General features: G+C 51.4%; 5 protein-coding genes and 1 non-coding gene across 6 annotated transcripts; 3 read left to right on the forward strand and 3 right to left on the reverse strand.

The window, feature by feature from the left end:
• The first annotated feature begins 1,097 nt into the window (after nt 1-1,097).
• ACOT11 (acyl-CoA thioesterase 11) lies at nt 1,098-23,620 on the forward strand. The gene is made up of 16 exons (XM_070405200.1): nt 1,098-1,598; nt 3,118-3,319; nt 4,282-4,351; nt 6,049-6,109; nt 7,057-7,155; nt 7,627-7,762; nt 9,773-9,929; nt 10,455-10,574; nt 11,888-12,032; nt 13,560-13,619; nt 14,402-14,464; nt 14,808-14,891; nt 15,744-15,877; nt 17,950-18,081; nt 18,646-18,772; nt 19,549-23,620. Exons 1-16 carry the CDS (start codon nt 1,557-1,559, stop codon nt 19,702-19,704), a joined length of 1,788 nt encoding a protein of 595 aa, XP_070261301.1. The 5' UTR covers nt 1,098-1,556; the 3' UTR covers nt 19,705-23,620.
• FAM151A (family with sequence similarity 151 member A) lies at nt 19,652-32,323 on the reverse strand. Its single transcript, XM_070405201.1, has 8 exons — nt 32,209-32,323; nt 31,028-31,174; nt 24,829-24,981; nt 24,154-24,313; nt 22,275-22,499; nt 21,486-21,625; nt 20,721-20,864; nt 19,652-20,521 (listed from the first exon to the last, which is right to left on the reverse strand). Exons 1-8 carry the CDS (start codon nt 32,321-32,323, stop codon nt 19,848-19,850), a joined length of 1,758 nt encoding a protein of 585 aa, XP_070261302.1. The 3' UTR covers nt 19,652-19,847.
• A 10,229-nt stretch (nt 32,324-42,552) lies between these two features.
• On the reverse strand, nt 42,553-42,656 carry LOC139004564 (U6 spliceosomal RNA). The gene has a single exon (XR_011470438.1). It is a non-coding gene; the product is annotated as a U6 spliceosomal RNA (small nuclear RNA).
• Nucleotides 42,657-49,584: 6,928 nt separating this feature from the next.
• On the forward strand, nt 49,585-88,992 carry MROH7 (maestro heat like repeat family member 7). Its single transcript, XM_070403345.1, has 22 exons — nt 49,585-50,809; nt 57,544-57,617; nt 60,449-60,532; nt 61,440-61,519; nt 61,791-61,920; nt 63,892-63,987; nt 64,695-64,799; nt 65,009-65,144; nt 67,686-67,798; nt 68,108-68,290; nt 68,633-68,787; nt 71,159-71,297; nt 74,961-75,160; nt 78,693-78,830; nt 80,639-80,753; nt 81,122-81,262; nt 81,907-82,086; nt 82,894-83,049; nt 83,306-83,428; nt 85,796-85,898; nt 88,148-88,210; nt 88,748-88,992. The coding sequence occupies exons 1-22, from the start codon at nt 49,585-49,587 to the stop codon at nt 88,990-88,992; spliced, it is 3,984 nt and encodes a 1,327-aa protein (XP_070259446.1).
• Nucleotides 88,993-94,431: 5,439 nt separating this feature from the next.
• Nucleotides 94,432-112,825, forward strand: TTC4 (tetratricopeptide repeat domain 4). Its single transcript, XM_070405202.1, has 10 exons — nt 94,432-94,603; nt 95,165-95,282; nt 96,014-96,175; nt 98,208-98,285; nt 99,935-100,059; nt 103,386-103,472; nt 104,504-104,718; nt 105,348-105,429; nt 107,439-107,521; nt 111,704-112,825. Exons 1-10 carry the CDS (start codon nt 94,493-94,495, stop codon nt 111,804-111,806), a joined length of 1,164 nt encoding a protein of 387 aa, XP_070261303.1. The 5' UTR covers nt 94,432-94,492; the 3' UTR covers nt 111,807-112,825.
• Nucleotides 112,826-116,758: 3,933 nt separating this feature from the next.
• Nucleotides 116,759-121,863, reverse strand: PARS2 (prolyl-tRNA synthetase 2, mitochondrial). The gene is made up of 2 exons (XM_070403346.1): nt 121,778-121,863; nt 116,759-119,615 (listed from the first exon to the last, which is right to left on the reverse strand). The coding sequence occupies exon 2, from the start codon at nt 119,584-119,586 to the stop codon at nt 118,159-118,161; it is 1,428 nt and encodes a 475-aa protein (XP_070259447.1). The 5' UTR covers nt 119,587-119,615; nt 121,778-121,863; the 3' UTR covers nt 116,759-118,158.
• Nucleotides 121,864-131,942: the final 10,079 nt, after the last annotated feature.

The raw sequence follows: 131,942 nt of genomic DNA on the forward strand, positions 1-131,942 counted from the left end.
CTGTCCCCTTTGCTGGTGCCACGGACCAGGGTTCTGCACGCCTCTCTCTGAGGGGAGTGGGGAGATAGCCATAGTGAGGCCTGTCCCACAGCCTGCAGGGGTGGGGAGGTGGGAGCTCAGCCCTGCTGGGAGGAGCTCAGTATTTCCTGTCTGACAGGTCACAGGGCTCCTTAGCTTCCTCACTGGAAATCTCAGCTCAGCACGCCAGAGCCCTGCAGGGTTAAACCCCAGAATCCTGGAACCAGGGCTGGGGATACCTTGGGGTTGGCAATCTCCCACTGCCCCTGCCCACCTTGTGAGAGATGAGGTTCAGGAGGAGGGGGGCTTGCTCAGGATCACATAGCACCTGAGGGACAGGGCTAGGATTTAAACTCAAGTCCATCCCTAGCTGGTTTGGCTCAGTGGATAAAGCCTTGGCCTGCGGACTGAGGAGCCCCAAGTTCGATTCCGGTCAAGGGCACATGCCTGGGTTGTGGGCTCAATCCCCAGTAGGGGATGTGCAAGAGACAGCCGATCAATGATTCTCTCATTGATGTTTCTATCTTTGTCTCCCTCTCCTTTCCTCTCTGATATATATATATATTTAAACTCCAGTCTGTCTCTGCTTGTCCCTCCACAAACCTTTGATGAGGTCCTACTGGGCGCCAGGCCCTTCTAGACACAAACACTAGAGCAGAGCTTCTCAAAGGGATTGGCCCGACTTACCTTTGCATTCTCAGTGTTTGGCCCAGGGCCTAGTGCAGAGAAAGGAGATGCTTAGTGAATGAATGAATGAATGAATGAATGGGGAAAAGATCCTGCCTTCAGGCCTGGAGAGTCCATTGGGAAGGTAGGGACTCCTTTACATAGAACAGGAAATAGGAGGCTGGTGGGGGCGGGGATTGACCAGGTGAGAAGCAGAGAGAAGATTAGAACTCAGGCGTCCTGGTCTAGGTCTTTTCCCGTCCTCACTTTCCTCAGCTGTAAAGATGGGGTCTGCCTTCCTTGTGAGGATCCAGGGAGGCGGTGGGTGTGAGAATAGGCTTGTGAAGCGGGGACATTGTGTGTGCATGCCCGGAACCGCTCAGAAACCCACGCGTCTGCCCCCTTTCTTCCCGCTTACCCTGTGCATCTTGCCCCCCTCCCCCCCTCATTTCCCTAGCTTTCTCCAGGCTTCTTGCTGGAATGTTCTGGCCAGGACCCCTGGCTGAGGGAGAGGGTTGGGAAGAGTAGGTGAACAGTCTGCCTGCTTCCTCCCTCTCCCGTCTCCCACACCCGGAAAGGCAGCCACCCGCATCCACATCCATGCAGGCCCCCAGTGCACACTAGGCTGGAAATGCCTTGGCAGTGGTTACCATGGTGATAGCCCTGCTTAGACCACAAGGCCTGTGAGATGCCTGCAAGATTCTGCAAGCCTGGCAGCCTGGCACCTCGAAGGCTTCTTCCCACACTGAGAGCTCCTGGATCGGCTGCCCTCCTCTCTCTCCCCTCGGTGCCCAGCACTGTATGTGGTACCCAGGGCCGCTCTGGGGACCTACAAGCTGTTCTGGTTTAGACGGATCCTGTTCAAATCCCAGATGTTCCATTTACGAGTCAGCGACCTTGAATCAGTCACATCGGTGTGTTTTGAATGTAGTGAATTAGCTACAGAGCCTCATGGGGGGAACTCTCCAAGGAGTACCCCTCCCCCCGCACGAGGGCCATCACTGCCCTGAGATGTCGCTGCCCCCATCTGAGCAGTGGCAGGGTCAGCCTCGGGTCCTGTCACTCTTTGCTGCTGAATCCAGGCTCAGAGCTCTGGCTTCCTTCTCATCTGAGCCCAGGAGCCCCTGCAGGCAGTGCAGTGTGATGGCTGGGGCCTCAGATTGCAGCCAGACCTCTGGGGTCACAGCTAAGCTTTGCCACTTACTTGGGCCTCAGTTTCCCCAACTGTGAAGTGAGGATAATCTTGAACCTACCTCAGAGGTTTGTTGTGTGGGTACAATTTAATTAGCACACGGGACGTGCTTAGAAACGTGCTTGATGTCTAATAAGTGCTATGTAAATGTAACTGTTATCCCGCAGTTGGCGTTGGCCATGAGAACTGGAACTCCTCCTGCCCCTCCTGTCAGTTTTCTCACGCATGCAGGTGTCCCCGGCTCTTGTTCACAGTCCGATTAGGGAGAGAAGGGATGGCAGGTCGACTCCACCTCCTCCGTCCCACCCCATCCAAGGGACTGCACTTGCCACCTTTTCTGCCCGGGGACTAAGAAAAGCTGGGCCCTGGGCAGAAACTCCACCTCTAATTCATGAGTTTGAGGATTTCTCAGCTGGTCCTCCAGCTGGCAGCTGCCTGGATCACACAGCTGCTCAGGCACTGCCCAGAACCCTCCCGGCCAGGAGAGCTAAGTGCTAAAGACAAATGAGCACCCAGCAGAGGTGTCAACTGCAGAGCAAGAAGCCCTGGGAAGGGGCCTTTGGGGGATGAAATAGGACCTGCTTCTTTTTTTTTTTTTTTAAATATATTTTATTGATTTTTTACAGAGAAGAAGGGAGAGGGATAGAGAGTTAGAAACATCGATGAGAGAGATCAACCAGCTGCCTCCTGCACGCCCCCCAGTGGGGATGTGCCCGCAACCAAGGTACATGCCCTTGACCGGAATCGAACCTGGGACCCTTGAGTCCGTAGGCCGACGCTCTATCCACTGAGCCAAACCCGTTCGGCAGGACCTGCTTCTTGAAACACTTCATTGGGAACAAATCCCCAGGCTTGCCTGAGAGGGGCTCTCGGGGCCTCTGCACAGAGAGGGAACATCTTTCGGGCATGAAGGTCAATCAGAAGCAAAACTTCAAAAGCGGACCCACAAGCTGAAGCTCGGAGGACTGAGTTCTCTGCACGATTCCTCTCTCCCCTCCCCGTCCCCTGCGGGTCCCAGGCCATGTTAACATGGAGATATTGGCTAAAAGGAACCTGAGCCTCAGTGACATCCTGGTTCTGAGCTCTGGGCTGGAGGGCGGTGACCACTCTTGGAGTTGGGGTCTGGAAGGAGGTGGCCCTGGGGCGCTCTCTCCTCTCCCTCCAGCCCTCAGGTCTCAGGGATGGGCAGACTCAGGGGACCCTGCAGTGAGCTGACCTCCCTGGTCCCACCTGTTCCCCAGGGCTTCGCCTCCGTGTTCTCAGGCCGTCAGTCCCGGAAGTCAACCTCCCGCACAGAGAAAACCATGGCAGATGGCGAGGAGTACCGGAACCCCACAGAGGTGCAGATGAGCCAGCTGGTGCTGCCCTGCCACACCAATCAGCGTGGCGAGCTGAGCGTCGGGCAGCTGCTCAAGTGGATTGACACCACGGCCTGCCTGTCTGGTGAGACTGCCATCCTCCCACCCCCTTGGCCCACCCCCGGGGGAGAGGCCTCAGTTATGCTGTCTCCCCGAGTGCCACACTCGTCCCTCATCCCAGCCGGCCTGCCTGCAATGCCCTCCAGTTTCCTGATGCTCAGCTCTGACCCACCCTCTCCCCAGAGGTCCCAGTTCTGAGTGCCCTCAGGTCCCTGCTCCAACACAGCGCTGCCTTCCACGCGCTGCTCCAGGGCTGGCTCAGGAGTGCTGTGAGCAAGCACCGTGCTGTCTGCCTTAAAGGGCTCCCTACGTTAAGTTGAGGAGTTGAGTTGACTTCACGTCATTCCTTTGATTTCCCAGTATTCTCCAACCCACGGGGAGCTCACAGCCTGATGCGGGAGGTGTGTGTGTGTGTGTGGGGGGGGGGGGGGGGGGGGGGTGGGCAGACAGGTGACCCAACTGCCCCAGCACTGTTTTGTGGGGACTGGGAAAGGGAGGGAGAACAGACCAGAGGCCGTGACCCAGCCCCGGGGACAGAGAAGGGACTCTAGAGGGACTAAGGCAGTGAGCAGGATCCTGGAGGAGAGAATGACTCAGCAAACAAACAAAGATGCATGAAGCAGACTGGGCAGACCTGAGGGCACTTTACAAGGCCGGGAGCTCGCACAGCATGGCGTGACCATTCATTTATTCAGCAGCTGCTTGTTGAGTGTCTACTATGTGCCAGACCCTCTTCTGGGACTGGGATACGCCTATGAGCTAGGCAGGCAAAAATCCTTGCCCCCAGGTAACTTGCAGTTGAACAGAAGGGAGAGATACTAGACAGACAAAACTCCGATATATGAAGCAGGGCGCAGCAACCTTGAGGAAAAGTAAAGAAGGCTGTGGGTGAGGAGGCACAGCCTTAGCTCGGAGGCCTGACATTCGATCAGAGGCCTGCGTAACGTGGGAGGCGGCTAACGCACGGCTTTCTTCTCCCGGTGCCAGCGGAGAGGCATGCTGGCTGTCCCTGCGTCACGGCCTCCATGGATGACATCTATTTTGAGCACACCATTCGGTGAGTGGCCCCGCCTGCCTCTAGGTCCTTCTGGGCTCCCACCAAGGCCTGGGGACCCCTCCCCTGCCTCTCCTGCCTGGAACCTGCCAGCCTTGGCAGGTGGAGTGGGGGAAGCCCCCGGGAAGCAGTGACCCGTCTGCAGGGTCTCTGGACAGTGCTGGGCTGGGAGCTGGCTTGCTGCTTGCTGCTGTGGGGTGGGTGCCCTCAGCCAGTGTGGAGCCAAGGAAGTTGCTTCAAGTTTGGAGTTGGATGTTGCCCAGGCAACACCATGGGGTGCGATGTGACTTTGGGGAAGTCAGACATTTTCTCTGGGCCTCAGTTTCCTTATCTGCAGATGGAATGCCTTTTGGAACTTGAACATTCTCTGTGGGTCGTGGGTTGCTGGATGGTGGGGGGTCCCTAGCTAAGGTACCTTGGCAAAGCCTGGGCCAGAATCTTGGGTCATTCAGTCTCTGCTCACATACCTCCAGAGACGAGGCACTCACTACCTCACAGTGAGCTGTACTGGTTAGAAAGTCTTCATTACACTGTGTTGGGCTTTGTCTCTGCAGAGCTTTGCTGGGACCCAAGGGTCATACCAGGCCCCCAGCTCAGGCCAGGCTTTAGGGACTGCGCACAGTGCTTTTGCCTGTGGGCCTGCTCCTGAACTCTCCACCATCACCTAGGACAGTGGTCGGCAAACTGCGGCTCCCGAGCCACATGTGGCTCTTTGGCCCCTTGAGTGTGGCTCTTCCTAAGCCTTAGGAGTACCCTAATTAACTTAATAACAATGTACCTACCTATATAGTTTAAGTTTAAAAAATTTGGCTCTCAAAAGAAATTTCAATTGTTGTACTGTTGATATTTGGCTCTGTTGACTAATGAGTTTGCCGACCACTAGGACATCGAGTGCCAAGGGCTTTCTCAGGGCTTCCTTGGCACCCAGAGTGCTGTGGTTAAGGAAGAAGTTCGGCCAGTTGCTGTATTCATTGTTCAGTCATTCATCACTACTGGCACCTTTTCTGGGCCGGGGCCCATGCTGGGTTTGTGGTACAAAAGGTCCCGGTGCCCCAGTAGCTCCCAGACTGCAGGGAGGCCGATTGTAGATTAGTTTTTGATGTACACTATGGCTGTAGATAGTACAGAGAGTCCCCATGTACCCCACATCCAGTTCCTCCATTAACATTTTACATTCATGTGGGGGTACCTTTGTCACAATTGATGAACCGATACTGATGCAATAAATGCGGAACATATTCATTTCGGAGGCCACTAATTGTGGGGGAGCTGCCCGGTGCCCTGTGCCAAGCCTTGCCCCAGTGGAGCTTATGGGTTGTGGGGGAGACAGAGGTCGACCTGCTGGAAGAAGTGTTAGGACGGTGGACCTTACAGAGCAACAGGGTGCAGGGAGGGCTCCCTGGGGAGGGGACTGGTCAACAGGAGCAAAAAGAAGCCCGAGCCTTCACTGGACAAGGGGGAGAGGGGGAGGGGGCAGATAAATGCAATCATCCCACTTCTCTCAGCCTCCTGGAAAAGGGGTGCTAGCACTACCTTGCTGGCTTGCTTTGAGGACTCGGGCGGCATCCATATGTGAATACGCACTGTAAAGTGACATTCTCCTAACAGCTCCCCTCAGTAGAGGCTCCCCAAGTGTCTGGGGCCCCTGCTCCCTCCCTCTGTCCCCCCTGAAAGGCTCACCTCCGGCTTTTCTCTCCCAGAGTCGGACAAGTGGTGAATATCAAGGCCAAGGTGAACCGGGCCTTCAACACCAGCATGGAGGTGTGTGGGGCAGGTGCTGCCTGGGGATGCGTGGGTGCTGGGTGGGTTTTCTGCCTCCTCTCCATCTCCGCCCCCAGCCAGGCATACTCACACTCGCAAAGCCCTGCTTGAGGCGGCAGAGATCTGGACCAGCTGGCAGGGCTGGGCAGAGTCTAAGGATCTTCCGGTCCAACACCCCATAACACAGAAGGGAAAACTGAGGCCCAGGGAGGGGGAGGGATTTGCCCCAGGTCACCAAGCCACATAAATCCCAATGTGGGACTTAACTTCTGGCCTCCTGGGTCTTCACGCCGAGACTCAGACCCTGTCTTCAGCAGCCTGGTGGCTGTGCAAATTTGAGGATGACAGCCACCTGGAGGCAGTGGGGCTGGAGCCAGGATAGTCCTGTAGCTTACCTACCATAGACTCTGTCTTCCCATCTGTAAAGTGGGAGCATGATTTCTGTGCCTCAGGGTTGTTGAAGGACTCATGGTGATGCACAGGGCTCCGTGAGCTCTGGGGGAGGGACTCTATTTGCCACCAATGGACTTCGGATGGAGACAACTTCTACCCAGTGGTTGCTGAGGGACTACTGAGGCTGAGATAGCGGCACCCCATAAATGCACAGGGTCCCTGGGCACCCTCACATTGTCTACCCTTTCAATTTAGCCAGCACTTTACTTACACAGTCTCATGTTAATCCTCTCAATAGCCCTTTGAGGATGGGTTTGGTCATCCCCACTTTACAGATGAGGAAACTGAGGCCCAGAGAAGGGAAATGACTTGCCTAAAGTTTCACAGGGAACCAGGGGCAGAATCAGAACCTACCCCAGGTCTCTAGCCTCCTAGACGTGGTGGGTGATACTGGAGTAGCAGAGGGGGACTTCCTATGTCACTAGGCTGTGGGCCTCGGGTTTGTGAGCTCTATTTCTTCCTTCCTCACTCCTCCTCCCACTCTTCCCCTCCAGGTGGGCATCCAGGTGGCCTCCGAGGACACTTGCTCTGAGAAGCAGTGGAGCGTGTGCAAGGCCTTGGCCACCTTTGTGGCCCACCGTGAGCTCTCCAAGGTATGTGGCCACATCTGGCTGCTCAGTGCTGCTGGGCCACCTGGCCGCCAGTCACGATGGGCCTGGACCAGGGTGGTGAGGCTGGGGTTTGGCCGGGGAGTGGAGGTGGGGTGTGGCAGGGAATCATAGCCCCTAGAGGAAGGCCCATCCCCCACTGCCACCGGGCCCCAGGCGCCCTCCCTCTCTCCTTTCCCCACCTCTCCCTGTGCATCTCACGTGGGGAGTCTTCAGGTCTCACCATCCTCTTTCACACCCTGCAGTGACCGCTACCCCCCACCCGCTGTGCCTTTGCCCCAGAAGGGAGCCTAGGGTTATTGGAGGATGAAGATGATGGATCAGTCGACATGGAGATAGGAAAATGTGGGCAAAGAGGGACAAAGACTTATAACCATCCAGCAGCCCCGGGCGTGCGACGGCAGCTGGGGGGACAGGCCCTGGCACTATTTCAGGGAACCCCACCCCTGCCCACAGGTGAAGCTGAAGCAGATCACGCCACGGACGGAGGAGGAGAAGACTGAGCACAGTGTGGCCGCCGAGCGCCGACGCATGCGGCTGGTCTACGCGGACACCATCAAGGACCTCCTGGCCAATTGCGCCATTCAGTATGGTGAGTGGCTGGGGACAGGGCGGGCAGCCGGTGCCCCGCTTGTGCCCTGGGCCCCACTGGGCAGAGGGAGGAGAGGCATTTCCTTGGGATGTCTACCCACTGGTGGCCTCAGGCCTGGCTCGCCCTCTTGCCTCAAGGCCTCCTTCAGGGAAAAGGGAGTGCCTCTTGCCCAGCTCCCAGCAGCCAGAGGGAAACGCTTTGTTAGCCACAAACTGTGTTTGGGTCTCTAGGACTTAAGGTATTTGGGAAGGTAGTATTGAGCTTGGCCTTGAAGACTCAAGGATTTCATTTTAAAATATATTTTTATTGATTTCAGAGAGGAAGGGAGAGGGAAAGAGAGAGAGAAATATCAATGATGAGAAGGAATCATTGATCAGCTGCCTAATGCATGCCCCCTACTGGGGTCAGAGCCTGCAACCCGGGCATCTGCCCTTGTCAGGAATTGAACCCAGGACCCTTCAGTCCGCAGGCCAAACTGAGCCAAACTGGCTAGGGCATGACTCTAGGATTTTTAAAAAGCATATAGGTAGGTAGGTTGGTAGGTAGATGTAGATGTAGGCATCGGTGTAGGCATAGATCTAGAGCTAGAGATAAAAACAAGACCCACCTACCCCAGCACCCAGGTCCCCTCTAGAGGCACCTCCTGTGCCTCATTTTTGGGCATCTTTCCAGAAGCATTCCCTGCACATTCCCCCCTGTGTCTAATTTTGCCCCCTTTTTTACCTAAACGGGAAGACACAGTACATACTGTTCTGTATCTCGCTTCTTCCCCCTTAAAGTGCATCTTGCAGCTTGTTCTGTACCAGGGCCTCACATCTCCTGTGGACTGGCAGGGCTTATCAGGGGGAGATAAGGAAAGGGACTCCTGGTGGAGGGCATAGTCTGGGCAAAGGGTCAGAGGGGTGACCTTGGATTTGCTCACTGATCTCCAGAACATTAGTATGTGGAGCCTTCCTTGAAACTTCAAGGAGGCAATCTTAGGACAAGTCGAAAATAGTTCAGTTGCCAGAGTGGGGAGGGGTGCAGGCAGAATTAGCGCCCCCCCCCCCCCCCCCCCCCCGTGAAAGCAGCTGGCTGTGCTTCAAATTCCATTCACCCTATTTACTTTGGGCCTGGGGGCTGTGGCTGGGCAGGTCCAGCTCTCTCTCCTGTAGCCAAGGCCCCCTGGAGCCATCCATCCCACTGCAGCCCTCCGAAATCCCTCCTGCCCAAGGGTCAGTTCAGATGCCCTAGCCGGCATCCAGGCCCTTGGCTGACCGCTCAGCCTCGTCTGGCGCTGTCCCTTACGTGCCCTCTGCTCCAGCTGAGCCAAGGCCTGATTCTCCCGTGGCTGTGACTGTCTGCCTCCAGACCGTGGCTCAGGCCTGTAACCTCCCCTACCCGTGTCTGTGACATCTGAGCAGCCTGCAAGCCATGCAAAATGTTGCCTATTTGATGGGTCCTCCCCAGTGAGGTCTTTCTCCCTGGGAGATGGCACTTCCTTGGGTTGGGTGGGCATGTCAGCATCTGATTCCCTGACCTCTCTGGCCTCCCCTACTGAGGCTATCCTTATGCCATTGCCCCTGAGGGACAGCGCATGTCAGGCAGCGGGAGAGAAGAACTCTCCTTCTTGAGAGTGTGCCTCCTGAGTTTGGCGCCAGGCACTCTAGAACGGAGATGGCATTTCATCTTCACTGTCCTTTCCGGTTGAGTTTGACATCTGCCCTTTACACATGGGAAATTGAGGTTCAGAAAGGGCATTGACTTGCCCAAGGAAATACAGCCTGTATGGGGTGGAGCTGAGTTGCAGACCCAGGTGTGTGTTGTCTCAAAGCTAGTGTTCTGCCCTTTGCTCGGTGCCAGCCTCATCTCTCTCATCCAGTTTCCCCCCATTCCTCGTGTAGGTCCAGCACACTAGGTGCTGAGTAAATAAAAGAAGGTGGGTGGGGCAGAGAGGCAGTGGAAGGGTCCTGGGCTGCCCTTGGAAGCCTCTCACCTCCTCCCTCCCTCCCTCTGCCTCTCCTTGGTCAGATCTGGAGAGCAGAGACTGTAACCATGTAGTGCCGGCTGAGAAGACGCGGGTGGAGAGTGTGGAGCTGATCCTGCCTCCCCACGCCAATCACCAGGGCAATACCTTCGGGGGCCAGATCATGGCCTGGATGGAGAATGTGGCCACCATTGCAGCCAGGTGAGGGGAGAGTGTCCTGCGTGTGCCTCCCTTCCTTTCTCCCCTCCGTCCCTTAGCCACAATATATCAGCAGTGCCCTATGAGTGCAATAAGATCTCAGAGAAAAGTCAGAGTCTGGATAGTCCGGGAAGGCTTCCTGGAGGAAGAGCACTTCAGCTGGGCCTTGAATGACAAGTAGCTTTGGGTAAGGGGAGAACTTCGAGGTAGTAGGGACAGCAGGTGCTAAGATACAAAGGTTGTAAGGGCTTGGTTGGATTGCCCCAAGCCCTGCCCTAGGCTTTCTTCTGTCACCTCAGACTCAGCTGCTCTCCAGCCATGCACATAGACCTCAGTATTCCAAGCTCTGAAATGGGACTCAGTTCTGTTCCTCTGGGCAGAACTGTCACTGAGGAGTGGGTGGGCCTGAAGGTGGTGCATGTGGTTTTGGCTAGGTCTGGGGATGGGGGTAGGGGTAGAGGCTGGTTTAAGCCAGTGGCTAAAGCACTAGGGGCATTTCTCCTGTCCCCAACCCCTGGCCTCCTCCAGCCGGCTGTGTCGTGCCCACCCTACGCTGAAGGCCATTGAGATGTTTCACTTTCGGGGACCCTCCCAGGTTGGGGACCGCCTGGTGCTCAAGGCCATTGTGAACAACGCCTTCAAACATAGGTGAGGGGCTGGGATGGGCAGGATCGGGGTCCCTGGGGGCTGAGGGCGCTTCCTGACCTGAGAATGGACTCTATTGCAAACCTGCTCAGTCCCTTCATCTTCACCAAGATTCAGCTCTGATGTTCCCTGCTCTGGGTGCCCCCAGCCCTGTGTCTCCTGCTGGCTCAGATAGTACCACGTGATCATTCTGTGTCTCTCTCCCTGGCTCCTGCCTCTGGGCCTGCACACTGTGGATCACAGGGCCACCTTTTGCCAGTACTCTGTTGTCATTATACCTTTTCTAACCCTTTGCCTTAAACGAAACTTAGTCCCCAGAGCCCTTACCTTTGAAATGAATCCTGACATTTACGCCCATGAAAGCTTATTTTAAATATCTTTTTTGGTGATTCCAAAGATCATATAGTGTAGTTGATAAAAGCAAAGGATCTGGAGCCAGGCTGCCTAGGTTCAAGTTTGGCTCAGCTCTTACTAGCTGTGTGACTTTGGGCAAGTTACTTAACCTCTCTGAGCCTCAGTTCATGTAAAATGGGGCTCACCACAACTATCTTATAGTTTTAAGGATTCAGTGACCTGTTACTAGTAGAACGCCACAGAATATGTTCAGTGAAGGTCAATCATTGCTGCTGCTGCTGCTGCTATTATTATTATTACTATTCACAGCCTGACCAGCACACATTCTGCTGCCATGCAGGGGGAAAGCCATGAGGCCTGGTCTAGCCCATATTCTCTCCTGGCTGTTGTGTGACTTTGGGCAACTTACTGCCCTGTCTAGGTCTTAGTGTCCCATCTGTATGATGTCTACATTATGGGGTCAAGACCTTCTTAACTGAGGGGGAGGGCGGTGGCTGCTATTTTATAATTATTAAAGACAGTCAGATATAGAGAAACAGCAGCCACTGAGCTGTTATAAAGTGCTGACGGTTGGGTGTATAATGAACGCTTTTTCTAATTGGGCTCAGTACCTCCCTCTCCTTGCCTGTATTCTTCCATAACATAGTTTCATAACATACTATCATCATATGTATATATTTGTGGCTGCAACCCCCAGCTATTAGTCCATGAGAACATGGACCGGACAGGTTTATTCATTTCTGAGTCCCCAGTGACTGGCATAGGGCCAGGCACGCAGTAGGTGCTCTGCAGACACTGACCAAAGGGAGCAGCTCTGGGTTTCCTGCCAGAGGGGCTCTGACCCAGGAGGAACTGCAGGAGTGCATGTGTGTGCCTGCACATGCGCGTGTGCATGTGTGTTGGGAGGGGCGAGGCCTTGGGAAGGTCTGTCCAGCATGAGAGCAGCCCTCCCTCGCCCTCAGCATGGAGGTGGGCGTGTGCGTGGAGGCCTACCGCCAGGAGGCCGAGGCCCATCGGCGGCACATCAACAGCGCCTTCATGACCTTTGTGGTCCTGGACCCAAATGACCAGCCCCAGATGCTGCCCTGGATTCGGCCCCAGCCTGGGGTGAGTGGGTGCAGCACCCTGTCCTCCCCCCAGCTCCCTTCCCCCCCTCTCTGCCCAGGGTGGGGGTGCCTGCCTGCTCCTGATAGGCCCGAGAGCAACAAGCCCAGCTTTGCCCGTCTGCTGGGTGCCCTTGTGTGGCCCCTGAAAATGCCCCTTGTGCCAGGTGGAAACCCTGTTCTGCCTGAAAGAATTCAGGCCGCGCATGTGGGCCTGGCTCATCGTGGGTGTTAACAGCGTTGGAAGAGCACTGGCTTTGGGGCGATGTGTGTTGGAACCAGCTCTGCTACATTCTAGTGGGTGCCTCTGTGAGCTCTGGGTCCCCACCCGTAAAGCGCCTGCAGCCCAGTCCTCACGGGGCTGTGGGGTCTATGGGATATTGACCCCGTGCCTGGGTAAGGCCTGCAGACACTCAGGAAGTGCTGACAGTGGTGACGATGGTGACAGGAGAGCAAGGAGGCAGGAAGGAGAATCAGGGCTGGAGTTCAAAGGCTGTCCCTTCAAGTCATGCTCCCTTGTGCCTCCACTGGGCTAGGCCTGGCTTGCTCTGGAGGATCAGGGAGTGAGCTCTCACTGGGAAGGTCCCTGCCCTGCCTGCCTCACAAGGCTGAGTCTGGCTGTGACATTCCCTGCTCGCAGCTGGGTATTGGCCAGTCAAGAGTGGGCGATCCGTGGAGGAGTGGGAGCCTAGGAGATGGGCGGTGCCGTGCACAGGCCCCCAGATGCTTTCAGGCCTTTGCCATTTAATACTCCCGAGTGAGGACACCTTAGAAGTAGAAGTTAAGAGTCAGGCTCTGAGTCAGCCATCAGTGCTTGTTCCTGTGTCCTTGGGCAAGTCCCCTAATCTTTCTGTGCCTCAGTTTCCCCCTCTGTAAAGTGGGATTATACTAGTCCCAACCTCAGAGGGTTGCTGTAAAGGTTAAATGAAATTTTGCATGGAAAGCACTTTATTTTATTTTTTCAAATATATTTTATTGGTTTTTTACAGAGAGGAAGGGAGAGGAATAGAGAGTTAGAAACATCGATGAGAGAGAAACATCGATCAGCTGCCTCCTGCACACCCCCTACTGGGGATGTGCCCGCAACCCAGGCACATGCCCTTGACTGGAATCGAACCTGGGACTCTTGAGTCCGCAGGCTGACGCTCTATCCACCGAGCCAAACAGGTTAGGGCGGAAAGCACTTTAGATGAATGCCTGGCACATAGTAAGTGCTCAATAAATATGGGGTCTTATTACCATTGTAAGTGCCCTTAGGGATCCCATTCTACCGGGGAGGAAACTGAGGTCTGGTGAGGGCAGTGGTTCCCAGGGTCACTCAGAGAGCTTGAGGGGAATCTGGGACTCAGTGGCCTGGCGTGTTCCTGTTCAGGTTGCTTTGACTCTGGCTGCCCCAGTGGGGCCAGAACACCTCAGGGCTGCAGGACCTCCTTGGGCCCTTGGGAGGGGGGCAGTGGTCAGACAGTAACAGGGATGGGGGGCAAGTTGTTGTCCCATCTGTACCATAGTCTGTCCCTGCTTCTCTCCCCAGGACGGTGAGCGGCGGTACCGAGAGGCCAGTGCCAGAAGGAAGATCCGCCTGGACAGGCAAGTTGGGGCTGGGTGGTGGGAGGGGACACAGGGTGCAGGGCTGTCCACCTGCTCCCCAGCCTCAGGGACTTGCATTTCTCCGATGCGGCCCCTGTGCTGGGCACTGGCTGGGCCCTTTACATCTGTGTCACCTCATTCCACATCCCATGTCTGACTGGCCCATTGTACAGGCGAGGACACTGAGAACAGAGGAATTGTGGCCACGGGCACACAGGAGTGATTGGCAGAGTGAGACTTTGAACCTGGCCGGGTCTGGCCGATTTAAAATCTTTTGTTCCTTCCATGGACTCTGATGTCCATTTGGCAGATGAAGAAAGAAAGGCCCAGAGAGGAGAAGCGATGGCTCAAGGAAGCACTGTATCATCATTTGTTGTTAGTAAGAAAAGTGTGTGTTTATGGAGCATTTATATGCCAAGGCTGTTCTCGTGATGAGCCTCTGAGGCAGGGGTGACTGCAGATCCCATTTCACAGATGAGGACACCGAGGCATAGTGGCGAAGTCGCTTTAGCTCAGCCAGGGTGTGGGGCACTGAGCCTTCACTAGGCACCGGCACCGGCACTAGCACCAGCACCCCTCCCCTGGTCCTGTCCTACCTCTGACTGAGTTTGTATGTTCTCGCTGCTGTGTTCTGTGTGCCCATCCCGTCTCCCTGGCCAGACAGGGGTCTCTCCTGCCCTCTGGGCTGAGCACAGGGCCTGGCACACAGTTGGCATGCGGTGAAGCCTGTTCAAAGAGATGGCTCCCGAGGGATCAAGGTTGTCACCTTTCCTCTCTCCCAGGAAGTACATTGTGTCCTGCAAGCAGGAGGAGATGCCTCTCTCTGTGCCCTGGGACCCTAGCAACCAGGTAAGGCCCCAGCCCTGAGGGGAGAGTCCTCAGGCCCACCCGTCCCCGTCTCCGTTGTCAGAGTGGGGTTGGAGGTAGGCCTGAAGGGGACAGAATGCTAATGCCTCAAGATGCATACAGTTAGCAAAGGGCTCTCCTGTTTGGCAGGAGGGAGCTGAGGCCCTGGGAGGAGAAGTGGCTTGCCCAGGGTTGCTGGTCGAGTCTGGCCAGCCCTGAGCCTCCTTCCCCAAAGCCCATCGCCCACCCTCCTTCACCACCCCAGCTCCTCCCCCACCCCAGCATGGCCTCGGCACCGAGCCTGCGGGAGGGGAGAAGGCGAGGTTTCTCTGTGTGCCCTGTCCAGGTGTATCTGAGCTACAACAACATCTCCTCCCTGAAGATGCTTGCGGCCAAGGACAACTGGGCGCTGTCCTCGGAGATCAACCAGGTAGCTGACCGCACCCCCCCACCCTTCTCTTCTGAGCAACCAGAGGTGGCAGACTGCAAGCAACAGAAAGTCTCTCAACTCACTCATGTCAGAAGGGCATTTCTTTTTTTGCTTTTTGTTTTTGTTAATCCTCACCCGAGGATATTTTTTTCATTGAGAGAGAGTGGAAGGAATGAGGGAGAGAGAGAAACATCGATGTAAGAGAGACACACTAATTGGTTGCCTCCTGGACGCGCTAGGACTGGGGCCAGGGAGGGAACCCACAACTGAGATATGTGCCCTTGACCGGGAATTGAACCCAAGGCCCTTCGGTTCCCAGGGTGACACTCTGACCACTGAGAAACACTGGCCAGGGCAGAAGGGGATTTAAAAAAAATGTATATATATATATATATATATATATATATAATATTTATTGATTTTAGAGAGGAAGGGAGAGGGAGAGAGAGATAGAAACATCAATGATGAGAGAGAATCATTGATTGGCTGCCTCCTGCACATCCCCCACTGGGGGTCAAGCCTACAACCTGGGCATGTGGCCTGACCGGGAATCGAACCGTGACCTCCTGGTTCATAGGTTGAAGCTCAGCCACTGAGCCATGCTGGCCGGGCAAATCACTGCTTCTTAAAACACCTTTCTGTCCTCTTGTGCTGAATTATCTCAACAGCCACTTTCATAGGGATGTGACTGAGGCTCACAGAGCTTGAGACACTTAATTGCAGTCACACAGCAAGTCAGAGGCAGTTCTGAGCTTCTAGCCCTGGCCTCCAGCATCCCAGTCAGCCCATCTGACTCCCAGAATAGTCTGGGGAGGGGGATACACGAATGAGGCCACCCTCTGTCCCACACAGGTCGGCCTGTACACCCTGGAGGATGACAAGTACCTCTCCTTCCACATGGAGATGTTGGTGAATGTGGACGCGGCCCACGCCTTCCTGCTGCTCTCAGACCTGTGTCGGAGGCCTGAGTGGGACAAGCATTACCGGTGAGGGCCAGGGCGCAGGTGGGGCCAGTTCCCGTCTCAGGCCTGGTGGGGAGGGCGGGTCCTCAGGTGTCCTTCGGCTGAGCTATTCCTTATTATGCTCAGCCCGGCTGGCCTTTAGCGGGGTTGGGGTTGGGGTTTGGGGGGTGCGGGGGGCGGGGGGGGTGGAGGGGGTAGGGGACTGTAGTCATGTGTTAGGTGGGAGTCAGGGTCAGGGTCATTCTGAGCCTTCAGAGAAGGACTGAGCCTGGAATTGAAGTTGAGGGCCTGGTCCTGTTTCTGGTCCCGCTAGCTGTGTGACCTTGGGCAAGTCATTTCCATTTCATTCCTGGGCTTAGTTTTCTTAAAATGTGTGAGTCTTAGCTTTACCCTCAGGGATAGATCAGTGATTTTCAATCTGTGTTCTGTGGAGTTTTCTGTTCCCAAGAGAGTTCCAGATACTGCTTGGGGTGGGGGATGGAAGGCTGAAAGTCTGGCTGGGACCCCCTCCCCGATTCAGGCCAACTAGTAGAATGGCCAATTTGCTGAATTAACCATGTGTTAGCTCTATGTCTGGGTATGGATATAAATAGCCAGGATTTCAGTGTTTAGTATGAATGTTAAGTTGAAAGTGGTTTTTGTCAAGTGCCTGTGAAATCATTGTCTGTTATGCCAACACCCTGCTTTGGGGGGCGCCTCTTTGATCATTTCTCCACTGGCTTGTTACGAGGAGCCTCTATTTCCGAGTCTGTCCACAAGGAGGACCTGTGCTCTTAGAAATCCAGTGAGCAGGCCATCTGATTTTTGATAAATTGGCCTTCTCCCTCCTACCTCCACGTGTCCTCACTTGAGCAGGTCCACTTGCAGCTGTTTACACACGGGCTTTCTGCTTAATATTTCTTTGCAAAAAGGGCGGTGCTGCTTTAAAAAGCCCTGGTCTAGGTGACCCGAGGCCTGCTGGCAGTGCCATTCGAGAAGCCTGAGAGGTCATTTGCTGGTGGGCACTGGGAAATCTGGCTGTATGGTAGGAAGTGGGCTGGGGTGGACCTTGAAGGCCAGGTCAGATCTCGATGTTTGATGGGATTTGGGGGAAGTAGCTTGAGGGGAAAGAGAGCCCCAAGCTGCTTCTCCCCACTCTGCTCCTGAGACAGCCTCTGTGGAGGGCAGAGGAGCAGGGGAGGTGACAGGTTTGGACATGGTCATGTGTACCTCTGTGGATGTCCTCGTGTGTGTGTGTGTGTGTGCATATGTGTGAGTATGTGTGCATGTGTTGGTATAAGCCAGGGGTGGGGAACATCGGGCCTGTGGGCTGTATAAGGTCCACGAAATCATTTGGTCTGGCCCTGCCAAGGCATTAGGGGTGAGTTAATGAAATGTCTGACCAAATAGAGCAGGCTAATTTTTAAGTTGATAGTTTTGTGTGGCTTGTGAATGATGTCATAAATATCCGCATCGTCCTTGGCAGAAGAAAGGTTCCCCACTCCTGGTAGCCTACATGTATGTACAGGCACATGGGTACAGTGTACCCAGGCTGAGGGGCACAGGCCTGGCACCCGACGGCCTGGGCACATTCCAGCTCTGCTTCTCTATTAGCTCGGTGGCTGTGGACAGGTTGTTTCCCCTATGAAGAGGGGCTGCTAAGAGTACCTGCCACCTGGGCTGAAATTCATGGTACACCTGAAGCCCTTCTGGTGCCTGGCACACAGTGGAGACTCACTAAATGTTCAGTACAACCAGGAAATCAGCACACCTCTGAGTCAGCACGTGCACCTGCCCTGCACAGACTGTCCAGACACGCATGGGTCTGTGTGTGCACGGTAGGTGTCTATCCATGTGTCTGAGCATGCAGCTATGCCCACAGGGGTGTGTCTGTGCAGGTGTATTTGTGTGCGTGTGTGTGCACGCACCCACGTATGTGTGCATACATGTGTGTGCCTGCATGCATCTTGGCCGGACCTTTCTGCCCACCTGTGGGCCCTGCTGAGTGTGTAGGGGCTGAAGTGTCCCCCAAGCATTGGCTCAGGGAGGCCAGACCTGCTTTCCGACAAGGAGCTGGTGTGACCCTCTTGGGCCCTGTGGTCTGGGCCTCCTCACAGGAACGTGGAACTAGTGCAGCAGGTGGATGAGGACGATGCCATCTACCATGTCATCAGCCCCACTCTCGGCACTGACCCCAAGCCCCAGGACTTCGTGATCCTGGCCTCTCGGCGGAAGCCTTGCGACCACGGGTGGGTGCCTGCCTGCTGGGTGGGAGGTGGGCAGGGCAGGGAGGGGACATCAGCTAGAGTCGGCTCTCTGCTTTCTCCTGGCTTTTCGGAGCTGCCATGGAGGACAGGGAACACCCTCCCCTCTGGTTGCTCCCTCTAAAGCAGGGTAATCCCTGACCCTGAGGTGGCAAGGCCATTTCTCACAAGGCCCCACCTTGGCCGCCATCTCTGACAGCCCTGGTGAGGATGCCGGACAGACGGCTCACTTCTGCTGGACAGGCACAGAAAGAGGAAGCGGACAAATCCCAAAGCCCACACTGCTTCCTTAGGGGCTTTTCCAGAAAATCTGCAGTGAGTCCCGCTGGCTCCTGGCAAATGCCGGGCTGTTAACGTACAGGTGCCTCCTCTCTCCAGCCTGGCCCGGAGCCAGACATGGGCCCTCTAAGAGTTTACATGACTTTAGACTCTGGTGTCAGTGCCTAGGGGAGCTCCACAGGCTGGGTCAGAGCCAGAGGGGGTTCCAGAGCCTGGGCTGGGCAAGACAACCCTCATCATCTTCTGTGCTCCCCCCTCCCTTCACTCCAGGGACCCCTACGTCATTGCACTACGGTCAGTTACGCTGCCCACCCATCCTGAGACGCCAGAGTACAGGCGTGGGGAGACCCTCTGCTCAGGCTTCTGCGTCTGGCGCGAAGGGGACCAGATGACCAAGGTGAGGCCAAGTGACCCCTTCCCCCACCCGAGCCACCCCAAACCCACATGCACGGAGCTCAGCACTGCCCGGCTCACAGTTTCAGCCGTGGGCCCCCACCCCTTGCCCGACAGTGGGTTCTTCCAGCTGCGGGGGACCTAAGCATGTCAGGGGCTAGAAGTGAGCCTTCATTAAAATCTAATCTGCGCAGAAAAGTCCAAGGCCCCTGCTGGGTCTTGGGAAAAGCTCTGCCTGCTGAGGGCAGAAGCCTCGGTTCTCATCTAACGTTCATTTAGCATATGCTTTCTTGTCTGGGAGGGCCCACCTGACTCAGCAGGGCAGTCGGTGTTGGAAATGTGGGGGAGGGGCTGAGAGCGAGGAGGGAGGGTCTGCGCAGCTGCCCTCCTTGGCCCAGAGCCACGGGGCGGGGGGAGGGGGCCCCTGAGACTTGCCCGGTAACACACTTCCCTGATGAGCTCAGGACAATCTCTGGGCGTAATTGTCATTCGTCTCTAAGGCCCTAATAGACCTTCACTGAAACAGGATTCTGTGTTGGGCTCTGCTCCTTGTCTCACAGGGCCTCCCTGCTGGCAGGGAGCCACCCGATGACAGGACAGTGTGTGGTGGCGGGGACCCTAGGGTTGTCAGTACCCAGAGGGAGGGGCCAGGGGAACTGCCTGAGGAGGCCACACCTGCCAGCCTTTGAAGACCCTAGGCTGCTGCCCTCTCGCAGGCCAGCGGGTCCACTGCCCTCCCGCTCGGCCCAGCGCCCCTGAGTGTGGCTTCCTGTCCTGCAGGTGTCCTACTACAACCAGGCCACCTCGGGCTTTCTCAATTATGTGACCACCAACGTGGCCGGCCTCTCTTTGGAGTTCTACAACACCTTCAAGGCCTGTGAGAAGTTCCTTTTGGACAACCGCAATGATCTGGCGCCCAGCCTCCAGACCCTCTAGGCACCACAGCAGCTACCACACGCCCACACCACCCCGCCCAGGACACCTGTGCAGCGCACGGAGGAAGGCAGGGCGTTTATTTCTTCCTCCTCCTCCACGGGAAGCCTGACCCCAGGGACCTCCTGTCCAGCACCACTGGGCGGTCAGTTTCTGCCAACATCTGCCAGCAGGTCTTCGCGATAACTCTGGGGCAGCACGTAGTAGACCCGGGTCTTGTCCACGGCCCTGGCCTCCAGCAGCCCTTTCCGAACAGATGTATAGTTGCCCGCCCAAGGGCTGTGCTGCACTGTGACGGTGGCCCTGGGGGAGGCTGCCAGTAACCTGGCCACCACCCCGGCCTTGCTCCGGCCCAGAGGCCCAGACTGGAGCTGGAAGGACACAGGCTGCCAGAGACCCTTGCTCAGCTCCAGCATATCCGTGAGCAGCTGCTCCTCGTAGCCATTGCCCAGTACCTCCTCAGGCCAGCCCAGGGCCACTGTCACGTGGGGGAAAACCTCAGCCACAGCAGTGAGCAGCTCCTTGCCGGGCACGTAGCCAGGCACTGCAAAGCTCCCATGGGAGACTGTGGCCCCCACCCACACAGGCAGAGAGAGGCGACTGAGGTTGGAGAGGTGGGCCAGCACGGCCAGGGCTGGCCGAAGGGCACTGGGCTCTGCTATGAGCAAATGGACTCCCCAGCGTCCAGGGTGTGTGGCGAGCTGCAGCAGGCACGACTCCAGCGCCAGGGCAGAGTCACCCGAGGCATACACGATGGGCACGGCGTCTCCAGTGCCAGGCTCCTGGAGGCTGACGTTCAGCAGGATCATGCCTTCTTTTCCTGGGAGAGGCGGCGGAGGCCACAATGACTGTGCCTGCCTCTCTCATAGCTCAGTGTGGCTAAGGGCTCAAGGTGCTGGTCCGAAGGCCAGGAACCCCATCTCCTTGGCAACACTGTCCTCCCCCACCTCCTAGTCCCTGCCCCAAGCAAAGGAAAGCCCCTGCAGTGTAGCTGGGAGCACAGGGGCTGCAGCCCTCACCTGAGAGTTGAACTGTTGCTGCTGTTGCATTGCCCCGGATGTCAGGAACCTGCCACTCCACGCTCAGAGCGTCGCCCCCGGGGAGCTGGAGAAGGGGGATCAGGCTGCCTCCTGTATAGTAACTTTGCTTCCGTGTGGCGTTCACTGTGGGACCCCAAATTGTCATAATGAAGCGGCTGCTGTTCACAGAGCGCCTTCTGTGTGCCATAGCTATCCACACTTCTATCCTACAGCCAATGGCAGAGTTGCTGGGATTGGAACCGGTTGGAGCCAGGTTTGTCTGGTTCCCCTTCACCTGGGTGGCTCCCAGGAGAGGAATGTTGAATCTGATGGGTCCATGGCCTAACTGCAGGCTCTCCTAGGTTTGGAGTCAGGGAATGAGGGGTTTGAACAAGGGAACAGGCAGCATCTGGATCACTGGTGAGTGGATGCAGCAGAGGGGCCGCTCTCTGAAGTGTTAGCGTAACCCACAGAGAAGCTAGGCTGCCAGGGCAGGCACATGGGTTTGGAATTTTCTGGGTTCCAATCTGAGCTGTGCCACGGACAAACTGAGTGGCTATATAAATTCCTTCACTGCTCTGAACCTTCGTTTTCCCGCGTATGGAAATGGAATCTCTGCTCTATGGATAGATGCAGCTTAGGTAGCATGCGGCACCAGGACTGGCACATGATCGGTGCTGAGTAGTTCCTTCTCCCTACTCCACCCAGGACTTCCCCTTCCGATGCCCCTGCAGAATCCAGCCCACCCTCCAGACCACTCCCTACTTGCAAGCTGCTTGAACTGCGACAGGACAGGCTCGAAGAGGTCATAGTAGATTTGGTGGTTGGCAGAATTGTCCCGGATGTAGAGGAGATCGTCCACTGACACAGGGTCCATGACACCCTGCCACAGTGTCAGGCTGTACCTGGGGCCCAGAGAGCAGGCTCAGCGTCGGCCTAGGCCCACCTGGGTCCTCAGTCCCTGTGCTCGGAACTAGACCCTAGCTGGGTGGGGGCGGAGCCTCTGACTTCCCACCAGCCCCTTCTTCCAGAGCTACCCCCTTCCTGGGGGCAGAAGAAGCCGCAGAGGCTTTGGGGAGGATAACTGAAAGCAGAAGCCCAGAAGGAGGGAGAGGGTGCCTCTTTTCTGTTTTAGGAAAGGGGACAGGCACAGGAGAGAGGGGAGCAGTGTGGATGAAGGTGTGGATGAAGGGGGAAGCCTCAGGACTCCTGTGGGGAGCTGCTGAAGGTGGGGCTGGGTAGCTGGGGCAGAGGTTGCAGGGACAATCTGTGCAGCCCCACAGCTGGCTCCCCTGGGAGGAAGCTGTGGGGAGGCAAGTTATGTCTTAGTGTAAACTCAACAGGCAGGAAGTCAGTTATCCACCAATGGACGGGCTGCCTGTCACCACAAGTATACAAGCAGAAAGGGATGCTGTATAGGATGTGAGCGCCAGTGGGGGTTAGACTAGAATCTTTAAGACCAGCCATGAGCATCTGGGATCTTCCTGGGGGCATCAGTGCCTCGGGGTGGGTTGAGCAGGAGCAGGGGCTGGGCCAGAGGCGGGGCGTTCTCACCTGTTCGACTGGCCCAGCAGCCAGCTGAAATGGGGCCAGGCAGCCCGCACCATAACAGCCCGCACGGGGAAGGTGACCCTCTGCGGCAGCGCTCCCACCAGCTCCTGCATCTTCTCTATCATGGCTCGGGTGTATGTGCTTTTCGGGAACAGGGGCAAGTAGAGGGTGGTCCAGCCTGGAGACAGGGTGGCCTCAGGATACTTCTCCTGAACCAAGGCCAGGAACCTGCAGAGAATCAGAGACACGTCTTTCAGAGCCTCGCTGGCCCCGTCCTCGCCTCCTGGGTTCCCCTCGCTGTGCTGAAACCTGGCAGGGCCTGTTGAGTCTATGATGTAAAGGCAGAAGCAGAGTCCTGAAGAGCAGGAGTGGCTTGTTCAAGGCCCCACAAATAGGCACGGATTTTAGAGTCAGAGGGTCTGGGTTCAGGTCCTGACTGTGACCTTGGGCCGCTTTGATTCTCAGAGATGGCATCCCTGGGGGCAGGGCCTCTTCAGCATCCCCTTATAGACAGAAGCAATGAAACCCAGAGCCCCAGGGGTCTGGGCTCTGCCTTCTGTGAGAGTCTCTGAAGCTTCAGATTTTATTTTAAAATTTCATTCGGATTTTGCCCTGTTGCAAATTTTAATAGGCAAATAATGTTCCCTTCTCTCTCCCCAACTACTGAGTAAAATCAATACTCCAGGAAGACAAAGATATATTTCTCTTGTGCCACTGACTACAGTTTTCAAACTACTGCTTTCCAAATGCACCTCAGTTTGAGAATCACAAATATTGGATGAATGGATTGTTGGCTGGTTGGCTGGACAGATGGATGGAGAGATGGATGATAAGGAGTGTGGGGCTTATGAACAAGTGTGGGGCTTAGACTCCAAGGCTTGGCTTTGAATCTTTGCTCTGCCAAGTGCTAGACTTAGGCAGGTCCTTTCATTTTGATGAGATAGTTCCTATACTAATAAAATGAAAATAATAGTACCTACCTCATTCTCATTGTAAGAGTTAAATGGGCCCTGGCTGGTTGCTCAGTGGTTGGAGCATGAGCTTTAGCCTGCACACCAAAGGGTTGCAGGTTTGATTCCCAGTCAAGGGCATGTACCTTGGTTGCAGGCTGGATTCCCTGCCCTGTAGGTGCGCATGCAAAAGGCAACCAATCTCCCCAACCCCCCGCCCCCCCCCCCCCCCGCCCGCCACACACACACACACACACACACACACACACACACACCTCCCTTCCACTCTATCTAAAAGCAATGAAAAATCCTCGGGTGAGGATTTAAAAAGAATTAAAGTGTATTCTTCAACTAAAGTGCCTGGGGCACATAATAAACATTCAATAAATTAAGCCTCAATTGTTGTCAGCTTTCTTAACTGTGAAATGGGGGCGGGGGGGGGGGGGAGAGATACTCCTAGCCTAGTGATGCTGCATAGGAATTAAATCAGTAATATCCTATCCTTTTATGGGACCCTCTTTTGTAAGCTGTAGAGTAGCATGCAGTGGTGTGAAAGCTGTTGGTGGCAGTGCTGGGATTTCATGGGGGCTGGGCAAGGAGTCAGCAGTTTAGACTTTCCTAGCAGGTCAAGCCCTGTCCCTGTCACTGGGGATACAGAGCAAACCCAGTGGAATCAGGGCTGTGGGAGGAGGAGGTGTGCTTTCAGCCTGGGTGTTGGGGCTCTTTTGGAGGAGGTAATGACTGGGCAAAGGTTCATCAGGAAATGGGAGAAAAGCGTTCGAGGCAAAGGGAACAGCCTGTGTGAAGGCTCAGCAGTCAGACTGTATGGTATTTCTGGAGGCGAACGCAGGAAAGGTCCCCTGAGCACTTCCCGTGCCAAATGTGGAAGGAAGGGGGCTGGGTACAGTTGGGGCAGAGATGGGAACACTCACTGTGTGGCATTGACTTGGATGGAGATGGGCACGTTGGGGCCCTTCAGGATGTCGGCATTGATCCATACAGGCCTCCGGACTTTCCCAGCATCTGTCAGTCTCCGCAGGAGGTCCAGGGAGGGGCCCACAGCCTTGATGCTCTTAAAGTCTAGCTTGATACCTGCGGGAGGAGGCCGAGCGAGGGCTTGGGGAACTGGCTTCTCATGCTCAGGGCAGAAGGAACTGGAAGACATGACTTCCTGGGGCTGAAAGAGCAGGTCTGGTGTGTGTGTGTAGGGGGGGTGGGGGGGGGAGGTGGGGGGGTTGGCGGGGGGAGGACGGGGGAAGAAAGAAAGGGACCGGATTCTGGCTGAGTGTGAAGAAGGGCTTTCAAACAGGCAGAACTAACCCAGGGAGGAAGGACCCCTGCAGGAGGGAGCGACATCCTCCATCTCCCCTGTGTCCAAGAGGTAACACCCAGATCACACCCAGGGTGTACCCTTTCACATCCCCATCTCGCCTGGAATTCCCTCCGCCTGGGCCTCTGGAACTCCGGGCTAGAAAACCAAGGCAATGAGCAGCTCATGACAGCCACTGGACTTGCCTCCCAGGGGAGCGGTCCCTGCCGATGCTGTCTGAGGACCAGAGGGCTGGGAGCTGGGGGGGGGGGGGGGGGGGGGGCGGAGAGGTGCTCACCCTTCTGGGAAGAGGCCAGCACAGCATCCAGCCACTGCTCCAGGGTGTTGTCACTATAGATGAGTGGGGGGTGTGCCATGATGGGGACCCCTGTCTCGTTGGCCGTGTTGAGCCCTTCTAGGTTGACGTCTGCCTCCAGGACCATGACGTCGCCTGGGTAAGACACAGAACTCAATCAGTTCTTGATTGTTTTTGAACAGTTGTTTCTCGTCATAAAACCTGTTGCATGTTTATGATCGAACACTCGGAAAATACAGAAAAGCAGGAAGAAGGGAACTGTTCATCTACATTTCCACCGTAGTTCACGTTTTGATATGTTTTCTTTCGTTTTTGTCACTGTATAGTTTTTACACGGTTGAGACCACACTGCCTGTCTAATGTTTAATCTCTTTCAACAATATGACACATTTTCACAAACTTTTATATGCTTCGTTAAAGAAAAAAAGGGGACAAAAGGCCTTGTCGATTTAGTTACCCCCTCCTATTCCTGAGACATTCCTGTAGTTTCTAATTTTTTCTACTAATAAATAATGATGCAACATTTGGGGACTTTTTATACAAGAATGACTGTAGGCCATCTGCAACGATGAGCCCTTTCTCCTGCGGGCTCAATATCCACGCCCTGCTCTCTGGGCTGCCTGGTTCTTGGGCAGCAGGCTTCCTGGCTGTCCGCTGCCACTGCAGGGACACGATTCTCGACCTCCTCTGTGCTCCAGGAGGCACTCCCTACACCTCGGTCCACCTCGGACGCCCAGTGACACCCCAGCTGGGATGGGTCTGAGAGCACTAGGCTAAGTGAAATAAGCCAGATGGAAAAAGACAAGAACCATTTGATTTCACTCCTCTGTAGGACACAAAACGAAAAGCAACAAGTGAACGAAGAAAACAAACTCATAGATACAGACAACACAAGTCGTTATCAAAGGGGAGGCGGTTGAGGGGAGGACAGAGGGTACAGGGTGTCAAATATAGGGTGATGGAAGGAGACTAGCCTGGGATGGTAAGACACAATAGAGTACACGGATGTTGTATTGCAAAGTTTTACACCTGAAATTCACATACTGTTATTTATTAACCAACGTTATCCCAATCAACTTAATTTTTTTAGAAAAATATTTTTGTTGATTTCAGAGAGGAAGGGAGAGGGAGAGAGAGATAGAAACATCAATGATGAGAGAGAATCATTGATCAGCTGCCTCCTGCACGCCCCACAATGGGGATCAAGTGCACAGTCTGGGCATGTGCCCTGACTGGGAATGGAACTGTGACCTCCTGGTTCATAGGTTGATGTGCAACTATTGAGCCATGCCAGCTGGGCTCAATTTAATTTTTTTTTAAAAAGAAAGAGACTAAAAAAAGTTTGTTGAATGAATGAATGATCAAATAGCCCAGGTCCAGAAAAGTGGAAGACTGCCCAAAGTCACAGAGAATGTTCAGATTTCTCTAAAATCTGGTGTCTACAGATCCTAGGGCGAGAGAGACTAAGGAGAAAATAAACAAATGGGACTACATCAAAATAAAAAGCTTCTGCACAGCAAAAGAAACCATCAACAAAACAAGAAAGCCCACTGCTTGGGAGAACATATTTGCCAATGTTATCACTGATAAGAGTTTAATCTCCAACATTTACAGGGAACTCATACAACGTAACAAAAGGAAGATAAACAGTCCAATCAAAAAATGGACAAAGGACTTAAATAGACACTTTTCAAAAAGAGGAAATTCAGAAAGCCAGGAGACACATGAAAACATCCTCAAAGTCACTAAGCATCCGAGAGATGCAAATCAAAACAACAATCAGGTACCACCTCACACTGGTCAGAATGGCTATCATCAACAAATCAACAAATGCCAATTGCTGGAGAGGAGGTGGAGAAAAAGGCACTGCTGGTGGGAATGCAGACTGGTGCAGCCACTGTGGAAAACAGTATGGCGTTTCCTCAAAAATTTAAAAATGGAACTCCCATTTGACCTAGTAGTTCCACTTCTAGGAATATATCCCAAGAAAACAGAAACACCAATCAGAAAGGATATATGCACCCCTATGTTCATAGCAGCACAACTTACAATAGCTAAGATTTGGAAACAGCCTAAGTGCCCATCAGCAGATGAATGGATTAGAAAACTGTGGTACATCTACACAATGGAATACTACGCTGTAGTAAAAAAGAAGGAATTCTTACCATTTGCAGCAGCATGAATGGACCTGGAGAGCATTATGCTAAGTGAAATAAGCCAGTCAATGAAAGAAAAACACCACATGATCGCACTCATTTATGGATCATAAAGAACATTATAACCTAATGAACAAAAAGATAGATACAGAGGCAGAGAAGCATCGAACAGACTGTCAAATTACAGTGGGAAGGCTGGGGAGGGTTGCGGGAGGGGGGAGGTAAGAGGTCAACTGAAGGACTTGTATGCATAACCAATGGACACAAGACACTAGGGGTGGGGGTGAGGGCATGTGCCGGGGGGTTGGGGAGTGGGGGGAGGTCCACGGGGGGGGAAAAAAAGGAGACATGTACTATTTGTAATACTTTAAACGATAAAATAAAATTAAAAATAAATAAATAAATAGAATCTCGGTAAGTTTCCAGGAAGGGAAGGCAGCAGAGTGCGGATGGTCCCTGGCACCAAGCCTGGCACTTCGCATCGCCGGCTTTCATCCCGTTTTGCATCCTGCCCAGAGCTCCCGTCTCCCTGGTTTCCCCATTGGCATAATGGGGATGAGCCTCCCCAGGCCACGAACAAAGGACACAGACAGAAAACCACATTGTATACTGAGGGGCTTCGTGAGGGCAGCCTTAATTTGTATGGCTTGAACACAATAATTTTGGTTACCTGGGAATACAGAGAGGTCCAAAGGGTTGGCCTCCAGTGAGGCCCAGAGAAGCCGGGTCCACCGGGACAGCTGGGCAGATACAAGGGTACACAAGCCAATGGATCTGAGGGGTCTCCTACCCCATCTAGCTGGCCAGTTCTCATCTGGGGGCGGTGGGGTGCATCGGGAGGGAGCCAGGACTGGAGTCTGGACCGCTGCTGCCTCCCTGATTTGCACTAGCTGCTTCCCCTGGGACACTGTGAGCCCCTTACAGACAGGGCCACCTCTTCTAAGTCTTCCTCCTGAGACTGGCCCAGAGCAGGGGCCCAGCAAATGCTCAGCAAAGTGGACTAAGAACGGATGGGGAGTGCACTGTGGCCCTAACCCAGCCGATCCAGCTTAAGAACCCATGTGGCCCTCGAGTCAAAAAGTTTGCCCACCCCTGCCCTAACCCGTCTCCTTGTGATTGCCACCTGGGTCCAGCTTCTTCCTGGAAAAACCTCCCTTATCATTAAAAGCTGTTAATTGCAGAACTGTGCAAGCCTGACCTCTCAGGTTACTCTCTGTATCTCCTTCTCATTTACTAGAATTAGACAATAAAATATCCCTGGTTAGGCATTCACTGAGTGTTAATTATTATTTACATGGAGTAGCTCACTTAACTAGGTGACACTATGTCCCTGTTTGCCTGGGATAGTCCAGTATATTTCTGTTCCCTCTGCATAATCCTTTTTCTTTCTTTTGATCCTCACCCGAGGATATTTTTCCATTGAATCCTTAGAGAGTGTGGAAGGGAGAGGGAAAGACAGAGAAGTATCAATGTGAGAGAAACACACAGATTGGTTGCCTCCTGCACACGCCCTGGCGAGGGCCCGGGCCGAGGAGGGTCTTGCAACCGAGGCACGTACCCTTGACAGGAGTCGAACATGGGACCCTTCGGTCCGCAGGCTGACACTCTATCCACTGGCCAAACCGGCTAGGACTGCATAATTATTAATAATGATCTCTTCCACTATCCGAAGTACCCTGGTTGGAATTATAAATGATGCAGTCCTCCTACCAAGACACCTTTTGTAGAGGGAAAAACTGAGCTGCAGGCAGGTGAAGTCACTTATTCCAAATCACTTCGCTGGTAAAGAGCCAAGGTAAAATTTGAATTTAGTTGTCTTGCCTCCCAGGCCTTCACTCTGGCCCCTCCTCTCTGCATGGACGTTGGTCATGTCTAAGATGACTTCACCAGTTTAACCCTACCACTGGCTCTCCATCAGGATGCCCACCCCCATGGTGGCACTGCCCTCCTCCCAGGGGCCCACCACAGGGCCCTCAGGAAGAAGCCAGGCCTGGGGTCCTCACCGGACCCCTGAAGCTATGCTAAGGTGCCTCTCCACGCTTCTGAGCTGTTGGCACTGTCTGGGTGGGGCCCTTGGCTTTCTTCTTGGCCAATGTCACAGCTTGGTAGGGCTGGGTCTGTCAGCCCTTGGGCTGACATGGGATGAGCCCAGGGGTGGTGAGTCCTGTTCACCCCAGGTCTTATCTCCCAGATAGGAGTCCTCCCTCTCCGGCCTGGCTCTCTCATCAGCGGGAGGGATGTGTTTCTTATCACCAAGGTCTGGCAATCTGCCTTTTAACCAGAGGAGATTCCTGAAGCACAGCAAACTGGCTCTTCCCAGCCCGTGGTGGCCTTTCCTCTCCACCACGCCTGCCTCCTCCAAGAAGTGCTCCCTAACCATTCATTCACTCAGCAAGCTTTTCCCAGGCACTTACACCCAGGCCCTCTGGCGTGGTGACCCTAGAGGATTAAGAGCTAGAGGCCTGGTGCCTACACCTTGTTCTGTGTGACCTTGGACAAGACTGCCTCCCATTCTGGACCCGTTTCCTCTTCTGAAATGGAGAGATTTGGGTTGAGCGGTGGTTCTGGGGCCGGCAGCATCAGCACTACCTGGGAACTAACTTATCCGAAATGCAAATTCTCAGACCTCACCCCAGACTCACTGAATCAGAAGCTTGGGGTGGGGTCAGCAATCCGTGTCTTCTGAAGCATGCTCCAATCTGAGGGCCATGCCTTTCATTTTGGATGGTTACTGTTTTAGTTTTATTTCTTATTGAACTGGGTCGGGCGTAGTGCAGCGGCCAGGAGTGTGGGGCCAACCACTCTGGGTTCCTATGTTGGTGTCACCCTGGGTGAGTCACCCAACATTTCCGAGCCTCCTTTTTATCACATGGTACTTTTGCCACATGGTACCCATGAAACTGCTTGCAGATCCAGGAGAACCCATGTGGCACGTGTGTGCCCGTCCCTACAGCGAGCCGCCACTGACGGGCTGCCATAATCACTCTCAATTGGAGACTCGGAGGAGCTGCACTATTTGCTCGGGTTTTTACAGCTTGGTAGCGCTGGGCCTCAAGCACACAGTTTTCTGGTTTCCTTAGGCGTTGAGGGCAAAGGCCTCCTCAGCAGGGACAGTTGTCACTGACGGGTCATGGGAGGGGTAGCAGGGAGGGAGGGCAGGACATGACGACTTTGGAATCAGACTTCTGGTTCAAGCCCGAGGCTCAGAGCTTATCAGCTGCACAGCCTGAGCCAGTCCCTTCACCTCTGAGCCCCCACTCCCTGGTCTGACAAGCCAGGTGGGTAGCCACCATCGTGCCACGGGGTAGGCAGTGCTGTCTAACCCCCACCTCTGCTCTCTCTGAGACAGGCCAGTCAGCCAGGACCAGAAGTAGGGAAACAGATGGTAGTTAAACAAGCAGTTTGCAGCCACACAGTGAATCCTACCTTCCCTAAACCAGGGACACTTCCTCCCCGACCAGCATGCGTCTCCTAAACTCTAAGGGACCCCACAAGGCTTGCAACCAGGGGAGCAGTGTCCCCAGACCCCTCTTTCCTCTGACTTCTTGGGGAGCCAAAGCAGACCAGCCTAGACTCATGTCTTCAGCCCGTTCCTGTTTCGCTGCCCCCAGCTTTAATAGACGTCCTCTAAAATTCACCTGGACTCATGTTGTGAAACGCTTCCTGCACTATGGCAAGAACCCACACACTGCCCTAGCTGGTTTGGCTCAGTGGACAGAGCGCCAGCCCGTGGAGTCATGGTCCCGAGTTCAACTCTGGTCAAGAGCATGTACCTCGGTTGCAGGAGGCCACCAAGCGATGTGTCTCTCTCACATCGATGTTTCTCTGTTTCTCCCCCTCCCTTCCACTCTCTCTAACAATCAATTGAAAAATATTCTCGGGTGAGGATTAACACACGCACAAAGAACCCACACACTACTGGCTGACCTAGGTAGACACGCCAAGGGCCAGGTCCCCTTTCGGGAAACACCTCCATCTCCCCCACTCCTGCCCCGGCCTGTCTCCGTCCTCACAGCTGGACTTACTTTCCAGGGCAGCCCTCATGTCCTTCTGGCTGTTGGCAGCATGGTACCAGGTGACCAACAGGCCATCCCGTTGGCTGATCTGGCCCAGGCTCAGCAAGTAGTCCAGCATGTCTGCATCTGGGCGACAAACTGCATCCTCCTTACAGCCTAGAAGGAAGGCCAAGGTGATGTTAGCCACAGGACCCCTGTCCACTCCCCCACCCTCCCTCTCTGGGCTCCAGGGTGTGTCCAGCATGCCAGCTAGCAGAGAGACAGTGGGACCCCAGTCACCAGTGCTGCAGGAGAGGGAAGTACGTGGGCTCCTGGGTACAAGGAGGCTCCGAACCAGCCTGGGGCAGTCAAGAAATTTACAGAGAAGGGAACATGTATGGGGCACAGGACATTAGAAGCAAAGGCTTGACTGCAGGAATAGGGCCGCCTGAAGGACTGAACTTTGGCTTGGTGCAGGTGGAAGGTAGAGAAAAGGAAGCGGCAAGAGTGATAAAAAGCTTTGTGATCAGGTTGTAAATGGCCTTGACTGACAGCAAAGGAGTTGGGCGTGCGCTGAGGGCAGGGAGTGAGTTCTGTGTTTAGAAAGGTCTCACTGGTGGCAGAGACTGTGTGGGAGGGAGGGAGCAGGCCACTTCAGGGGCCCGGGAGGAGCCGGCAGCCTGGGAAGGCAGGAGGAGCCTGGGAAGGTAAGGTGGTAGGCAGCCCATGGAGGGAGAAGGCAGATGCCTCAAGGTGAAGGGCCTGAGAAGAAAGACCTGAGGCAGAAGGAGGAGGGAGGCTGCTCCCAGGGGGAAAGGGTGAATTTGGCTCAATGCACTGTTTGAGCCAAACGGTGCATCACTGCTAGGAAGGAATGCCTATTGGGGGCACCGGGATGGGGGGGTGGGGGAAGTGGTCTGGACTGAAGACCAAGATTTGGTGTGATTTTCAGGCAACGGAAGCCTGGTGAAGGAGGGAGGGAAAGAAGGCCAAAGGGACCTTCTTCAGGGGAGAGGTCTTGGGGTGGTTGGGAATGGGAGAGGCAAATGGAGCTGAATCTTGGTGGGGATGTGGGATGGGAGAGAAGGCCATCACGGCTGTGGCTGAGGACCAGGAGTGTGGGTGACGAGGACAGGTTAGATATGCCTCGGTGGGGACAAGGAGTGAGCGATGAGGGGAGCTAAGCTAGTGCATGGTGGGGAGGGACCTACCTGGCTGGCTGACCCCCAGCATCATGTAGCCCAGGACCAACCCGATGGCACACACGAGGATCACACTGGCAACGCCGGCAAGGCTCCACTTGTTTGAGCACTTCTTGCAGGCCATGGCAGCCCTCTCTGGAGAGTGTCTCCCAACTCCTCGTGGCCCAGAGTCCCGAGTGCTCTGCAGCTGGGATTGGGTGGGAGGCAGGAGCTCCCAGGAGCACCTTTTTCTATCCAGGGCAGGGCAGCTCCTTCAGGCAGTTGTGGAGGGTGGAGCTCCTCCTCCCTCCCCACCCTCCTCTTCTTCCCTCTCCCTCCCAGGATCTTAACGGGTCAAGCAGAAAATCCTGTCACCCTGAATATGAACTTTGAGCACATGAAGAGGCAGCCGAGGATGTTGGCCCGAGCCCCCACCCCCGGCCTATCTGCCCTGCCTGGGAGTTGGGAAACCAGGGATCTAGAGACCTACAACAAGTGCCTTCCCTTCTCTGGCCCTGGTTCCCCATTTGTAAAGGCGGCAGGTGGATTGTCCTTTCCTCTTTCTGCCCTGCCCTAGGGAGTCAAGAAGATCTGGCCAGGGCTGGTGACAAGGACAGCTTAGGTCTAAGGAGCTGACTTTTTCTTCCACCCAGATTGTTGCTGATAGTCTATCTACCTGAGATAAACTGATCGGCCTGGCATGCAGGTCACGCCTGGGGCAACAAGTCCATGGGGAGAGATTGAGCTACCATCTCCAGCAGAGGGTGTCCTGGGGCCCCTGGCAGGGGAAGGAAGTTAGAGACTGTCCCGACTTTAGCTCCCTGGAGTTTAAAAATCACCTGTAATGGGCACAAGGACTTCAGCTTGCAGAGGTTCACAGAGAAATCAGCAGGGCCCCTGGGGACTGATTCAGGTGTATGTACGCGGGTGAGCGTGTCTAAATAGAAGAATGAATGACGGGCAAATGGAGGGAGCCTGGGAGTGGGGAGCAAGTTGGGAGTTTGGTTCAGGTCCGGTGGAGTCCTGAGCTGTGGGTCATCCCCCAGGAGCTGCCCAGGAGGACACTAAATATAGGGGTCTGGGGCTCGGGACCAAAGACAAGGATGTGGGCATCATTTCCTGTCTAAGGCACAGAGAGGAGTGGACGTAGACCACAGGGAACGAGGGAAGCGGTCAAGAAGAGTGGGACAGAATGAAGAGGGTGGAAAGGGTCCCAGGAGCGAATGCAAGGATCACTTCAAGAAGAAAGGGTGGTCAGTTATGCCGGGAGCAGAGTTCCGTAAGATCAGCAAAGTGCCGCCAGATTTTTTAAAAAATATATTTTATTGATTTTTTACAGAGAGGAAGGGAGAGGGATAGAGAGTTAGAAACATCGATGAGAGAGAAACATCAATCAACTGCCTCTTGCACATCTCCCACTGGGGATGTGCCCGCAACCAAGGTACATGCCCTTGACCGGAATCGAACCTGGGACCCTTCAGTCCGCAGGCTGACGCTCTATCCACTGAGCCAAACTGGTCAGGGCAGTGCCGCCAGATTTGACAATTAAAAGATGGATGGCGACATTGGTGAGGACAGTGTACCTGGATGCCTTACATGGGATGGTGACTTTTGAGGGGTTATAGTATTTAACACCAATGCTGGACGAACCTCTTTTTGAAAGAAAAATCCAGAACTTAGATCTCACAGTTGAGAATGCTCCTCCATGTACAAACAGCCTTTTACTTTATTTATTTTTTAAAGTATGTTTTTATTGATTTCAGAAAGAGGAAGGGAGAGGGAGAGAGAGATAGAAACATTGATGAGAGAGAAGCATTGATTGGCTGCCCCTTCCTGGAGTTCAGGCCCACAACCCCGGCCTGTGCCCTGACCAAGGAATTGAACCATGACCTCCTGGTTCATGGGTCGAGGCTCAATCACTGTACCACCCTGGCTGGGCAAATAGCCTTTGTATTAGAATTGCTTGTTTATTTAGATGGAGACACTCTTAAAGGGGAGGCAGCATCTCCCCCCTTTTCAGCTAAGGGAAGAGGAGTGGGTCAGCAGCAGAGTGGGGATAGGGGCCTGGTCTTTCCTCCCAGTGTGTTGCCCTTCCCCCCGCCAGCCCCCCATCCCCAAGGATGCAGCAAGCTCCTCTCTGGGTTCTGAGGGCTCTGCCGGCTGTGTCTTAGGGAAGAGGGACTTGATCCAGCTCTGGCTTTTGGCAGGAGGAACAGCTCTGAGGCACACTCCAGGCTGCCAGTGACACATCTCCTCTGGAGACAGACAACCAATTAAGGTTCTGAGCCCTACTCTGTGCCTAGCATGGTGCTAGGCTCTGGGGACCCACCTGCTGCCCATGACCTATGGTGGGAGAGAAGAAATGGGGGGTGTATGGAGGTGGTGCTGCTGGAGGGGCTCAGCCTGTAAGGGTGCACCAATGTCAGGGCCCAGTGTGGGGGGCATGATGGGTTAAAGAGACACAGGGAGTTAGGAGTTCAGAGGAGGAGCCCCGGCCACCTGGCTGGGTGGGGTGACTTTCAGGGGAGTCATGGAGAACTTGGGGAATCATGAGGGTCAGAGGCCAGGGAAGGAAGACCAGGGCTTGCTGGGGGACCTGAGCAGCGCAGTGTGACCGAGTCACCAGGGGGTAAGTGGGGGTGTTGCCGTTGGAAATAGGGTCCTGGCGGTGGTGTAAGAAAAGCATTCTGGGGACCGTGCGTGGGAGGATGTGGTGAGTGGTAAGGTTTGTTAACGAAAAAAAACCATTAAAACCTGTAAAGAATTTTTGTGAGTTTATTTGAGCCAAACTGTTGACATATGCCGGGAAGCAGAACCTCAATGAACTGAGATAATGCTCCGGAGAATGGCGGGGTTACATTTGTATTTATACATTTGCAATCAAAGGAGGGACGTAGGTGGGTTACATGAAATTCATTGGTGATAGATTAAGGAGGAGGGATCAAGCAAAGCAGGGAAACCCCTGGGATTGGATAAAAAGTAAAATGATGGACTCATACTTAGGTGGATGCAGGATCAATTAACACGATAAAGTTTAATTTCAGACCATCCTTTTTGGTTTCTTAGGTCTCTGAGTTTGTAAGACCGCCACGCAGGCCTCCCCTGAGCTTGTCAGGTCAGCATGTGGCCCCTTTCGTCCACAGGTTTCCTGACGTTGGAGCAAACACAAAGGCCTGTCCCGGCTTCAGGTCCATGCCCCCTGTGGCAAAGTCCAGTATGGTCTGCACCGGGCCAGACAGGGGGGTCTAACCCGCATGACGAGCGGTATGCCAGGGGAGGAAAGGTTACCTTGGGGCAAGATCTTTGTTTTCCCAGTTTTGCCCATTGTTAGGCACTCAGGGCTTTCCAACCTGGTGACCTTCTGTGTGTACCTGGCCCATTGTTCTTGCTGTGCTCATGTCTGCCTAACAGCCTGCCACACACCTGGCTCATGTCACTCATGTTGACCGAACTTCCGTGCCAGGCCGTGCTGTCCCCATCGGGCCGGCTCAGTCGGCTCGCTCCCGGCGGTGCTTCAGCTGGTGCTGTGCCCAGGCCCGCAGTTGGAATCCGCGTGGCTGCCAGACCCCAGGCAGCGGCTGGGCCCAGGTGCCCCCTATGTAGAGAGAGCACGTGAGTGCACGGCCAAGCGCGTGTTATGGCAGAGAGCGCGCACGCTCTTTGTTAAGCTGGGATGATATTATCTGGGGCTTGGGAAGGACCAGGCTCCCTTTCGAAATAACCCGTCCATTTCCCAATCCCTCCTGTGCGTGGGTGGGGTCCTTCCCCTCACAACCCATTTTCTAGATCTTCTGGGGTCTGTCTCCCTCATCCAATCTGATCCTTTCTCCAAGCTCTGCCCCTTGGTTCCTGCTGCCCACGCCTCCTAGTGGGAGCGCCTCCCCTGTGCCAGCGTGGCTTCTACTGCACATGCGCCAGCAGAGGGATTTCCCCTTTACTGTTCACTCCTCCACCCGCCCCCCAAAGTCTGGGCGAGTGGACAGACTGTACCCTGGGAGATTGAAAAGGCAGGGGAGGGAGGGTGTGAAGCCCTTTGGTGGGGCAATGCTGCAACTGCCTAGTAAAGCAGGCCCCATTGGGTTCAGCTCCCCAGGCCATCCAACTCAACCATGTCTAGCTACTTACACCAACAGGGGTGCTCTGGGAGGTGAGCCAGCCTGGGTTGCCCCAATAGCGAGCTTGGCGCCAACTGTTGGTGGTGAAAACGGCACCAGGTGTTAGACTGTTAGAGTCAGACGGACCTCGATTTAGCAATTGGTACTTGAGTTCTGGCTAAGAATTCTGAGCCGAGACTCAAACTATAGAGAGAGGTCATTTAGAAAGTCACAGAGGTAGAAGTGAGCTGTAGAAGAAATGGGGTCAGGAACAAGCTATAGAGGCAAAGGAAGGGCTCTTGGAGTTTAGGAGAAAGGCAAGGAAACGTGCCTGGGGGGAGGGGGCAGGGAAAGGTGGCCCCTGCTCTCTAAAGAGAACTCAGGATTGGGTTCTTTATCTTGAAGGCTTTTATCCGCTCCCCAGAGGTGGAGCGTTCAGGACGGTCCCAGGGAGGGTCTCAGTGGAATATTCATTAGCTTTCCAGCGGTGTCCCCTCAGGCTCCTGGCTTCCACTGATTGGTCCGTGCTAGGGGAGGGAGTCATTAATCAATGCAGCTGGTCAGCTGTGGTGTAGCTCCCTCTGGTTTTGCTGCTTTTCTGGGCCTGGAGCTGAAACACAGCTGAGGCCTAGATGTCATCTCTAGGGCTTAATGCTTAAGGGATTGGTTGGGCAAGGGCTTGTGTGTGTATGGGGGGTCCCATGAGGCTATTTCCAGGCCCCCTTGTTCCTCCTCTAAGGGGATCTACCAGGTGACTAGTGGCATATGGTCCAAACCACATGACCAGCGATATGAAAGGTCAGGGGGTCTAACCCGCATGACGAGCGGTATGCCAGGGGAGGAAAGGTTACCTTGGGGCAAGGTCTTTGTTTTCCCAGTTTTGCCCATTGCTAGGCACTCAGGGCTTTCCAACCTGGTGACCTTCTGTGTGTACCTGGCCCATTGTCCTTGCTGTGCTCATGTCTGCCTAACAGCCTGCCACACACCTGGAGGTGACAGGGAGCCTTCACCTATGAGATAAGCAGGTGTTAAGCAGAAAACCATGGCCCCAAATAACGTCACTCATACTGGAAGTCCTCGATACCAAACCTAGATGTAATACCCGATGTATCTTAATTTCAACCTTTCCCAGAAACATTAGATCTTAACTGTTTGAGTCCCAAGCAACGCGATCGAGCTGCTTGGTATTTCTCGACATAAAATAAAACAAGCACTATCACGCTGTTTGGGTCTTTTCGTACTCATTTAGAGAAAGTGTGGTTGCGCTGTTTGGGATTCTTCGACAGTGTTTTTTCAATACCCCCTGGGACTCAAACGGAATCGTATGTTTTCTCGACATAAAATCTCAGCAGCGCAATTGCGCTGCTTGGGACTCAAACGGTTAATCAACCAGTATGGAATTTTCTGGTCAAGCATCTGCAAGGTCATCTGTCACCCCGGCCCTCTCCATTCCCCTAGAGCAGCAGTTCTCAACCTGTGGGTCGAGACCCCTTTGGTGGTCGAACGACCCTTTCACAGGGCTCGACTAAGACCATCCTGCATAGCAGATATTTACATTATGATTCGTAACAGTAGTAACATTACAGTTATGAAGTAGCAACAAAAATAATTTTATGGTTGGGTCACAACATGAGGAACTGTGTTCAAAGGGCCAGAAGGTTGAGAACCACTGCCCTAGGAAGAGGCAGTCTGCTTGATAAAACCCCCTCCCTTCTTTTCCTCAAAGAAAAGGATCATGGCCCCGAAGTAATCCTTTCTTTCCTTTCCCTAATAGCTCCCTTTCCCCACCCTGCTGCCTATCAAGCCTTCCTAATAAGATCTCCTGCCTTCCCCTAAGAAATAATCCACTTTGCCTGAAATAATCCACTCTTTTAAAGCCTGAGTCCCACCTTTTTTTTTTTTGCCCAAAAAAACCTTCCATTTTGTACAACCCCTAGGAGCTCCCTTCTCTAAATGCTTGATGGGCTGCAGCCGATTCACAAATTGCTTAATCAAGCTTATTAGATCTCAAGTTTACGCAGGCAGGTGGAATTCGTCTTTTGACACGAGATGCACTCAGCTTTGCATTTGGGAGGGTCTCTGGAAGCTGGTATTGAAAAATGGCTTGAGAGGGCCCAACTTTTTCTAGCACCCTGGCCATCCTGTTTTGGCACTGCCCAACCCCAGGCCCCACAGAGCCACATGACTTCCCACACCATTCTGCTCAGAACAACCAAATGCTCAATGATGAAAGAATTGATCAGCTGCCTGAGGTTTGAGCCCCAGGATCTGTTACCTGGGTTACTGCTCGCCCATCCCCTGACACATAAGGAGGATGTCAGGAAGCACCAATATCTCAGATGTGGAGCAGTCCCTGGGGCTGGTGCTGCAGGAGCTTCTGCCCACTGGGCCCTGAGAGGCACCCCAGCTTCTGTGAGGCAGCATCCCCTACTCTCCCCCTCCATAGGGAAGCCCGGGAGTATGGGGGAAAGCAGCCTAGAATGATCTCAGGAAAGGTGGTTGTTCCTTATTCCAGCTTATGAACATTCGGCACCCACTAGCTGGGGTCTGCTCCCCAGAGTCGGGCCCTGGCCAAGGCAGCTGGGAGGCACGCATGTGAACTGAACCTTGAAGGATGGGTAGGATCCCTTAGGGAAAAAACAAAAGCTCATCTTTTCCCCTTATAAAAGTGGTACAAGAAGATATGGGAGAAGTCAGAAAAATGGAAAAAAGAAAGTATCATGGTTTTAAATGTATTTATTTATTGAAATATATTTTTATTGATTTCAGAGAGGAAGGGACCTTTTTGTCTAGTTGGGAAACTGGATACTGTGTGCCCTGGCCGGTTTGGCTCAGTGGACAGAGCATCAGCCTGCGGACTGAAGGGTCCCAGGTTCGATTCTGGACAAGGGCACATGCCTGGGTTTCGGGCTCCATCCCTAGTAGGAGGCTGGTCTCTTCTGGCTCTTCCACAGCCTTCCCAGGCCCAAATCTTAGCACCATGGATTCTGGAATCGGACATAGAGACAGAAACTCGGCAGATAAATGCAGCCTCTTTGGACCAAGATCCCTCCAGAAGTCTGATCTGGAGGCATTGCCACCAGCCCTACGGAGGAGCCCAGAAGCCTTCTCCAGTGGAACTGAATCGCATGCCGGCCAAAGAGCCAGCAACCTTCACGCCGCCCAAGACGGACCTCCCAGCGATGGGAGGGAAGAAGCAACCACCTCGGACCCATAATCTCAAACCCCATGACTTGAATGTGCTCACACCCACTGGCTTCTAGAGCTTTCTCTTCCAATGACTCTGAAGACGGAGTGTTTGGCACCCACTTCCTTTATTACCCTGGCTCTGACATAGGAATGGTTTGGGTTTGTTGTTTTTAAACCTTTTAACCTGGGGCTAGAACTGGAGGCATAGTTGATTTTTGAGAAACATTAGTGCAAAGCTTGTCCTTGTGTGGAAGAAGCCATTGTGCATTGCTTTAATATAAAGTTAGACTAAATACTCTCAGCAGTGATGTATGGGGGGCCTCATCAACAATTTTTGCATTTGTAGCCTAGACAAGAACTTGGTCATTGCTTACGAGGTAGAAAATGTTTGTGTTGCTCCCAAACCAAGGCTTCTGGATTCCTTTACCAGGGTCAGCGAGGGCATGGACCAGTCGGGGAGCAGAGGTGCTCACTGACTAGTTTCTGGCCCTCTCGGTGGCTGGTGCTGTGTGCTCCAGCCTTGTTGGTGGGGGGACCTAAAATCTGCTTGAGATCTGGGTGTGAAGAAAAGCCAGGCTTGGCAGGGACCCTTCTCCTGTGTGGAGACCGGAGCCCTGGCTATGGCTGTTGGGCAGAGCCGGTTCCTTTTTTTTTTTTTTTTTTTTTTAATATTTTCATTGATTTCAGCGAGGAAGGGAGAGAGAGAATAGAAACATCAATGATGAGAGAGAATCATTGACCGGTTGCCTCCTGCATGTCTCACACCAGGTATTTAGCCCACAACCCGGGCATGTGCCCTGCCTGGGAATCGAACCTTGACGCTCAACCACTGAGCCAAGCTGGCTGGGCAAGAGGCACTTCTTACTGTGGTGCTTCCAGGGCAGTTCTGCTGGGCAGGGCTTCTCTTTCACGTGTCAACAAACAAACAATTTATTTGTGTCTTCTGTTATGCTCACATCTCTTACTTGTTTTGACAATAAAATTCCTTACTACTTTCTTAAAAAAAAGAGAGAGAGAGAACAAATAAATTTAACTATCCTGTAATCCAGTTCCTACCTTGCTTTCCCCATTCTTCCTTACATCATCTCCTGAATTTCAGATTCATAAAAGAAACTGTGAACTGTTTTTCTCTGGAGCATTTGAGATCTTGCTCCCCCGCATATGTCACCACTTTGGGCTCAGATAAACTCTTATAACAATTTTCTACAGGTTCGGACATTTCTCACATCTACACTGTCAAACGCTGAGGTGCCCAGTGGTGGGGACTTCATGTGGCCGAAGAGCTCAGAATATTACATGACGTACCCAGACTACTCGGAGATTTCATGACGGGGTAACTGGGAATAAAACTTAGTGGACAATGACATTATTGTTTTGGGTGGTACCCAGTGACATTTTTGTTGTTGTTAATCCTCACCAGAGGATATTTAAAAAAAAATATTTTATTGATTTTTTACAGAGAGAAAGGGAGAAGGATAGAGAGTTAGAAACATCGATCAGCTGCCTCCCGCACACCTCCTACTGGGGATGTGCTCAAAACCAAGGTACCTGCCCTTGACCAGAATCGAACCTGGGACCTTTCAGTCCACAGGCCGACGCTCTATCCACTGAGCCAAACCGGTTAGGGCGAGGATATTTTTTCCATTGATTTTTAGAGAGAATGAAAGGAAGGGGGGGGGGGGGGAGAGAAACATCAATGTGAGAGGAACACATCAATTGGTTGTCTCCTGCACTTACCTTGACTCCCAACCAGGGCCTGGGAATGAACCTGCAACCCAGGTTTGTGACCTTGACAGGGACTCAAACAAGTGACTTCATTGCTCTGGTCGATGCTCCAATCACTGAGCCACACTGGCCAGGGCCCAGTGACGTTTTTCTATCTAGTCATAGGTAATCTTAATTAGCTTAGTTATTGCTCATTCTTATCATGGAATCTAGGTTTCACTTCGCAGTCTCCCGGCCCGCCCTCATTCCCTTCCTGCTCCACCTTTACCTGTGCCGGGTGTGGGGAGGCAGGGTGGAGGAGGAGGAAGGTGAGACACCGCAGGTAGTGTCCTACCTCCTGACTTTGGGCCAGTCCTTTACCTCCTCACAGACTCCCTGGTTGGGACACTCTTTGCCCTCACCACCCTATGCATGGGACTCCACCTCAGGTCTGCTGCACCCCAAGCCTTCATGCTCCTGAGACCCAGGCAAACAGAGGCATAAAGTCAGTGGGGCTTTTAAGGAGAGGCTTGGGCACAGGTCAAGGAATTCTGTCTTCACTTGAGTGAGGTCATTTCCAGGCAGTGGTGGAGGGTCTGAAGATAGATCCTTCTTTGGAAGTGTAACCAGTGATGTTGGGGGTGAAACTGTACCTTGGTTCTTTAAAAAAAAAAAAAAAAAATATATATATATATATATATATATATATATATATATATATATAATATATATATAATATAAATGTATTTATATATATAAAATATATATAAAATATATATATATGTATTGATTTCAGAGAGGAAGGGGAGAGAGAGAAGCATCAATGATGAGAGAGAATCATTGATTAGATCCCTCCTGAATGCCCCCTCCTGGGGATCGAGCCCACAACACAGGGATGTGCCCTTGACCGGAATTGAACCCAGGACCCTTCAGTCTGCAGGCCGATGCTCTAGCCACTGAGCCAAACCGGCTAGGGTCTCAGTTCTTTTAAAAATATATATATTTGTATTGACTTCAGAGAGGAAGGGAGAGGGAGAGGGAGAGAGAGATAGAAACATCAGTGATGAGAGAGACACATCAATTGGTTGCCTCCTGCAGGCGCCCTGACTGGGGCCTGGGGTTTGAGCCTACAACCGATGGAACTTGGTTCTTGAGTTCAGCAAAGAAAGATTCAGAGCCAAGAATTCAAATACAGAGGTAGAAGGGAGCTACAGAAGAAATGAACTCAGGAAACAAGTTACAGAAGCAAAAGAAGGACCCTTGAAGCTTAGGAGAGGGAAAGAAAACGGCAACGTGCCTTAGGGTAAGAAGAGGGGGACCAGAAAGGTGCAGGTGTGTCCTGTGGGGAGAGAGTGCTGGGTCCTGCTGCTTGAGTTTTTTTTTTTTTTTAAGTATGGAAAACTTTATGAATTTGTGTGTCATCCTTGTGCAGGGGCCATGCTAATCTTCGTATTGTTCCAATTTTAGTGTATGTGCTGCTGAAGCGAGAACTTCTTGAAGGTTTTAAAGCTGGGAGTTGCTCTAGCTGGTTTGGCTCAGTGGATAGAGAGTAGGCCTACGGACTGAAGGGTCCCAGGTTTGATTCTGGTCAAGGGCACATGCCCGGGTTGTGGGCTTGATCCCCAGTAGGGGGCATGCAGGAGGCAGCCAATTCAATGATTCTCATCATTGATGTTTCTATCTCTCTCTTCCTCTCCTTCCCTCTCTGAAATCTATTATATCCTATATAATAAAAGGCTAATATGCAAATAGACCGAACAGCGGAACAACCGGAAAAACCAAACAACCGGTCGCTATGATGTGTGCCGACCACCAGGGGGTGTGTGTGGAACATGGTGGGCATTGGCCGCGGTGGGATGGTGGAGCAAGTGAGTGGGGGTGCCAGACCAAGGCACGGCACTGGTCGCTGTCATTGGGGTGAGCCTCTGGTGGTTACTGAAAATTCTTTGCTCCTGTGCTCTACAGTTCCACCCAATGCTCACACCTGCTGTGGTGCTGGCCCTGCTCGTACCCACTGCCAGCGCTGGAGCTGCCACTCACACCCACTGCCAATGCTGGCCCTTCTTGCACCTGCTGCCGGTGCCCAACACTGGTCCCGGTCACTCGGCACCATCAGCAGGTGTGAGTGGCGGCTGCTGACCCTGATTGCCCCTGAGGGCTTCTCCACCTCCCCCTGCTCTTGAGGGGCGATTGAGGCAGCAGCCGCCGCTTACACCCACTGATGGTGCCGGCCCCACTTGCACCCGCTGCTGGTGCTGGCCCCAATTGCTCTGGTGGGTGTGAGTGGGGCCGGCGCTGTCAGTGTGTGGGATCGGTGGTGGTGGTGGCGGGAGCAGGGCTGCCAGCAGATAGGACCGGGGCTGAGGCAGGAGGGGCCAGGCGGGGGCGTGGAGGATGGGCTGAGACCTGCCCCTGTGCCTACTGCATCCTTGAGGCCCACAGTTCCTTTCAAGGTGCACGAATTTGTGCACTGGGCCCCTAGAGTATATGTATATAAAAGCCTAAGAGACTGACCGACTGGCTGACCATCTGGTAGCAATGATGCACACTGACCACCAGGGGGCAGATGCTCAACGCAGGAGCAGATACCACAGGCATGGAAATGTGGAACAGACTGATGAATCTCAGAGGGAAGGGAGAAGGGAAGAGGGCGGGAAGAGATTAACCAAAGATTTTATATGCATACTAGGGTTCCCTGGCCTGGCCTGTGGGGATCGGGCTGAAACTAGCAGTCTGAATCCCCAGGGAGTCCCGGATTGTGAGAGGGCACAGGCCAGGCCAACGGACCCCACTGGTGCAAGAATCTGTGCACTAAGCCTCTAGTCTATATATATAAAAGGCTAATATGCTAAGTGTCTGACCATCTCACCGGTTGCTATGATGCACACTGACCACCAGGGGGCAGACGCTCAATGCAAGAGCTGCTGAGCTGCAGTGACTTGGCAGCAGTGGTTCTCAGGTGATACACCCCAAAACCAGAGAGGGGGAAGCCTGACTCCTCGAAGGGATGCACAATTCCACCTTTGGCCATGGGTTATGTTGTTGCTGGGGCACTGTCAGCCCCGAATCTGGTTTATTGCACACTTGCGTTTGCATTCCACCCTGTATGACAGCAACTTTGCAGAGTGCCCTCTCACACTCCGGGGCCCCTTGGGAGATGTTGGACAGCCGGTTTTGGCCTGATCCCCACAGGCCAGGCCGAGGCACCCCACCTGCCAGAGGGACCCTGCTTACTCCGCAGAAGCCCTTCGAGCGATGGTGCCACCCTAGGTGTGGGCAGAGGTTGGCTGTGGGGCAGGTCTGGTTGAGACAGACAGGCCACCTTCTAATTAATTGTCTTTCAATGTGCACGAATCCGTGCACCAGGCCACTAGTACATATATATTCAAGGAGATCTTAGGGGCTGACCTCAATAGAATATTCATCAGTTTTATGCTGATGGAGCAAAATGAGATTTATTCCCTTAACTTCATTGTCCTTGGGTGTGGCTGGCACAAATGGCACTAATTGGATATCTGCTATCTATCTCCCTGAGTAATTTAAGCTATTTATCCTCTGCTTGGGAGGAGATGTGTAAACCATTTACTCTTAAGTGTCCTTGGTTAGGAAAGATAGGATTTTGTGATTTACTAGATGGCTGTAAACCGCTTGGCCCTTTAACTATGTGTTTCCCTGTTCCACTCGCCTGGCTCACCAGCCTGTCTCAGAACACCTAGCTGCTTCTCCCTTCAGTGCCGGGGCCCCATTGGCTGGGAACTCCTGAGTCCTGGTGACCTCACAAAGACGGTGACACCGGCCTGGGCTCGGGGAGCCTAGGTAAGCTGAGAGGTGGCTCTGGGAGAGTCCCCGGGGTGGGGGCCTTCAAGTCCACAGGTTACCACCTAGACCCCACCCCCTGGGTAGACCTCTCTCCCCTCTGGCTGTAATTCCACAGTTAGAACTTCATACCTTTGGCTTACAGCTAAATTTTCTGTTACTATGTGGATGCCCCTGGTGGAGGTAACACATTCAACTTCCCATCAGCAGCTCAAGCCTCATGGAGAAAGTTTAGACTTTCAAGTTATGAGAGAGTGGTGGGTGGGAATTGGGGGCAGGGGAAGGAGAAGAGAGTGAGAAGACCAGGAAGGGAGTATCATAGACCGGGGGAAAGAGAAGGCAGATGACCTGGAAGCACCATACAGAGTTATCGCAATATTATTAACCATATTCCTTATGCTTTACTTTACATCCCGTGACTATTTTGTAACGACCGATTTGTGTTGAAAGAAATTTTAAAGGAAGATCTTTGTGGCTCAATTTGGGACCATTGTCGAGAGGGGAGAGGGCAATTCCAAAACCAGCTCCGAGGCAATGGGGCTTCACTGGGGTCTGGCAGTAGTGAGAGAGACATGGGAGGATTAGATCTATCATCTATCTATCTATCTATCTATCTATCATCTATCATCTGTCTATCATCTATCTATTCATCTGTTTTTTTTTACATGGGAAGATATTTAGGAACTTTTCTGGAGCCAGAATGAGCAGAACTCAGCTAAATCAAATGCAGCAAGTGAGGGAGAGAGCTGTCAAGGATGATACTGTTTCTGGCTTGGATAGTGGTGCCAGTTTCTTTCAGTGGAAGAGAATAGAAGGATCCAATTTGGGGATAAGATGGCATGTTCTGGTTTGGATTGTCTAGATCTGAGGTGTCCTCATGCCAGATGTATGTGTGCACTGGCATGCGTGTGTGTACACATACTCACACGAGTGCCTAACATTCTGGGCCCATTCCCCTCATAATCGTGTTCTCAGCGAGGAACTGGAAGACCCACTGAGAGCGCCTCCTCCTGAGGGACCAGCAAGGGCTAGACTAGAGAGCTCCCTGAGGTGGGGAAGACAGGATGGGAATCAGCCAATGATTCTCCAATCATGGGCAGGACTGGCTGTTTTATGGCCGCCCTCTGCCCTCCCCGTTTGTGGCCCTGGCTTTGGAGCAAAGGCCAAAAGGTAGCATGTGGCTGTCAAGACAGTAGTGAGTTCCTTTCGCTCCCCTGGGACCCACCCAAGTCCCTCAAGAACCATCACTCTTTTCAACGCACAATGGCCTTAAAAAAATCTTTTAAAATGTTTTTATTTTATTTTATTTTTAGAGAGAGAAAGGGAGAGGGTGAGAGAGATCGAAACATCGATGAGAGAGAAACATCATCAATCGGCTTCCTCCCACACGCCCCCTACTGGGGATTGAACTGGAAACCCTGGCATGTGCCCTGACCAGGAATCGAACTAGTAACCTTTTGGTGCAGGGGACCATGCTCAACCAACTGAACCACACTGGTTGGGCCTTTTTAATTGATTTAGATTGATTTAATTGATTTAGATTTAATTGACAGAGAGAGAGAGAGAGATTATGGTTGCCTCCCTGAACCTGCCACCTTCTGGTACACAGGATGACACTCCAACCAACTGAGCCACACCTGATCGGGCACACATGGCCCTTTAATGGAGGGCAAATGTGGGCTGCCTCAGTAATGGTCAGGTGCTCTGAGGTCCCTGCAGGATGGAGGGGGTTGAAGGAATAGGAGAAAGTGTGTGTGTGGGGGGAGATCTGCTCTTTTCTCATGGAAGAGGGAGAGGCAGCCAGGGCTGAGACCTGTGGTTTCTGCCCAGTGACCTGGTCTTGTGCGTCTGCTGTGTCAGAGGGTACAGGTCACTCTCTCCCACAGCCCACACCAGCTAGGCTTTCCAGCACCTTATTCACTCTCCGGGCTGGCTCTGGTTCCTATGTTTTTTAGGTTGAAAATCCTCTCTTTGATAACCATGGTGTGTGTGTGTGTGTGTGTGTGTGTGTGTGTGTGTGTGCTCGCGCATGCGCAGGTGGAAGGGGAGATCAAGGGAAGATCCAGGGCTTTGTGGAACCTAAAGTTTTTTTTTTTTGTTGTTTTTTTTTTTATAATGTTGAGGCTCCCCTTTAAGTTAAAGAAGACAACATTGTGAATGCAAAATTAAGCGCAGTCCTTTTGTAAAGGGGCTGCAAACAAGGAGCCCTGACATTTTAAACTGAATTAGCTTCAGGGTAAAAGTGCTTCTGGTGCCGATGGTGAGTGAGCCTTTCCTGCTCCTGAAGCAGGACGCAAGGCTGTGCACAAACTGCTTGCTGGGAATGAAGGCAGCTCCCCCTGTGCTCGGCCTCACTTTCCCCACTGCACAACTGGCCTTCCTCCTCTCTGCCCCAGTGCCTGGCGGGAGGCATAGAACACATAGCAACCATTTATAGAAGGCCTTCGGCGGCTGTGTGAACGACCCCAGGCGGCAGGCTTTATGCTCCCATCTTAGAGACAGGGGAAAGGGGTTCAGAGGGGGAAAGTCCCTTATTACCCAAGTTCACTAATATTAGTAGGAGGATGAGGTGGGATTTGAACCCGGGACAGCATGACTCCAAATCTATGGTCTTTCCAAAGCCAAGTTATAAAGATGCACAGCAAAGTTTGTGGAACAAATGATTTAGTGAGTGAGTGCATGAATTAATAATGAATGAGCCGAAACCGGTTTGGCTCAGTGGATAGAGCGTCGTCCTGCGGACTGAAAGGTCCCAGGTTCGATTCCGGTCAAGGGCATGTACCTGGGTTTCGGGCACATCCCCAGTGGGGGGGTGTGCAGGAGGCAGCTGATCAATGTTTCTAACTCTCTATCCCTCTCCCTTCCTCTCTGTAAAAAATCAATAAAATATATTAAAAAAAATAATGAATGAATAAGTGATCAAATCAGCTAGTGGAAGAATGGCTGGGCGAATGAAGAAGAGATAAAAGGATGGAACAATAAGCTTATTTGTTGAACATTTACTGGTGCCAGACTCTTAGGGATCGTATTGTCCAGTGGGGGAACCAGGTGCTGTGTGCCGAGAAGGGGGAAGTGGACCAGAGGCCTTGGGGACTCACAGGACCTCACGTGTCTGGGCGACCTGGAAGGCTTTTAACATTTGAGCTGAAACCTGAGGTGGTGAAGCTGTGGGTGCTATCCAGGGAAGGAGGCTGGAGAAAGGGGTGCCCAATGCCAGAAGGCCCAGACTTAACCCAGGAGCCTGACTCCTTGGAAAAACTAAAGGAGCTGAGGGGGTGCCCTGACCGGTTTGGCTCAGTGGATAGAGCGTCGGCCTGCGGACTCAAGGGTCCCAGGTTCGATTCCAGTCAAGGGCATGTACCTTGGTTGTGGGCACATCCCCAGTAGGGAGTGTGCAGGAGGCACCTGATCGTTGTTTCTAACTCTCTATCCCTCTCCCTTCCTCTCTGTAAAAAATCAATAAAATATATTAAAAAAAAAAAAAAAAAAAGGAGCTGAGCGGGTGGAGAGGAGTGGGGAAGGGAGTGTGGATGGGCAAGAAGGGTAAATAGGGAGTTGGGGCAGACACAGAATGGCCTTTTGCTAAGGATTGAGGGTGCTGTCCTGAAGACAACGGGAAGCGATGGGGGTAGGCAGACGGGCGGTGTAAACAGATGGTCTTGGCTGCCCTGAGGGTCACTGGGGTGGGTGACGTTCCTCCCCTTGGCCACCACTTCAAGTGTATAGTGCAGCAACAATGTCTAACTTCGGGGACTCTGTGTGTGTGTGTGTGTGTGTGTGTGTGTGCCTGCCTTGTAGGCTTTGCTCAGTAAGTATTGAAAAAGCCACTCTTCACCTGACTTGATCTCCTTCTGTGTCTCCTCCCAGGGGCCCACTCCTGCCTAAGAACACCATGCATGCAGGTGAGCTGTGTCTAGGGGAGGGGGTGGAGTGGGGTGGGGGCAGGAATTAGGGAGTTGGCCCCGCAGTCAGACTGCTAGGTTGAGGCAAGGCTGTGCTTTTGACGATGATCTCAGGGTCTCTTCTATGTAGCCTGCCCAACTCGGAACAGGCAAACTTTTGGGGGGAGCAGGCAGCTCTGCCAAGGCTGCTGTGGGAACCTCGGGCTATAGCCATTTGCAGAGTAGTTTTAGCAAGTTGGGGGTTGGCTGGGAGCAGTGTGACCAATAAGGCACTCCTCCTCCCTTTTTTCTCCCTCCGGCGGGAGAGGTTCCTCATCTGTCTGTATTTGTGGACTTCCTACCGTGCACTTGGCACAGTGCTAGGTGCTGGGGATGCCCCAGGGACTAAGATATGCATGGTTCTTGCCCCTGTGGAGTTCAGGTCTGGCAGGGGCGAGACCACTAATTGAGTCTTTGGAATAAAGTGCACTGAATATTTTGTCGTGGAGGTTGGGGCTGGAAAGGTAGGCTGGGCGTGGTCATGGAGAACCTTGTAAGTGACACAGGGGCCTCATTTTAAAGAGAGCAGGGGTCCTTGGAAAGATTGTAACAGGTGAGGCTTGGCTGAATTTGCCTTCTCTCTCTCAGGAACACTGCGGGGAGCTCAACAGTCAGCTGTCGGAGAGAAGGGGGCAGGGGCAGTGACAGACCTCTAGACGGGCATGGCTCTGAGTCAGAGGGCTAGTCTGGTCCTCTGTGAAGACCCAAAGAAGACACCCAGTTTCAGCTCCACTGGGGCCCCAGGTTTAGGCTCTGACACCATCTCTGGGCCAAACCCAGGCACAGACCTTATTCCTGCCTTGAATGTCCCCCCGAGTCCTGGCTTGGCTTTTGTCCCAGACCTTCATCCAATTCTGAGTCCTGTCTCCGAGGAGGCCCCTGGCCTTGTGTCTGATAGCACCCCCAGTCCTGATGAGAGCGGGGCCGTGGCTCCAGCCGCCCTCCAGACCACCCCTCCCCCCTCCGGCGAGGCCCTGGGCCTGGAGCTGAATCACATCTCGAGGCCTAACTCACAGGGGGCCCTACATCCAGCCTCACCGCTCATTCCGAGCCCTGACTCTGCCGAGGCCCAGGGTCCGAGCTCGGACAACCCCTCTGGCCTGAATTCTGAGGAGGCCTTCAATCCCCACTCAAGCAAGGCTTTTGAGTTGGGTCAGAATAACTCCAATCCTTCCAGGTCTGAATCCAACCCATTTTTAAGGACCTTTTCAAGAGAAGCCCTCGTTCTGGGCCACTGCCTCTCCAGGCCATGCTCCAAAGCGCTCCTTATCCCAGCCTCAGGCTCGATGGATTCCCCCTCCAATCACCTGCTCAGTGTGGGCTCAAGAGCCATCTCCAAGCTGGACCTGCAAGGGGCTCCAGGTCCCTGTGGGACCCTAAGCCCAAGCACCAACGAGACCATCAAGTTGGTTTCCCAGGACATCTCTGGGTCTGTTTCAAAAGGATCCTCTGGTGCAGCCTGGAAGACGAGTTCCAAGGGAAACATCAGTGTGGCTTTAAATAGCAATTCCAGGTCTGATGTGAACATGACCGTCACGCAGGCCTCCTGCTTGACCGTGATTCCTGGCTTCCAGGATGATATCAGCCTGCGCTCCAGCACCCACAGACCCAACTCGGTCCTTTCTCCAACCTCATACATGACCTTGATAATGGGCTCCAAGGAGACCCTGAGCCTGAGCTCTAGCCTCATCTTTAGCGACACGTCCACCCTGACCCTGAGCAGCCAGCAGGATGATTCCGAGGACAACACCATCCACACCGTGCCCCTGGAGGAAAGTCAGAGCTGGAGCGAGGTGGCCAACGCCGAGGTGAGCCGGTTCCCGCTGGTGTTCCCCACCTGCAACACCGCGGACAGGGGCACCGCCGCCTTCCACAGCGTCCCTGAGCGTGAGTATGGCCAGAGCGACAGCCCGAGAGAGGGCACTATCCTGGGAGAACCTTGTATTCAGACTTGTGGGGCAGAGGAAGGGAACGGCATTCAGTGGATAACATGCAACATATTCATTATGCCCAAGAGACCCAGTGCTCAGCTTCTGCTTGTTGGGCGACTTGGGACAAGCTACTCAATCTCTCTGAACTTCAGTTCCCTTAACTTTAATAATCTCCATAGGATAATACTTTTATTATGTCCAAATTATAAGTCGACTAACTTTATCTTCCTTTCCAAATGTATGCGTCTTTCTTTCTTTTTTTTTTTTTTTTTTTTTTTTTTTTTTTTTTTTATTTTAATAATTTTAGCGTCTTTCTTTCTTGATAAATTTCAGACCTGGCTGTTCGGGTCAACATTTTTTTTTCTTTCCTTTTCTTTGTTCAGATCAACATTTGACCCATGGAGTAGGCAGGCTTAGCTCATCTCTATTGAGTTTTGAGGTTCCTCCCTGAGCAAAGCCTTGGGGTTCTACCTGGAACCTGCACTCACTCTGACATGCCAGTGTTCTGTAAATTAGTCTCCTGGCAGTTTTTGATGTTGTAAAGATTTCCTTTCATTTATTTATACCCCCAAATAGTTTTGTTTGTTCATGGACCAATACCATATTGCAGTGAAAAAAAAATTACCATGGCTTTGTAAATATGTATTCATATCTGGTAGAGTAAGAATCCCTCTTAAAAGTTAAAACTATTCTGAGGACAACAGCAACCAAACCGTGCCCTGGAGTCTGTTAGTAAGCCCTCATTCTTCCATACACATTTTAGAATATTTTTGTCTAGGTCTAGATCCTCAAAAAATTTTTCTATCATTTTTATTGGAATGCTATTAATTTATCTATCAAAGTTTTCCTTTATATAGGACTAGAGGCCCAGTGCACAAAAATTTGTGCACTCCGGGGGGGGGGGGGGGTGTCCCCCAGCCCTGCCTGTGCCCTCTCACAGTCTGGGACCCCTCGGGAGATAACGACCTGCTGGCTTAGGCCTGCTTCTGGGTGGCAGAGGGCAGGCCCAATCCCTAAGTGCAGCCCCTGGTCAGGCTCAGAGCAGGGCCGATTGGGGAGTTGGGGCGCCGCCCTGTCATGCACAGAGCAGGGCAGATCGGGAGGTTGCAATGCCACCCTCAGTCATGCTCAGGGTAGACTGATTGGGGGGTTGGGGCACCGCCCCCTGTTACACTCAAGGCAGGGTCGATGGGGAGGTTGCGGTGCCACCCCCGTCACGCACAGAGCAGGGCCCATCAGGGGGTTGAGGAGCTCCCCCCTGTCACTCACAAAGCAGGGCCCATCAGGGGGTTGAGGAGCTCCCCCCTGTCACGCACAGAGTAGGGTCGATAGGGGAGTTGGGGCACCGCCCCCTGTCACAGAGCAGGGCGGATCAGGGGGTTGGGGTGCTGCACCCTGTCACACTCAGGGCAGGGCCAACGGGGAGGTTATGGCTCTACCCTGTCACACACAGAGCAAGGCCCGTGGAGGGGGATTGGGGCGCCACCCTCTATTACCCACAGAACAGGGCCGATCAGGGGGTTGGGGGGCCACCACTGTCACACTCAGGGCAGGGCCGATGGAGAGGTTATGGCTCTACCCTGTCACACACAGAGCAGGGCCAATCAGGGTGTTGGTGAACTGCACCCTGTCACACACAGAGCAGGGCTGATCAGGGGGTTGGGGCGCTGCCTCCTGTCACGCTGATCCCGGTGCCGGGAGGCATATTACCCTTTTACTATATAGAATAGAGGCCAGGGGGCTGGCTGGTTTGCCCTGAAGGGTGTCCTGGATCAGGGTGGGGGTCCCCACTGGGGTGCCTGGCCAGCCTGGGTGAGGGGCTGAGGGCTGTTTTCCTGCTGGCAGTTGACTAAAAGCTCCCAACCGCTCCTTGTTTTCTTTTTTTTTTTTTTTTTATTCTGGGCCAGCTTTAGCTCTGAGGCCTCGCTGCTGAAAACATGGATACAATGTTGCGGTCCTGGGCTGACTGAAAGCCAGTTTTGTTTAGCTTCTTATTTGCAACATAGTAATAGTTGCTTAGAGTTGCAGTTGAGAGTCCGGCAAGTGAGGCGGGGAACGTTGGAGTCTGCAGTTCCTGGAGGAAGCAAACCTCCCTGCTCGCTTCAGTGCATGGCTGCCGGCCGCCATCTTGGCTGACAGTTAATTTGCATAAGGATACGCTGATTAGCCAATGGGAAGGGTAGCGGTCGTACGCCAATTACCATGTTTCTCTTTTATTAGTGTAGATACCAGAGGCCCGGTGCACGAAGTTTGTGCACTTGTGGGGGTGGGGGGTGGGGGTGGGCTGTCTCTCAGCCTGGCCTGCGCCCTCTCGCAGTCCGGGAGCCCTTGGGGGATGTCTGACTGATGGCCTAGGCCCGCTCCCCTGGGGAGCCACTGGCAGTCAGACATCTTTAGTGCTGCTGCTGCCGCTATGCTTGCCAGCCATGAGCCCAGCATCTGGCTGAGTGGCACTCCCCATGTGGGAGTGCACTGACCACCAGGGGGCAGCTCCTGCATTGAGTGTCTTCCCCCTGGTGGTCAGTGCACATCATAGCAACCAGTCATTCCACAGTTCAGTCATTTTGCATATTAGCCTTTTATTATATAGGATATCCTTTACTAGAATTAACAAAAACTCTCTATCAAAGTCTATTGCTGTTTTGTTTTGTGTTGTTAATCCTCACTCAAGGATATTTTTCCCATTGCTTTTTTAGAGAGAGTGGAAAGGAGGGAGAGGGAGAGAGACAAAGGAAAGAGAGAAACATCGATGTGAGACACATCAATTGGTTATCTCCCACACGCGCTCCTACCAGTGTGGGGATGGGACCTGCAACCCAGGTATGTGCCCTTGACCGGAAATCAAACCTGAGACCCTTCAGTGCATGGGCCGATGCTCTAACCTCTAACCACACTGGCCAGGGACTATTGCACTTTTTAATAGGCTAATTCCTAGGTATTTTATAATTTTTATTGCTATTATGAATCATATCTTATTTTCTAATACAATTCTTATTTTGTACTGATGATGCTAATGATGTAGAGAAATTTTGTTTTAGCATGTTGAACTTTAAAAAAAACCCAGCTTGAAATATAATTTACATACCATAAAATTTACCCACTTGAAGTGTACAATTTAATGTTATTAAAATATACACAGAATTGTGCAATCATCACCATAATCAATTTTAGAACATTTTCATCACCCTCCAAAGAAACCCCAAACCTAATTTAGGTATCACCACCAACCAATGCCCTCCAGCTCTGGGAACCTACTATTCTACTCTCTGTCTGTAGAGATTTGCCTGCTTGGCATTTTATATAAATACTAGAGGCCTAGTGCACAGATTTGTGCACCGATGGGGTCCTTCGGCCTGGCTTGCACCCTTTTGCAATCTGGTACCCCTTGGGTTTTGGCCCGATCCTCGCAGGCCAGGCCGAGGGACCCCCATTGGTGCATGAATCTGTGCACCAGGCCTCTAGTATGCATATGAGATCTTTGGTTAATCTCCTCCCACCCTCCCCCCTTCCCTCTGAGATTCATCAGTCTGCTCCATGTTTCCATGCCTGTGCATTGAACATCTGCCCTCTGGTGGTCAGTGCGCTACCAGGCGAATGGGAAAACAGTCATTTAGGCTTTTATATATATACTAGAGGCCTGGTGCACAAAAATTTGTGCACTCGTGGGGGGTCCCTCAGCCTGGCCTATGCCCTCTTGCAGTCTGGGACCCCTTGGAGGATGTCCATCTGCTGGCTTAGGTCTGCTCCCTGGGGAATTGGGCCCAAGATGGCAGTCAGACATCCCTTTGGCAGCCCGGCAGCCCTTGGGGGATGTCCACTTACCAGAGGGAGCAGACCTAAGCTGCAGTTGGACATCCTTAGTGCTGCTGAGGAGGCGGGAGAGGCTCCCACTACCACCGCTGTGCTGGCAGCCATCAGCCTGGCTTGTGGCTGAGCAGAGCTCCCCCTGTGGGAGCGCACTGACCACCAGGGGACAGCTCCTGCATTGAGGATTTGCCCCCTGGTGGTCAGTGTGTGTCATAGTGACCAGTCATTCCCAGTCTTTCTGCTGTTAGGGTCAATTTGCATACTACCCTTTTATTATATAGGATAGATGTGGTCCTTTGTGATTGGAACACTTTAACCCTGTTTTATCCCTCCTTCCAATTTATATGCCATCCTGGTGATGCATTTTCATTCTTTCTTAACCCTATTTATTAACTAATATTATTTTATGTAGTTAATGTTCTTATATTAACCCCAATATGAGCCTCTTTATTTGCCTTCATTGCTTATTGCATCTCAGACCTTCCCTCTGCCATTAATTTCCTTTTGCCTGAAGTATGTCCTTTAGACTTTCCTTTAGTGATTCTGCTGGTGATGAACTTGGTCATTTGTCTCTGAAAAATGCCTCTAGTTCCTGCCATTCTTTTTAAAAAATCTAAAACAGTAAAAACTTGCAAAAAAGTTGAAAGCACCATACAAAAGTTGTTGTGAATGATTGGATAAGTTGCCAAATGATGTCCCATCACCCCTGAATTTTAGTTTTTATTTCTTACAAAAGAGGACAAAAGGTAACCATCAAAATCATGAAATCAGTATTCATACACGGCTCCCATTTCATTCCCAGACCCCACTCTGATGTCACTGCCCATCTCAGGAATGTTTTTCTGGAAAAGGAGATCAGCTCCAAATCACTCATTCTGCCTTTTTGTCTCGTCTGTTCTGTTTCCTCAGTCCTTAGCCTTTCCTTGACTTTCTTGTTCTTTTCTCTTTTTTGAACATGAGGCATCCGGCCAAGGGGGCACCAGCTGACCTGAGCTCAGGGCTTTGAGGGGAGTCACCCATTGATCCCTTTTGCACTTCAGGAGGCCTCATCCACGCCCCCCCCCCCCCCCAAAAAAAATCCCCAAACAAACCTGAGAAAGTCTCAGAGGCTAGGTTAGCAGTCTTGTCGATGGTTTCCTGGCTAGATTTGGTCACTGGTCCATGGTTGCATCCTGGGCAACCCCTTCCACTAGCTGCTTCAGGCCCGGCAAGCCCTTGCTGGCCACGGCTGCGGGGCCTGCGAGGTCGTCAAGGGGAGCCGGGCGATGGTGATCTCCTGACCTGCGTGTTCTTGCTGCATTTGCAGATTACGGGCCAGCTGTTTTGTAAGTTGTGCCTTAGTTTGGGTTTGTCTGTTTCCTCATGATCACACCCCCGCCATGCACACCTGGCAGGAAAAGCACAGGAGTGGTGCTGGCTTTCTCGCATTGCCTGCTATGCAATGGTGGTGCATGCTTTTGACTTGCTCCATTACTGATGATGGTCATGTCAATCACTTGAGTGAGACAGTGGCTGCCAAAGTTCTCCTCTGTAAAGTCACTGTTTACCCCTTTGTCATAAATATCATGTGGGGAGCTACTCTGAAACGGTGTAAATATCCCCATCAGACTTTCAATGTGCTCATTTACTTATTTACATCAATGTAGAGTCGTGGATTTCTAGTTTATTCAATGGACTATGTCATCTGTTGCTGCCATGACTTATTGTGATACTCAAACTTCCCCCAATTTGACCAGTGGACTCCCTTCCAGCAAGCTTTTGTGTCCCGGTGACAGATGCCCATTGTTCCGTGAGCTCCCTTCCTTATTTCTGGTGCTAGACGTCTCTTCCTTGGTTTCTGGCTGGTCTTATACTTTCTCTGCCCAAGGCCTAGAGTCAGCTATTTCTCCAAGGAGCCTTGTCCCTTTTAGTGGAGAATGGTACCCTTGGTGCTAGCTGTTTTCACTGCTATTGGGATACCTCTGTGTTTCCCTATTGGCTCCATCTTCTAGCAGCCTCTGGTAGCCAAGATGGCCCTGAAGTTCCAGGCTCATCAGAAGGAGACACACTCTCTTAAATACATTCTCTTAAAGAGCTCCATTGCCCTGCTCACCCAGGACCCCATCCTTGGACAAACCCCTGTGGCTGAGGGCACAGGACTCTATTGGCCACGCTTGGGTTGCAGACCCACCCCTATGTGAAGAGGGGTGATGGGTGGGGCTTGAAGAATTCCGCTTCACCTAGCTTCATGGAATGGGTAACCCACAGGGAAGGCAGGAACTGTCACCAAAAGAAGGAGGAGGAAGTCTGGGGCTGACAAAACAGCAGGTATTTACTACAACAGATAAGAGTTTAATTAGAAATGTGATGACGGTTGAAAAGAGAGAGTACGCTGATGCACAAGAGGGTCACAGTGGGGCCCCTGTTCGCCTGAAGGTTAAGGGAAGCCTCTTGGAGAAGTGACAAGCAAGCTTAGACGCGAAGGGCGAAGGGCGAAGGGCGAAGGGCAGGCGGCGCGAGACCTGGGTGAGGGGGCGTGGCAGTGGGTTGGCCCAGGCAGAGGAAGATGCCTGCGCAAAGGTTCCCCCCCCCCCCCCCCCCCCCCCCCCCCCCCCCCCCGACCCCTGGGCCTGAAAGCCTGTGGCCAGTGTGGCCAGAGCATGGTGAGTGAGGGGAGAGCGCGGGGCAGGGCCTGGACAGGGAGGGAGGTGGCCCTGCAGGGCCCTGACGAGGATGCTCAGTGAAATGAGGTGCCACCAACGGGTTTTAGGGAAGGGAGCCAGTCTGGCTGCTGGGGGAGTTAGGGTTGGAGAAGCCCAGTGGGGAGGAGAGATGGGACTATGGCACTCCAGGTAGACTGTATCTTTCTCCCCTCTTCTCTTCTATTGAAATGATGACATGCAGGAACCTTCAGTGAAGAGACCTCATGCCTGGTGAACGCACCAGGGGAGAGAGAGGATGGCAACAAAATGACTCTGGTATGCTTCCTGCCCAGCCAGCAGTGGACTTCCTGGGACGCCCCCCGCCCCGCCCAGCCCTGACACTCCCTGTTTCTCCCCCGGCTCCTCTTTTCTCCATGGTGCTCATCACCATCTGATGCACCGTGTGCTTTACTTCTTCATCTTCTTTCTTGTTCGTCTCTCCCACTATAACGTTTCCCCTGTGAATCGGCGATTTCTGTCTGTCTTATTCACATCTGTTTTCCCAGCACCCAGGGCACTGCCTGGCACACCATAGGTGCTCAGTAGGATTTCTAAGCAACTGAATGAATTGTGAGAGGGTCTCTAAAGGAGACAGAAAGGCTGGACACAGGCCGGACCTAGGTCTTGGCCATGCAGCAGGCCTCAGGTGGCCAGAGAAAGCCAGTGTCTGCAGCACTTGGTGAGGGCCAGTGGGCCAGACTGGACAGGCTGGTGGACATGAGTATGACACACAGAGTGTGGGCAAGATTGGTTGATGGACAGTCTGGAGGTTGGGGATCCATCCAGGCCAGGACTCCTAGGAGGGAGGCCTGCCCCCTGGCAGCTTCAAGGCCAGCTCCAGTCTCTGAGGCAATGCAGGGTGAGGGTGGGGGTGGGGAGGTGGTGACAGGACTAAGAAGAGGTTTTGCATTTGGGGAGCATCCGTCCTTATCCCACGGTACCCTTCTAGTTGTCCACCTAGCTCTGGCCACACTACCTTTTTCTGTTTCTCACACATGCCAAACCCATTCTTACCTCAGGGCCTTTGCATTTGTTACTTCTGCCAGGAAGGTTCTACCTACAAGAAAGGCATAATAAAGCTGAAGTGAGGTCTATCTCTTTATCTATCTATCTAAAAGCCTGAGCGACCATCTGAACGTCCGACTGGTAGCTGCCACCAGGGGGCAGCGCTCAACGCAGGAGCTGCCAAGCTGCAGTGACTTGGCAGCTGTGGTTCTTGGGTGACGCCACAGAGAGGAGGGAGCCCGATTCTGGGGTGCATCACCTGAGAACCACCCTCTGGCAATCTGGGACCCCTCAGGGGATGTCAGAGAGCTGCTTTCGGCCTGATTCCTGCAGACCAGGTCAAGGGACCCCACCAGTGCACGAATCTGTGCACCGGGCCTCTAGTGTTACATAAGGTATGCACAGCCCTGAGCACAGTCCCTGCACAGAAAGGGTTTATTACTGCAACCACTCAACACATTTAATCGAGTTCCTACTATGTGCTAGGCACTGTTTCAGGCACCAGAGATCCAATAGTGAAGTAACATTCTAGTTTGGGGAGACAGGTAGACCCTCCTTCTAGTTCTTCACATGGCTATCTCTTTCTTGTCATTCAGGACTCGGCTCAAATATCATCTCCTCTGAGAGGCCTTCCCTGACCGTTCAGTCTGAACGAGCCCTCTCTCTCCCATCACTTTTGCATTTGAAGTTATCAACCTCTGTATAACAAACCACCCTAAAACTTAGTGGTTTAAAAGTTCACTCTGGCAGCTGGGGAAGTAAGGATGGAAAGGGCCCAATGTCTCACGATTCTAAAATTTGACTGGGCTCAGCAGGTGGTTCTTCTGCCCTGCGTAGTGTAGACTGAGATCACCCGGGGAGGGGGGTTGGAGCATCCAAATGACCCCATATTCCAGAGTCTCTCTCCACATGGTGTCATCATTCCATGGCAGCTGGGTTCCAGAGGGAAAGAGTGGCCAGTTCCTTTAAGGGTTAGGCCAGGAACTGCACAGCATCACCTCCATAGCATTGTATTGGTCCAAACTAGTGGTGAGATGAACCCAGATTCAAGGGCCATCTGCTCTGTTGGTAGGAGTGGGAGAGAACGTGTGGGATCTTTAACCCACCACGCTGCCCATCTGATCACTTTGTTTTGCGTTCTTTATTATACGAAGTTACTTTATTTCGTATTTTCTTTCTTCTTCTGCTTTAAGATAAGGAGAATGAATAGATTAATTGGACATTGGTTAATGTATTCCCTCTCTCAGGTAGCAGAATACCTTAATCTGACTAGGATGTGCCCTTAAGAAGGTAGATAGCAGAAGCCCTTAAGAGGTATTACTGCCCCTGTGTGGCTCAGTTGGTTGAGCATCATCTAGCAGTGGTTCTCAACTTTCTGGCCCTTTAAATACAGTTCCTCATGTGGTGATCCAACCATAAAATTATTTTCGTTGCTATTTCATAACTGTAATGTTGCTACTGTTATGAATCGTAATGTAAATATCTGATATGCAGGATGGTCTTAGGCGACCCCTGTGAAAGGGTCGTTCGACCGCCAAAGGGGTCGCGACCCACAGGTTGAGAACTGCTGATTAATGCCTCAGGAGGTCGCATTGGATGCAACGAGTTCCTGGTCAGGGCACATGCCTGGGTTGCAGGCTCCAGTAGGGGGCATGCAGGAGGCAGTTGATGAATGTTTCTCTCTCACAGATGTTTCTCTCACTCTCTCTTTGAAATAAATAAAAGCACATTTTATAAAAAGAGGTATTACTCATGGTGAGATTTCAGCTTGAGATATTGGGACCCTTTCTGTCCCCCCAGCTGCGACCTCTTCTCCCTTAGTTGCCTGGTCAGGGGGAGAGTTTAGCAGTTGCTCATATCTGTCCTCTCCCAAATGCTGTTCTTCAAGGACTATCCACACCCTCCTGCTGTCACCTTCTCAAGTCTCACCCTGCCCCCCAGCAGTTCCCCTTGTGGTTTCTCATGTCTCTCGGGTGACGCTGGGGGCCAGCCGCTGGGCACGCCTGCAGGTGGCGGGAAGCTGATGCAGGGGGAGGGACAGCCCCTGAAAGCCGGCTCGGTGTGGCGCTCACCCTGCGGCTTTGCCCTCTGCTGCCCCCGAGGTCGAGAATGTCATCGCCCTCCAGAAGAGCCAGGATGTGCCAGAAGGTGACGGAGAGAAGAAGACCATGATGAAGAAGATGATGGTGTGGGAGCGGCATCCGATCTGTGGCTTTGGGGTGGGGAGGGAGTGGAGGTCCTGAGTCCACCCGCTGATGAGATGGGGGCTGAGGTGGTGAGAGGACAGATGAGGAGGCAGGAACTTGGACTTGGGTCCCAGCTCCACCTCTAGCTGTCCTCTGGCTATCGGGGAGCTCAGGCAAGTCATTCCCCTTCTCCGAGCCTCACTCTTCTCATCCTGATAATACCCGAGTCACTGCTTGTTGGGAGGACACAAGCCAATGGTTAGCTCCCTGGAAAGCATTATACACCCGGGAGCAGTTATTATTTAATACCAGCAATTCCTCCTGGTGGGGAGGGAATTTCCTTGTCATTTTGCAAAATATAATCACTTCTCAGTTATCCACAGAATGGGCTGGGTTTCCAAAATTGCATTTAGCTTTGGGTCCCTTAAAGAGAGAAAGCATCCTTGCCCTTGATACCTCCGTTTAACTGGCATGAATTGCGCCCCTATTGTGTGCAGGTACCAGATCAAAAGTGAGACGTCATTAGACCATCTTTAAAGGAATCCACTGGATTTCTTTCAGGAGACCTTCGCTGTGTTTTTGCTTTGGGCCAGCCCATGATTTAAATATACCTCCCCACCATGAGGCTTCAGAAACGGTTCTTGCTGAGCCCCCATGCTGTGGCTAAGCGGATTTCTGGGTGCAGCTGGTTAGAGCGGGGGTGTTCTTGGTGGCGTTGAACTGAGTGCTCAGGGCAGGTTTGGGCAGCGAGCAGGCTCCCCTCACTGGAGGCCTATGGGAGTGGAGGCGGGGAGTTCTGCCCAGGCGAGGGGCTCTGCTGCCCGCTCCTTGTAAGGAGGGTGGCCACGGCCCTGTGGTCTGCAGCGGCCTGCCCCCCTCATCGGCCCAACTGTGGTCCCCTGTCCAGAGGCAGATCCAGGAGGAGCCGCTGGATTCCCTCTCCAGCTCCGTCCGTCAGGAGGCCATGGAGACCCTGACGCAGCTGAGGTGCCCACACCCCATCCCCAACCCCATGCCCTTCTTCCCATGGGCTCTGCCTCTCTCCTTTGGGGCCCCTCTGCTGTGTCCCAACCCCATCCCCATGCCTTCTCCTTTCCCCTTGCCCAGTCCCTCCTCACCCACCTCCTCTCCCCCTTTGTGGGTCTGAATCTCAGGCCCACCCCTAAACCTCCATCATCCCAGCTCTGCATGCACAGCCCCAGCCTCCGGCCACAGGGCCCCCCTCACTCCATGTCTTTGCTTTCTGTCTCTTCACCAGCCACACCCAGCCGGCCCTGGGTGTCCGGGAGCGGTCCGAGCTGGTGAACACGTGCGTGAGGAGTGTGTTCTCCCTGCCCTCCGTGCAGGCCATGCAGAAGAAAGATGAGGCCAAGGCTGAGAGCATACAGGTGAGCAGGGCCCTCCCCAGCAGGCCCTGCGGCTGCCCAGGGCCCTCCGAGTGAGGCACGTTCCAGGGGATGAGGATGTCCACCCTCCTGCTCAGGCCTCGGGGCCTTGGGCAGTTTGCTGACCCTCTCTTGGCCTGAGAGGGATGTTTGGTGAATGAATGAATCTTTGGGATGGGGACCAACTCCTCTTCTGGAGTGTTCTGTCGGCTTCTGGGCAGATGTTGGCCTGGCCAGAGGAGGTGGCCAGGATTGAGAGGAGGAGGGCTGAGGACTGGGCCATGACGAAGAAAGACTGGGCTGAGGCCTGGAGGAGTAGAACCTCCAGGAGCTCATTCACACGAGCGTCTTTAAGCCTCTGCAGGCCTGTCCTAGGAGGAGTGGGCAGAGGTGACCCTCAGTGTAGGATGTAGGGTCAGTGGGGGAAGTTAAGGGAAGGGTGTTTCAGCTCAGGGAAAGGCGCATTCATTCATCTGTTCGTTCATCAAATATTAACCGAGGGCCTACTCCTGAAGTGCAGGGTTGAGATTCAGTAGGGACAAGGGCACGGGGAGATAGACATGATCAGGGAGTCTCTCTCTCTCTCTCTCTCTCTCTATATATATATATATATATATATACACACATTTTTTATTGATTTCAGGGAGGAAGGCAGAAGGAGAGAGATGGAAACATCAATGATGAGAGAGAATCATTGACTTATTGGCTCTTGCATGCCCCCTACTGGGGATTGAGCCTGCAACCCAGGCATGTACCCTTGACTGGAATCGAACCTGGGACCTTTCAGTCCACAGGCCAACGTTGTAGCCACTGAGCCAAACCAGCTAGGGCAAGGGAATCTTAAAATTAATGCAAAATTACAACACTGACAAATGTTGCACGCAAGAAGTACTTGGTGCTATAAGAGCCCAGGATGGGGGAACTTGGCCTAGATGGGGGTCAGGGGTCATGGTGCTGGAGCTGAGGTTAAAGAAGAGCTAATTAACCGAAGGGAGTGGGGCTGGCAGAAAGAAAGGCACACCAGGCAGAGGGAACAGCCTGTGCAGAGGCCTGAGGACAGAGAGAACATGGTGTCTGCAAGGGTGACACTGAGGCAATGTGGCTGGAGCCCAGAGGGCCAGGCTAGAGTGCTGGGAAGCAAGGCAAGAGAGCTGTGGGAGCCAGAGCAGGTGGCAGTGGAGGGCTCTGGGTTCCAGAGGAGACCCAAAGGAAGGGTGGCTAATTGGGGGGTGGGGGGTGGGGGTGGGAGGGGAAAGAAAGCAGTCCCCTTGAAGTACCAGCCCTAGCCAGCAGAGGTCAGCACCGCACAGTGATAGGTTGCAGATGAGAGGGAAGGAGGAGGAAGTTGGCGAGTGAGGTTGGCTTGGTGGTTGCCTTGTAACCCTGAACAGTGACAACATGAGAGACAGACATGGTGACTTGGCAGGACAAGGGAAGACAGGGGAGAGAGGGCCTTCCCAGCGTGGCCGGAATCCACTGCTCAGCCTTGTGCATGTATAATGCACGCACTTACTAAAACAATTCCAGGGCTGTGGTGTGGCTGACAGAGGGGGAGCCCCGGCAGGGTAGAGATGACCCCTGAAGGGGCAACTTGGAAAATCGATTTAGGTCTAGGAATAGCAATTAAAAGAAGAATCAGAGACAATAATAAAGTTTATCTAGCTCTTACAGCTCTAGAGCATTTCCCCCCCCCCCCCCCCCTTTGTTGCTTACCTGACCTATAGTAGATTCTCAGTAAATGTGGGGTCTCTGCTTTCTCCCCCTTTAAGGTAAGAAGTGAATGGATAATAATTATCAATTTGTTGATAAGGAAACTGTACCCATGGAGGGGAAGGAATGTGTCCAATATCATACATCAAGTTAGTCTCAGAGGAGGGACCAGAAAGCAGCCTTCCAGGGCGCACACACGGGGGTTGCCCGGGGCTAGGGTCTGCTGCAGGGGCTCCGAGTGACTTGTCCTCCTCCTGTCCACAGATCCTCTACCGCCAGACCCTGGATGCCCTGCAGACACTGCTCAACGCTCTCTTTGTTGAGGACCCCACTCCTGCTGGGCTGAAGAGCATTTTGGAGGTGTGGGGAGGGGGGAGAGGAAGGGTGGAGGAGGGAGCAGAATTGGCTCAGGACGGGGAGCGTGGGGGGCGGGGGGCTAGATCCAGAAGGAGTGATTTGACTTCCGGATGTCATCTTGTGCCAATGTTCTGCCTCCCTGTCTTTTACAGCCCTGTCCCAGACGCCTGCCCCTCCACCCTCTCCCTATCTCTCATACTCCTGCTGTAGCTGCCCCTATATCTCTGCTGTCTCTATTATTGCCCCTGTCTTTCTCTTTTATCCTCATGACTCTCCATCTTTCATCTTTCTCCTCATTGGTCTTCCAGCTTCATTCTCAGCTTCTGAACCCATGAGTCCCTAAGCTTTAAGAAGAGGAGAACTGTGGGGTGCAGTCTTTCTTTATTTTTAATCCTCACTTGAGGCTATTTTCCCATTGATTTTTAGAGAGAGTGGAAGGAGAGGGAAAAATAGAGAGAAATATCAATGTGAGAGAAACACATCAATTGGTTGCCTTCTGCACGTGCCCCAACCAGGGCCTGGGCCGCGGAGTAGTCTGCAACCGAGGTACATGCCCTCAACCAGAATCGAACCTGGGACCCTTCGGTCCTCAGGCCAACACTCCATCCACTGAGGCTAAGGCGGGAGTGGTCTTTCTGCCCTCCCTGGAAGCTGGTCAATGGAGCCTGGCAGCCGGCCTGTAGTGCTGAGTCTTGCCCTCATCCTCACAGCCCCTGGGGCCCTGGATGAACTCTGGAAAGGCCCATGAGCGAGCACGCGCTGTGAACAGCAATGTCTCTTTGTTGAACCATACGCTTCTCACCCTGCCTTTCTTTGTGAGTGTCCCCTGGGAGGTGGGGGGCCACTTCTGGGGAGAGTGTTCCCAGCTCTGAGGGTGCCTGTGGTCTGTCCAGAGATTCCCAGCAACCCTTACCAGCCTCAGGGGGCTCTGCTATCAGGGCAGGTGTCCCAGCCCCGTTCACCATGTGCTGTATAGCATTGTTGAACCTATCAGACTCAGTCCCTAAGATTACAACGCAAACAGATGTCTTCGGGATTCCCTGCGCTGGGGCTTCTGCTGGGGAGACTCATCCTTCGCATCGGGGACCCTGAGGAGGACATAGGCCGGGAGGCTTTGGATGGCATCACTGTCCTCTACACCATCCTGGAGCTCCAGAAACGTAAGCCTGGAGCACCTCCGAAGCAAGGCTGCTGCACAGGGGCTTGGCCAGGGACTTGCCTGGAGCGTTAGCTACGAGGCGCTGGTGGGAGATCGTGGAGACCAGCAAAGGGTCTGATGGGGTCTGCAGAGGCACAAACACAGTCCCCACAGGACCAGGGGACAAAGGCACACACAAGCCTGTTTTGATTTAAACAATCCTTCTATCTAAGCTTTTCCTCATCCTCCCGAGTTTAATTGGTGACTCGTTTTCACGTTCCCATGGAACCGTATATACTCAGGCATGGTAGCCCTAATTAATATCTTGTCTCCTGGTCTGTCTTTCCCACTAGACTAGACTATAAACCCCACATGAGGGCAGGGCAAGGCTGTGTCTGGTTCACCACTGAATCCCCAAGGGCTAGCCATGGGCTGGCACATGGTGGGTGCTTAGTGACTATTTATTGAATGAACAGAATACAGATTTTATCTTAGGATCAGGAGTGGTTAAAGCCTGTTGGTGGAGAACATCCCTGGATTCAGCTTCAGGGAGCTGGTGATGCGGTGTGGGCTGGCACAGGTGCCAGATGGCACTGCACCTAGAGGTGCACAGTATCACCTATTCCTTGCATCCCTCTTTTTGCCATAGGCCCAACATTGCCCCAAGCCAAGGGACCTGGACTTATTGTTTAAACTTCCCTGGCTCTGGAGGCAGAGTGACCTCGGTACAAGATCAGCTCTAGCCCTTCCTAGCTGTGTGACCTCCGGCAGGTGCTTCTCTCTCTAGGCCTGGATTTCCTCACCCGTAAAAAAGGGTGCAATAGGATATAACTCGAAAGATTTTTGAGAGCTTAAACGAGATCATATATGTAAAGAGTCCACCTCAGTACCACACATAGACATTTGTCAAATAGTGTTGTTTTCCCCATGCCTACACGGATGATCAGTTTCAGCCTTTTGGGATCTGTCTGGTGTCTGCTTTTCTTGACCTCTAGCATTTGGGACAAATATTTGGCCCCTAGGCGATGTCCCCTGCTGCCCAGGAACCACTCAGACCTCCTGAGTGGTGGGTGAAAGTGGTATAAGTCACATTCATCATCAGCCTTAGGGGCAGGAATAGTGTAGACCAAGTTAGTACAGCATTGCTAGAGTTAGCAAACGAAAGGATAGGACACCCACTTAGCTGTGAGTTTCAGATAAACAATGAATAATTTGATTAAATATATATTTGAGATATACTTTCACTAAAAATTATTTGTTTACCTGAAATTCACATTTAACTGGGTAGCCTGTATTTTATCTGGCAACCCGAGGCCAAACCCACTCTGTTAGATTCTCTAGGAGCAAAGTGGTTTGTCCACGCTCCTCCCCCTTATAGGAAGCAGCCAAGCTAGGATATGAACCTGCGTGTGCCTGATTCTAGGTCTCAAGCTCCTTTCCTTACATACAACCCACACATGTAGTCCATGTGGTCCCTCCACCCTGACGGACCTTTCCTATGCCCATGTCTTGCCTACGCTGGGGGATCCAGGTAGGACCCAGGCCAAGCCACAGTAAGGGCTCAGAAAATGCACCTGAAATGTGTTTCCTTCAGTAGTAAAAACAGAGCCATCACGTGCCAGAGACTATTCTAGGCCCTGGGACACAGCAGTGAAGACAAATGTAAAATTAATGAATTAAAGAATCCCACCTGTTGAGCTTGCCTCCTTGTTGTCAGGAGACAATAAAATAAAAGCATGTAGTAAGTTAGATGATGATAAATCCTAAAGAATAAAAGGCAGAAAAGGGGGGTTGGGAATGCCAGGGGTAGGGCGATTGTCAATTAAAAGAGGTATTGCCACACCCCCACCAGAATGACAAAAATGAAACATACAGACAATACACATGCTGGTGAGACACGAAGCCACGGGAACTCCCGTGCACTGTGGGTGGGAGCACATGGTCTCCGCCGTGGAGAACTGTCAGCATCCCCTGGAGCTGAGCCTACGCTTGCCCTAACACATAGCAAGTTCTCTCCAGCCACCCAACCAACAAATGTGCACATTTATTCACCAAAAGGCATGGACTAGACATACTGGACTGTTCATAGCAGCATGATGCATGATAGCTGGAAACAACCCAATGTCCCTCAGAAGCGGAACAGATACAGAAATTGTAGGATATTCACACATGGGAAACCATGCAGCACTGAGATGAATGAAGCAATACTGCTTGCAGTGGTGCCCATGAATCTCGCCCACATGATGTTTCGTGAAAGGCAGACACCAGGCTAACATATGAGTCCATTCATAGAAGTCCAACAGCAAGGCTGTCCCATCTGTGGGTGAAGGCAGAACCCTGGTTACCAGGTGCCGAGGGGAGAGCGGACCGAGAAGGGCACAAGAGGGGCTTCTGGGTGTTGGTCACGTTCTGTTTCTTGGTCTGGGCCCAGTTAATGGCTAGGCTGCGCATTTGAAAGTGTATTAAGCTGGAGCTATGATGTATGCCCTTCCTCCATCTATGTTTAACAAAATGCTCTAAAGGCGAGGTGGTTGGGCCCCACTGAAAGGCCCTCTTCTTGCAGGAGCCAGAGATAAGAGTGAGACCGACAAGAGGGAACTGTATGAGAGCAACAAGCGGTTCTTGGGGCCCTACAACCCTGCCAGCCCATGCCAGAACATTCTGCGTGTCATCGCGGTACTGCTGGCTGCCCCTGCCCTGGGCCTTCCCGGGGATGCGGGAGAAGGGCAGCGCCCATGCCCAATGCCTTCCCCACCCCTCCCATCTTCCCAGGTTCAAGTCCCCTTTACAGGAAGCCGGCCCCGACCACGTGGGCCACGCTGAGTGCCCCGACCCCTCTGGCCTGTGCCACAGCATATGGGCCACGACACCCCCGTTTTGCAGCTCCTCCCTGCTGACCTCTGCTGTCTGGCACATTTGTGCGTCTGTGTACAGCTCATTCGGGGTCTGTCCGTGTGCGCCTGCATCTCTGCGCCTCTGTTTCAGGAGTTCGGAGACTTCCTGGGGCCCCAGCAGGTGAAGGACCTGTTGCTAGCCGCGCTGGAAGGGCTGACAGGCGGCTCGGAGGCCGAGGCTCAGGGGAGAGACTCGGGGGAGATGATGCAGCTGGCCTCGGAGGTGACGCTCAGCTCAGTGCTGGAGTGGTACCGGCACAGGGCGCTGGAGGTGGTAAGGCCCTGGGAGCAGGGGCTGGGCGGGGAGACACTTATAGGGCCCGCTCATCCCTCAGGCAGAGCGGGGTGGTGGTGGCTGAGTTCTAGGTGCTCCCAACTTGGAGCGAGAAAAAACTCACCCATGCGGTGTGGGGTGGAGGTGGGCAGTGAAGACAAAGGGGCTCACGTTCAGGGAAGGAGCAGGCATCTGCCCTCCCCATTTCTCTCCTGTATGCCCCCTCTTTCCTGTCACTCTATCCTATCACTCCTCTCCTCCTCCATCTCCCTGCCCCCACGCCTGCCCTTGCTTCCCATGGGCCTCACCTGCTCACGGCGCCCGCCCGCCGCTGTGCTCCAGATCCCGGAAATCATGCAGGCCATCTACGTGCAGCTGAGCCACATCCAGGAGCCTCGGGCCCGCGAGGTGGCCCTGCTGCCCATCTCTCTCCTGGCCAGCTCGTTTATGACCGAGGTCGTCGTGGCCCTGCTCATGTGCCCCCTCCCACTGGACAGGTACCAAGTAAGGGGGGCTTGTCGGCCATTACATCTCAGAGGGTCAAAGCAGCTCTCCCCCCTCCCCACCCCCCCCGGTCTGGGACTCTCCTTCTACCCAGAGGAGCCCCTTGCCCTTCCAGATGGCCCTCCTCTGTGATCTGCGGTGCTATGACAACCAGTAAGCACTCCCAAGCACTGCTAGCTGTCTGTGCTCAGCACTAATAGTGCAATAACCCCATTCTACAGATCAGGAAACTAAGGCTCAGGGGAAGTTGGTTTTTAAAAAATATATTTTTATTGATTTCAGAAAAGAAGGGAGAGAGAGAGAGAGAGAGAGAGAGAGGAACTTCACTGATGAGAGAGAATCATTGATCAGCTGCCTCCTGCATACCGCCTACTGGGGATTGAGCCCATAAACCAGCCATATGCCCTGACTGGGAATCGAACCATGACCTCCTGGTTCAGAGGTCGACGCTCAACCACCGAGACATGCCAGCCAGGCAGGAAGTTTGTGAGCCAGCAACAGCATGAGGACCTAAACTCAGACCTGACCAACTCCAAGCCCAGAGCTCTGTAATGACGCCATAGAAAGGAAGCCTGGGACACTGTCCTGACTCAGCCGTCAGCTGCGGTGTGGGCTTGGTACCCTGCTTGTCCTCTCTGGGCTTCGTTTCCCCGCACAGCCAAAAGGAGGAAGTAATCCCTGAATTCCCACTCCAGACGAGTGGTCGTGACAAGCAATGCAGCCAGCTGTGCTGAGTTCCTGCCGGGTCCGGCCTGTGCAGGAGGACGCACAGGCTCTCAGCCTCCAGGGAGCAGGTGGCCTGATGGGCAGAGAGGACTGAGGTGGCCTGATGGGGCCAGATGTGAGCTTGTAGGCAGGAGATACCAGTCTGACTGCTCCAGCGGCTCAGCCCGGAAATGCTCCCACACTTGGAGTGGCTACAATAAGGCAGAGAGTGTGTGGTCCATCTCTTAAGATGTTTGGCCGAGAATGAATGTGAAAGAACTGTGCGGAGCTATGCAAACGGGGTGTGCTTCTAAGTAAGAGTTGGTGTCATTCATAGAAACCGAAGACATGGGTGGTGCGGGCTGCGCGACACGGGTCCGTTCTCCCGCCTGCAGGAAGCGTACCCTTCCGACGGCACTGCCCACCGGAGGGTTTCCTCTCAGAGCCACGAAACGTTCGGACTCACCAGGCCGCTGGGGCCACACTTGACATAGAGACGCTCAGGATATAGGAGGGGCAGTGTCAGGGGCTCCTCTTTGCAGGAAACCATGCAGCAGCCCATGAAGCCACCAGCCAGAGCTCTGGCTCTCAGGTGCCAGCTTGCATTTGTGTGAGCCCGAGAGTGAGGGACTCCTTAAATTCTGTGCCCCAGACGCTTCACTTTCCTCACTTTACTCTTGGCCGTGGGTCCAAGAGTGGGTCTCTTGGGCCTCTCAGGTGAAAGGTGCAGGAGCCGCCCTGGCTTAAATGTCTCTGGCCTCACAGGAACTAGTATTTCTTACAACAAATAACTCATAGACTTTGCTTCCAGGGTCCCCACAGGGACAAATCCAGTCGCAAGAGTCCCTGCGCCCCAGGAAGCTCAATGCTACGGCGTCCCCGTCGGGTCGGTTCTTACAGTGAATTTACAGTTCCTCCCAGCCCAGATGCAATTTACCAACTGGGTCATTTTTACCATAAGCAGTGGTGCCTAGCAACATGGTTGGCATGCTGTGTGTATCAGGTTTCCAGGGGAACAGAGCTGGAAAGTTAAGGGAAGGTTCAAACCTCACGCAGAAGCACTGGCCTCTCAATGCTTTCTAGTCCCCAGGATAGGCGTGTCCGCAGGCTGTGCCGCCTGCACAGATGTCCTCCCCCTGCCTGGTGGACAGCCTTCTAAGGGACAGGGGTCGGGGCTCCTTGATGTTATGTGGCAAATGCAGGCTCCAGGCCCAAAGGGCATAGGCTTTGGAGACATCAGACCTGGTCACTTCTTGACAATACAGCTCATTAGCTGTGGAGTCTTGGACTGGCGATTTCACCTCCCTGAGCCTCAACTCTGCATCTGTGAAATGGGAATAACAACCCACCCTGAGGTCATTGTGAGAATTCAGTGACTTTGAATGGCTTAATATCTAGTTCACACCTGTAGCCCCAGAAATTTGCTTAGTGCCTGGCAGACAGCAGACGCTCAATATTTGCTGGAGTAATAACTTGTATGTAAAGCACCTGGCATAATATCTAGGAAATCGGGTTTTCTATCACTATTGGCCCCTGCTTCCCAGGGAGTGTTTTCTGGGCCGTTCCAGAAATTTGCTGGCATGCTCATGGATACCACTGGAAGGCCAGGTGGGCGCCCTGCCCTGGTCCTCACTAAATACCCCACCCCTGACCTCCCAGCAACGGAGCAGAGATGTGGAGGCAGCTGATACTGGGCAAGCCCAGCTGTGAAGTCCGAGACCTCCTGGACCTGCTCCTGACCAGCCTGAAGGAGAAGCCCGTCACCAAGAAGGGCAGGGCCTCCATCGTGCCCCTAGCGGTGAGACCTGCCTGCCTGCCCCTCTGCCCCTGCCCCTCCCGCCCCTGCTGGGCTTAACACACCCGGCTTCTCGTGCCCTGCTCTGCTAGCAGCTAGTTGTGTGGCCTTGGGCAAGCCTCTGCCTCTGGGCTCTTGTATGGCCACTGATGACAATGGCACTGCCACCACAGGCCCATCAGCATCCCGGGGTAGTGAACACGAAATGACCGGGGATGGCAGACCTGCGTCTGAGAACCGGCTTTGCTATGTTTCTTTTGTGTGGCCTGAGCGAGTCACTGTACCTCTCTGAGGCTCAGTCTCTGCATCTGTAAGTGGAAAGGAGAGTATGTGTCTCGCGGGGTGGTTGTGAAGACTAACTCATTCCTCACTCGGTGACACAAAATATTTACGCTCTCCTTGCTGCCAGGCTCAGAGCGCAGCCCTAGGACACAGAGGGAACGGGCTCTGACTGCAGGAAGGTCGCTGGTTCGAGAGACAACTTCTCTCTGCCTCTCTCACTGCTACCCTGGTCTAAGGCACCTACTCACTCCCCGCTCTCACTCCTGCCCCTGTAATCTGTACTGCAGCCAATAGGTCTCTGAGAAATGCGCAGCTGCTCTTTTCAACCTCCTCAATGGCCTCCCATTGCCCTGGAGAGTAACACAGTGCTCCTACCTGTGCTGCAGGCACCACACCCCTCCCTGGCCTCACCACACTCCATGCTCCTCTTGCTTGCTCCAGCCTCATGGTCTTGACCAGAATGTCATACTTGCTATGCTGTCTTCTGTCACAGGGCCTTTGCACATGTTGTTTCCTCTGCCTAGACTACTCTCCACCAAGTTAACATCTATTCATTCCCCCAGCTCTCAGCTCAAGCATCACCTCCTCAGGGCAGCCCTCCCCGATCTCCCTGACATGAGGAAATCTGTGCATATTATACTTTGCATCACATACTTTATCTTGGGAGAATTTACCCCAGTTGTGATTTGACAGCAGTTGGAGGGGGGGGTCATTCGATTAATCTGTGAGGTGCATGAAGATGAATAACTGAGCCTGTTTTGCTCACCATGATATCTCCAATGTCTAAGAGGCACTTGGCACATAGTAGACATTAAAAATGTTTGAACTGATATATTCAACAAATATTTATTGAGCACCTACTATGTGCCATGCACACTCATAAGCTCTGGGATACAGCAGAGAGCAAGACATTCTGATGGAGGAAAGCAAATAAACAAAGACGGGGAATGGAGGAGTGGGTGGCATTATCCTTTGCAGAGGAAGATACTCCCGCCCAGCAGTACAGTCCATGTCTTGCCCAAGGTCACACAGCCGGGAAGCAGTGGTGCCAGGACTCACACCCAGACCTCCTACCTCCAACCTTGTGCTTCCCCCCGATCTCTCTGCCGCTGCCCCCAGCACAGAGTTCTGTGAACAAGCACCAGCACCCACACCTTCCCTGCCCAGGGCATGTATCCGCTCCTCCTTCTGTCAGTGTGTGCTAGCCTCTTCTTCAGTCAGTCATTCATGCTGCTTGTTCAACCAGCATGGTAGAGATCGCCTGGACTAATTTAAAATATATGTATTTTAATTGATTTTTTTTTTTGTTGTTAGAGAGAGAGAGAGAGGAAGGGAGAGGAGAGAAAGATAGAAACATCGACTGGCTGCCTCCTGCTAGCCCCCTACTGGGGCTCGAGCCTGCATGTGCCCTGACCGGGAATCGAACGGGTGATCTCTTGGTGTATGGGTCGACATCCAACCACTGGGCCATACCGGCCGGGCTGGACTAATTTTTATATTGTGGTATTGATAAACCATTTGAGCAAGATCAAGCCAAGAGCAGAGCCCTGTGGCACATCACTAGCGACTTTTCTTACACCACAGACTGTTTTGTCTAAATATAGTCATTGGTTTTTGGGCTGCTGAAAAGTGTAAAGGCTTTGAGCCCAGGAGGCTTGTCTTAGCTCTGCCACTGCCTGTCTATATAACCTTGGTCAGTCACTTCCCCCTCTTTTTTTTTTTTTTAATATATTTTATTGATTTTTTACAGAGAGGAAGGGAGAGGGAGAGTTAGAAACATCGATGAGCCCTAACCGGTTTGGCTCAGTGGATAGAGCGTCAGCCTGCGGACTCAAGGGTCCCAGGTTCGATTCCGGTCAAGGGCATGTACCTGGGTTGCAGGCACATCCCCAGTGGGGAGTGTGCAGGAGGCAGCTGATCGATGTTTCTCTCTCATTGATGTTTCTAACTCTCTATCCCCCTCCCTTCCTCTCTGTAAAAAATCAATAAAATATATATTAAAAAAAAAAAAAGAAACATCGATGAGAGAGAAACATCGACCAGCTGCCTCCTGCACACCCTCTACTGGGGATGTGCCTGCAACCAAGGTACATGCCCTTGACCAGAATCAAACCTGGGACCCTTGAGTTCGCAGGCCGACGCTCTATCCACTGAGCCAAACCGGTCAGGGCCACTTCCCCCTCTTTATCCTCCATATTTGCATCTGTAAAATGGGTAGTAATAACTCCTGCCCGATTATCTTACCTGTTAAGAGAGAGGTAGTGTATGTGAAGGAGTTTCTTAAGCTGTGAATTACAAATAAGTGCCATTATTGTTGTCATCCAGCCCACATTATGTCTTTTATTTCCATGGGAACAAGCCATGGGTTTGGTGGCACAGATTTCAACCATTTCTTTAGAAAGCATTCTCCCTTCTCCTCCACTCAATTCCCACCACACCTGTGAGCTGGCTGGAAGAGGACCAGTAGCCTCACTTTATGGAGGATGAATCTGAGGCCTGAAGAGGGACAGGGAGTGGTGGAACCAGAATGAGCCATCAGGTCTCATGACCCCAGCCCATCACTGCCCCTTCCCACCACACATGGTCCTGCAAGTTAGAGAGGACTTGATGGGCTGAGTGGGAGGGGTGGGGCCAATGTGAGGGGTGGGGCCAATGTGAGGGGTGGGGCCGAGTGTGAGGGGTGGGCCCAGGCCAGGACCAGAGAGGACTGGTACAGTGAAGTTGGGAGGTGAGTGCAAGGTGGGTCCTTGGGAACCTGGTGGGCCAAACACCAACAAAGCCGGGTTCCTGGGACTTGGGAGCGCTGGTGTGGGGGCAGGAGGGCGAGGCAGGTGGGTTTGGGGTGCGAGAGTCTAGGACTGGTCCTCCCTGGCTCTGCTCAAGGCTGGCGCTTGTTTGGCTGCTGGATATATGGGAAGGCAGCGGGGCAGTTAAGGGCCCAAAGTAGAGTCAGCTGGTGCCTCTCTTTGTGCCTGTTACAAAGAGGAAGAGGCAGGGCAGCTACAGCCTTATCTCAAACCCTGGGCTCATGACCCAGGTCTGCCCGCAAGGGGGTGACCTTGGGCAAGTGCCATCCCCCATCTAGCTTGTCTCCTCACTGACACAGTGCCATGGACACTCCACCTCCCAGAGATGGGGTGGGATCCCTCCACCGGGATCCTCCAGGGGGTGTGAATAGCAAGAGGCAGGTTCTTGTTGTTGCTCTGGTGCAGGGCTCACCCAGAGAGCCGGGAGCCAGGTGGGGTGTGGAGGGGATCTGGGTTTTCCCAGGCTGGGCCAGAGTAGAGCAAAGATCCAGAGGTCACCCAGAGAGGCGGTGCATCCCCTGCCAGGGATGCTGAGGCAATGGGCAGGGCGTCCCACCAGCCTCCCCTCTGCCCTCAGGCAGCCAGCGGCCTATGCGAGCTCCTGTCGGTGAACAGCTGCCTGGGCCGCGTGAGGCGCCTCTACCCCCAGCTGCTCCTGGCGCTGCTCATTCAGGTTCATTACCACATCGGCCTCAACCTACCTCGCCGCCTGCCTTCCCAGCCTGACCGCAAGGACGCCAAGAAGGACGCACAGCGCTCGGTCTTCGAACCCGTGCGGTATGCCCCTGCTGTGTCCGGCTCGGGGAGGGCCACGCAGCAAGGGCCCTTCTGAAGGCCCTGAGGGCGCCGAGCAATAGGAATTAGCTGTGGGATAGGAGAGAAAACAGAAGCACACTTCTGTGAACGCCAGCAAGGTGTCCAGCACCTGTCTGTGCGTCAGACTCTGCTCCGTGCTGGGCCGCAGGAGAAACGGCCCCCGCCCCCGCCTACCCCCCGGGGCTCACCGTGCCATTCTCCTCTCTCCCCAGGGGTATTAGCTGTATTGGGTTTGAATCCAAGACCCAACCATCGGATTTTAAATTATTAATCAGGATAGGTAATATATGCGCATAGTAAAAATCTCCGAAGACATTAACAGGGAGCGTCCTTCCCTCCCCTTACCCAGTTACCCTTCCCAGGAGGACAGAGTTCTTCCTTGCCCTCCCAGAGGTGTGTGTGCAGAGATAAGCTCATAGGTTTATTTCTCTATTTTTACACCAATGGGGCTGTGAACCTCACACAGGTGTACATTTCTGCTTTTAGCATATGCTATATATTGGAGATCATTACATTTACAGCTGCTCATTTTTAAAAAAAATTTTTATTGGTTTCAGAGAGGAAGGGAGAGAGATAGAAACATCAATGATGAGAGAGCATCATTGATCAGCTGCATCCTGCACGCCCCCTACTGGGGATTGAGCCACGACCCGGGCATATGTCCTTGATCAGAATCGAACCCAGGACCCTTCAGTCCACAGGTCAACCCTCTAGCCACTGAGCCAAACTGGCTAGGACACTGCTCGTTATTTTTAACAACTACATAATATTCCTGTGTAAGAAATTTCAATGTACCACAATTTATTTCACCAGGGTCCTCTTTTTTTGTTTGTTTAATTTTAAAAAATATATATTTTATTGATTTTTTTTACAGAGAGTTAGAAACATCGATGAGAGAGAAACATTGACCAGCTGCCTCCTGCACACTCCCTACTGGGGATGTGCCCGCAACCAAGGTACATGCCCTTGACTGGAATCGAACCTGGGACCTTACAGTCCGAAGGCCGACACTCTATCCATTGAGCCAAACCAGTTAGGACTGTTTGTTTAATTTTTAAAATTGATTTCAGAGAGGAAGGGAGAGGTAGAGAGAGATGGAAACATCAACAATGAGAGAGAATCATTGATTGGCTGCCTCCTGCATTCCCTGCCCCCCCCCCCCCCCCCCTTACTGGGGACCAAGCCTGTAACCTGGGCATGTGCCCTGACTAGGAATTGAACTGTGACCTCTTGGTTCATAGGTTGACGCTCCACCACTGAGCCACACTGCCTGGGCAGAGTCCTCTTGATTTAGGCCCATTGCAACTGCAGACAAAGCTGCAGCAGTTTGCTTGTTCACATGTCTGTGTGCACACATGCAGCTGTCTCTGCAGGAGGAGCTCCTGGCAGGGAATGGCTGCACCAGGGGGTTCCTGCGTCTAAATGTTAAGGTGGAGCAGGAATATGTGGGGGAAAGAGTTCTGGCCTGTGCAGTGATGAGAGCAGAATTGGAGTGCACCCTAAAACACCAGATTTGCCAAGCTGCTGCCCGCAGAGGGCACTGCCTCCAGCAGTGTGCGAGTGTCTGTGTCCTCCCACTTTGCCAGCACAGTGTAGTAGAAAACATTTTCATCTTTGCCAATCTGAAAGCTGGAAAAAATGGCATTGTGCTGTAATTATAGTTTGCAGGTGGCTCATTCTGTTTTAGTTAAAGGTGCTAATGCTTAAACGGGAAGATATAACCTTCCTCCTCTAACAAAAATGTATAAATCTCAGCTTAGCCATTCGGCCAGTGCTGGGAGTTTCAGGGGTGAGGGAGGAGGGTGGATGGAAGAGTTGGGAGGGTGAGCCCTAGGCTCTTAAGGTGGACAACATCTGGGGCCTGCCTCCCTCTGTCCCTTCGTGCGTGCGCGTGTGTGTAGGTGTGTGTGTGTGTGTGTGTGTGTGTGTGTGACTTTACACTCTGGGGGCATTGCTGGTGTGGCGGCTGTCACTGAGTGCAAGTTTCAAAGCTTTAGCACAGAGGTTGCATGATTCTGAATGCCCTGGTTCAGAAGCTTGAGTTTTCACACTGGACTAATATTCATTACAAAACCAAACACGTGAAAATTGAGCCAATTACCTGCGTTCCAAAATACTTGATACTTCGTCTTGAATCATGGGAACCACCATCTCCCAGTATCATTTGAGGACTGTCCACACAACTGCATCATAAACTCACTTTTTTATAATCCTCACCAGAGGCTATTTTGTCCATTGATTCTTAGAGAGAATGAAAGGGAGGGAGGAGGGGCAGAGAGTGAGAGAAACGTCAATGATGCGAGAGAGACACATCGATTGGTTGCCTCCTGAAACGCCCTGACCCGGGCTGGAGAACTGCAACCGAGGTACATGCCCGTTGCCAGCAATCCAACCCGTGACCCTTCGTTTGTGGGCTGACACTCTAACCCAGTGGTTCTCAACCTGTGGGTTGTGACCCCTTTGGTGGTTGAATGACCCTTCACAGGGGTTGCCTAAGACCATCCTGCATATCAGATATTTACATTATGATTCATAGCAGTAGCAACATTACAGTTATGAAGTAGCAACAAAAATAATTGTATGGTTGGGTCACAACATGAGGAACTGTATTTAAAGGGCCAGAAGGTTAAGAACCACTGCTCTAACCACTGACCAAACCAGCCAGGGAGCATCATAAACTCTTAAAGCAAGGGTTTGGGTTTCTGGAAAACACTGTTTAAATGTAAACTTTATTCCACACATTGTCATTTTTTTATTTTAATAAAGGTTTATACACACATGTAGATGTATATATATCTATATATATCCATACACATACATCTAAACATATATATGTGCACATACACATACTAGTACATATACGCACATGAACACTATATATCTGTGAGCACCCAGTGCTGTGTTGGGTGCACAGTAGGACGACTCCCTGGCAGTGCTCTCCAAGCTCACCCAGGGGCTTCAAAAGCACAGAGGCTGGGGGCCAGCCTGGTCAGTCACAGGTTGTACGAGCTCCCCAGGTCCTGTTGTGCATCTAGGTTTGGGACTCACTACTTAAGTGTCCCAATCAGGTGAAGGGCTCATGGTTGGACAGGAGACTGTGTCCAAATGAGCAGACAGGACTGTCCCGCAGAGCACCACCCAGCCATGGGCGTGATAGCGGGGGAGGGCAAGCGTGAGGCAGGGCTGGGAGGCAGGGAGCCCCAGCCCCAACCTCTCCTCCCACTGACGAGGCCCCAGGGAAAAGGGAGGGCAAAGCACCAGCTCAAAGGGAGGGAAGTTTTGCTTCTGTGTTCTCTTGCTCTCAAAGCTAATGATTGTTTGTACAAAAGCCACTCTTTGTGGATATGCTGGGCACACTGGCCAACAAGTAGCCTGGCAGAGAGAAGCTCCTCTGGCTACAATGGGAGCTGCCCGTGGAAGGGGCCTGGGCGGAGGGAGGCCCAGCCTGCAGGGAGCGGGGCGCCATGAGGTCTCAGGCCCCTTGTCTTGGCAGCTGGGTGGTCAAAGTGGTGAAAACCCTGCTGCTGAAGATGGGCTGCTCATACGAGGCCACCTTTCTGGATGACCAGGGCGGCTGGGAGCTCATGGGGCAGGAAGAGAACCACCACCGAGGCGTGTCCCTGCTGGCCAGGTGAGGCCTGGGCCCGGGAAGGGGTCGGAGGGAGGGGAGAGACCGCGGCTTCTACAGACAGACAACAGACAGACAGACAGACAGACAGACAGGTGTGGGATTGTGTCTCTCTGGCAAACCAGCCCCTCAGTCCACCACCCCTTCTCTAAACCAGGAGAGCACCGTCTGCCTGGCGGGTACATGGCACAGAGGTGAGGGACAGCACACGTTCTGCGGAGGCAATGTGGCTGCCACAGTGCCTGGCATTGCAGGGCACTGAGGGTTGATGAAGCCCCTCCTCTCACTGTGCTATGATTAGCTCCCACACGAATGGAGGAAGGATGGGTCGTCAGGTAGTTCGGAGTGTGGCCTGGGAGTTGGTTTGCCTGCGTCTGAACCCCCTTTGCCATTTCCCAGCTGTGACCCGGGCAAGTCACGTCCCTGTCTGTGTCTCAGTTTTCCCTCCATTAGTGTGGAAATAATAACAGGACCCACAGCAAGATTTGGGGGGAGGTTTAAATAAAGTGCTCGGAAGAGCACCTGGCATATGGTAAGAGCTCAACACAGGTTAGCTTTTACTATCCTCCTGCTGACTGTGGGAGGGTGGGGCGGGCAGGAATGACTAATGCAGAGGAGGATGCCAGAGAGGGACAGTTATGTACCCAAAGTCACACAGCCAGGAAGTGGCAGAGCCGGGAAAAGACCTGCTGACCCCGCCCAGGGCTCTTCCCTGCCACCACACACAGCCTCCCCTGGGGTCAGGAGAGGGCCCCTTGATGTCAGTGGTGTGACCCCTGTGAGAACAGCCTGTCCCTCAACCCTGCACCAAGTGCCCAGGATGGTGCTCTCCCTGGGTCTCAGGATACAACACATTTACTGAGCACCTATATGCTCAAGTCGTGCAAAGGGCTGTGTGTATGTGGGTTATTCCGTTTAATTCTCACCATGGCTGATGAAATAGCACTATTATTATCCCAGTGCTACCCAGGAGGAGACCGAGTCACAGAGAAGGTAAGTGACCTGCTAAAGCCACACAGCTAGTGGTGGGGCCGGGATTTGAACCCAGGCTGCCTCACTCCAAACTCTGCAGCTGCCACGCTCTGACTCACTGGTGAATGGAGCGTAGCGCAGGGGTCCTCGGACTTGAGCGAGCCGCACACTCATTCACAGGGCTTGTTGACACGCTGATTGCTGGGCCCCACCCCCAGAGTTTCCGATTCACCCCATTTGGGGCAGGGCCTGAGAATGTGCATTTCCAGGGATGCTGACACTGCTGATCCAGGGCCCACACTTTGAGAACCACTGACTTGGTACAATAAACAAGACAGCTGGAGTGGAGAGCCCGGGGTTGGGGTTCCAGCCCTGCCATGTCCCCAGAGCTGTGACCCCGGGCCTCTGTCTCCTTATCTGTGAAAATGGGGATATAATGATGATCTGCCTCGAAGCTTCGGGGTGAGGATCAGATGCAGCCACATGGGAACGCATCGGGCTGCTGCCTGGCGCTCAGTGGGCGGCCCTCGCACTCTCTCCTGCTGTGTCCTCCTGAACCGGTCCTGTGCAGTCGGGAGTCCTGAGACTGTCTGACTGATTTGCCCTGTGCTCTTGGGCAAGTCACTTCCCCACTCGAAGCCTCAGTTTCCTCACCTGCAAAACAAAGCAGTTAACCTAGATGGCCTCTGAGATGCTGTCCAGGTGGGGAATCTTGGGAGCACAGAACCCAGGTGACCTGGTCTTGTCCATAGTTTCGAGGGTCATGGCCAGACCCCCACCAGCCAGGCTCCCTGGGGCCGGAGAGCCTGAGGGACTGCCCCTCTGCCCCCCACCCCCAGGGCCATGGTGCAGTACTCCTGCCAGGAGCGGTGCCGCATCCTCTACCTGCTCATCCCGCTCCTGGAGCGCGGCGATGAGAAGCACAAGATCACGGCCACCGCCTTCTTCGTGGAGGTACCAACCGGGCACTGGGTGCCGGTAGGGGCTGCTCCCAGGCCTCCCCCGAGCCTAGGCCTCAGGTCACATTATTGGTCTTTTCTCCTGTGCAAACTGTGCTTTACCATTTATAGTTTTGTGTGAGCATGATTTCTCTTGAATATGATGAGCTCCCTCTTCGCCCCCTCCTCACCTCCTCTCCCCACTCCTTCACCCATTCCACTCTGCTCAGACCCCTTCGTGCCCCAGGCAACCACCATCCTTTGCTGAGCATGTCTGTGTACCAGGCACCAGATTGGAGATGCAAATACACATTTGACTCTGCCCTTCTCTCAGTGGATTCTTGGTGCCTGGGCACACGGGGAGCAATGGCCACCCTCCCTCAGCTCTTCCAGATGGAGCAGGTGCGGCGGATCCCTGAGGAGTACTCCTTGGGGCGGATGGCGGAAGGCCTGAACCACCAAAACCCCATCATGAAGGTGCTGTCCATCCGAGGCCTGGTCATCCTGGCCCGCAAGACTGAGAAGGTGAGCCGAGGGCAGTGGAGAGCCCGGCCCAGCCCAGCTCAAGCGGGGGGAGGGAGGATGGAGCTGGCCACCATCTGCTCTCTGGTGCCAGCGCGGGAATCAGAGCCCGTTTCTGTCCTGCCCATCAGTGAAACGGATAGCTCGTAATAATTCCCTGAATGCTTTATTCTTCTGAAACAGTTTCTAATCAGACTGTTCACAACGATCTTCAAGGCAGTGTGTGTAAGAAGGGCCGGGCATGGCAATAACTACTCCAGTTTTACGGATTAGGAAACCAAGGCCAGGATTGCTGGGGAATTCTTAGCATTTTTTAAAGCGCTTTGTTTTTTCCTACCGCTCGTGGTTGCAGCTCAGGATGGATGTAGCGGGAGGAAGTGACAGAATGTAGATTCACAAAACAAACAACACGAGGAAGCGGGCAGACAGCAAAGGGCCCCAGGCGTCCAGGCCAGGAAGGAGCCAGCAAGGCCAAAGGGGGCTTTGGGGAGAGCAGAGCGTGGGTGAGGCCATCCAGGTGGGTGGCTGGCATAGCAAAGCCTGGAAGCAGGACATGTTCCACCAAGTTCTTCTCTGTGAATCCGGGGCTGGGTCTCCTACCCGTTAGCCCAGGGTAGGAGCCCCATCCCAATGCTCCTGCCCCACAGACCGCCAAGGTGCAGGCCCTGCTGCCCTCCATGGTGAAGGGCCTGAAGAGCGTGGACGGGCTGCTGGTGATGGAGGCGGGCCACAGCCTCAAGACCATCTTCAAGGGGCAGGACCGGAAGCTGAATGACAGCTCGGTCTATGTGGAGTTGCTGCAGATCCTGCTGCCACACTTCAGTGACGTAAGGAACCCCGAGGGGGTGGGTGGTGGGTGGCGGGAGGGGTGGGGGTCGGCATATAGAGGGCAGTTCTTTACTACCCTGCGGGCTGCCATAGCCCGTGGCCCACAGGACCTGGGCAGGGCCAAGTCATTCCAACACGCCTTTTTGCAATAGGTGTGCATAGAGGAAGGTCCTTTTCTAATTGGCTCTCACAGAGGGCGTTCTCCCCAGAGACTTGCTTCATTGCTGTTGTGTACCTACAGGGGGTGCTTTTTTTTTTTAAATAAATACTTTGTCATCATTTTATTCTTTTTTTTAAAAAATATATTTTCATTAATCTCAGAGAGGAAGGAAGAGGGAGAGAGAGATAGAAACATCCACAATGAGAGAGAATCATGGATCTACTGCCTCCTGCAAGTCCCCCACTGGGGATCGAGCCCACCACCCGGGCATGTGCCCTTGACCGGAATCAAACCTGGAACCCTTCAGTTCACAGGCCGACGCTCTATCCACTGAGCCAAACTGGCTAGGGCCAGGGGGTGCCTTTTTATCGGTTCTGGCAGAGGGGGGCATTTTTTCTACTTGGCACTTAGGCACCTTGTAGGGGAGCAGGAGCCTTGGCTGGGAAGAGCCGGTGGAGCTCCGGATCTAGGCTCTGGTGAGGGAGAGGCCAGCCCCACGGGGCGGCCTCTGCTGGTCTCCATCTCCTGCGCCTGGAGGGCCACTTGGAATGAGTGGAAGGAAGGTTGGGTGCCTCCGTGTGGGGCTCAGAGGCCCAGGCAGCCTCCTGAAGGAGGGGATGCGCCTGAGCCTCCGCGTCTGTCCCAGGCACGAGAGGATGTGCGCTTCTTCTGCATCAACCTGTACGGCAAGGTGGTCCAGAAGCTGCGGTCACCCTGCACGCCGGCCATGGAGCAGCAGCTGGTCAGCACCTTGGTGCCCCTGCTGCTGACCATGCAAGAGAGCAACACCAAGGTGGGCCAGGTGAGTGCACAGGCACCGGGCCCTGCGGGCTCGTCTCCCTCTGAGGAAATGGATCCAGAATCACCAACCATCTACCGCGGGGAGTCCCTTTTCCAAATGCATCCATGCCAGGATTCCTCTTCCAAACAACCAGCCTGCTTGTACATTTCAGACGGGAATTGGTTTTCCAAAATCCAGTGTCACAGTCTCTTCTGGGACGCTTTCTGGCTGTCCTGGGATGCCGTCGCTCTGACGTTCTCTTCCTGTCGGTCCCCAGTTGTGTGTGAAGACCCTGTTCCGCTGTTCTTGCTTCATGGCTTGGGAATTGCCCAAAAGAGCTTACAGCCGGAAGCCCTGGGACAGCCAGCAGCATGCGGTGACCAAAATTTGCAACTACCTTGTGAGTGCTTCCTACACTACTTGGTTCCCTATGAGTCTGTTTGACGTGGGCAACTCTTTCCTTTTTTCTTCTTTCTTTATACACCCTGACTGGCAACCCCACTACCACCCATGAGCTGCTGGCTCCTGCATGTCCATCTCCGTCTCTGGCTCGTCTCCTCACTGCTAGTGTTCGCTTCCCAGTGGCCCGCCAGACACCTCCAGCTCAGCCCCATGCACTGTCAGCTCAGCATCTCTCTCCTGGCCTCCCCATGTCACTTCTGCTGGTCCCTCTAGATCCCTAGAATCATCCCTAGATGACTCCGTCATCTCCTCACCTTCCACGTTGGATCAATCTTAAGCAACCGGAATACCCGAGTCTGTTTTTCCCTCCCCATCCCCAGTCCTTGCCTTTAGTTCAGTCGTGGATGTCCCTCGGCTGGGACAGGGGTCCAGCCACCCAGTGGGTCTCCCAGCCTTTAACCTCATCTTCTGCAATGCATTCCCCACCCAGGCCAGCAGGGTGATCTGGTTCAAACACGGGAGTGTTTATCTTCTGGAAGGCCTCCTTGGCTCCTTTTTTACTGTGTGTGACAAGCTCTGAGAGACATGCCCTACAGGGGAGAAGCGAGGTTCTCAGATAAGTGTGGGAAATACCCCATTGTCATCTTCCTCTCGGGTATGTGCAACACCGTCAGCTCATTAAAGCCTTGGAGATGTTCTGTGCTAAGGACGTTTCACGGTTGTTGAATGTATGGTTCGCAGGCCTATGTGACTGCAGAGCCCCTTCCCAGGTAACACTGAGAAAAGGTAGAAAAGGGCTGCATTGCTGGCCGCAGCCCAGTTCCTTCGCATGACAACCAGGAAGCTTTGCCACCCAGTCCCCTTTACCTTCCCTGTTGTCAGGGCAGGGCTCCCCGATGCAGACTCTAAGACAGAGATGAGCATGCGGGGGCTTATGAGGGAGGACCCCTTGGGCCAGCGCCTGTGGGAGGGAAGGCAAAGAGCAGGAGTGACAGAGAAGTCAAGCCTCAGTGTAGCTTAGGGGAGGCCTCAGCCAACACTATGTGAGATTCTCTGATTGGGGCTGCGGGTAAAGTCTTCGCCCCTCTGTGTGCACCTGTCTCTGGATGCCAGCCACCCTGAAAAAGGACGTGACCTCGGATCAGCGGTTTTCTCCAGCCAAGGCAATGCCCAAAGCTGGGGGAATACATTTTTCATACCAAAGGGAGAGCTGGACAGAACATGCAAGCATCCCCCATACCAACCCAACAACTATATACAGATTGTTACTGGAATCGAGAAAACACCACCATTATCCATGATGCTCAGAATCTGCTCAATCCAGTGTCTAATGTTATCACCATCATTGTACAGAGAGAGAAAAAGGCCTGGAGGAAGTGTTTGGCCAGGGCACTAATCCAGATCCCTGCCGTGACCAGTGACTAGGCAGATGCTGATCATGAGTGACAGGCCGTGGTAGGGCCTGTGGCAGCCTGGAGGCCTGGCCCTGCTGAAAGCCTGCAGGGGGCTCCAGCTCACTTTGCAGCCACTCTTGCCAGGCCTCTGGTTCCACAAGAAAAGCCAGAAACCCCGGTTTTTATAAGACATTAATTAGCAGTCTATTCAGCTTGCTTAAAACCCTGTGCTGGTCACTGCTTGGCTGGCCACTGTGGCCTGTGGGCTGCCAGCTTGTGACCTCTGTGTTAGACCCCGCAGGATTCCCAGTCTCTTCTTTGGTCTCTGAGTGTCAACAGCTTTGCTCATGTGAAGGTCAAGTTCCAGTCTTAGCTTTAGAAGGGGTGGTAACTAATTCATCAATTCATTCATTCATTCATTCATTCTCGCACTCATTCATCCATCCGCCCTACACTTTCATGGTACCTGTACCGTGCCAAGTCCTGCCCAGGGTGCTGAGCTGAGTGAGATGGTTCCTTCTCCTTGGGGAGCTCAGAAACCAGGGGAACAACAGGTATAAATAACTACAGCACAAGGTCAAAGTGCAGTGACAAAGTGTGCAAGATGCTGCAGAAGCATCAAGGGTGGTGGGATTGGCTCTGCCTGAGGGTTGAGGTAGCTTCAGGCAGGAGATGGCTTCTGGGCTGAGCCTCAAGGCACAAGAGGGAATTCATCCGATGAGGAAGAGAGGGAAGGCACTGAGATCAGGAGCCATTGCGTGTACCAGGCACAGACCTGGGGAGAGCGGGGCAGGAGAGGAGAAATTGAAGTGATTGCGTGATCAGCTAAGAGAAAGTGAGGCTGGCCTCTGGGGGCGCAGGCAGGGATATCAGGAGGTAAAGGGCCGGGCTTGGCTGCCCTACTCCAGGCACCGGGAGGAGTGGATGAGCCCGGGGGGGGGGCTCAGCGCTCTCGGGGTTCTCTTGTCCAGGTGAACACCCACCGAGACAGCGCCCTCACCTTTCTCAGCCAGAGCCTGGAGTACTCCAACAATTCCCGGGCCTCCCTCCGCAAGTCCTCGGTCCTGCTCATAGGTAACCTGCCCTGGCTCCTGGGGCTCTGCACAGACTCCAGCCCTTTTGGCTCTGCACCTGGGTGGGTGCTCCCCTTGGGTTTGAGGGTTGGCCAGCAGATAGTCATGGTGCAAATTAGAGAAGTCTTCTCTCCTCTAAGATCAGTGCCTGGGACGTGGCCACAGGCTGCATGCAGCCTGGGGTCCTTGTGTAGGCCGCAGCCTTGGCTCCTGTGCCCGGCAGAGCTCCCGCCTGGGTCAAGGCCCAGCAGGAGGGCCAGGCGGCACAGTGGGACAGGGAAGTCAAAGCTCAGCTCCTTGATCCCCTTTCTGAGCTCGGTTTTCTCATCTGTGAGTTGGGGATCAACTGCTGTTTCAGATGGAGGAGAATTTTTCTTTTTAATGTGAAGCCTGGCTCGTCAAGGTGCTCACTCAACGTTAGTCACCGACTTCTCCTAGTTCCCACATTCCCGACCTCTGCCTGTGTGGGGAAAACAAATAGCAGGTCCCCCTCACCCAGAACCCCCCACAGGACCCTGCTGCTGACACGCTGGGCATGTCTGCTCCCAGCTACTCCCCCTCCCCGCCCCCAAATAACCACACACCCTTCGCCAAGGACCAGGACCTGCTGCTGAGAGGCTTGGAGGGGAAGATGCTCCCACCCCACACCTTGTAAAGCGATGTTTCCTTGAGTTCCCTCAATTCATTCGCAGTTTTGCATCCATCCACTCAGCCACGAATCCCTTCAGCGATTTGTTTAGCAAGTGGTGGCTGACCCTCTACTCTGTCAGTCACTAGGCTTAGGTGCAGTGGTTCTCAACCTTCTGGCCCTTTAAATACAGTTCCTCATGGTGTTTAAGGGCTAGTTTTTAAGGGCTTTTAAGACCCAACCATAAAACTATTTTCGTTGCTACTTCATAACGGTAATGTTGCTACTGTTATGAATCGTAATGTGAATATCTGATATGCAGGATGGTCTTAGGCGACCCCTGTGAAAGGGTCGTTCGACCGCCAAAGGGGTCGCGACCCACAGGTTGAGAACTGCTGGTTTAGAGAAACAAAGAAGCCCCAGGAGGTGATGCTGATGGCGGAGGGCTGGTAAAGTGATTGGCAATGGGATAGAGGAGCCATGCCCGGGACTGGGGGAGCCCTCAGATGTTTCTCACATGGAGTGACATTAATTCCTAAACCTTGTTCCAAATTGATCACTTTTTAAAATGTTGGTGTCTAACTCCCGGGCGTCTCCTCTGCGCCAGGGCCTGTGCTGGGAACAAGGCCCGGAGCAGCGCCCGCCTCTGCCCGCAGACAGCCCCCAGCGGGGGCAGGGATCCCAGCCTCGGGGTGACCAATCTTTGGGGAGACTCTGAAGGAAGTCATGAGCACTTTCTCTAGGAAGAGGCCTACACGCACACAGTTGTGCACATGCTTTAGGATCCTCAGAAACTGCCCCAGCCCTCCCCTCCCCCGTGGATTGAAGAGACCCTTGGTCTGGCGGGAGATTTGTAAGTCACATGTGAAGTACAACACGGTGTCTACAGAGAGAGACACTCAGGGGCTGTGGGAACCTCGAGAGGTGCTTCACTTTGCGTGGGGGCAGGGGCAGGAAGGACTTCCTAGGGGAGCAACTCTGTTGAGCTGAATATTCGAGGACAAACAGGAATTAGCCAGAAGGACCATGGAGTCACCGAGACGCAGGACAGCACCCCATCCCAGGGGAGCTTGTCATGTAGGAAGGGCCTTCCGAGAGGTACAGGCCATGCAGGGACCGGCTGGCACTTGGGGAGCCAGGCATGCAGCTGGGGGCAGGGGAGAGGGAACACCATGGCCGAGGAGCTGGGTCTCCGCCCCTCCAAGGGCCCTGCCAGCTGCCTGCCTGGAAGGGATGCCAGGCACTCAGCGTCTTTCTTGTTATTGTGGCTCAAACGCCCTAAACAAAGGGCAGCTGAGGCAGCACTTCCCCGAGTCTCAGGTGAGGACAGTAAGGGCCAGTCTGACTCAGGGACCACCTGGGGCTGCCCGTCAGAATTGGCTACAGCCCACATCCTGGCCCTGTCCCGATGCCATCCCCGCCCTGCGAGCCTCCCACCTCTCCCAGGGCCCCTCTTGGGGACTCTGTCCAGGGTCAAAATGAAGTTCGCCTTTGTGTCCTCATTTGTGGGGCTGGAGAAGAGTGGGAAGAGCTTCTCTGAGGTGGTCTGGTCCAAGGGAGCGACGGGGGTGGGTCCGAGTCTGGGGGTGGGTTGCTCACCTCTTGCTTGCATTATACTCAAGGGTCCCTGGTCCCCTTCATGGATAGCATAATGACGGAAGATCGTCTGAATGAAGTTAAAGCCGGTAAGTTGTGCCCTGTGTTGGTGAGATTTCAGGGGCCAGTGAGAGAATGAGGAGGCACACAATAGGTCAGAGGAAAGGGAAGGGATGGTCCCAAGGCAAGAGTCCTCAGCTCAGTTCAGCTGTGTTAGTCTTCATGCACGCGAGTACATGTTAGGTACCACGGAGTCACCAAGACATCACCCCAGCCTAGGGGAGCTTATCGTCTAGGAACCCAGGCTCAGAAAGCCAGGCCAAAAACCACTTAGTTCAGAGCAAGCAGCTCAGACTCTTAAGGGGGGAAGATTACTTTTGTAACTGGGAAAGCCGATGGGAGAGCTGAAGGGAGGCTGGGACAGTCCAAGAAGGCTTCCTGGAGGAGGCACGTTTTGCTTCAGCCTTTGAAGTGTAAACAATTTGAGGAGCTGGGAGACACGTAGGATGAGAGGAGGCTGAGCCGAAAGTACCTGAGCCAAGGCGTGGAAGTGAGAAGGAAGGATGAGGTGTGAGACCCGTGTGGGGACCTCTTAACAAGTGGACTCTCTCCTTCCCGTGACTCAGCTCTGGAAAACTTGAGACACGACCCGGAAGCATCGGTGTGCATCTGTGCGGCCCAAGCCCAGGACAGCATCCTGACCAGCTGCTGGCGGACCTCCTGGCCAATGCCACATGCGGACCTGTGGGTGTGCGACCCGGCCGCCACGCACCGCTGGAGCTCCAGCTGCGAGAACCTGCCCACGTCCCACCAGCCACGCTCCTGGATCATGCAGGCCCTGGGCTCCTGGACGACGTCCTTGAGGCAGTGATGTCCCTGAGCCCCAGCCCTCCGCAGGGCCGGCCCTGGCCGCAGCCATGCTCACTATAAATGCCACGTGGCTGACCTCTCGCCCCCGAGTGTTTCCTTGTGGGAGATGTCCTGGGGTGTGGAGCAGTCATCGTTCCGCACAACGAATCTGTGAGAGGAGCCTGGCCTTCCTCGTTGACTCGGTCAACATTTACGGACTCGCGTAGGCTGTTTGTCCACATGTTATAAGTGGGGAAGCTGAGGCTCAGAGAGGTGAAGCGGCTTCCTCAAGGCCACACAGTAAGTGTGCTGGGTGTTTCAGTTTCCCTTCCCCCACTGGGAGAGCTTAAGTACGAAAGGAGATGATGACGTAGGTATTTTTTGAGGGAGGAAAAGAAGAGCCTCCTCCCACCTCCTGACCTCATGCACAACCCAGAACCCTAATCTCTGAGACCCACCCTCGGGTCTTTACCCAGAGCTTGGTCACCATTCATTTGGGCAGCATTTACTAGAACTGAGCAGCTAACCTGGGCCATGCCTGCTCTGGGTACCAGAGCTACAGACCCAGCCCGGCCCCGGGGCAGTTTGTGGTCTGATGCGGTGGTTCCCCACAGCAGGGTGGTTTTTGAGCCCCAGGGAATATTTGGCAGTCTCTTGAGACATTTTTGGTTTCTACAGTTGGGGAAGGAGATGCTATTGGTATCGTGGGTAGAGGCCAGGGATGCTGCTAAACATCCTCCAATGCACAGGAAAGCCCCCACGGGGAAGTATTATTCATCCCAATTGTCAAAAGTGCTGGGGTTGAGAAGCTTTGGTCCAAGAGACAGACAGTCACCAATAGCCCAGCAGGTGATGAAGGGAAGCGTAGAGCTGTGAGGTCCAGAGGAGATATATAGACCAGCTTGGGGTTGGGGTGGCAGGGAAGGCTTCCCAGAGACAATGCCCCCTCCAGGGGGTTTGGAAAGATGCCCGTATGGTAGATGCCCATGGAGAGCAGGGCACATAGGGCCAAGGCCCAGGGGCAGATACATAGGTGCAGCAAAACCCAGTGGGGGGAAGAGGAGGGCAAGGATTGGTCACTGTGGCCTTGGAGGCTGTGCTAAGGAGGGAGACCTCACCAGGAGAGCAGTGGGAAGGCGTGATGGGGAGGCTAGAGGCAAGCAGGGGAGACACGGAGATTTCTGCTTTGGAAAGCTCCCTCCTCCTGGGGATTCAGGAATCCCCAGGCACTGCTGGTGGGAGGGAGATGAGTGCAGCCACTCGGAACAGGAATCTGTCTGTCTTCAGCCACGTTGTTTATAGCCATGACCCTGAATGTGCCGCACTTAGCATGGCCAGGGGTGAACCTGAGGGGGGCGAGTGGTGAAGGATTAGAGAACACAGACAAGACAATAAAGCTGGTACGAGGTGGGACACTGGTCTTGGAGGGAGAAACAGTGCCACAGCCTAGAAGCCGACTCTTTATTTTATAGCCAAATTCCAGGAGGCAAAGTAAGGGCATGGTCAACATGTTTACAATGTTCTCGCAGGTTTCAAGTCTACTTAATTACATGCACCTAAACTCTATCAAGCTTCGTTTTGGCAGCACTTGCTGCACCTCCTGCAGCCCACATCACTCAGCCACCTGGGACCACAGGTTTGGACCATAAGGTCAAGCTGGGAGGGCTTTGTCCTCAAAGCTGGGACCTGCACGTGGCTTTGCCACAAAAGGACCATGCCCTCTCATTAGGCTGAGGCTTGAACCTGTCCAAATGCTGTAGCCGCTCTCCACACCTGAAATTCTGTGTGGGCACACATCTCAGGGAACTCCTCCCACAGGTCCATAAGGAGCGATGGGTTAGGGAGATGATCACAGTGCTCTCTGTGGTGCCTGTGAGAGGAGGACCTGGCCCTCCACCCTCAGGGAGTGAATGGGCGCCATGGAGTTGAGTCCCACAAAGCAGAGGTGGTGGGGGTACCATGGGCAGGACCTAAAACCCAGTGCTGAGTGGAAAAAGCATATTAAAAAGGTATGCACAAGAGTTGCATTTTGCAAGAACACATACAAGCTGAAAATACACATTATAACAGAGTGGTGGGAGGGGCTGAGGCGGGCTCTGGGGCATAAAAGGGAATAATGGGGAAAAAGGAGTGGCAGAAAGCTCACACTAAGTGGAATGAAAGGGCGGGCAGCAGGCCGGGGGAGTTGTGTGGACAAGAGCACAGGCAGGGAGACCTGAAGGTAGGGGTGCTGGGCTGCAGTGTGGCATGAGGAGGGTGAGCAGACCTGTGTGAGATTCAGGATAGAGAATTTTCAGAAGCTGGTGGTTGATGAAGGAAGGGGAGGAAGAGCAAGGTACTCAGGTTTCTGGGTGGATGACTGGGTCAGCGGTGTCCCCGCACTGAGTGATCCCTCATAGCAGGAGCAGGTTTGGGGAGAGGTGAGTTCAGGCTGGACCTGGTGAGCTTGATGGGCTTGTGTGCCATGCTAGTGGAGACATCCACCAGGTGGCTGGCTGCACAGGGGTGGAGCTCAGCAGAGGATCAGAGATGGAAACAGACCTGAGACTCATCTTTGTACAGGGGGAGGTAAGATCCCCGGGGTGAGTGTAGAGTGGGAAGAGACATAAGCCCGAGGAGCACCTACATTTAAGCTCCTGCTGTGGGTAAGGAACCCATGAAATTGACCACACAATCACCCTCCAATAAATGGTAGGCCAAGGCCAAGGCCGTCAGGATTCTGGGCTAGAGAGAGAACAGGAAGTGGGATGGTTCTTTTCCATTGCCAAGAGTGTTCACAAGCATGGCCTCCTTGGCGTTTCATAGCAGCCATACAGAGTTATGGGGAGGGTAGACTGGCTTCATGGTCTATCATCAACATATGAGGACAGGGCTCAGACGGTGGGCCTTGTCCAAGGTCACAAAAGGGAATCAAAGTGTGAGTCCCAGAGGTCTCCTACCCATGCCTCAGCCCTTTCCTCCCAGAGACACTGCTGCTTTCATTGGCTAGAACTCAGGTTTGGGTGTGGCCTTGACAAATGACAGCGACCATATTCCAGATCTAGGTGGCCCCGGAGCTCAACAGAAGCTACCAGGCTCAGTTACTGGCCGAAGCCCCCAAGTGGTCTTGAGTTGGAAGGGTCACAGAGCACTGCGAGAGTCACTTCCCTTCTCTGAGTCTCCCCTATCATCACCTTGGTTTTATAGGAATCAAATTTAAAAGTGGAAGCAAAGGACTTAATAGGCTCTGCACTCAAGAAGGGAAAAGATCATGAAAAGGTCAAGTATGGGAATGGTAGTTAGGGAGCAGGCTGGAGGAGGACGTGTGGAGAAGCTTTGGGTTTGGAGGACAGGGACCAGGTGTTCTGCATGTGGGCAAGTTAGAAGGAAAGACACAGTCCTGGCCCTGGAAGGCTCATGGCCCTCCATGTGTCATCCTTAGCCCTGCTGTTTCTCGCATCCTCCACTGCTGGTTTTAGATCTCTTCTCTCCCCAGGTCTCTAACAGTCTCCTTCTCAATCTCTTCACCCAGCCTCCCCTATCAATCTTTCACCTGGCAACCCAGGCCTTCCTGAGACAAACTTGCCCTTGGCTCACTATCCTCTGCAGAATGAAGGCCAATGTGCAACCCGGCCCTCTGGCCCTCTCCCACCTTGCTGGCCTTACGCTCCCAGTATCCAGTATGCTGGCTGCTGTATACCTCCATTCCTCTCTGCATGTGGGCTCCCATGGCCTGAAATGCCCAGCTTTCCCTCCAACCTCCACCCATCTGCAGAAACCTTCCTCATCTCTGCATCACCTCCTCTGTGAAACCTCCCCGAATCTCCCTGTTACCAGAAAGGGGACCTGGCCCTGCCTCGGCCTGGTCTGTAGTTTGTGAGTTCTTGACTTCATGCAGGAAAGATTTCACAGTCCAAGTCCAAGTGACTTTGAGAGTACAGTATGTTTAGTAAAGCTGGGGATGGTGAAACAAGGGAGGGCCTAGGATAGAAGCTGCAACAGGAGAGAGAGCCTAGGCTCCCTGGAAACATTATAGGAAAGAAATGAACCTAGGTGGCTGCTTGGCCTCAAGTCAGAGGAAAGGTGGCCTTAGAGACAGGTTAGGGGGTTAGCCCGGGACAAGCTGCTGCTGCCCATTGCTCCTCTGGTTGCAAGTCTCGTGGGTCCCTTAGCGTTTAGGAGATGTGTGTCCTGAAGGAAGAAGAGGGAAAAGGGAAAGGTGCAGGTGTGTTCCTGGGAGGGAGAGCCTGTGCTGGGTTCTCTGTTTTGAGGATTTTTAAAGGCTGGGAATTTAGGGGAGGTCTTAGGGGAGGGTTTCAATAGAATATTCATCAGCTTTTCTAGGCGAACCTTTTCGGGATCATGGCTTCTACTGATTGGCCATTAGTCACAGCAGCTGGTCTGGGGTCACCCACCTGGTTTTGCTGCTTTTCTGGGCCTGGCTGAAATACAACTGAGGCCTAGATGTTACCTCTATCGAGATGACCTTCTGTAACTAGCTGTAAATTACTCGACCAGTTGGTTCAGCTATCTGTCTCCGTTTGCTCATTCCACTTGTCAAGGAATTTTCCTAGCTTCTTATTGCCCTGCCTCACCCCCAGCAACACCCACTCCTCTGTGCCTCCATGTGCAGATTTGTAAGCAGCTCCCTGTCCCCTGGGCTGCGGCTGGGCTGCCTTTCCTTCTGGACCAGGCTGTGGGCTCCCCGAGGCTGTAGCACCCAGTGCAGGGCTGAAAGCCATTTGCTGGTAACCCGGTGGCTGCAGGAAGGCTCACCTGGCCTGGAGACCTACTTTCCATCTCAGCAGTGGGGTTAGGAGGAGGTTAATATTGGAAATTGACACATCTGATCACATCACTTCTTTTTCCCCAACTCTCCAAAAGGCCCCGTTGCACTGAGGAAAACCGGGTCCTCGGAATCACGGCCCATTATCCTCTTTTCACCGTCTTTTTCATTCTGCTCCAGCACCCCATCCCCAAAGCTGCCCTCGCTGGGGCTCCCCCGCCTCCGTGCGGAATGTTCCCCCCCCCCCCCACGCCCCCTTTCACTCCAGGCCTCCTCCTTTGCTTGAATGCCTGTCCACAGGTTTAAAACTGTTCGCCCAGGGATCTTGCTACCACCTGATAACTCTCCCATCTTATTTGTTTAGTGTCGGGTCTCTCCCCACCACCTTATCGCCTCCTAGACTAGGGCCGGGATTTCATCTGCTTTGTTTTCCCAGCCACTGCAACCGGCCTGCGGCACAGGAGGAGCTCAGGAAACTTGCTAACCCGCTGCTAAACAAACGAGCGACTGAGGCAGTGAGCGCTCTGGGAAGCTGGGTTTATCCACCAAGGCCACGCCCCCGGCTCCGCGGAGGGGAGGGCGGGGCGCACAGGGGCGTATCCGGGGGTGTGGCTGGGGCCCGGCAGGCCACGCCCCCGGCTCGCGGAACCCAGGCGCGCGGGCCGGCGCCGCCCGGAGGACTTAGGGGAGGGCGCCCGCACCGCCGGAAACCGCGCCGGGACCGCGGGGCGCCGGGCTTGAGGGGCCTGGAGGTGCCATGGAGCGGCCCGAGCCGGACGCCGCCTCCGAGGACGGCATGGACTCGTTCCTGGAGAAGTTCCAGAGCCAGCCTTACCGCGGCCGCTTCCGCGAGGACCGGTGGGAAGAGGTAGGCGGCCGTGGTCTCCGCGCACGTGTGGGCCGTGGTGCGGGCTCCCGCCTCCTCAGCCCCCGGGCCCTGTTGCTGCCGGTGGCGGGTGGTTGCTACTCTGTGTTGAAAGTCGGCCTCGGGGGCCCGAGGGCCTCCTTAACCTGCCAGGACATCCAGGAGCCCAGGCCCCGGAGTCGGACAGCCTGTGGCGCTGGTCCCGGGCCAGTTATTTACCTTCTGGGAGCCGCCTCCCGGGTTTAAAAGGCGGAACCGGGGCGCCGGCCTCCTGGGCTCGTGCGAAGATGGGGTGCGCGGCGGGGCAGTGCGGACACCGAGTGCCCAGGGCGTGCCGGTCACTGCCGCTCTGGTCAGGACGTGGTGACTGCAGAGTCTTCAGAGATCAGGATTCTGCACGCGTTTTACAGGTGGAAGCCGAGGCCGGGTGGGCAGCCATACCGCCAGTCGGGATGCTTTGCAAAGCATGATAAGAAAGGAAGCTTGGATGTAGAGACGTGGAGTTGGATCTGCTCCGTGGCAAATCCCGTTTGTATAGTTCATGCTTCTCTTAACAATCTCCAGGAATTTGAGAAGATCCCCCTGTTTATGAAGAAAGCGCCGTCAGAAATTGATCCCAAGGAGAACCCGGACCTGGCTTGCCTCCAGTCAATTATTTTTGATGACGAGCGACCTCCAGAAGGTATCTTCCATGACTCCAACATTTGTTTTGTGTCTCCGTAGAACTGAGGTCAAGGGTGAGTCGTTCTGATTTATAACAAGTAGTAGTTAGTCGGAGACAACTTGTCACTGTTTATTCCACACAGTTTTTTGGATACCTACTAAGTGCTAGGCATTAGGGATACAGGGATGAAGAAGCCTGCCCTCTAAGGCCGTGACCCAGTGGGTAGCCAGATTGTCCTAAAGAATCAGGACAAAACCTGTGTGTAAGTGCTGCTGGAGCACCGAGGGCAGAGAGGTAGGAGTGGGCTCACAACGGACCAGAAACTGGAACTGAGTCCTAACAAGTGTGTAGGCTCTTACTAGGGTGAGGAGGGAATTTGTATTCTAGGGAGTAAAAGAACAGAAAGCAAAATGGGGGGAAGTATAATTCCCCCCTCCCCATTCTTTCAGTAACTAAAGAGAAAGTTCTTTAGGAGCTAGGGTAAGCACACCTTTTTCTTGTATGTTTCTTTGTTGGTAAGCACTTAATAATCTCCCTTGTAAAATATTTGGAATTGATTGTAGCAGTACATACACATGACTATTCTTCCATGTTAATACCCAGTTTTATAGGATTAATTTTTGAGTTTTCTTTCCCTTTTAGTTTCTTCTGTTTGGTTTATTACATGTCATTGTTGCATGATTTAGACTATTTTTATCTTGAGCCTTTAAAAAATAAGATATTTTGATTATTTCTTGTTTTCTTTGCAGAACAGGCCAAGACCTATAAAGATGAGGGCAATGAATACTTTAAAGAAAAAGACTATGAAAAAGCTGTGACTTCGTATACTGAAGGCTTAAAGAAAAAATGTGCAGACCCTGATTTGAATGCTGTTCTTTATACCAACCGGGCAGCAGCACAGTACTATCTGGGTAATTCATTCCATTGTTGCATGCTTTCAAAAGAGTTAACTTATGGTAAAGCTATTATGACGGCTCGTGGAGTTTGAGTGTCAGGAAAAAGAGCTACTTATCCCAGACACCTAGGGTTGTTTACTTTAATGCAGCGGTCACCAGCCTTTCGGACCTCACGGGCCACCAGTGGTCCGAGGACCACGGGTTGGCGACAGCTGCAATGGACTTTGATCTTTCAGGTAGACTTGGTGAAAAGAGAAACCAGATAGAATGGATACTTTTTGCTATCTGAACCAAATGAGTGGCATCACATACCTTAATATATGAGTTGATATGATCTGGGATTTTTTTTAGCACACATGCTTCTATTCCCTCAAAAAATGTCTCCTCCTCCTTCTTCCCCCCACTCTGGCCTTCCCAAGGATGCTAAAAGGACTTAGATCTTTGTATGAAACTATATTATCTAAAGGAGAATTTCTCAAAGAGCATTCTATGGGACTCTTGGAGAAAAAATTCTTTGGACAAGTAAGTTTGGAAAGTGCTGCTTTTCTGTGGGGGATTTGCAGTGTACATGAGTATGTTAAGGACTCTGAGGCAACTTACAGCAAAGAACTTTACCTGATGATTCTCAAGTTTTGTAAGCCCCCTCTTCAAGTAACACTTAATTAATATGCAGTAGTGTTCTGCAGATGTGACTTTGGGAAATACTGGTTATTTGCTAGTGGCTAGTCTTGGTCATTTTAAACCCATGTAAATAAGAGAGGACCAAGGAATGAACCCAGGCATTTCTGAGGGTATGGGAAAGAATGAGCCCTGTAATCTAGCTGGGATGAGTCTGTTGGGACTCGTCACCATTTGAGCACAGTTTCTCCCCAACCATCGTCTACTCAAACTGTTTCCTCATTTAGCCTGTTTCATTATAAAATTCTAAAAAGTAAGAGTGGTGCCTGGCCAGCATGGCTAAGTGGTTGAGTATTGACCTGTGAACCGGGAGGTCATGGTTCCATTCCCGGTCAGTACATGCCCGGATTGCAGACTTGATCCCCAGTGTGGGGCGTGCAGGAGGCAGCCAATCAATGGTTCTCTCTCATCATTGATGTTTCTCTCTCTCTCTCCCTCTTCCTTCTTCTCTGACATCAATTAAAAAAAAAAAAAAAAAAAAGAGTGGTGTAGACTTTAAAGATTATTTGGGCTAGCCAGTGCCCTCAATTTGTATAAGCCCAGAGAGGGACCCTTTCTTTAATGCCAGGACCTGGACTAGAAACCCAGTCTTCTAATTTCTGGAGGAATACATTTTCTCCATTCAGCATTTAATACTCCGTGCCAGGCACTGGCATCATAGAGATAAGTAAGACCTGACTTCACTGCACTGTGAAGAAGAGCTACATAGTTCCTTTCTTTGGGGAGCTTAAAGGATATAATTTATAGGACAAAAAAAAAAAAAAAAAAAAAAAAAAAGAACAAAAGCACCTTGCAAGAAAAAAATGTGTGTGTGAGGACACCAGAGGAGCAAATAGGTAAATATGAGAGCCATTCCTTAAATATGTCACTGGTATGGCTTACAAAGCACATTTCCCATTTTATTTCTCTAAATTTGTTACCCTCTTGACCTCATAGCAACTATGTAAGGTAGGATAAATTCTTAGAAGAATATTGTTAGGTCACAATGTATCCACAAAGTGCATGCTAATTTGCTCTTTAATTTACTATTAGAGTGCCCTTTTTTCATATCTGGATATTATGTAACTTTATTTTTACCAATTTTATGTTTATTTTAATTTCTTTAATTCCTGATGTTGAGCATCATTTCACGTGCTTACTAGCGAGCCATCTGTAGTTTGGTGGGTTGGTTGCCTGATGATTTAAGCATTTCTAAGGCTTTTGATGAGCACAATTATATATATTTTAAAAATATGTATATTTTTTAAAAACAGTTGCTTTGATTATATTTATCCAAGATTGTACAAGAGTGTCTTTGTCTCTACACATGAAATTTTGAAAATATTCTGATTTTAAACCATATTATTTCTTTTAAATGATGTTTCATCAGGCAATTTTCGTTCTGCTCTCAATGATGTGATGGCTGCCAGAAAACTAAAACCCTGCCACCTCAAAGCAATAGTAAGAGGTAAGTCTTGTAGAACTAAGTATGATAGTAATTAAGGAAAAGTTAGCACTATGGAACCAGAAGTTGAGACATCTTAAGGTTTGATAATAAGGTGCTAAGATACTAATGAAATCACCTTATTTTTGCAATCTTGATGTTAATTAAGTTCCTAGTCCTTATCAATAGCAACATGCCATTTTAAAAAGAATTCTCCAGAAAATAATCCAGCCCTTTGTGTTTTAAGAATTTGTAGAGAAATTGAAATTCCTCATTCTCATTTCATATTAATAAAGAATAAAATTAATTAAAATAAAGCAATTCCAAAAGCCACATTCTAATTTTTTTCCAAATTAGTTGATTGAACAGTGAAATCTTCAAATGTCATGTCAATGTTAATTAAAAGATAACTCTGAGGCTGAGATGTTCCTGATTGTTCTTTTTCTTGTAGTCTAACCTTTCTATGTAATAATAGTGCTTTTATTACTTTTTATACTTAACCTTTTTTTTTTTTTTAAAGAAGCTCAAAGGTCTTTGCAAACTTTACTAGTAATTTATTCCTCAAATGTTAATTTCCCCTGTATCCTCATGGACCAACTTAAAATTCTTTATCAAAGTTATGCTTCTTCAGATCTTTATGATTGGGGGTGTTTCTCATAGGGAAAGAAGGTACTGAGCAAAGATTGGCGAGTAAGTTGAATGGAGTCCTGTGGAATTGTCCTCGTGTTGCAAGTCTGTAATCCTCGATTGAATTGTCAGTTTTACCTTACCATGTGGCCTTGGCAAGACACCCATTCTGAATATCAGCTTGTTTATCTTTAGAAGATGGAGTTGGATTCTGCTGACATCTCAGCACTTACTGTTCTCATATTTAGACGTTCTGTTGAAAGCCTAAATGGTTGACAGGAGAAGACTGAGCATGATTAAAGGAGAAGTAGCTTAAACTGGTAGCCATCAAGAACAGTTTTAGGAGAGACCTAATATCTTTGGTCTTGCCACTGCTTTAATGGCTGAGGCAGATTCTGCTTTGTGACGCCATTTAGAAAAATGACTTGAGATGGACTTCTTTCTTCTCATGTGCAGATGAGGAACCAGAAGCTCAGAGGTGCTCAGTCCTTAGTCTAATGCAGTGCTTCTCAACCTGTGGGTCGCAACCCCTTTGGCAGTCGAATGGCCTTTTCACAGGGGTCGCCTAAGACCATCCTGCATATCAGATATTTACATTACGATTCATAACAGTAGCAACATTACAGTTATGAAGTAGCAACGAAAATAATTTTATGGTTGGGTCACAGCATGTGGAACTGTATTTAAAGGGCCAGAAGGTTGAGACCCACTGGTCTAATGCCTAGTTGGTAAATGACAGAGCCAGATTTCCAGCCAGATCTGTCTGATTCCAAGGCCTGTGCTTTTTGCCACTAAGCTGCAGCCTTCCCTACTTTAAGAGTCCTTAAGACTAGGGAGTCTCACAGGAGTTTTGAGTTGAGGGCCCTAGAGACCTTTTGATCTGAGATACAAAAATGGTCTTCTAGTCTTGGGAATACAGTACAAGGGGCTTTATCTGTTTCCTCTTCAGGGTGCTGGCTGGTGGCTGGTGGAGTGGGGATTCCACCTCAAGGGGGCTCTTTCCATCCATGTTGTCCATGGGCCCTAAGAGTTCTGGGTTCCTGCAGGTGCCTTATGCCATCTGGAACTGAAAAACTTTGCTGAGGCTATGAACTGGTGTGATGAGGGGCTGCAGATAGATGCCAAAGAGAAGAAGCTTCTGGAAATGAGGATTAAAGCAGATAAACTAAAGGTTAGTGGCAAAATCAGTAGCCACTTGGCACTTAATTAACATCAATAACTTAAATTTGCATTCCCCAGATTGTGTCTTTTTGGTCATTGTAAACTTTTTCTTCTTTAAAAACAAAAATCAAGAACCAAAAAGCTCTGACCAAGACGTATGAACCCTCATCAGGCAGGTCCACCTTTGGGACCAGCATACAGAGACCCAACAACCTTCCTGGATGACAAACCACAAGTGTTGACCCAAGGTCTGTCTTTAGCTGCCACAGAAACAGAAACAAGGATGGAAAGAATGTCAACATGTGCTGATTCTACAAATGACAAGAGTAAAAAGGAAGAAACAGAGCCTCCTGGAAGCGAGTCAAGTGAAGAGACCAGAGATATATTAACTGAAATAAAGGAAGTTAGAGATCAGCTACTGGAGAGAATTGATTCTGTCCTAGGTGCAATTGATAGGTTGGCCAAGTTAAAGGAGGCTAAGTTTAAATCACTAGAGACAAAAATAGGTAAGCTATAGACTGATGTGTCTTTTATGTATTCCAGAGCAAGGCAAGGTACTCCTCTAACTGGGAGGTGGTATCCAAGTCTTCCAGGTGTAACCAACCCTCCGCTTGCTGTCACCATTCCTTTTGCTCCTCCCTCACATGCGCAAAGCAAGCCTCTTAACAAATGGGATGATTGGTAATTGTTCAACAAACAACAAATTTAAATGCCTAATAAGACGCTATAATATCTTTACTTCAACTGGACAGTATCCTGCCATGAGATTATATCACTGCTACATGCTGTGTACAGAACCACTATTATGAAACAATCAATTAAATAAATAAATAAGTAAAATAATACGTTGTAAAAGGAAGAACGAAACCAAGAGAAGAAAGGAGGCAGTTTCAAAAAAGACCGAAGAAAAAAATAAGAAATTGCTGGAGGAGGAAGAAAAAGACATGCTCTTTCTCTTTGTTGTCTGGAACTTTAAGCTCTACGTGATACCATTGGTTTTGTTGTTACTGTTGACATGGAACTACTTGATAATATCAGGGAAAGATAACAGGCAATGTGGTATAGTAGTGGAGGATATGCTAGAGGATGAGGAAGAAGATGACAAGGATAAGAGACTAGATAAGCAAAGTGGTATATTCACACCATAGAATATTACTTGGCAATAAAAAGGAACAAGCATTCCACTGGTGGGATGGGAGGGAGATTGACTGCAAAGGGGCATGAAGGTACTTTCTAGAGCAGTGGTTCTCAACCTGTGGGTCGCGACCCCTTTGGGGGGTCGAATGACCCTTTCACAGGGGTCGCCTAAGACCACCAGAAAACACATATATAATTACATATTGTTTTTGTGATTAATCACTATGCTTTAATTATGTTCAATTTGTAACAATGAAATTGGGGGTCACCACAACATGAGGAACTGTATTAAAGGGTCGCGGCATTAGGAAGGTCGAGAACCATTGAAGGATTGGAGTATTGAGTACTCGGTATAGATTTGTCAAAACTTATTAAACTATACACATAAAATTTGTAAATTACACCTCAACAAAGTTGATTTAAAAAGAGGGAGCAGCAAGCTCCATAGTTCAGGGCTCCTCTGCTCTGACCTGGTGGTTATTCCACTTTATGTGGGCTGCTGAGACCCCAAATTTCAGGTGAGATAGCCATATCCACCCACTTGCATCCTGTAAATCAGAACAAAACATCAGAGAGTCCAAGTCATCCTTAATCATCCATCTTAATCATTTTCTAATGTGGACCAGACACTGGTCAAATGTAACTCAACTAGGAAGACAGTATTAGACATAGTTCTAGAAGTGTCCATGGGTGGGGCACTTTTGATAGTGTAATCAAACTTGGTAACAGCAGAAAGGATTTTTGCAGCTCTCTTGGCAGACTCGATTGGAGAAGGAATGACCAAGAATTATCAGCCACTGTCTCTCTGAAAGGGTAGGCTTTGTTCACAAGAAACAAAAAGAACTGTTAGCCTTTGTGAGGCATTTGTGGAGAGGATGAGGAATGGTGGTATATTTTAGAACGGGGCTCAGAAAACTGACCCACTGGTCAAATCCAGGCCTCTTTTGCACATTCAGTGAACTAAGAATGTTTTTCACATTTTTAAAGTGTCAAAAGTGTTATAAATAACAACAAAACCAGATAATATGTGACATAAACCATACAAGGTCTGCAAAGCCTAAAATATTTACTCTCTGGCCCTTTACAGAAGGAGTTTGCTGATCCTTCTTAATATACAATCTTGAGGGTAAAAGCAGTGGTCAGCTGGTTTGGGGTAGATTAGCCAGAAAAGGAAATCTAAATTATATTTCTGCCAGATTAAGTAGACTTGTGGCACTTTTCTGTCATCCTATATAATAAAAACCTAATATGCTAAGTGTCTGGTCAAGCGGTCGGCCGTTCAACCAATCAAAGCGTAATAGGGTAATTATATGCTAAGACTGCTCAACTGCTTGCTATGACCTGCGCTGATGACCAGGGGTCAGACAGTCAACCCGTCAACCAGTCACTATGATGTGCACTGACTACTAGGGGGCAGATGCTCTGACCCCTAAGTTAGCTTGCTGCTGGGGTCCGGCTGATTGGGACTGGGTGAGACGGGCTGGACATGCCTTGGAGCCCTCCCACGGTCCCTCTTTGGCTGGCCAACCTCCCGCGTCTCTCCCCAGCCCCAATTATGCACTAAGTGGGGTCCCTCGGCCTGGCCTGTGCCCTCTCAATCCAGGACCCCTCAGGGGATGTTGGAGAGCCGGTTTCGGCTCGATCCCACAGGCCAGGACAAGGGAACCCACTCGTGCACGAATTTGTACGCTGGGCCTCTAGTGGATTATAATTGTGCAAAAGGCAGAGAGCCTCTGGTAAGTTTTGCCCTGGGTTTTCCCAGCCATACCAATGAAGCTGAAATGTCCCATAATGGTATCCATTTGATGTCAGTCTCTACCGAGAATGCTTTCTCCTTCATCTGGTGGAATGTTCCTCTTCTATCTAAACCCACCTCCTCAAAGGGGCAGAGTCAGTTACTCCCTCTTCTGTGGTTCATAGCACTTGGTTCACACCACCAGGGTACCACATCACAGACCTTTCACTTGTCTTTCCACTCCCCACACTCTCCTGTAGACTGAATCTTTGGGTACAGGAACTGTAAATTTTTAAATGTTTATTGAACATCCATCTTAATCATTCTCTAATGTGCACCACTGGTATTCCTTGACATAGGAGCCTGTATTGGATAGAGAACAGAGGTAGTGATTTTTAGGAGCAGACTGGGATAACATGAGGACGCAAGTTCCTTAGAGGTGATGCATCTGAATTTATTTTCAGCGGACTGAACAGAGGGATATAAGGAAAGCAAAGCTGAAAGAGAAGAAGGAGCAGAATCAGAATGAGGCTTTACTCCAGGCCATCAAGGTAAGCTCTCAAACCTTAGGCCCTTATGGTCTTGCTAAACCCAAGAATCCTGAGGTCTCTTGGGAACCTTTCTTGGGATGAATTTGTTCATTTTCTTCCTGCTTTGATAAAGTTTCGTGATGAAGGGGCTCTGGAGTCAGACTCCCTGAGTTCAGTCAGCTCTCCCACTTGTGTGCATATGTTGGTCTCAAAGCCATACATACTATATTTTAATAATAGCTTAGAGTAGGGGTCAGCAAATGCAGCCCTGCCTGTTTGTTTATGGTACCTATGGCTGTTTTCATGCTACAATGCCAGAGTTGAGTAGTTAACTTCAACAGAGACCATTTGACCCACAAAGCCTAAAGTATTTCTTATCTGACCCTTTAAGGGAAAGTTTGCCAACCTTTGATTTAGGAGATAACATCAAAGGCAATTTGAATTGCATGTAATTTTCCTCTTGTTTGTAGCCTTAGGAATCTCTACACACACACGTAAGAGGTGACTCCATTATTCAGACCTTAGATTTATCCTTATTTCCATAAGACAGTCAAGATTAAGTCAATGTGCATTATTTTTAGTATTCCATGTCCTGGCTGAACTGAAGCACATGCCACACTCTTTGCTCTTGATCTTTTTGTGCACATGTTCCTTGGGGTGGAATGCCCTTCCACCTTCCCCCATTTCTACTTCTCTGCCTTTCAAAGTCTTTGTTGAAGGCCTAGCTTCCCCCAGTCACCTCCAGCCCCCAGACTGAATTAATTATTCATGGGCGGCAGTTCCAAAGCTTTACTTCGCATTGTATATTGTACTTATTTCCATAGCTAGCTCTCCACTAGACCACGAGCTGGTCTTGAGGGCGGGAACCATCTCTAGCTCATCTCTATTTTTGGTAGATGTCCAGGGAAGTTCAGTTAAACAAGTGATGCCAGCTATGTGCTAGGTCTCAGGGGTAATGACAGTGAATCAGGAAGCTTGCAGTATTATGGTTTCCCTTTTTGTGAAATGGGTTTGCATCCTTCCACACAGTAAGGTTTCTGTCTTTACCCCAGGCTAGGAACATCAGGCTAGTCTCTGAAGCTACCAGTGAGGATGAAGATTCTGCCTCAGAAGGTCTAAGTACACTCCTGGATGGGCTCAGCTTTGAGAACCCCTATGGAGCCAGGCTGAGTGTAGATGACCAGGGCAGACTGAGCTGGCCTGTGCTCTTTCTGTACCCGGAGTATGCCCAATCGGACTTCATCTCTGCTTTTCATGAGGACTCCAGGTACTTACTTGCCCAGGAACCCTGAGCTCTTTCTTGCATGATCTTTTCCTGTAGTCTCTGCAGGAGGGACAGATGGATTTTTGGTTGAAGGAAGAGAATAGTGTAGAGGGTTTTAGTCTGTCTGGTTTGGCATAATCTCAGTCCTATAGCTGATTTCTCCGTTGCTAACTAGCTCTGCAATGATAGACAGTCTCACCACTGTACTGATGGGACTAGTAAATATAACACTGCAATACAGTGTTTGTACATATCTGGTGAGATATGAAATCATTGTAGGTAGTAAATGCATAGTAATTTAAATGTGTATTTATTAGAAAAAGTATAACTAGCAGTTTTAACATGTGATTTCTTAAGATTAATGCTTAGAATGTGGCTAAGGGTGAGGAATGTTGTTAAGCTTGAGTCAGGCTTAAATGTAAAGAAAATTACTTTAAATTAAAGAAAATTACTATGTCATAATAGGACAAGTGATACACATACACGTTTTGGGCACTGTTGTCAAAATGGCTTACATCTGCATTTTGTGTTTCATACATTCTTGATATCTCTGATTTGGTGTCTGGGGACTGTGATGTGGGAAAATAGATCATTAGTTATTGATACCCAGAAAGTGCATGTTATATCCTTAGGTTTATTGATCATCTAATGGTGATGTTTGGTGAAACACCCTCTTGGGACTTAGAGCAAAAATACTGCCCTGATAATTTAGAGGTAAGAGAAATTTTATTTTGTTCCTTTATGGCAGCGGTCACCAACCTTTCGGACCTCACGGACCACCATTTGGCGACTGCTGCTCTATGGGATGTTTTGAGGGGGGAGGGGGTTCATTGCCCCTTTAAAAAAAAAAAGAAGATATTGTTGAAAGTATTACATATGTCCCCTTTTTACATTCATTGCTTTTTTTAAAAAAAAATAAAATATACAGAACCTAAACTTTATCATTTTATATTCCACTATTAGCCCTGTGCACAAATCCGTGCACCAAAGCTCGCTGCCGCCCTCCAGTAGCTCTTTGCCTGCTGCCCCACCCTCCCCATAGCTTGCTGCCCTGCCCTCTCCTGTCGCTCTCTGCCGCCCACTTGTAGCTTGCTGCTCCACCCTCCTGCTGATCGTGATCCAGTCATTATACAGTCAGTCATTACGCTTCTCGGCATAATGACCATTTGCATATTACATCTTTATCATATAGGATACTAGAGGCCTGGTGCACGAAAATTCATACACGGAGTGGGGGAGTCCCTCAGCCCGGCCTGCCAGCTTTCACAGTCTGGGAACCCTCAGGGGATGTCCTACTGACAGCTTAAGGCCATTCCCGCAATCTGGCCTCCCTCTGCGGGGGGGGGGGCAACCAGGCTGATCAGGGGGAGACACCATCCCCATCACCCTGCTGCTGCTGCTGCTGCCACTGCCAGCCACCTGCCCTCGGCCCTCGCAGCCACCATGGCTTTGTCAGGAAGAACATCCAAAAGACGTCCTGTCTATCCAGTTTAATTTGCATATTACCCTTTTATTAGTATAGATACTTATTAAATTATATATATGTAACTATTATTATTCATTATAGTTAAGTAGCATTAAGTACATTCACATTATTATGCAACCATCACCACTATCCATCTCTATTTTCATCATCCCAAACTGAAACTACCCATCCTATATAATAAAACCCTAATATGCAAATGACTGAATGGCGGAACGACCGATCGCTAATGATGCGCACTGACCACTAGGGGGCAGACGCTCAATGCAAGAGCTGCCCCCTGGTGGTCAGTGAGATCCCACAGGGGGAACACTGCTCAGCCAGAGGCTGGGCTCATGGCTGGTGAGCGCAGTCGCAGTGGTGGGAGCCTCTCCTGCCTCGGTGGCAGTGCTTGGGACCCCTCGGGGGATGTCCGCCTGCCACGGGGAGTGGGCCTAACCCGGCAGGTGGACATCCCCCAAGGGGTCCTGGACTGAGGGAGGGTGCAGGCTGGGCTAAGGGACCCCCTCCCCCAGTGCACGAATGTCGTGCACCGGGCCTCTAGTTAAACAATAACTGCCTATTTTCCCTTCCCCTAGAAACCACCATTTTACTTTGTCTCTATTAAACTTGACTACTTTAGGTACCTCATATGAGTGGAATCCTACTATATTGACTGTGGGACTGGTTTATTTTTCTTAGCATAATGTTTTCAAGGTTCATCCATGTTACAGCATGTGTCAGAATTTCCTTTAATATCCCATTGTTGGAATTAAAAAATAATCACAAATTACAGTATAAAGAGTCTGTCTTCTAACCATTTCAGAAAGATTCCAACTGATCCCCCATCACTCCTGAATACTTCATTGTCTATTTGCCACAAACAAGGACATTTTCCTTCATAATCCCAATCAACCATCAAAATCAGGAAATTAACTTTGATACATTGAATTGTTAGGGAAGGGAAGGCTCATAGGCCTGGGCTTGAGTCTTGGCTGCTCTGTTTATTGTCTGGGTTTCATTGGTGAGTTATTTCCCTTCTCTGATCCTGGTTCTATCTTTGGCAAATGGAGCCAATAATACCGTTCTTAGTATCATTGTGCAGGACTGAGTGCTTTATATTCCACAGCTCTGTGCAGGAGGCATTCAGCTAGTAACAATCATATCTCTTTAACTGTTCCCTAGACTGGGCCTGAACGTGCCTGGTGCTGCTGCAGCCATTTGTTTGTATCTCACTCCCACTCCTCCGTTAATCTTGCAGGTCTACTTTGAAGATGAGGACAGGGCAGAACTGTACCGGGTGCCTCCTAAGAGCACCTTGCTGCAGGTGCTACAGCACCCCAGGTGAGTCTCTTCATGAGCCTGAGTACAACAGGGAAGATGCTCACCCACCATTCCAGGGATCCAGCCAGGTTCTCATTCCACTGTTAATTGCCTCGTACTTCCTACCTTCTGCCCTGGACATAAAACAGTGAGATGGCAACCATGGAGACTGGCCCAGCCATTTGCCAAACAGGTGGCAGTGTGATGACTGAGCTCATTGCACTGCAGCCATGCGCCCTCAGACTGGGAGATGGGAGTGGGACTGGTCTGAGGAGGAAAAAGCTGCCTGTCTTTTGTATCTGAAGATAGCTGGGATGGCCCTACTGCTCCCAATTGTGCCTTGTCCCCTGATTTTGTTATAAGGAAAGAGCATTGGCTCTTTTTTTTTTTTTTTTTTTTTTTTTTTTAAATTAAATCTTTATTGTTCAGATTATTACATTTGTTCCTCTTTTTTCCCCCCATAACTCCCCTCCTTCCAGCTCCCACCCCACCCTCCACCCTCACTCCCCACCCACTGTGTTCATCCATAGGTGCATGATTTTTGTCCAGTCACTTCCCGCATCTCCCACACCCCTTTTTCCCCCAAGAATAGTCAGTCTATTCCCTTTCTATGTCCCTGATTCTATTATAATCACCAGTTCATTCTGTACATCAGGTTATTTATTCACTTGATTCTTAGATTCATTTGTTGATAGATGCATGTTTGTTGTTCATAATTTGTATCTTTACCTTTTTCTTCTTCTTCCTCTTCTTAAAGGATACCTTTCAGCATTTCATATAATACTGGTTTGGTGGTGATGAACTCCTTTAGCTTTTCCTTATCTGTGAAGCTCTTTATCTGACCTTCAATTCTGAATGATAGCTTTGCTGGATAAAGTAATCTTGGTTGTAGGTTCTTGGTATTCAGCACTTTGAAAATTTCTTGCCATTCCCTTCTGGCCTGCAAAGTTTCTGTTGAGAAATCAGCTGACAGTCGTATGGGTATTCCCTTGTAGGTAATTGAACCTCTTTCTCTTGCTGCTTTTAAGATTTTCTCTTTGTCTTTTGCTCTTGGCATTTTAATGATGATGTGTCTTGGTGTGGTCCTCTTTGGATTCCTTTTGTTTGGGGTTCTCTGCGCTTCTTGGACCTGTAAGTCCATTTCTTTCACCAGGTGAGGGAAGTTTTCTGCCATTATTTCTTGAAATAGGTTTTCAATATCTTGCTGTCTCTCATCTTCTGGCACTCCAATGACTCTGATATTAGACCGCTTAAAGCTGTCCCAGAGGCTCCTTACACTATCTTCACACTTTCGGATTCTTTTTTCATTTTGCTTTTCCAATTGGGTGCTTTTTGTCGAATCTTTGGTTTGATTATTGTACTCCTCTGGTCTGCTATTGGGTATAATATTCTTTATTTCAGTCCGTGTATGCTTACTTTCTAATTTCTTTATCGTAGCATCGAGGGTCTCATTAGTTTTCGTGAGGTTCTGCACAAATTTATGGCAAGCCCTCAAAATTGCGATTCTTAGCTCCATATCCTCCATTTCTGTCATGTTTTTTTGTCTCCGCATCTTTTATGCTTTCTTGGTGCACCCCCTTGTGGTCTCTGTGCGCAGTCTTGTTCTAGCCAAGCCTTAATTGTTGTAGTTAACACTAGGGGGATTTGACCCTCAGGCCGACTGGCTATAGGAATCAGCTGTGCGGAAAACGTCTGTCTTCTGGGGAGGCGCTAATCCAGCCTTTGCCTGAGGCGATCGGCAAATGGCTGTGCGCAGGTTTTGGGCGGGGCGGGCTCAACAGGGCGGGCGGAGGGAGCAGTTATGGCCACGCTCAGTCCCGTTCCCAGAGGCTCTGCTTCTCAGAACCCCGGCAGCCGCTGCAAACCTCGGAGAGAAAGCTGCCCTCAGGTTCCAACTGATGCCGGGTAATCCCGCTTCTCCCGTTTGAGTCTGGGTCCCTAGAGACTCGCCCGGATCTGGAGCCCAGAGTCTGAGACTCACTCCCGGCAGAAAACGACAACCGCGCCCTCAGCCACCAGCCCGCTTTCGCGCGCACCTCGGTACCTTTGTATTTTCCACACTGCGCCGCCTCTGAGCCTCGATTTGCTGTTCTCTTTCCTTCTAGTTGTAGAGTCTCTCTTCAGCCAGCCTTCCTGTGGTTCTGGGTGATGTCCGTTCAGTCTTTTAGTTGTATTTTTGAAATGGTTGTTTGCGGCAGCGGTCTCCGGTGTTTACCTACGCCGCCATCTTGGTCGACCTCCAAGAGCATTGGCTCTTGAAGCCAGACACCATCGTTTCATGGCTGTGTGATTGTAAGCACACACTGCCTCTCTGGGGCTAGTTCCTCACCTCTAGAATGGGAATAATAACTCTTGCCTACATACGTACCAGGTATTTGAGAGCTGATGAGAGAGTAGGAGACAAAGTGCTTTTGTAAACTGTAAAGGACAGTCTTGCTCTAAGAGAGCACCTTCCTTAGTAGCAGTGGCAGCCAGTTGGATTTGGCAGTTGTCACTTTCTTCTGCTTTGGGATGTTCCTAGACTATAAAGAGTGCCCTTGGTAGATGTGTAAGTTGATTTTTGGGCTACTTTCCCTGAGCTTTGAGCAAATGCGCTTGCATTTAGGTTCAAAGAGCCTGATGTGTTAGGGGAATGAAGGTGGTTGGGTGTGTGGTGAGAAATGAAGCTGGAGAGCTAGGTTAAGGCCATGTGTGAAGGCCTTGAGTATGCTGCCTAAGGAACATGATCTTTATTCTGATGGTGGTGTATGGAGCCACAGGGTAAAATTTATGCAGTAATGTACAAATTTTTAAAAAAATATATATTTTTATTGATTTCAGAGAGGAAGGGAGAGAGAGAAACATGGATGAGAGTCATTGATCAGCTGCCTCCTGCACGCCCCCTATTGGGGATTGGATGCGCAACCCAGGCATGTGGCCTGACTGGGAATCGAACCATGACCTCCTGGTTCATAGGTTGATGCTCAACCACTGGGCCACGCTGGAAAGGCAAATGATTTACAGATTTTAAGTGTACTAGTCGATGGTATGAGCTGAAATAGGGGATGGATTTGAGAGAGGTTTAGGAGGCAGATTGGATGGGAATTGCTGATGTGGTGACCGACTCAGTGGGAGTGTCAGCTGCTCTTTATGCTTCTGTTTTGGGTTGACAAGCAGGAGGTGAAGATTTCTTTAAACATGATCAGTGACTTCTCTTGGCAGTATTTTTTCTGGCCCCAAATCTCCTTTCTATTTTATTGACAAATTCTTAGCTGCTTATTTTCTCAATTGTTAGAAAATTACTTAGATTCTTTAAAGGCCTGAGTTCCACTCTCCCCTATCTCCAAAAGAAGGGGGTAGGGGGTCCTAAACAGAAAGCAGACTGATTTGTGGAGAAGACCAATTTCATGCTTCTCAGGAAATGTAAATGCTGTTGGAAGTCATTGCTTTGTAAATGACTGGTATAGACAAGAGGCTACCCAGGACAGGTTTCCGGAAATTTCAGTCCCTGGACTGGAGCCACGATACAGGCCCCTCTGTCCAAATCCAAGCACATTGGGTAATGCTGACACCCCTCAAGCTGGGAGGCCAAGGCCTTGCCTGTTTCTCCAACCTGCCCCACTCCGTTTGCTTTATGCCCAACAACAGCAAACATTCTAGTGACCCACACTGCCTGGCTTTACGTCCTCATCGCAGCCCCTTATCCAAATTAAAGTCAAGCTCAGACATGACATTTCCAAGAAACCTTTCCTGATTCCTCTTTCCCATAGAGGGAAACACACCTCGGGCTAAGGCTGCTCCTCACCAGTGCTTCTAAAGTTGTTCCTTGCTGTTCTGAATTGATTATTTATCTCCCTCCCTCTTGGGCTTGAGAGCAGGGACAGTGGTTTTTGTTTGTTTTTTAATCTGTTTTCAGCACAATGCCTGGCTTATCCTGGGTATTCACTATTGAATGAGTGAAAGCATGTTCTTGTAGTTTTTATGTCATGTTTAGCCACCGACACTCAATGCTAGAGGACTGGCCCGGAGTTTCTGGCTAGGTTATAAGGGGGTGGAGTCATGCTAATTTGCCAGATTTTTAAACAACCCAACAAATAAATATGCTAACTTACATTTTAATGTTGACTCACATCCAAAGGTTCACCTTGAATGTTGTTGGGAAAGCCCATGGATGATTAAGACTGCAGTTCAATTCACTCCTTCCTTTTGTTGTATTCACTGCAGGTACCTTGTAAAAACCCTGACACCAGCATTTTTGGTCTGTGTGGAATCCTCTCCTTTTTGTAGAAATTATCTCCGGGGGAGAAAGGTGCACCAGGTAAAGTGACTGAGCCAGGCTGCGGAGCTCGGCCACCTGGATCTCCTCCCAGATCGGCCTCTGCCTGGAACACAGCATACTTGAATCAGCTGGACATACCCCTAGAATCCAACACTTTCTTTCTGTCACCCTGGAGACAGTCCTTCCTCACATTGTGGGTGGGGAAGAGCTGCTGACTTCCCGGAGCTGCAGCCTCTCTGATCAGAGTGCTGAGCCTCAGCTAGTCTTCATTCTCCTCTGTTGATACAGAACTCTGCTTTGGTCATGACATCCTTAAGGACTCTGAGCTGTGCTAACTACCAGCCTCCCTCTCTGAAGGGACCATCTGTTGCAGTTAACACAGCAACTGACCCAAGGAACTCACTGGGCTGAGTCAGGATCTAGTGACCTGGTTCTGAACCTTTGTGGAGTTAGAGGCTTTGGAGAAGCTACCGCTCAAACTGCATATATACAAACCATGCAGGTAATTTTAAGGCACTAAAGCTGAGCCTGACCTGCAGTTATTTCATGAGCTGGAGGGTTGCTGTGTGTGGATACTGAAGATACCTTGGGGTAAGATGGGGCCAGGAAAGCTGGGTCCTGTTTCTGCATCTGTAAACACCTACATTCTGGCATCCTCCAGAACCCCTAAAAGGTTTGACAGTTTTCCTGATCTTTGCAATATGGAGGACTGTGATACACTTGGACAGTGGACTCTGCATTCTTCCCCAGTTTTTCACATTTTAGGATTTTGTGCCTTTTAAATTGGAAAACTTTTTGGCATGTTGAGTCACTGTCATAGTTGTACCTAGAGGGCTTTGTATGTCCTTACCTGTAGCCATGTGACTTCTCAAGGTGCCCACCCCTTCCCCCTGAAGAGCCATGGTGTGGAAGGTTCATGTTCTTTTCCCTTTACCGTGAACACATATTTCCCAGATTAGGGCTGTTCCTTCAGCTTGGGTACCAGAATGGTAAGCCATGTGGGGCGCAGCTGCCCTACAGCCACCGATTGTAACATGAATGAGGAATAAATGCTTGTGGTAATGGCACTGAGAGTTGGGGGTTTGTTACTGCGGCAAAGCTAACTAATACATCATTAAACTGACACCAGCTGCTGTCCTTAAAATATACTAATGTGAGGTTTTGTGCCGTGTGCTTCCTTGTCTTTGAAGGGCAACTTGGTGTGGATTATTTACAAAGACCACACTGCTTGTGGCCAGGAACTGAAGTTTAGCTTCCATCCTAAGCCGGCTGAGGCCATATTGAGCCATTCTCCCTTGCTTCCCAGCTAGAGACTCCTGCTTAGTTCTCTTTGTAAGAACTCCACACTTTGTGCAAGAGGCCTGACATTCAGTTAGCAACAACCCATGGAAGCTCATAGAAGCCTTGAGAGATGCTGGCTTAACAGGAGTGGATACCAAAGTGGTATCTGAATGTGGGGAGCCTAAAGGTGCCACCCCCTTCTGCTGGCCCACATGCGCTACCCACCCACCTACCATATGCAAAGGGCTAATTGGCCTTATAAGGGCAGCTGCCACTTACCAAGCACGTGCTGTTAGCCAGGCACTGTTGTCTGCATTTTACGGACCGGAAAGAGCTGGGAGTATGAGGATGATCATACTTGCACAAGGTCACATGGCTATCAAGTGGCCCAGGAAGTCTGACCTGAGTCTCTACTATGGGTCACTATGATATAAGCCATTATTTTAACTCAAATAAAGAACCTTGATTTTCTTCAAATGTTCCCTAAATTTGCAATAACATCATAAAAATATTTTCCCATTTTCCATATTATAGAAAACTATCCATAATTATAAAAATATTTTCTAACTTTAAAACAAAGCTTTAAGCCCAGCCACGTGCTCAGTGGTTAAGCACCAACCTACGAACCAGATCACAGTTTGTTCCCGGTCAGGCCACATGCCCGGGTTGCTGGCCAATCCCTGGTAGGGGGTGTGCAGGAGGCAGCCGATCTGATTCTCACCATTGATGTTTGTATCTCTTTCTCCCTTCCTCTCTGAAATAAAATAAATATATTAAAAAATAAGAAAACTGTACATACCCTTGGATGATAAAAACCCATTTGAAAAAGCATTCTGGCGCCTTGGTGTAGAAATAGCAGGCCTGGCACTCAGGTAGTTAAGGAAATGACAATTTCAACGGATTTCTGCAAAGCTCTTTATGGATATAGCCCAGTAGGTGTCTCTTCCATTAAAACACAGAATATTAATGGGGCCCTTGATTTACATCCTAAGCTTGATTTACATGATGGTTTTGTTATGCATCAACCTTTGTCCCCAAGTATTAATTCTGCTAAATATTTCCCAGCCAGTTGCTTCTAGATCTCCCCAAGGAATGAACAATGATAAAACAGCCGGTACCTGTTGTTTTGCCAGCCTTTCCATTTCATCAGTTTATGGAAAGGTAACACTGGCAACTTCAGGAAGGAGAAAGGTACACAATTTGAATATTTCAGTCTCTCCTCTAAGGAGAAAAATTCTGCAGGTGCTGCTTAGTTCTGGCTGGTGGCATTCCCCAGGAAGCTTGTAAAGCATCGCATCAAGAAAACAAGATCCAGGTCTGAACATAAAGTTAACAGCAGCACCTGAGCTCCCGTTGTGGGTGTTTCCTAAGTCATCTGGTGTGAGGGAAGTGTTTCCTGAGAGCACAGTAAGGGTTAAGCATTTCATATACACTAGTATCCCATTGCGTGATACCGTGTGCAGTAGGCCACCCGCTGCCACGGGAGCTGGCGGGAACCGCAGCGCGCCACTGGGAGCTGCACTGCTTCCATGGGAGCCGTGCGGCTTCTGCGTGAGGCAGAAGTGAGCCACTGGTGCCCATGGGAGCCACTAGGGACCCGTGCTCATTCCGCAGGAGGTGGGAGGGAGCCACGCTGCACTCGTGGGAGGTGGGCCCAGGCCCACCGTCTCCTCTCTGGGCCTGCACTCAGCCGCAGGCCAGCCCCCCTGTCCCTGTCCATGTCTGCTCCAGCTACGGCCATCTCCGCTCTGGGCCTCACCTGAGCGTGCAACCTACTCCTGTCCGGTTGTGACCCCTTATGGCATCCCAGCCTAATTTGCATATTTCCTCTTTTGTATACACACACACACACACACACACACACACACACACACACACACATACTAGAGGCCCGATGCATGAAAATTCATGCAAGAGTAGGCCTTCCTTCCCCCGGCTGCCGGCTTTCCTCCTCTGGCTGCCTGCAGGCACCCGGGACCGGGCCTGGCTTCCCTCCGGTGCTGGCTTTATCAGGAAGGACATCCGGAATGACATCCAGAAGAAGTCCAGTCTAATTAGCATATTACCCTTTTATTATTATAGATAAGCTCAGCCAACCTCCAGGCAACACTGGGCAGTAGGTACCATTATCATGAGGGCATCTTACAGATGAAGAATCTGAGATACACTAAGGGCAAGTAATTTGTATAGGGTGCTAGAGGTGGATCTAGGATTGTATCTCTTTAGAACTTTCAACCAAATTATACTGCTCCTGGCTACTACAAGAAACACTGGCTTAGGAATCAGGACACCTAAGTTTCCAACTTGACCTTGGGCAAATCACTGCACTCCCAGTATGGGAAAGCAGAGGACAGATGCCTATTTCAGAGCTACAAGGCTTCTGTAGCTCGAAGGTTGATCCAACCAGACCTCTCTTAATACAGTAAGATCAACGGGGCGTAGCCTAATTTAGGGAATGGAGCATCTGGCCTGCAATCAGGCCTGCCAGTCAAATGGTATGTGGCAGGTGAATTCCTACTTTGGGCCTGTTCCCATTTGTTAAGTGAGGGTTGCACAAGCAGGCTCCAAGTGCTCCTCCCACTCTAGACTTCCTGAATTCTATATCATTCTATAACTGATACACTTATGAGAGTATAAAATTAATTGGTTTTAAAAAGTGCTTACATTTGGCTAGCCTTCATTATAGAGTACAAATTTAAATATAGATGCATCTATTTGCACGAATTCTAATTTCTCATTTATTTTAGGCTAACTTGATTAGATATAAGTAATTCAGTTTTATTTACTGAAATCACTTTTGCACAGGCAAATGCCATGTGGTATGGTTGAGGGGCATAGGTTTTGTCAATATTTGGGTTCTAGCTCTGATATTTAAGAGCTGTGCATCCTTGAGTAAGTTGCTTAAATTTCAGGTTCACTCATTGGTAAAATGGGAATAACAGCACCTCCCCTGCACAGTTTCAAAGCTGAAAACAGTATTTAAAGGGCCTCACAGCACAATGACACATGGAAAGCCCCCAATAAATAAAAATCAGACCGTTAAAAGCAGTGAGCTCACATCAGTCTGATAATGTACAACCGAAATTATTCAAAGAAACTCTCAACTACACAGTGGACTCAGAGAAGGCAGCTACCCGCATACTAGGAGCTCTCAATGGACTTTGTACATTAGAGTCATCCAGGGGCTTTTAAGTTCCTGACACTGGCCACATCCTACCCCATAAGCAGAACCTCTGAGTAGGACCACGCTCCTGTACCTCACAGTCCAGCCTTTTTAGGTTTGCTGTCAGAATCCGCATCTCCTGACCTACATGCTGGGCCTGAGCTCTGTGGTAGGCCTGGGAGCCATGCAGTGGTTCTCAACCTTCCTAATGCCGCGACCCTTTAATACAGTTCCTCATGTTGTGGTGACCCCCAGCCATAAAATTATTTTCGTTGCTACTTCATAACTGTAATTTTGCTACTGTTATGAATCGTAATGTAAATATCTGATATGCTATGTGTGTTTTCTGATGGTCGCGACCCACAGGTTGAGAACCACTGCATTAGGGTTTGGCATAGGCTTTACTGAGGGAACCTGATGGTGTGTGCTTAGGGTGGGTTACTCTTGCAGTAACAAATTGCTTGGAAGTTGTGTGGCAGGTGGAACAGCTGGCCAAGACACGAACTTCAGGGCACTTGGAATCTGCCTAGGACCCTGGGCTCAGGGAGCTGACCATCAGCTACAAGAGGCTGGCCCACCAAACAAGGAGTTTTGTGGCCCCAAACAAGAAGGGCTGAACAGGAGAGTGTGGGGGAGTCGGAGGGAAAACCACTTCCAGATGTCATCAGGTATGCTTTCAGGAGGTGGTGGCTTTGAGCTTGTCCTTGTCAGAGTCTTGTTTGATTTGGCCTTGTCGGGAACCTAATCTGGCGAGCAGGAGCAATGAAAGCAGGTGGCACTGTAGTAGCGGCTCAAGTTTGCTCCTAATTTTCCACATAATTCACACAGAGACCTTAGTATTCACCCATCATGGCTCTAGGATCTAACTCTGCACTGACGATAAGGTCACAGTGGCCCTCAAAGCCTGCTATCCTTTATTTGTGGAAGAAACAGTTTAAAACACACTTTCCCAGACACCCATCCCCCTTTTGGAATGGAATGTAGAAATGGTAGAAAAAGGAGGGAAAGAAGACTCTCAAGACAAGGCATCACGTACTATTAAGATGGCAAATGTCACCACTGTTTCAAGTGAACATGCACGGCTCATCCCAATAGTTTGACTTTATTCAATCGTCTCAACATGATCTCAGTGCAGAGCCACCTCAATAGAGTAGATCCACTGGGGCCATTAGCTGATTATATCAACTTTCTGTGTAACTTAGACTAAAGGGGATTAGAGGAACCAGATCTGTCTGTTATGAACCTCTCGTGGAACCAGCCAGTGACAGACAGCTGTTAAAGACTTTACAGATCTAGTTCCATTTTCTCATGGCCTGCTCTCCAGACTATATGCAGCAAGTGGCCTGTGGTCAGACTATGGAGCCAGGAGGGCCTCGGCCATCAGCCACTCCCACCCTACACATGGGAAACAGCCGAGAGAAGGGAAGTGACTTGCCTCAGGGCCAGGACAAGAAGTCTGCTCTTTCTTGCCTCCCTGCCTCCTAACAAGATATCAAAGGAATGGTATGTGGCAGCATGGCCAGGCCAGAGAAGGGACCAAGCTAATGACTTTAAATACAAATAGTTTGAACAAATGACTGGATAAAAATTGGTTTCCTGCCCTAACCGGTTTGGCTTAGTGGATAGAGCATCAGCTTGTGGACTCAAGGATCCCAGGTTCGATTCCAGTCAAGGGCATGTACCTTGGTTGCGGGCACATCCCCAGTACGGGGTGTGCAGGAGGCAGCTGATTGATGTTTCTCTCTCATCAATGTTTCTAGCTCTCTATCCCTCTCCCTTCCTCTCTGTAAAAAATCAATAAAATATATTTAAAAAAAAAAAATTGGTTTCCCTAACATGTGCTCATCGTCCATGAGCTGCCCTGTTTCTGAGACTAGCCCCAGAAAGGAGTGCAGGAAAGGGAGCAGCATTAGAATGAACTCCAAGGCGCGACATGAGGAGGGTGGGCTGGGGCATTTAGACAACCTGCACGTGGCTCAGTAATTCTATGACTGCTTCTTTGGTGAGAAAGACCACTTTGCTGGTGTTCTGGCACCAAACCTCAAAATGGGCAGGGTCCTCCAAGGCCCTCTTGCCGGCGATGATCACAAAGGGGTAGCCAAATTTGTTGGCATCCTTCAGTCTGTTTCCAATGGTCAGATGGGTCCTGTCGTCCAGTAGGATCTCCCCACGAAGCTGCGGCACTGCCTCTGAGATGTGGTCATACAGCTGCCCCGTGAGCTCTGTAGCCACCTCTTCCTTACTGCCCTTCTTCGGGGGGATGAGGCAGACTTGGTAAGGAGCCAGGAGGCTAGGCCAGCGAATGCAATCTTCTGTAGAGAGAACCTCAATGGCAGCAGCCAAGATCCGTGTCACACCTAAGCCATAGCACCCCATTTCAGCCAGGGAAGGTTTGCCATGGATGTTAATAAACTGGGCATTGAAAATGGAGGAGTACTTGGTGCCCAGGTAGAACGTGTGCCCCACCTCAATGCCTCTGGTTTCAGTCAGTGGTCCCTGGCAAGCAGGGCAGTTCATTTGAGACGAGCCTAGCGTCTCCACGTTGGCCGAGAAGCTGCAGCTGGTGCAGACAGCAAACCGGTCCTCTCCGATCTCCACTGGGAGCTGGAACTCATGAGACATCGTGCCCCCGATGCTGCCCACGTCTGCCTGGACCTTGACACACCGCAGCCCCAGCCTGTCGAACAGGCTGCCGTAGGCATCACATACCAGGCTGTAGGTCTGCCGGGCGGCCTCTGGGGAGGAGTCGAAGGTGTACATGTCCTTCATGTAAAACTCTCGGCCACGGAGAAGACCAAAGCGGGGCCTGGGCTCATCCCGAAACTTCCTCGTCACCTGGTACAGCAGGAATGGGAGCTGCTTGTAGGACAGTGTCTTCTGGGAGGCGACCAGGGCTGTAATGGCTTCCTCGTGAGTTGGTCCTAAGCAGTATTCCTTGCCGTGTCTGTCTCTAAGTCTTAGCAGCTCCCTGCCCATCAAGTCCCACCGGTTGGAGGCTCGCCAGAGCTCTGCTGGGCTGAGGCTGGGCATGTTGACCTTCTGCCCGCCAATGGCCTGCATCTCCTGGTCTATCACCCGCACCAGCTTCTCCATGGCACGAACAGTATAAGGCAGGAGGTGGTAACAGCCGGAGCTTGCTGGGTGGATCAGGCCCACCTGCAGCATCAGCCGCTGGCTCTTACAGGTCAGGTCGCCAGATCTGCCCTCCACTGGGAGCACCTGGTCTTCCCGAAGGTTCTGGGGCTGGAACATGCAGGACAGCACCAAGCGCTTCCCTCTCCCTGGGGCACAGTGGGAAAACCTGTGTGGAATGTACCCAGAGAGCTGGTGGTTGCAGGTGGCCAGAGCGGGCAGTGCCCTGCATCTTGTCAGCAGCCCTTCCATGACACCCCGGCACAGGGAAGCACTTGTGCCTGGAGAAAAACGAGTGGTGCAGAAATAAGTGTTAACTGTCGACTATGAAGTAGCCAGCTCAGTTTGGCCCCAACAAACCTCTAAGACAGCCACTGATTCTGCAGATGCAAATCCTTTCATTTTGAATATCCTAGCAGATCCAAGTATACTTCTCTTCCCTCTACTGCCATGTAAAAAATATATTTTCCCACTTACAAAAATACAATAGCGTACTGTGAAGAGACACGCATAAGTGGCGAATGCACAGGCTCTGACACCAGGCAGCCTGGATTCCAGAGGGCTTCCCGCTGACTTAACCCCTCTGCTCAGCTTCTTCATCTGTAAAATGGTAATAGGACCTACCTTAGAGGTTCATTGTGGGAATTTAGAAGAGTTATAAAAAGTTATTAGAACAGTTATCTAGCACATTGCTATTGTTGTTATAGAAAACTGGGTCCATGAGCTACCTGTCTTTCCCGAGTTGCTCTGCTCTGTGCAGGCAAGGACATCTAACTTGCTCTTCATTAAGCACACAGCAAGGGCTTACTAGACATTGTCTGATGAATGAGCACATAGGTTTCTCTATGATTTTACCAAATACTCACATACTTCTAATGAGAGTACAACATTTCATTCATTGACTATTAAGAATGATTCTCCTACTACCAGCGTTGGTTTTCTCCTTTATACATAATCTACAATGAACAGAGGTTTTTGTTATATATTTGGAAGAGAATTTTCAGGAATGAAATTACTGAGTCAAAGGGTATAAACTTCCAAGGTTCTTGATTTCTATTGTCAAACTTAGTGAGCACCTCTGATTTCAGCATATGCCACGGAGCAAAGCTCCCCTGCAGTATGCCCAGAATGGGTTCCTGATCCCTCTTAGCACTGGGACGCTGGAATTCTCACGTGTTGCCTCCAGCTCTCAGCCTCAAGTCCTCCAGCTGGCCCCTCCAACCTCGGGCAGCTTCATCCATTTCCCCTGCGCACTGTACGGATGTCACTTTCTATGTGGCCTATGACCTGACAAAGGTTGGGAGGCACTGCTACAGAGGCCTAGTGTGACTGCATGGAGAAGTATGGGTCCTGAAGGCAGAAAGCATGTGCTTCACACCTGACTCCATCACTTGAGATTCCACCTCAGGCCAGCGGCCCAAGCCAGAAAGCCTTCACCCTTGGATCCTCCCAAAGCAATATTTCTCTCTAGTCCACCCCCTCCTTTCTGACCCTTACTGCCTCAGCCTTGAGTTAGCCCAGTGGTTCTCAACCTTCTGGCCCTTTAAATACAGTTCCTCATGTTGTGACCCAACCATAAAATTATTTTCGTTGCTACTTCATAACTGTAATGTTGCTACTGTTATGAATCGTAATGTAAATACCTGATATGCAGGATGGTCTTAGGCGACCCCTGTGAAAGGGTCGTTCGACCGCCAAAGGGGTCGCGACCCACAGGTTGAGAACCGCCGATAGCCCCTCAATACCACCTGTTACATTACAATAGACCAGTGGTTCTGAAACTTTAGGGAGCATCAGAATCACCTGGAGGGCTTGTTAAAACACTGACAGTGAGGCCTCTCACACACAGCTTCTGATTTCGTAGGTCTGGGGTTTAGGCAGAAAACCTGTTTCTAGGTGATGCTGATGCCGCTGGCCCAGGGACCACACTGGGAGAACTGCAGAAGCTTAACTGTGCACCCACTCTGATTTGGGCTGTGAACTCCATGTGGGCAATACCCATGTCCATTTTGTCCCAAGTTATATTGCAACATCCAGCACGGTGCCAGGATACAGCGGATATTCAATAAACGTCTATCAATGAATGAACTGAACGATCCTTGATTCCTATCTGCCCAGTCTCCATATTTCAGATGTACTGATTCAATCACTCCTGTTTATAATCCATTAATCTCCCCCCCACCCCATCATAATTTTCTCAGAATGGTACCAAAGCCTGAGGTAGACAAGGGAGTAAGTCCTGACCTCAATTTTCCACGGTGGAAACTGAGACCAGGAAACGAGTATTATCGAAAAGTTTATGTGATGTGACTCCGCCCCAACCCAAAGACAGGATGCACAAGGGAAGGCGGACACCAGGATGCCAGGTGTCCGCGCCCAGAGCCCTCTCTTCACGCCGCCGCCTCCCGCGGGCGCCTCAGTCCTCGCGGTCACCCACGCTCACCAATTGCAGTTCCAGCCAACCCCGTCCGCCGGTCTAGCACACGGGAGCCTGGAGCAGGCTAGAGGCGGGGAAGGGGGCGGGGGTGGTGGTGAGGGGAAGTTCCGCCTCCCTCCTTTCTAGCCAATCACAAGTCGAGCTCAGGGGACTAGCCCCACCCAACTTGTAGACAAGTGAATGGTTTTCCGGAAGCTCAGCTAAGGAGAAATCACCGTCCCGGAAGTGCCCTCTAGGAGGTAAGGAGGTGTAACTCTATGGTCAAAGCCTTTTTTCCAGGTTTTGAATCTAGGTGTATCCTCCCTTGCCAGGGCTCGCCCCATTCTTGGACTGGGAGAACCACGGGCAAAAGTGTAACTGAGGGCAAAGTGTAACATTGTATAGGTTACATATACAATGGACCAGGTTGTTTCAATTCTACTTTATTATTTTACATGCTTTCCATCTAAATAAATTTAATTTTTTTAAACAATTGGGAAAAGGCAGTCTTTAAGACACTACATCAAACTTTCACTCATAAAATATTTTTTAAAATATATTTTTATTGATTTCAGAGAGGAAGGGGGAGGGAGAGAGATAGAAACATCAACGGTGAGAATCATTGATCAGCTGCCTTCTGCACGCCCCCTACTGGGGATCGAGCCGCAACCCAGGCATGTGCCCTTGACTGGAATCAAACCTGGGGACCTTCAGTCTGCAGACGGAAGCTCTATCCACTGAGCAAAGGAGCTAGGGCACTCATAAAATATTTTTTGAGCAGCTACCATGTACCAGCCACTGTTGTAGAAACTGGGAATAGTGAACAAAAACAAAATTCCCTTCTCTAACCCTTCCAAATAGAGATAGTCGCTTCCTTTTCTGTGCTCCCACTGTACACAACTCTTCATAGTACACCATACTGGAACAATTTTCAAACATGTATTCAATGAGCTCACATTCTAGTCAATAAACAAATACAGTGAAATTTAAGGGAAGGCCAAAGAACAGTCATCAAGAGAAGTGGTATTTTAATGCAATTAATTTAAAAATGAATGCAAAAAGTCTATGGTGAACAACTTATCAAAATTTTATTATGAAGACAGGATCCACCAGTCAGATGCTGTCAAATACTCTGGAGAAAAATTAATTAGAGAAGGGCACAGGTTGGAGGTCGAGTGATTGCAATTTAAAATAGGATGATCAGCTGTAGCTGGCTTGGCTCAGTAGATAGAGCATCAGCCTGCGGACTGAAGGGTCCCAGGTTCGATTCTGACCAAGGGCACATGCCTGGGTTGCAGGCTCGATCCCCAGTAGGGGGTGTGCAGGAGGCAGCCGATCAATGATTCTCTCTCATCATTGATGTTTCTGTCTCTCTCTCCTTATCCCTTCCTCTCTGAAAGCAATAAAGAAATATATTTTAAAAAATAAAATAAAATAGGATGATCAAGAAAGCCTCATTGAGAAGGTCTCATTTTAGCAAAGACCTGACGGAGATGAGAAAGCGTTGCAGAAATCTGGGGGAAGAATATTCCAGACAGTGTGCATAACAAGTGCAAACGTACTGAGGTGGGACCTGCAATAATAGCAATCGTTTATTGAGTGCTTAAAATGTACCAGACCCGATGCAATACACCGGTGATTCTGATAGTGGCTCCGAGAACCTCTCAGCTCACCCAGGATCTGCCAGGAACAGCACAATGTCATCAGTGGTATAATGGGAGCTGATAAACCTCCTGTGGGAATGCTAGGAAGGAGGGCTTCGCCGAGGAGGTGAGCTTGGAGCTGAGTCTGAAGGATGGATGGTGTTTACCAGGACAAGAATGCCTGTGGGAGTGGAGTACAATGTCCCAGCAGAGGAACCAGAACACTCACAGGCACGGAATCAGGAAATGGTGAGCAGGTGTGAGGTGGGATTTACATCTTCCTTTCCCACCACTCCTCATTCAGTGCTTGACACATGGGCCAAAGCAGCGGTTCTCAACCGTGACTGCCCTGGAATCACCGTATGCACCCAGGCCCAACCCTGCGAGGCTGGGTGTTGATCTGGGTGGGCCTGGGCATCAGTACTTTATAGTCCCTGGATCCTAGTGTGCAGCCAGGTCTGGATTTGCTGGCCTCGAGAAAAGGCACTAGACAACCGGGTTGGGGGATAGCAGAGATGGTGGAAGCATGTTGCCGTCTCAGTCTTACAAATGAGGAACTGCTGTCTGTCCAACCGGTTGGAGGCTGGACAGAGTTGGGCTAGACCTGAGCTCTTTTGAATTTAAGAGTGTGGCTCAGCCTCTGCAGCCTGCACTGTGGTCGAGGCTTTCCCCAACGAGTGCCGTCCCAAAGGCTTTACCGAGGCAATATTCCCCACACTTCCTCCTGGGAGGCAGGAGGTGAATAATCTTTGGTATATTTCGGGATCCAAAGTAGCCTAATAGTTCTCCCTGCTCCCCGCGCACATTATTACATCCCTTCCAATCCTGGAAAAGCCAGCATCCATCCTCTGCACCCTGAGGTGTTAATTATGTCTCAATTAGCAGTTCCCAGGCTATAGAGCTTAGTGGTATGGAGAGGCCTAATGACTTGCTGTGTTTATACACCCCACATCTTCAGAGCACTTTACCAGTGGTAACTAATTAATGCTCACGACCCCCTTGGGAGAACTGCTGCCTTTTACTTCAAGTTTTCAGGAGGCTTTCCAGCCTGGAGCTGCAGAGCCTGCTCAAGCCAGCCATGGTCAGAGTGAGTTTGTTCCCCACTGAGGAAGTCCAAGGTGGTGGAGTCCCAGAATGTGGCCCTATCACTGCTAGCAACTTCCTGTGTGACATGTCAATCAATCAGTTGATCCGTCATTTATTTTATTTTATTTTTTTTTTTAAATATATTTTATTGATTTTTTACAGAGAGGAAGGGAGAGAGATAGAGAGTCAGAAACATCGATAAGAGAGAAACATCGATCAGCTGCCTCCTGCACATCTCCCAGTGGGGATGTGCCCGCAACCCGGGTACATGCCCTTGACCGGAATCGAACCTAGGACCTTTCAGTCTGCAGGCCGACGCTCTATCCACTGAGCCAAACCGGTTTCGGCTGATCCGTCATTTATTGTGTGCCTTGATTTACAGAGTTCATTCATGGTAAAACTCCACAAGTTCCCTAAAACAAAAAATAAAATAAAATCCCACAGAACAAACTATTCATTGTCATTTAAAAGAAAAGAAAAGAAACCTACACTTGCCTTGGTTTCCCTCCCCTTCCCTCCCCGCCCCCCCCCCCCCCGAACCCCTCCCCCCCTCCAGCCCATCCCTGGGGACACATCAGGCACTTAATGGTTTCCCTTGGCCCCTGGCCAGACTGGGAGTCCCTGGAACAAGCACAGATTTTGCTCTTTTCTGTACCTTGAATACAGAGCCTGGTCCAGATGGAGGATTAGAAAAGGGTTTTGCTTTTTGTTTAATCAACAAATGAATGGATGGTTTGTCTCTCCCTCAGAATGGAGCTCCTGTGAAGACACCCTGAGTCATTCCGGCATCCAGAGCCCATGCCTGCCACAGAGGTGCTCCGAGCGTGTGCTGAATGAACAAGGGAAGGCAGAGTTCATGGTGAACTCCCTGACCTCTGATTGCTTATAACCTCCTGGAGAGGCCGCCCCTCAAAACGGTAGTCCCAGCAGCCTGAGGTCAGAAGCTGTGAACAGGGGAAAGCAAGATGCTGAGGGAGCAGCGTTGCAAGGATGCAGGTGGTGAGATCAAGGAGGGCTTCTTGGAGGAGGGGACATGAATTGGACCTTAACTAGGAGCTTCCCAGGCTGAAGAGGGCAGATAAAAAGACATTCTAGTCAGGGGGAGTAAGTCACAACTGGCTGTAAGTAAGAAGGCTTAAAGGTAGTTCTGGCTGAAGCACAAGAGTGCTCGGGCATTGAGAAAGCACCACAGTGTGGCAGGGCCTGCAGGACGAGGCTGCAAGTTTCTCTTCATCTGAGGCCAGTGAAACCTTTTCTGTGAAGAATGATACTCCCCTCCCCACCAACACACACAGTAGTAAGATGGGGTCACTGGGCAGTGTGAGAAGCAGGCCTGTGGGCAGTGGAAGGGTTTTATATGGGGGAAGGACATGGCCAACTGTGTTTCTTTGTCTGAGTGAGGCGTGAGTGTGAACTCAACTGGGAGGGAGGAGAGGAGGAGAGTCCTGATGGGAGACTCCTTCAATGACCCCAACGGGGGCAGTGTGCCCGAGAGGAGGGGACAGACTCCAGAGGGCCACCGGGACAGTCCATCTGATGGACTTCTGAGCCCAACCGCACCCAGTTAGCCCAGCCAGGCCAAGACAGACTGGACTGGAGGAGGGAGGGTGGCTTGAACTGGAATCCTGCCCAGCTACTTCCTAGCTATGTAACCTTGGGCCAGTGACTTCATTGTTTCTTCATAAGTAAGACAGAAACCATAATAGCACCAAATAGGGTGTTCCGAGGAGTCAATGAAAGATGTAATTGAAAGCAACTTGTCCATCCCTCAACCTGTTCTAATTCTGGGGCCCACCATAAGTGTCACCAGCAGAGGGGTTCTTGCCTTACCCCTCGGGATAGAAATCAAGAGAGTAGGTGAAACAGATTCAAAAGAGAAGAGGTTTACGAAAAACTGGGTGAGAGGAAAAAGGGAGAGAGAGGGCGCTTGATGCATCAAGGGAGTGCACAGTGACGGAGAGTGTGGCTCCCACACTGCGCTGGGGTCTGGCTTATAAAGCGCTGGGTTTCTTTGCGCAGGTGCAGAGTGGGTCTCTGTTTCCAGGTTTCCGAGGTGGGGGTGGGGGTGGGGGTGCTTGCATTGACTGGCTCAGGCGCAGATGCATAGGTTTGGGGAGTACTTGAAGGAAAAACTTAATCTTATCTAGAAGAAGCTCAAGAAGTAACTGAAGGACATTCCCATCCATCTAAGAGAGGCTCAGCCTGTCGCATAAGGAGAGAATTATCATTTTGCTGCCACCTCTAGTTCTAAAGGACCCCCCACTCTGCCTGTGTGTGGGACGCCAACCCCCTTCTGTCTTCAGGGACCTCCTCTCCTTGGGCCCATAGAGCACCACTTGTCCATTGGTTCAATGCCTAAGATTAAGTTGATTAGAGACCAGAAGGGGATGGAAAGGTAGGCCTCTTTTTATTTTTTTTAATCCTTACCCGAGGATATGCTTATTGATTTTAATGAGAGAAAGGGGGGAGAGAGAGAGAGAGAGAGAGAGAGATTGGTGCCTTCCCACTGGGGATCAAATCTGCAACTGAGGTATGTGTCCTGACTGGGAATCAAGTCTGAGACCTTTAGGTGTACAGGACAATGCTCCAACCAACTGAGCCACACCGGCCAGCATGAGGTAGGCCTCTTTTTTTTATTATTATTATTATCAAGATTCCTCAGAATTGAAGTGTGGCCACCAGTCATTGTCATCATCACTGTTCACATTTATAGAGCCCTTGCTATGTGCTAGGGACAATATTAAACACTTTATATCCATGTTTGATTAAATCCCTACAACAACCCCATGAGGTATCAATATCTCTCTTATGTCCATATTACAGATGAGGCAACCAAGGCTTGGAAGGGTTGGCTCTGACATGTCTGTGGTCAACACCACTGGTAAAGGGGGGAGAAAGGATTCGTCTCCAAGTCTGTGTTTGCTGCACAGCCTGACCTCTCCACTCACAGCCTCCCATGGTAACTTATTTGTAGCAAACATGTGTTGACCCACAACCAAAGCTGTGGGAGCCATCCTGCAAACAGTCTTTCTTGTTGGGTCCCCTCTGTCTGGAGGCCTGACCTTTAGAGCCCAGCTCACTGGCACCCCCTTTTTTAAAAAATATATATTTTTATTGATTTCAGAGAGGAAAGGAGAGGGAGTGAGAGACAGAAACATCAATGATGAGAGAGAATCACCAACCGGCTGCCTTCTGCACACCCCCCACTGGGAATCAAGCCTGCAACCCAGGCATGTGCCCTTGACCAGAATTGAACCTGGGACCCTTCAGTCCGAAGGTCGACGCTCTATCCACCGAGCCAAACCAGCCAGGGCAATGGCACCCGTTTTGGTCAGCCTTTCTTGAAGTCCTCACAAGCAAGGACTCCACTCTCCTCAGAATGTTGTCTGAGTATCTCAGTTGGCCCATTCGCTCTCTGAGGTGTGTGACAGCTGAGTGTGTACATTATGTGGGACAAACACACCTGAGTGAAAACACTTGTTTTGCCACCCACTTACCAGGTGCCTATGGACGAGATCCTCAGCCCCCTGAGGCTCAGATGCCACATCTGTAAAGCAGTAGTGACCTCTCCCCTAGGGAGCTGTGGTGAAGATGCAAAGAGTGGCCCATGTAAAGGGCTCAGCACGGTGCCTGGCACACAATAGGTCCTGTAGGACACACCCCTCCAGACTGTGAGCTCTCAGAGGGGAGGGCCCATCGCTAACCCTGCCAGAATAAATCTGTTTCCTATTTTGCATATAGTAAATCTCAAGGCCTATCTGCTGAATTAATGGCTCTCTACTTAATGCCCTCAATTCTTAAGAATGATTTGCTAAAAATGAAACCAAACAAAACCTCAGTAAAAAGAAACAAAACAAAAACCTCATAATAGTTCATCTGGAGACAGCTCCCTTTCGAGCAGCTGCTCTGGGTTAGCTCTGCGGAGCACTGGGAACAGCCAGAAGTCATCATTGATCAGCAGAGGGAATGATCCAGTGTGGGTTCTGGGTGTGACTTCCGCAGTTTATCTGGACACTGTATCCGGAATGATGATGGAAATTGAGTTCCTTTCAACACGACTTTGCCTTTTCTCTTTGGTGCAGAATTCGGGTGAGGTATGGGTGGAACGAGGCGGCGTTCGTTGCCATCCAGAGCTGTTGGTTCAGAGAGAGGAATACGGCGTTTGGGTCCAGGCAGGCCTGGGTTTGCTTTCCGGCTGAGTGACTTGGGCAAGGGACTTGACCTTTCTGGTCTTTGGCTGTACTACCGTGAGGTCGGGAACCCCAGGGAAACGCTGTGAAGAGCAAGCAAACGGCATTAGAAAAAGACTTTACAAACGGAAATTTCTGTGTGAATATTAGAAATATATTCAGATTATTCTTTTGTAAGATGAAGTGTGTAATGAGATGAAGACTTGTAAGAAATTAAGTGAGATTATGTATGTAAAGCACTCGAAGGGTGCCTGGTACTTAGTGCTCATTATGAGATCAACTTGTTAATACCCCAGTATGGCTCTCACATCTGCCATTCCTCTACCTGCTGTCTCTGCTCCAATGTCACCTTCACAGCCAGGACTTCCTGGCCCCAAAATTTTCACATCAATCCCCACTCCTAACTGCCCTTTGCCCTTAGCATTCCTGACACTCCCTACCTGCTTTATTTTTCTTCATGGCATTTATCACCGTTTAATATACTAAATATCTTACCTAGTTTTGCGTTTATTGGTGTTACCTCTCCCCCAACCCAAGTAGAATGCAAGCTCCATCCAGGAGGGTGGGATTTGTGTTTGTTTTGTTCACTGCAGCACGCCCAGTGCCCAAACCAAGGGCCAGATAGTTAATATCTTACGCTTTGCAGGACATACAGTCACTGTCACAACTACTCAACTCTGTTGTTATAGCCTGAAAGCAGCCATAGAAGTATGTCAACAAATGCACATGACTGTGTTCTGATAAAACTTTATTTACAAGAACAGGTGGCGGGCTGCATTTGGCCTGTGGGTCACACTTTGCCAACCCCTGGCTTAGATCATTGTCTGCCACATTGTAAATGCTAAATAGATATTTGTTGAATAAGTTAATCAGTGACTAAATGGATGAATGAGCACAAGATACCTGGTACAGTGCCTGGTGCACAGCTTGCACTCAATAAATGCGTATTCCTTTCTATTTTATACTTGTCAAAGGAACTAAAAAAGAGGGTTTACTAGAAATAAATGATAAAGACTTATTCTAGGGTCTTACAATTTGCAAACTATGCACACAGCTAGGCAGAAACCTAGAAGTGTTCTGAAGAAGAAAGAAAAGAGTTCCTTTAGTAAAAAGTACATTCTTGAGAATTATCCGTCCTGCATTTTTAGCCCTAAGATTGGTCCACGATGGTTATCAGTCAGATGCCAGGGGTCTGGATAATCGATATCAGGTGGACTGGCTATGTGAGTCCTTCGGGGAGTAACCAGAGGTTTATCTGGAGGTCTGGTGTATGTCCAGATGTGTATCCAGGCATCGACACAGGATTGGAAAGTCCAAAAAGTTTATGTTCCCGAGCTAGTTAGAACAAGAATAGGATAGCTCCTCATGCACTAACCTTCATAATGTTAATAATTTTAGCAGCCTGGCTAAGCAACTCAGTTTTATGTATTTCCTATATTCACCCTTTCCTCATACTTGATAAATACAACAAGATAGACCATGATGTATTGTATTCGAGGTAGAGAGAAAGTGCCCAGGGAGTACTGAGGTGGGGGACTCCTCCTCTTTGGATAAAGGAGGACTCCAAGGGGGTCTCAAGCTGGGCTCCCCCAGAAGCAGACCCTGAATCAAGGATTCTAAGGCAAGCAGTTTATCTGGGAGGAAATCCCAGGAAACATCAATAGAGGAGCGGGGAAATGAGAGAGGGAAGGGCCGGGAATAAATGCAGGGTGTGATAATGAACAGGCAGGTTACTGCTGTGGGAACCGGCCTGGATCCCAATGGGACCTCAGGGGGAATGTGGAATTTGCCTCAGGATGGTCCTACCTTCCCCCGCATCCTCCTGTGAGGCTGGGCTGTTCTCCAGTGTCCATCCCCTACTAGTTGAAGGCTGCTCTCGGGCATCAGCTACCCAGTGCTTCCCGTCAGGTGGACAGCGGCGGGTGCTTGCAGCAGGATGCCTTCAGCAGGCACCTGGTAGGTGAGGGGGCTGGGCGATGGGCAGGCGCTAAAGCAATACTTGAGCTGCCTCACAGGATAAACTGCCACCTCTTTAAGTTACTGTGTCCAGGTCTGTGATGAAGGCTAAGCCTAATCCTAATTGGGGCAGATGCTAATAGCTGTTTTGGCCGACAGAGCACTTTCTGTCCCTGCACCAGTTGGAAGACTCTCTGGGAAGGTCGCTGATTGGCCCAGCCTGGGTCAGATGTCAGCTGTTGGGGTCTGGGTGTGGGGTATGGTGGCTGGCAGCCCTCCCCTTCTATGCAGAGTGGGGAAGCGGCAATTCCTAGCCCAGGAAGAAGAGGTGCGCGGTTCCCAGCAGGAGGGGCTCTGGGCAGATGAGACAATAGATCTCCCCCATACATATCGAGGTTTGTTTGTTTCTTTTACTTTGTGGATAACAAATACACTCACAGAGGAGCTGCATTTTAATGAAACGATTTACGTGCCAAAACTGAACAAGCCCCACCACCGAGCTGTTGCTGGCTTTGGGAACATAAACATGAAAAATACAGGCAGATTTTTCTAAAGTGTTCAGTTTATACAGCAACGTATGTGACAGAAGAGAAAGTAATCTAAGTCCCCAGTAGTTAAGAGGCCACTCATTAGCATTCTTTCTCCTGCCTGCCATTCAAGGCGGGTGGAGAGACCTCGGGCAGTCACTGAACCTCTCCCAGCCTCAGTTTCCTCATCTGTAACACGGAGATAACGCTGGATGCATTGCCTATGGCAGTGGTTCTCAACCTTCTGGCCCTTTAAATACAGTTCCTCATGTGGTGACCCAACCATAAAATTATTTTCGTTGCTACTTCATAACTGTAATGTTGCCACTGTTATGAATCGTAATGTAAATACCTGATATGCAGGATGGTCTTAGGCGACCCCTGTGAAAGGGTCGTTCAACCGCCAAAGGGGTCGCGACCCACAGGTTGAGAACCACTGGCCTATGGGCTTACCAGGTTAAGCAAAGTAAAGCGTGTGACTGGCTCATGGCAGCTTCTCATTAATTGTTTGATGGTGATGACGATGGCGATGATTTCCTTTGTCCTCCCTGTGGGAAACTTCCCTGCTCGGTCAAATTGTTCTTTGGTGGCCACCTAGAGGCAGCTGAGGCTTCCCGCAGCGCCACAGTTTTCTCTCACCACTGCTTGCCAAGAGCATCCCTTTCCCCATCACAATCAGAGAGGTCGCCTTCCAAGCAGAGCTGGGAGGCCAGAAAGGTGCTCCCAGGCAGCGGGTGGGATAGAGTGAGGCTGTCTGTGGGAGGAGTAGGGGGACTGGGCGGGAGCTGGC

Source organism: Myotis yumanensis, unplaced genomic scaffold (assembly GCF_028538775.1).
Source record: "Myotis yumanensis isolate MYYU_CA2020_CCGP unplaced genomic scaffold, mMyoYum1.0.hap1 SCAF_2, whole genome shotgun sequence".
Lineage (NCBI taxonomy): Eukaryota > Metazoa > Chordata > Mammalia > Chiroptera > Vespertilionidae > Myotis > Myotis yumanensis.

Excerpts from the sequence above, each read along its gene's own strand:
- MROH7 (XM_070403345.1), top strand. The coding sequence starts at position 49,585 with ATGGCTCTGAGTCAGAGGGCTAGTCTGGTCCTCTGTGAAGACCCAAAG. Across the intron at positions 82,087-82,893 it reads TGCTGCCACACTTCAGTGAC|GCACGAGAGGATGTGCGCTT; the intron begins GTAAGGAACCCC and ends CGTCTGTCCCAG. Across the intron at positions 83,429-85,795 it reads CCAAAATTTGCAACTACCTT|GTGAACACCCACCGAGACAG; the intron begins GTGAGTGCTTCC and ends TCTCTTGTCCAG.
- ACOT11 (XM_070405200.1), top strand. The coding sequence starts at position 1,557 with ATGTTCCATTTACGAGTCAGCGACCTTGAATCAGTCACATCG. Across the intron at positions 12,033-13,559 it reads GGATTCGGCCCCAGCCTGGG|GACGGTGAGCGGCGGTACCG; the intron begins GTGAGTGGGTGC and ends TTCTCTCCCCAG. Across the intron at positions 18,082-18,645 it reads CGGAAGCCTTGCGACCACGG|GGACCCCTACGTCATTGCAC; the intron begins GTGGGTGCCTGC and ends CCTTCACTCCAG.
- PARS2 (XM_070403346.1), bottom strand. The coding sequence starts at position 119,586 with ATGGAAGGGCTGCTGACAAGATGCAGGGCACTGCCCGCTCTGGCCACC.
- TTC4 (XM_070405202.1), top strand. The coding sequence starts at position 94,493 with ATGGAGCGGCCCGAGCCGGACGCCGCCTCCGAGGACGGCATGGACTCG. Across the intron at positions 95,283-96,013 it reads TGACGAGCGACCTCCAGAAG|AACAGGCCAAGACCTATAAA; the intron begins GTATCTTCCATG and ends TTTTCTTTGCAG. Across the intron at positions 98,286-99,934 it reads CCTCAAAGCAATAGTAAGAG|GTGCCTTATGCCATCTGGAA; the intron begins GTAAGTCTTGTA and ends GGGTTCCTGCAG.
- FAM151A (XM_070405201.1), bottom strand. The coding sequence starts at position 32,323 with ATGGCCTGCAAGAAGTGCTCAAACAAGTGGAGCCTTGCCGGCGTTGCC. Across the intron at positions 24,314-24,828 it reads GCTGGCCTCTTCCCAGAAGG|GTATCAAGCTAGACTTTAAG; the intron begins GTGAGCACCTCT and ends CTCCTCCCGCAG. Across the intron at positions 21,626-22,274 it reads CTGCTGGGCCAGTCGAACAG|GTACAGCCTGACACTGTGGC; the intron begins GTGAGAACGCCC and ends TCTGGGCCCCAG.